Consider the following 114487-nt stretch of genomic DNA (forward strand, 5'->3'; position numbering starts at 1 on the left):
GTAAGCCAGACCCAAGAATGGGTGTAGTCAGGGGACAATCACTGCCATCCAGGCTGCTACATTTCCCTTCCCCATCGCATCCCTCACCACTGCAGTGCCTGAGGGGTGTGATGTGTGCAGGAGGCTGATTTATCTCTGCAACTACACAGTTGGGTAGTTTTCCCCAGCTCCTGCTGTATTTGGATCTTGCCCTGCGAGCAGTGGTGCTGGAAGCTCTCACAAACATGTTATATTGGGCTCCCTTGTATGAAAGTGTTCCAGGAACAGGGTGTTCAAAATTCAATCCCTGTGCATGCGAGTGGCTTTCGCCCAGAAGTCAAGTGAGGTTAATAACTAAACAAGATGCATTATTCACTGCAGCCGTAATCTCATCACTTGGAACAAACAGCTAAAGCTCTTTTCCTCATCCTCACATTAACATTAACCACCTGAAGCTGGAGCTTTTGAGTATATATTTTTTTCTTTTCCTGTGTTCTTCAGTAGACAATTTTCAGGTGTATATGATTTGATTTATATATATATGTATATATATATATATGAATAATGAAACAAAGTTCTTCCTGGGATATCAGCATAATTTAGGGAGAGGTATACCTGTGTGGGACTCTTCAGTTCTATTAGAGGATGTTTCCATAGGAAGGGTGTCTCTTTCTTCCCTAAGATTAATTCAGTAGCATCATGTAGACTTACAAGTCAATACAGATGACAAAGGTGAACTCAGAGTTCAATTTCAGGAATGTGAAATGAAGAAAGGAAAGTTACAGGGTCTGTGACCAAGGACAGTGACCTCTCATTCATCCATTAAAAAGGTACGCAAGGGTGAAAGGTACGAAGATCCACTAGTATGTGGTTCCTGGACTACAAGATGAAAGCAGGCAAAACAGTTGTTCTTTGTACCATTTGTGTCTTGTACAGTAATTATCTTACTCATGTCTCTGATGCCACATGCTTTACAAAAGATGTCCTCTCCTCTTGTTTCCAGGTAATGGTAGTTGAAGATGCCGGCACCCTGGCGAATATGCTGCAATAAAAAATCCAAATCCAAGACTGGAAAAGCTGAAATGGACGATATGGCAGACACAAGTGATAAAATGCAGATGAAAAAAGAAATTACATTACTAAATGGAGTTTCTTTAATTGTCGGGAACATGATTGGCTCTGGGATATTTGTATCTCCCAGAGGGGTTTTAATGTACAGTGCTTCCTACGGACTCTCTCTAATCATCTGGGCTCTTGGCGGAATGTTTTCACTGTTTGGAGCTTTGTGTTATGCTGAATTGGGAACATCCATTGTTAAATCTGGAGCCAGCTATGCCTACATCCTGGAAGCATTTGGTGCCTTTGTGGCCTTCATCAGACTGTGGTCTTCTTTGCTAATTATCGAACCAACAACTCAGGCCGTGATAGCAATCACATTTGCTAACTATATTGTTCAACCAATTTTTCCTCATTGCGAGCCACCGTATGATGCAGTTAGGTTGATTGCAGCTGCTTGTATTTGTAAGTAAAGTTATGATTGCTAGAAAAAAATATATATATAATTGTAGGTGCACAGGGATGTTTTTCAGAATTTTTATGCCTTTATTTTTCATGAAAATAATTATTGCCTCCATAGAACATATTCTGAGGAACTCATATGCTTTTTGTTTTGTATTTTATTTGAGGCTGAGATTATTAGAAGGAAGAGGAGAATTCCAACAAATTGAGGGAAATTGTGGTTGCCGATTAAACATATCTCTGTGAATCATGGGTCTAATTTGCAGCCCATGCATGGTCTATGTCCTCTCTCCCCTATATCTTGCAAATCATTTAAGATGAAATTAAAAAATATTCTGCCTAATATGAGTTTTGTCTCAGGAAAAATTGAGTAGCAACCGCATACTCCTCAGGGATAAGTGTTAACAAGTCTATCCTCCAGTAGATGGACAGTATTCAAATTCTTTTCCATAAAATTTGTCAAGATAGGTCATTCTTCCCTTCCCTTCCCTTCCCTTCCCTTCCCTTCCCTTCCCTTCCCTTCCCTTCCCTTCCCTTCCCTTCCCTTCCCTTCCCTTCCCTTCCCTTCCCTTCCCTTCCCTTCCCTTCCCTTCCCTTCCCTTCCCCACTATGCTATAGTATGATCTTTTTTTTAAATGGCTTAAATTGTATAGCAACAAAAACTTCTAAAGGGATGGGTAATTTAAAGTTAGTATAATGTATACTGACAGTTCTGCAAAGATGTTCTCTCTGTAGCCCCGACTCTCACCAGCATGGTACAGAAGAAGTTCACTTCTGAAGAAGTCTCCATGATATAACTTGAGACCATCGTGGCCACTCCACACTCTAAAAGGCAACTAACCCTTTTCCAAAAAAAACTTTTATCAGCTGAAAGTCTCCACTTGCACAGGAAAGCATTTATTTATTAGACCAAAATTAATTTTCCCAGTGTTCTACATGCCTCTCTTGAAGTCACTTAAGAAAACCAGTCTTCAAATACTGATGTTTCTTCAAGCCTTTTTTTCTTCCCCCTTTTTTTTTTTTTTTTTTTTTTTTTTTTAGTTATTCCTGCTGTAGTCTTCATGTGAATCATCCGCAGCGTACTCTAGTACCTCTGATTTCCATGAGCTCATGCACTAGGTGTGGCTGGCAGCTGCTGCTTTCTCATACAGAAAATTAGCTGACCAGGCCTACAACCAGCATTTTGGGTAGCAGCCCAGACTGCTGGGAAAATTACCGTTTATTATATTGACTGCGATATGCAGTGTCAGATAGCAAGCTTATTACTAGCTTAAACAATTTTGATAAGGCTTGGGAGCAGTAGATTTAGCTGGCACCTCACCAACACAGTGCAGAGAACATTTACATCTGTACATTGTATGATTTATTGTGAATCTTATGGAAAGACACTGCTGCCTTGAATTTAATGACACTGAAGCACATAATACATGTTGTGTTACATACATATGAAGTAAATGTATCCTTTGCTGTGTTTCAAATAGCACTTTATAGCATCATGAAAGATGCATAAATGTTCAGTATTAAAAACTTCAGTCAACACATATTCTATCCTTTTTGAGAAACATTGCTCCAATTCTAGTACTTACTGGTATATATTACTTTATTTTTAAATGAGACGTATGTTGTTAAATCCTTGAAGAGAGATTTTTTTTTAATTACAGAGCATAAAACATATTTCAATGTCTATGCCACATTTACTACAGCAAGATTTTCAGCAGCCCTTTATTTACAGGCATGTTTAACTTATATTCAAACCTGACACGGAGTAGGAACAATTATTATATAACCTCTTGGGGTTTTTAACACCAGAATAAAAAAACATTTTGTTCCTATTGCACAATGTTGATATGTTAAGATGGAATAGTGAGGACAAATCAGGTCCTGATTCCATAAATAGTTAGGTGCATCATTACTTTGACAGCTGGCTGGACACCCAGTCAAATATGTAGAGCTGCTTGTGACAATGAAGACAAAAGTCCTATAAGCATCTGGAGTTGGATGCTAATTTCCTCACTATAAAGAAAGGCTTCTAAGTGGTTTTCATTTTGAGCAGTTATAAACCCTTTTTTCTTTCTTCCACAACTGAAGTACAGATGATAGGCAGGTCAAAGAAATAGAAGTAAAGACCAAGAAGCCTGCTGGAGAAGAAATAGCCCATTCTGGTCTGTGCTTGAAAGCAGCCTGAGCTGCCAGTGCTGCATTTTATTTTATTTATTTTTTTTTTTTTTGCTCTTCTTCAGCAGACGGACTTTATACCTGATACCAAATGCACACCTGTCTCTGTTCTAACTTATGGAGTGGACAGAGATATGAGCTGCCCATGATGCTGAGTGGGTGCTAGAAGAGCAGGTGGGCACACCAGCAGCACTATAGTACACAGTGCTCCTCACAGCGTTTTATCTGCTCTTTGGGTCTAACTTCTGCAGCAAAGCTGGATGTGAAGAATAAGGCAGGAAAAGGAAAGGAAGACAACTTGACACCACCCAATCTCTGCAACTGAACTTCTCAATTATTTCTGTTAGATTATGTCAAAATTGATGCTTGAGAGAACTCTCTAAGTAGTTCTGTAACCTTCGGGCCTGGGGTCAAAGCATGAGTGGCTCAGCTCCTAATCTATGGGCACAGTGACAGCACACTGACACAGCTCAGCTCAGTGTCCTGCAAAGAGCATCCAAACCCCTTGGTGCAAAAGCTGTCCTTACTCTGTATGTAACTAGAGCTTGAATCAGCAAGGAGAGTTTCAGGAGAATTTCAGTCTGATTCAAGGAGAACTTCAGTGCAAAAAATGGATGTAAAGACATCACATCTACATGTGAGCAACTCTGTTAATTTTAAGAAAATTTAAAGGTTTAAAGATTATTTAAAAGGAACAGGGATTATCCTAAAATTCAAAATTTGGTAATTTCTTCCTATCTCTTGTCATGGAGTAAGCATCACAGTTATTTCATTCATCTTCGTAAATCTAGGTGGTCCTGGAATGTTGACATTTGATTCTGTTGTATTTCTTGAAAGAAAAGTGCTCTCTGTAAGGAACATTTGAAATAGTGATGCCAAACATACTGTGCTCCTCTCATGCATATTACATTTCTCTACAGGTTCCTTAACATTTATTAATTGTGTGAATGTGAAGTGGGGAACCCGTGTACAAGATGTTTTCACGTATGCAAAAGTTATGGCTCTTATCTTGGTGATAGCTGTTGGCCTTTACAAAATTGGTAAAGGTAAGAATATTTTTACTTTATGTGAATTCTTAAAAATGAACCATACATGAATTTCAAAATCCACACAGGAAGATCAGACGTTATAAGACTTGTATAAAAAGTATTATTTATTCAGAAAAAGTTGTCTGTCATAGGAAGATTAGAGGAATTTTATGGCTCATTAAGCACCAGTGGTTTAATTATTCTTCTGTCCTTATTGTGGCAAACCAGCACACACCAAGTCCTACACTGCAAGGCTGAATAGCAGATAGCAGCTGAATTAACATCAGTTTGGTGTTAACCAGATTAAAGTTAGCCTCAGTGTCTCTGTCTCATGCTAGTGAAAATTAGTAGACTAGTGTTGCTCCTTCTTCTGGGGCACTGCAGCATGGCAGATATCAGAGGAAGAAGGAACTTGCTCTTTTCTTCAGCTACAGGAACGAGCCCCTAGTCAGTGGTGAGAGGGTGTGCTCATTCCTAGAAACAGGGGACAATGCTGTAATACTGCTCTCCTGTGAATCACTGTGGTATCATAAGGCATCACAGGATGGATGAGCCATCTTTTATGAGCAGTAACTGGGCTGAACTGTATTTACATAACAGCAAAATGATCGTTTATTCCAGTGCTACTTCTGATTTTTGCATATGACAACAGATTTGATTTTATTAGTTTGGGCTCTGGTGCAGTGAAGTCTCTTCCAACTCTGTTGCTTAGTTACTAAGGTTTCTTTTTCATTTTCCTTTCCCATGAAATCCCTAAATAGCCATTGTGTCTTTATTCAGTTAAAACAGAGATGGTTTTCCCTCTTTGGTTTAGGAATTGTCTTTTTCTTCTGCAGAAACTAGCTTGTAAAACCTAACAAGAGAGCTTGTTTTCCTATATTTTCTGGCCTTCTCCTTTCCTTGGCTCCAGTTATTATACTGTAAAGCTACACCAGACTTAGGGAGGGTGTTGTGGTTTTTTGTTTGTTTTTGTTTTATTTCTTTAGCTATAGTGGTGCATGTCAGTTGTCATACATTTGTTCAAGCCTAAAGAAATCTGAATAAATGAATGCAGTCCTGAGGTTGGTTCCTTTATGTTGTTACCTGGGGTCAGGAGGGAAAAAGGCAGAGAGGAAGCCATCCTGCAAGGAGTGCAAAATGCTGAGGGCTTGTAATAGTGGTAAAGGTCTCATCTCTACTTTGTCTGAACAGAACCAAGCATTTAAATACAGCAAGGACTGGCAGGAGAAATGATCTAGACTTCTGGAGGAAGTTGTGACCAGGTCAATGCCCTCTTTTAAACTCAACAGCTGCTTCAGTCTGTGATGCTATGATTCAATGGAAAGAACAATTGTCACATTTTAGCCTTGCCATACTCCTTCTGATGTGCTCAGATATGCCTCTTTTTTTTTAAAAAAAAAAAAAAAAAAAAAAAAAAGTGTGAATGTATCTAATTTTGAGTAGGTTTGACAGTTAGAAAGCTTTTCTTGATCCTATTGGATTTTTCCTTTATTTGTTCCTTCCTGCCATTTTCTTCAGCCATGTTGCTGAAGCACGTTTGGGTAGTGTAGGTTCACCTTCCTTGATTCTTGCATTCTCCAGAGAAAAAGACTTTTATGAATGTGAAAAACTGCTATTTACTGTTCTTCAACAATTGCATTGCTTTTGTGGTATCAGTATATTCCTTAGTTTAACCACATAGTGAAGTTGCTTCATTTTATAGGAAAGACCTTACTTTCTTCCCTAATAGAGGTTTCAGTGTATTTCTGTCTTCCTTAATACCTAAACCCACTTCCATTTATGTTAGATAGTTCGCTTTCCTCTGCAAATTCAGACAGGCCTTTCTTCCTCTTTTCAGCACTGCAGTGAAGATTCATGCAGTTTCATGAACATTTCTTCTATTTTGCAGCTTTATGCAGGTTGTTGTCTCATCTGATTGATCTAAACTAGAGGACAATTGTGAAAGAAAAGATTTTCCTGTGTCTTCTCTTAATTTTAGGGAACTGCTTTGTGGGAGAGAGCACCCTACTGAGAATGGTGTCCCAAGAAGTTCTCGCTCCACTGGTCACAATTCCTCTGGTGACAATAAAGGCATGGTTAGGAGAGGAGGAAATGTGAGACAGATTCGAGAATTGAAATTGGGTTTCCAAACCATTTCTCCCTGGCTGAGAGGGTGTAATGCCACTTCAGCACATCACCCTCCTTGGGGTCGGTGCCAGGCAGGGGAAGCTGTGAGTTCTGGTAGAATTTCATAAGTGACGTCCTAATAACAAGCATGGGGAAACATGTTCTGCTGTCTCCCTGTTGCTGTCTGAATGTCTGTATGCCTCTCCTATCTGTCAAGTAAAAATGCAACTTTGAGGTATAGTAATGAAACCAGGATTGAATGGGTTTTATTTGGGGGCAGGTGAGACGTTTAGTGTAGGGTCTTTCTAGGTCCTAACCTTTGACGAGTAATAGGTAAATTGTATCTGTTCTTTGTACAGGAGAAACAGAAAACCTGAAAGCTCCCTTCGAGGGCTCAGCAACAGACCCAGGAATGATCGCGCTGGCTCTATACTCTGCCCTCTTTTCCTACTCGGGGTGGGACACCCTGAATTATGTCACCGAGGAAATGAAGAATCCTGAGAGGTAAATGCATGTTCTGCTTTCAGAGCACAGGAAAGTGTTCTGCTAAGGCAGGCAACGGTAGGACAAGCTGCTTTCTATTTGTTTCTGATGGAAGTTATTCCAACCATTTTCTCTACAAAAACTCTTATTTCCAAAAAAGTACTAGTAAGTGCAAGAACTCTTATGGATTATAGTAATCTCTCACCAACTGTATCACACGAATAAATCATTTTCCTACACGTACGTATTTTACACCTTACACTTTCGGGCAGAATTTTTAAAGCAGGACGAGAATAAATTTCTGCTGAAAGCAGAGAAAAGTGTGGGTCCACCCAGCCTTCTAAAACCTCCCACTTCTCAGTCAGACAAAGCAATTACTTTATTTTCCAGGGCTGCTTTTGCCACTAATAGAGTAAGAATGTGTCAAGTTTATGACTGTTTTATCATGTGAAATACAGCTTAACTGTTTAAATTTGCTAAAGATGAAATGTTAACCAAGAAATGAAAAAAGTCTACAGTAGCACTGGAAATGCCACCTAGTCCTCTCTGTAGGGATGTCCACCCCACTGATATAGTCCACCTTGTTTTGGGACATACAAAGGTTATGAGTTAGGAAAAAATACTATGATCAATAAAACACCTAAGCATGTATATTAATCTCATTGCTTAAGTGCTCTCTTACACTGCTTTATATAAAAAACAGTTTATAGTTTTCAGCTACAAATGCACATTTTTTCTCTAAAATTTGTGACAGACCCACAACCAGCCAACTAAACTGCTTATAGAATTGTTCTACACATGGCTGCACTTTATTTTGTAACCTCGTGATTAAAAAATGTTGGATTGCACAAAAGTGATGGAGGTATACATTTAGAAATGTTTGAATTTGGGAACAATTTTTTATTGAAAAAATGTGGAATAATTTTGCCATTTTCCTTTTGCAGGAATTTACCACTTTCTATTGCAATTTCCATGCCTATTGTGACTATTATCTACTTGATGACTAATATAGCATACTATGTAGTGCTGGACATGTCAGCTCTCCTCACAAGTGATGCAGTGGCTGTCGTAAGTTAAATAAAATGATAAAAACAAAAGTTACTGTATGTAAGTAAGCTCCATACTTTTCCCCTGTGGAAAAATCTCAGGTAGCATACTTATTAGCAAAACAATTGAAGTATTTCCACGTTGATGATTTTTGCTTTGTTTTAATTTGTATGTGTGTATGTATAGGAGTCCTGGTATATTAGAAGTTGCATATAAGGTTCATCTGCTCTTTTAAAATACTCTTTTATACTTTGTAAATCCTGCACATAACAATATTCACTATAAAAGATGTTTTCACTAAAGCCAAGCAGAGAAAGAGCTTTGGAAAATGTTGGTAATTTAAGAACCAGGATTTGGGTGTGGGTTTTTTTTTTGTTTGTTTGGTTGGTTGGTTGTTGTTTTTTTTGCTGTCATTCTAATGTACATCGTGTGACTTTGAGTGCTGTAGGACTGCAGCAATATTTTCAACACAAAAATATGCAGTGAAATGTTTTTTTAAAAAAAATCTTTTCAATATTTTATACAAAAGTGCAATTATAAATCATGGATTAATGAAACCAGGATTTGTCAGATTACATTGTAATCAATACATCTTCATCCATTAAGTTGCTTTCAGCTTGATTTTTCCAAAATCCTTTTTTAATTTATCTGTCATTTTCATTTTTATATTGATCATTTTATCCAATTTCTAATTTTCCAAGTCATTGCCAGCGTTAGAGAAAAGCAATGGCTGTGACACTATATTTAGGCTGCTGTGTTCTCATAAGAGCTTCCCAGGATTGTCCATATGTTTAATGTAATGGGCCTCACTATGGTTTTCTTTTTCCATTGCAGACGTTTGGCAGTGAAACCCTTAGTTATGCTAAGTGGATAATTCCTATAGCTGTGGCCATGTCCTGCTACAGTGGGTTAAACTCTTCGATAATTGCAGCATCTAGGTATGAAATATAAGATATATTTTAGATGTAGAGCTTAGGGATATGGTTTAGTGGGGACTGCTAGCATTAGGTCAGAGGTTGGACTTGATGATCTTGAGGTCTCTTCCAACCTAGAAATTCTGTGATTCTGTGATTCTGTGTGAATCATTTGCTATTAATCTGAATTATTTACATTATAAAAGTGACATTTTTTGCCATGGTGAATTGTTCATTTATTCTGTAGGGATTGTTATAATCTGGCATGTTATCTTGTGCCAGCAGTTGGTGATCAGCACCAGCTGATAAACTAAAGGCACAGGAGAAAAAAGCAGCATTTACAATAGAGTAAAAAAATAATGTTGTCTTTGTCAAAAAGCAATAACATATTCCTCAGCTAACTGTCTGGGTTTTGTGTGCTTGTGTCTGTGTTTGGTTTTGGTGGTGGTTTTGGTTTTGTCTTCTTTTAGGCTTTTTTATGTTGGAGCCAGAGAAGGACACCTCCCAGACAGTCTGAGCTTGATTCACATAAAGTGTTTCACACCAGTCCCTGCTCTTCTCTTTAATGTAAGTGAAAGCCTGGCCCAGTGCCTGGTGTGGTTTGTTGGGGATGCAGCACTGGGGATGGAGCCCTGGGAACTGCTCCACATCCTCCCTGCTTTCTCTTGAGGTGGGTGGGGAGATCTTCCTCAACTGGTCAGGATTTCTAAAATTCATTGAGGGTAGAGGTAGGAGGTGTTATTTTTTCTGGTGGGTTTTCTTCAGTGGAAAGAGAATTGCCTGTTTCACATTATGTGCACTCTTTGCAAGTAATCAAAATTAACAGCAGAAGCCCTGCTAAAAGATTGGCTAACTTTGTAACACGTAGACAGGAATTAAGTCTTTATGTGAGTCTTCAGAGTGTCCATGGGAGAAGAAAATGATAGAAAGATCTCTCAGACCCTCCTATAGGCTGATTTTCTAGGACTGTAGAAACACTTGGGCTAAAGCATTTCAATTTAAATTCCTATTGTTGGATGCCTATACCCGTATTTACATTTTCCTGCTCTCACAATACAAATAAATGTCAGGACAAAAAAGCAAGGGAGTGTAGCCCACAGAATTAGTGCAAATGATTTTAATAAATAATCCATAAATCTAGTAGATTAAAATGGGGGGGATGGGGAGGATGCTTGTGCATACAAGCAGAGAAAGTGAAATCATTCAAGAGTGTTTTATTGCTTTTTATTTGAACGTGTATTTTATTTGGTATCTCCCCTTACCCTGTGTTACATACAGCATCATACAGGTCCTGTTTGACACCAGATAGTTTATTAATAGTTATTGTCTCGTTATGGATACTCTTCTTGGACAAATTCTATTTGCACTAGTGTGATGAGCTGTGTGTACTCCCTTAGTACACCACCATTCCCCTCTTTCCCAGTGGATTTTTTTTTCTGTGCATCAGAAGAAGACTGTATACTTCTGTTCCTTGTTTTTGTAAAAGCAGGCATTGAATTTCTATTTTAGGTTTCATTTTATCCTTGCCATGCAGAGTATATAGCATACCTGCATACCACAGAATTTACTCTAACGGTTTCAATCTATGAGTGCACTGTGAGTGCCTCCAAAAGAGAAATTAAATTAAAAGCTAGTTTTCAAACTAAAGACAACCAGAAGAGCAAAGTAAGCTGTTGCCTACAGAAGGGTTCTTAGCAATCCTCTCCAGCACCACACAGCTTGGTGTTATCGGGAATCTTTCTGAGGGTGTACTCAATCCCACTGTACATGTGGCCGACAAAGATGCTAGACAGCTAAATGTGTTTGAAACAGGTCCTTTTACAACTTTACTACCTCTTTATTATAGATGACGTATTTATTTTCCCATTAAGAAGTCTTTCTTTTTATTATCTCTAGGGCTTAATGACTTTGCTATATCTCCTCGTGGAAGATGTCTTCCTCCTCATTAACTACTACTGTTTCAACTACTGGCTCTTTGTGGGTCTGTCTATCGCAGGGCTAATATATCTGCGATATACTCAGCCACATAGGCCACGGCCTATTAAAGTAAGTAAATGAGAGGAAATAAGCTGCAACAGCCAGCTAATGCACATGTTTATGTTACCCATACTACCAGAACCATAACATTACCAGTTATGTTATAGGCTATTTATTTCAGCCATAGAAATCCTGTTAGCATACAAGATAAGAAATAAAGGAGCAAAACTTATCTGAGTTTGCACAAGAACATTTGTTCTGCTACTTTGTAAGGTTGAAATGATATTTTCAGTTTATCTTTTTTCTTTTCATGAAAATGTAATCTGACTTTTCAGTATAAATAGACTAAATAAATATTTGGGGTTCTTGGCCCATTCTTGATCCTTTAGGTTTTGTTTACAGGGAAACTCAATATGTGATGGGGGCTCCAGGGAAGTTCACACTCTGCTCAAACTTAAAAATTCAGCAAGAATCCCTCCAAAGCCCATAAACAGCCCAAATTCTGCTCATGCAGAAGTTCAAAAGCTTGAATAATAGGTATTCAGTCCTCCTGCTGCATAGGTCATAGGCAGTGAGATGCTAGCTTAATAACTGCCTGCAGAAGGGCATCTGGCTAACAGTTAGGAAAGGGAGCCAGCACAAAAATAAAACACACATACAGTATGTTTCTAGTTTAATCCAGGAACCCAGGGAAGCAGGGATGGGCACCCAAAGCTTTCTCCAGGCACAAAAAGCTACATGCTGGCTCCTGTTTCACTGCACTCTCCTAGTTTCATGACCTGCATCTCAGCCCTGCAGCAATGCAGCAAAATTATGAAAAATCCAGATGAACATCACATCTTTTCAAGCCTTTCTAAATATTTCTTCCTTGTTACTCTGTCTTCCTAACCTCCCATGCTCTCTTTACCAGCACTTTTTTTTTCTGTTTAAATGCAATATCCTGATTATAAAAAACATGGTTCAAACAAAGGAGTTAAGTATGCTAAACACCTACTCCATTTTTAACTTTTATAAGGAAATATAAATATTTCTACCAGTAAACTCTCCAGATTTCATCTAGTATTCAAATGCCATCTTGAGGCAGGCTTATTACTGCAGCCACTGAAAAACATTCTAGTGAAAATGAATTCCATAAAGAAGTTATTGCAATTTCCCTTATTTGTGATATAATTGCTAAGTACCCCAGCAAAATGGTTGTAAATCAGCCATTAGGTTTTGTAGAATCAAAATGGTGACTGAAAGCCCAGCTGAGTTTCTTCTATTTCAAATTTACAATTAAAAATTTGTGATTGAATTTAGAGGGAAAATTACCCATTACTTTATTATTAATTTTAAAGTACTGCTTTCAAAGATTTGTCTCTTACTAATGTGGAAGGGAACTGTGCTTGTACAGGTCTGAAACCCCCCAAATGGTCAGATACACAGGCTTGTACCAAACAAGAGGCTCTCAGCAGCATGCACTAGCATAATTGTACTTATGTGACTGTAACCATTCAAAAGATATAGACAGCACATAGTAGTCACGTAGTCAGTATTTATATTTTTATTATTGACTTGTCTAATTTTAATCTGTGAAGCCTGACATTATGTTTTCCAGCAGAATATTTACTGTTTCTTTTATTAAATGTTGATTTATTTATTTATTTTTGTTTCCACAGCTGAACCTCTTCTTCCCTATCATATACTGCTTATGTTCCCTTTTCCTGGTCATAGTTCCTCTCTACAGCGACACAATCAATTCCCTTATTGGCATTGGTATTGCCCTCTCAGGCATTCCTGCATATTATTTGGGAGTCTACCTGCCTTTTGAAAAAAGGCCTAGATGTCTGCAGTGGCTTTCTGGTAAGAGATACCATCTTGTCTTAGTCACTGTGCCAGAATCCTGAATTCTTTATCAGAAGAAAGAAGAATTTTTCCTAAATTCTTTTTTTCCCTATGAAGTTTTGCTACGCTGTGCACAGCTTGTCTGAGATCATTTGCTTCTTCACATGGCCCTGAAAACAAAGCTATGCATAATTGCAAAAACCAGTCCAATATGTGGATGTAATATGGTCATTGATGGTGTTGAGCCATTTCAAAATGTTGGCTCAATAACAGTCCTCTAGGATTGTGAAGAATAAACGCATACAGTTTGATATCTTGGAAGGCACAAATACCAGGACGCCATTGTTTCACTTCCTCCTCACGGAGTGGAATATCTGAGTCAGAAGAGTCCATACATTTTCCTAAATTATGAAATAATGATTATTGGCCTGAAGGCTAGATTCTACCCTTCAAGTTCAGTCGGTCTTGAAAAGCAAAACTTTAATATCTATATTCATTTTAAACTCAGATGTCAATCTGACAGTCTGATGGAAATATTGGTCCAAATAAGAGAGACTTAGTGTATAATTATTTTTTATTATTATTATTTTGCATTAATCTATTCATTACATATGTTTAATACAATTCATTATTCTTTTAAGATTTTCCTAATATCTGTGTAGTCTTTCCAATACTTCAAAATTGACATATATGTCTAAGATATTATAACTTTGTCTCAGCTACACATTTTTGTTCTCTGTTACAGTTAAAACAACAAAATGCGTTCAACTGCTCTTTCTCTGTGCACTGTCAGACCTGGACATAGACATGGAACCTACAGAAGCCAAGAGCAAATAGATCTGCACCTTGACATTGAGAGTTGCACCTTGGCACGTCCTATCTGGAGCATTTTTTATAACCTGAAGTCCTCCCTGTATCCTCAGTTAAACTAAAGCACTAACAATTGTCCTATGCATCAGTTTGATGTCTACAAATTTGTTCTTGTTTTATAAACCACTTGTCATCCTCTGTTTTACGATTTATAACAAAAAACATCTGTTAACAGTTACTGAGTAACATTTTGAAACTATAATGCACCTTATGAACAAATATTTATCAGTAGATAAGTGCTAAGTATTAGATAATTGCAAAAGTGAAATGAAAACTATTAAATCCCATCAGAATCCTAACAAATAAATTGACAAATTCAACAAAAATCAAACCAAATATTTGCAAGATTCAAAACCTGAGTTGGGAAGTAGAAACCATAATGCACTTCTAATAATATTATTAAATTCTTAGCCAAAATAAAAAACATATAGTTAATACCAATAGATATTCTTTGAATCATTGTAGAATTAGCATTAGACTATTCTAATGCATAATTCCCAGCATATATATGGTACCAAATGGAAAAAATGAAAATTTTCAGTCATTTAAGTTTTGTGAGAAAATTTCCTTTGGCGATATCCCACATTCGTTACCCTTTTGCAGAATCAGTATTTTCAATGCTAATCTATATTTGGGGAAAACACATTCCCATAGTGTCCACTGCTTGCCTAGAAGTATCAAGTGTGGCCCCATAAACCACATCATTTTTTTTTGCACAGTAAAACTTATTTAAGGAATTCATAAGGTGAAATTAAAAACAACTGATATTTAGAAAATCCTTTGAGCCACGGCCCAACCCTGCAGGCTGATCTATCAGAGTCACAGAATTGTTGATGTTGGCCTCTGGAAGTCTCCTGGTCCATCCCTCTGCTCAAGCAGGGCCACCAAACACAGGTTGCCCAGGACTGGCCTCAGCAGTTCCTGCTGGCACAGCAAACTGCAGCTCTGCTCTTCAGCATACAGAGAGCCTCCTGCACCCACTGCCTGCTCTCCACATCGTTCAGATGCCCATCGCACAGCTGGACAATTGCACCCACCAGCATATGTCATGAAATAAAAGGACAGTGAAGAACTACATTCAATCTCTTGAACATTTTTCAGTTTGGCACACAGAATGTGAAACCAGTCCTAATTAGCTGCCCGAAATGGAAGATGAAATAACTGTCATGAGAAAGAAAAGAAACAATCAACTTTGCCACCTAGGCTAAAAAAAATTGATGGTCCATTTCTAGTCTGCTTTGCTGATATTTAACACCATTTGTTATGCTTGTTGGCAAGTCATACTTCTTCTGTAATTATATTTGAATGTAGAATATATTGTTTATAATTTGAATTTTTATCATTCCTATTCAATTAATCCCAATACTTTTTAAAATCTTATACAAATCCCTGTAGCTTATAGCATTATTGTATTTTATTTATGTCAGCTCTGAGAAAGATGAATAGAATATGGAAGAAGGCAATTGTTGCTTCTGAAACCTCTCTTCATTCCTTCCATATAATGTTAAGGTTGTTTGCCAGATGATAATTCCACGCGTCTCCTGCCCTGTGCTTGCTAACAGGTCTCCTGTGAAACCTTCTATTTGCGTTTCTATGCCATCCATTTTGGCAGTTGTGGTGGGACTTTCTTTTGATTCAGAGTACAAATGATAAAAATGCACTAAACCAAGGTAAACATGAAGCTATCAGAGCTGCATGTTTTGCTTTTTCGAAGCTATGACTTTCATGCACTAAAATCACTTTAGTATCACAGTCACAAAACATTAAGAGGGAAAGGGTGTGATTTAGCTTGCCCAGCTCAGAACACTCCCACTTACACATACACAAGCGCCTCTGTTACAGTATAGCACTATGTTGATCCTGCTGTACAGTTTTACAGAAATACTGCATTCTCACCTCGTTTTTTAAAGGCATCGGGTGAATAATGGAATCAAGGTCTCAGATTTTATCAGAGCACACAGAGAGTACAAACCCTAGAAGTCAGTACCAAGCAAAATCTGACAATCTGTCTCCCCAGAGTTCAAAGCTGTGCTTAGTGCTGAGCTATGTGTCATACCAGGACAGCACTGCACCATCCTCTGAAGTTATTCATAACAGGACCAAAGCTACTAAGTGATTTGAGACAAATGAGGTGATGTCTCAGGTGGTAACAGATAGCAGGTACCAAAGGTAGTCTATGAACTAAGTCTATAAAGTCTATGAACTAAGACCATTTCCATAGAAAATTCTGAGCTGATAAACTTTTTTTTTTTTTTTTTTTTTTTTTTTTTTTTTCTCCTGAATCTGTTTTTGCATGAATCTGTTAACTTTCTGGGCATAACACACAAGCCTCCATTTTCTTTCTTTCGGGACAGGAGACATGTTAAGAATATCAGTAGTCAGATGCAAAGCTATAAATGTGAATAATGTTATTGAAATTATGTATGGACATTGGAATCTCAAAAATGTTCATGTGTTTGTTGATTTTTCACTCTTTACAAATAATATATGTAAGTTATTTTCAAATATCTAAAGCCAAGTCCTAGATGCTGAAGTATTTAAATAAATCAACATTTGATCCTTGGCAAATGCAATAGTTGTGTGGTTTTAAAGCATAAAAATAGTATTACAAGTGAAACTTGCCCTACCTTACCTCTTGTAAGTTGGCTTATTGGGAAAACAATGAAACTCCAGTTCTTTTTTTTCCCCTCACCCCCCAGTCTGTAGCAGGGTTGCTCCATGCTGGATTCTGCACCTGGGACGGGGCAACCTTGGCTGTACATACAGACTGTGGTATGAGAGGCTGGGGAGCAGCCCAGTGGAAAGGGATCTGAGGGTTCTGGTTGACAGCAAGTTGAATTTGAATTAAGTGTGCCCTGGCAGCCAGGACAGCTGACCCTGCCCTGGGGTGCCTCAGGCCCAGCACTGCCAGCCAGTTGAGGGAAGGGATTGTGCTCTGCACTGTGCGGCCTCACCTCAGGTGTTGTGTGCAGTTTCGGTGCCACAGTATCAGAAGGACATAAAACTACCATGGAGTGTCTGAAGAAGGGCCGCAAAGACGGTGAAGGGTCTAGAGGGGAAGACATACGAGGAGCATCTGAGGTCCCTTACTTTGTTCAGTCCAGAGCAGAGGAGACTGAGGGGAGGCCTCATGGTGGCCTGCAGCTCAAAAGCTCTAAAAATAAAAAAGAAAGTTGACTGAGGGAATAAACAAAATAAAGTGAAAAAGTAAACAAGATGCCAAATAATTTATTTGTCTTGTGTTCTGGGAGCCTGACTTAAAACCACAAGAAATTTAGAAGTGCTTGTTCAGGAGCACATACTTAATGTAATGGATGTCACTGAAAAACACAAAAGTTGAGTGGGCTACTAAATATCTGGTTATTAGCTACCTACACAGGTCAGTATTATAGTCAAAGGAAACGCATGGAATTTGTTTTACGTGGCCGTGGTTTTGAAACAAGAGAGGTTAACATTAAAGCGAATGATCATGAATTGATCCTCTCCTGACAGAAAGAATACATAGAAATTAGCTGTTTCATGCTACAATTGGATAAAAACACAGTAGAAATGACTTGGCATTTAAGGGGTGGTCACCGAAAATGTGCTGTGTGTCAACTGAATATACTTGAGCATATAAACAGAACAAAGATTAATTCAGCAATGTAATTAATTAGTGCTCAAAAATGCTCATCTCACAGAGCTAAAAACAGCTGTGAGCCACCCCTGCTGGACATAGGGCAGAGTTTAAATTGGGGGGGGGGGGGGGAAGTTGTTTAAGAACACTACTGACATACAGAAACCAGAATGAAGAAAGGAATATTCACTGGTTTAAGGTTGTAATAAATCCTTCATCTTTTCAGTGGAAGTGCAAAAAGCTGTTTATAAATAGAAGAAAGGCAAATTTTCTGGTAATGACCATAAGTTCAAAGATAAGCTGCTGAATAAAATGCCTTACCTGTTTATATATGCCTTTACTGTAATGCAAGAGAAAAAGTTCAGAATCTGGATGTAATGTTGCAGTATGAACTTGAATCAAGCATCCTTGTTAGGATGATGATACCTGTTTTTTTTCTGCTCTTGCCCATCATAAAAAGGAAAGCTACAAAGAAATTCACACCTCTTTTGTTGTCTTAGGAGCTAGGTTCATTCTGGCTCAACGTGTGTGTGGTCTCTGAAGCATAATGTAAAATTTCCCGTGGTGTTACATTTTCCTCCACAAGAGGGAGATGTCCTTTGCTTGATGCGCTCACGAAAAGGAGACCGAACATGATTTTGAGACATGTTCAGAGCAGCAGAATCAGAGCGGTGTGTATATTCGTGCTCACAGCAACAGTCCTAAGAGGGACAGGCTTAGCTCCAGTGAAGAATGTCAGCCATACATTCTGAGTGATGCTGTATAACAGCCTGCTGCAAATTTAGATGAAGACGAGGTTAAAGTTCAAACATTTCCATCTCCTTATAGGATGCCTTTGTGCTTGAATTAGAAGAAAGATTTTTTTCTAATACTACTTCCAGTATATAATACCATGTATAAATACCTAATTCAAAAGAATGATGAACACCACTTTTGGACTTCCACATTAAATATAATAAAGCTAATAATAGCTAATAAATTAACTCTTTTGTGGAAATGAAAAACATTGATCTGTTTGAACATTGGAGCCATTATCTGACATCAGATTTCCCCTTTTTCATTTTCTTTTTTTTTTTTATTATTTTTTTTTATTTTTCTCAAATAAAACCTGTGAAATCTCCTAGTCTCTCTACTGTTTGGTAGTAAAGGCCTATTTAAAAAGACACTCTTCAGAAAAGACAGTACTTAGTTCAAGTACTGCAGACTTCTGCCAAAGTGATATCAGTACACAGTCAGCTAAGGCTTTTGTTCTACATATATAAATAAATATATATATATGATTTTTCCATATCATAGTTAGATTAAATTTTGCTCTAACTACCTTCTAGAGTAATTCCGTAGCTCTACCCACTTAGTGGAATATCAAGCTATCCTTGCCTTTCACCTGAGCTGCTGACAAGTTTATCACATCCACCTGCTGCCAGTAGTTCTGTCATTACATTAAGGTGCCCTGAATTTGCTCCTGCCAGTAATGGTTACAAGGGTATACACAGAAGGGGCAAGAACTGCAAGCAGTTCCTAGCAAAAGGTAGCAAGTGGAGAAGGGTGTGGGTGGTTCATGTTCCTTTCTTCACTGTGCTTATTTTCCTCTCAGGCAGCTGTATTAGATGTAGTTTTGCTACAAATCTGGATGGTAGAGATGCCTACTGGCATATTGACCTCACTCCATATGTCTCAGCTATTCTTTCCCAGAAATGAGTAAGTAGTAGCAGACTTGACAGTCTTCCCACTTTCCATTCATGCCCTCGTTTGTCAGCTGTGTGGTTTCAGAACCCTGTTAAGTTGCTTGCTAGGCTTGGCTAACCACATCGTAGCACTCGTGTTAGTTATGACAGAGTCATCTTACACCTTTCACTGCACAAACTTTGCCTCTTCCTTCTTCTGTGGGACCCACATTCAGGCATGGACTCACACTGATCTGAGGAAGAAGTTACTGGTGCTGCAGCAATTCCAGCTGACCCAAAATATACATGGAAAATATCCTATAATTTACCTCATGGCTGAAGGTGAGAATGAATAGAGCAACAAGTCAAGAATTTGTTCTTTTTCCAGGTAAGAACCTGGACAACAAGCTTTCAGAGTGCAGAGTCTGACCAGCCTTAGATGTTGCTGTAAACCTCCTTTTTCTGGCAGCTCAGGAGCAGCAGAGAATGAGAAGTGGGGAGATTAAATCTCTCTGGAGTTATAAGAATTAGAATATTAATTCTGTTCAGCAGTCAGCAATTATTTTCCTCCACAATAAGATTCTACACCAAGAAAATCAACTGAGTACCTTGAACAAACAAGGCATAGGTTTATTCCCCCAACAGAGAGAATGCTAGAAACCAGTTAAGACCAAACTGCCCAAGACAGCTTCAGGGAATCATAAAGAGAAACGTGACTGAGATTTATCCCCTCTCCTTTGTTAGACAGACTTTTGCTCCTACAATTTATCAAGGCAACATAAGTAAACATTTTGACTTTGAATGCAGAAAACATTTACTTTTACAAATGGCTTCACAAGTAATCTAGCTACTGCCTGTGGGACTAGTCATGGAATAAATGGCTGCCAAAACAGGTTTAAACTGTAGGAATGTGGGACAAAGAAGAGGATCTAGGAAACAATTTATTTTGGCTTTACTGAAGGCATTTCAGAAGCTGACTACGTGAAGTATCTGGTTTAGTGAGTCATTGTAAGAAATATGCTGCCATACTGTTGGATGCAACCTGCAAAGAAACGCAGCGCGGAGATTGTTAAAACTCATGCCAGCTTTACTGGAACTATTCCAGCCTTGTTCAGACAAACATACTCTCACAGTAACACTATTTTAGCTTAGGGGTGAGCAGTGTTAACTGATTTTTATATATCAATATAGCAAGAATTAGTCTGACCATTTCACAGTGGTTAAAAACTATTACAGTCAATGGAGATTTGTAATTAACTTTTTTTTCTTTTTTTTTTCTTTTTTTTTTTTTTAAATGACCAAAAAAATGCATTTTTCCTAAGCCTTTCTCTTTTTATTATCTTTCTTTCCAATGGTCAGTAATGAAAGGAGTAAAAGCAGAAAATACTACGGAATCAAGAGTCAAGTTAGGATGTAACTAAAAACATGGAACAGTTTAAAGCTAGAAATAAACAGATTTTAATAATCACATTAATTATGAAAGTCAGAGAGGAAAGTCAGAGTGCAGCTGTGATCACCCTGCAGTTCTCAAGTCTGGCTAATGGCCACTTCTGGCCCTATCTTCTCATCACTGCCCTTCACCTCCTTCATTAAAGTCCTTCCAAATCTCACAATAGAAGCACACAGAGAGCCAACAGTAAAGGAGCTGATGTGGAACCAGGGAAAAAATCAGCACTGGTGTGCAAGGACAATACCAACCTTTCTGCAGCAGCCATACTAGCAGAAAACATACAAAGATTTAAGAAAGTTGTTGTTTTTGGTTTTCCTTTTTTCCCTTCATACACCAACAGTTTATTTTTTTCAATTTCTCTTCTTTGTTATTTTTTCCTAATCTTTCTTTTTTACCTTTTCAATACCACAGTTAGACTCATTTGAGAGTTAATATACGTTATACAACTTTAAGGACAGCAATTTATTTTCATTGCCTCCTTCTTCCCCTCCTCCCCCTCACAATTGTTGTAATGACTTGCCCTAATTAAGTTTGAACAAATCCTTCATTATGTTCCTAGATTTTGTGTGGTGTGATCACTTAACCTGCAAATTATAATTGCAGGTTTGGTGCCCATGCAGACTGTTCATTATAATTGGTACCTACTAACTCCCTTTTAGTTTTCATTATAGCCTTACAATCAAGGAAGCTCAGACACTTCCATTTTAAGAATAAACAGGATACACTCTTAAAAGAAGGACCAAGTTTTTCCTTCAAATTTCTTCTTCATATTACTTTCATATGCTGTCTTTACCTTTTACACAGAGAACCTACTCAATGATAGCTGGGTGAGTGTGATAAGTATTAGAACAGGGTCTGAAATCAAACCAGTACCTTTGAGCATATAAGAAATTGATCAAAAATCAAACCAATGGTTTTAGAGCCAAAATGTGTTATTTGAGCTGAAAATTTGACCAAGCATATTTTGAGGAGGCAGCTCCACTTCAGCACTTACAGCAGTAACTGTAGTCCTCTGTGCTATAACATCTGGTGGATGTTATAGGCCTCCTTGCAGTGATTTAACTTCCTTGCAGCTTTCCATATAATGAAGAGAGTGGTTTGAGACCTGAGCTAGTGAATCAGTAGGAAAGCCCCACAAGGCAGGGAAAAATCAAAAACAATTGATCTGACCTTCTCTGAGAAGGGAAGGATAAGGTGGGAGGTGAAAGAAGGCTCTAGAAAAGGCTCTAAAAGATACAAAATAGGCCCCAAAGGTTTGTGGGTTGTATTTAGCAAGGTGCATAAGACCTGGACATGTATGCAAGCTTTTTGCCCCTGCAAAGCACATTTACATGTGCCATTAGAAGCTGCCACTCCTTCTGCATAAATATCCTGCCACTGCATAAAATTTCAAACATGAAAAATAAATCTAATAATTTTCACAGAATTTGCTTAGAGCAAATTGGTGAGCAGTAGAGATTTTTATTATCATTTTCTGCAATTCACTCTGAACTCAGGTAAAAGGGTGGAAATGAAGTTACTGAGTTAGAAAATTGTTTGGAGCTGCGATATTTTTTAATTACCAGAACACCACTGATGCTGGATAAAAATAGAACCACGTTCTCATCCTCTATAAATGGCAGAAGTTCATACAAATTGACACTGCTCTATTGCCACTTAATAGCCTGTATAACCTAGACATGAGGAAGTAATTTACAATATCTTTTACTTTTTATCTTTTGTTGCTTGTAGCATCTCTTTTGCATTTAGCTTTTCATTTCCAATAGCACCTAGAAACCTTCTGAAGGGTTTTAAAAGATTATTGACTTAGTTTCTGTACCTGTAGTCCTTTATTGGCTATGTTAATTAAGCTTTAGTTGGTAGTCATTGTGCTCTGATTTAATTTCAATCTTTTTTTCTTTATCATAAGACCTAGTCTGACAATTTTGCTCCGTATTCTCAGGCCCAAGAGGTGTTGGGAGAAAGAGAGACAGCAACTTGTAGGATCATAATCTTTGTGATTTCCTACACAGTTAAGATGAAGGCAAGGTCAAAATTTAAGCTAGAACCATTAGTCACAGGCAACCCCTCTTAATAAACAGATTTCAAAACAGATTTCAGCTGTGCCATCCTTTACAGTACAGCATGGAAGTTGCCCAGGAACTGCAGAAGGAGATATATTTAGAGACTAGAGTAAAATAACTATTTAAGCAAAATCTGCTTTCAGATCTGCATAAACAACTGTCATGTGTGTATCATTAGCCAAATGGAACTGCATTTATGTGTAACTCCTTCCGGCTTGAAAAATTGAAGCATCACTGATATTTTTTTGTAATAGAAGCCATGCCATGGAGTCATTGAAAACAGGTAAAAAGGACTTCAATCAGACCCAAGGAGTTCATCTCCATGGCAGGATCAAACCTGCTCCTGACAGAGAACCTCATCTCCAAATCATCAAGGAAGAGAGAGTCTGTCCTTCTCCTTAGCTACCAGGCAAAGAAAACTGACGTTTGCAATATTGTTGGATTTCATTCACTAAAAGTACTCTACACTCCTTCCTTGCCCAGTGGTGAGGGGATTAGGAAGGACAGATGCAGCAGATGATTCCAGCAGTGGTGCTGGAATAAGTTTCTTGAACATTTCCACTTCTCTATGTGCTTTTCTGTCTGCACTATATTTACTTCTTACAGGAATTTGTGTGAAATGCAGATTTGCCAGTGGAACTGAGTAGTGAAGGCCTCTGATAGCCCTCACCAACACATCTTTTCCACCAGCAGGCCTTTCTTAGCTCTGAGCAGACTCCATTTGTTTGGGAGCTATTCCTGCACAGTTACTGAGGAAGGCAGCCAAATCTGATGGTAAAATAAATCTTGCTACCAGCACTAGCTTTGTCCTACAACCATTTTATACAGTGCATTCCAAGGCTGGCACAGTTTTCTCAGTGCAGTTGTCACAGGAACATTCTGCAGCTCGTCCAGCAGAGTCCAGCAAAGCGGTGCTCTTTTCTCCTTCCCACATCGCTTTTTCTTTCCAGCTGTTCTCCTCCCTTGCTAGGGAGCTTGCAATGAAATTTATTTACCTGTTTTTCCTTTGTGTCTTGCTCATTCCTTCTTGCTGCTGTCCTGATCATGGCCAGCTATCACACAATTCTCCATCCTGCCATACTTCAGCCTTCCTGCTCCCTATCTTCCATATTACTACCTCCTATGTTAATAAACTCTCTGGGATCTGGAAATCTGTTCAGTGTTTGCACATCGTATTGCACTTGTGGTTACTAGTGACTGATGCAAAACTATTGTGTGTAACACTCACAGCCATCCTAAGCTATTTGCAAGTCCAAAAGTTCGCTGTTTCCTTGTATATTGACAAACATTCAGCTAGAATGTGTCCTTGACTTGCTGTAACCTCGATTTCACACCATGGTACTAACAAATTGACCCAACTGAATAATCTGTTTCCACCAGTGAGTATGATGCTTCAAAAATGTACAGAAACCCTGTTGCATCACAGAATATGTCTAGGTACATTTAAAGCTGTAATCATGCAGCTACGGCCAAGACTTTCACAATAAATAATGTGCAAAAACAATAAAAAATCAGATACTGGAGTGAGAGGTTTGCTGGAAAGTTTATTTCAGTTGTTGCCAGATCCTTGGAACAGAAAACTTTCAGCAGTTCTGTGGAGGAGCACTGGCACCAGCATTGGCAGAGTGCTGCATGTTCCCCTTGCAGCAGAGGGGGTTCACTGCAGTTCAAGCTGGCAGACTGGAGAGAGATGGGCAGGGAAAGTCCAGCCACCAGGGGAGAAGATGACACTGGGCTAGCAAGGTCCCCGGATTGAAACACAAGGCCCTTGATGGAAATCGCTGGCCACCCTCATCCAGGTGAGCGCATTCAGAATGGATCTACACCCCAAACAGAACAATGCTACTTAAATGAATTAAAATAAATAAATAAATAAAAATAAGAAAAGTTAATGAAGCAAGACTTGTGCCAATAAATTGTAAAAAATAGCTAAAAGGCCTGATTCACACTCGTCTAGAATACTGCTTCCTTCAGGAAGAAGTAGGCTGTTAGGTCATGGAGTTCGGTTTACTGGTTGTATTGACACTGGCTTACTCAACTAATTAAAATCCTCATTAGTGATCTTCACTGAAAATCTGCTATTTTCAGGTCAGGTTTCTGCCAGCGTTCATTTGTACAATCCTGGGGTTAAAGCACAGAGGCTCAGCAGCAGAAAATAGCTCTTCCCAGCTACCTCACCGTCTCCTGGTGTGTCCTTGACAAATGACTTACCTCTTTGACTTTCTTTGCCATGCTGTAATGTGCAGACAAGGACTTCCTACCTGTGAGACACACAAAATCTAATTTCCTGGTATCTGAAAAATAAGGTGATGGAGAAAACAGGATTAGTTTTATATATTCAGACATTGACATTAGTCTGAGCAGTCTGTGAGCATAAATAGGGCAACTGGTTAAGTAACCAGAAGAGTTTATGATGCAACAGATTTGAAGCTGTATGTGCACAAGCCATAAAAGCTCTCTGAAAGCCTGTGACTGGCATACCTAGCAGTAACACTGGTGTGTGCAATACAGACTTGCTTGATTAAGAAAGAAGAGTAGAGGACTTTCACATGGAGTTATATAGATCTGTATGTGAATGCTGCTAGAAGTCAAGCTCTGAGTCACCACTTTCCCCTAAAGCACACTGAACAAGTTTTCTTTGGCTTAGTATGTCTCTACAGGTTTTACACCAGCGTTCTTTAGGTAATCAGTTCACAATACTGCATTTCTGCAGTGCATGTCGGGATTTCTACTTTTAACGAGATTTTACCAAGCAATGGATGCTGAATTGGACTGTTAAGATTCACAGTGATTGAAATTGGTGAATCTCCATTAAATAAGCTGAATGTGCTTACTGAAAACAAAACAAAACAAAACAAAAAAAGGTACATACATTAGCATTTAAGATGTCTGTCTCCTCCCCATTATATTATGAACAAAGTTCAAATTGGGTCTAAGAATGTTTGAAAATTTTCTTTCTGTAATGAAAACCTTACTTTGTTATCTTCTCACCAAGGATGTTTTGCAGTTTGTTTGCTCCAAATTCAACCCATACTTGAATATGTGTAGTCTACATCTGGAGACATGAAAAACAATATAATGAAGAAACCTTTACTTTTTTTTACCTTTTTTTTGGAGAGGGGGGTAATTGCTATATGGCTATTTGTATGTCATCTCTTTAAACACTGCTGATTAATATTGCATTTTCTAATTAATTGTTATTACTAATTACCCCTTTTGTTAAAGGAAATACTAGTGTAACTCCCACTGAAATAAATAGCTTTTAGCTTTCGCTTTACTACAGAAGAATTGGACAGAACTCAGATAACAACAAAACTATACATTCCATTACTGTTAAACATGGAACAAAAGCTCTTCTATAAACTACAAATCCAAACACTTTATAGCACTATATGGGTCAACTGGAGGGTTTTTTTGTTTATTTGTTTGTTTAATACATGTATATCTCAGATAGGAAATAATCACTCAAACATATTCAGGAACACGATTTCTAGAGCCCAAAGGAAAATATAAATCAGGAAGAGGGAAAAAAAAAATCTTGTACAAGGTACAAGAACATGGACCTTGTCACTAAGCTAAATAATGCATTAAAAAATATATATATTGGCAAAAGAACAAGATTATGATGTATTTGCCCAGTTAAATATTTGTATTTCTTTATATAATATTTCAACAGTCCTAAGTGGCAAAATTAAACGTAAGAAGCTGTATGGCAGCATTAAATATGCCAATATTCTCTTTTTTTTTCCCTACTATTTTCTACCTGTAAATCTCAGACAACAACCATCAATGCAGCTGCATCAGTTGGAGCTGCAGAAGAGTTTGAACCCCTGACTGATGTACCTGCAGCAGCCATTTTGCTACGTCGGTGCAAGAAAAAGCCTCACCAGCGCAGCAGTGCTCTGGGGTCAGTGGCAATTGCATGTGACAGCTTGCTAGAGAAGATACTCCTGCACAGGTAGCCATACTCTCAGCAGAAACAGCCCTGTGTTGTCCTGGGAAGGGCCATCGCAGAGCTTTTGGGCACAATGCTGGCAGACGGCCGGTGCAGGGCAGATGGACAAAGCACAGTGGTCCTTCCCAGCAGCTCCACGGGGCAGCTGCATGTCCCACGTGCTGAGCCCCATGTCCTCCAGAGAGCGCTGGGTGGGTTCAGAAGCTGTGTCCTGCATGGGACCTGGCTATGCCATATGGGAAATCCCACCTGGTCTGGGATATTTGGCAAGGCTTGCATCTGGCAATGCCTGCAGTGGGAGCCCAAGCCCTGAGCTCTGTTCTTTCAGAGGATAAAGAGGACCCTCAAAAGTCTCTGACACTGTTGGACACTTGGGAGGGACACTACAGCTATAAGCTCAGGGGCTGCTGATTTCCAGAGACTGTTTAGTCTTCCAAAAAGCATTATGAATTAGTGTCATGTTATATGCTGTATTAAATATACAGCATTATCTTTACAGATGGTTTACAAAAATGTATGTCTCAACTTGGAAAGAATGAAAAAACTCTGGATGGAGACAGATGGGAAATATAGAAAATGCTATGTGAAGCTTTGTGATGACATAAGCTGCGATTTCGGAAACAAACGAACAAACAAAAACTACAAAAAAATCTGCTCTGTATTTTGAAATCTGACTATAAAACACATGTCATAAGAGCTTTTATTCTTTTATTAGTGTTCCCTAACTGCTGAGAATACTTGCACACTACAATACCATTGCTAAATTCCTCAGGCTCTTCTATATTTCTCACTTTAGTGCAGGATGGAGAAAAAAAAAAAAAAAAAAAAAAAAAGTTGATTTGGATGTAGCTAACTTCTGGTGAGAAGCAGAGAGTGATCCAGTTTCCAGGTCAGGAAGTACTACAGATTAAGGACTGCTACAACATCCCATGCTTCTTTACTATTATTATTCTCATATTATTTCCCTGTGAATAAGTTATTTCTTCATCTTCCCAAATCCACGATCTGCCCTGTGACTTAGACCCTCTTTACCACTCTAAATTTTTAACCAATCTATCCTCAGAAAAAAGCGCTTCCCGAACTCAACCCCAAGCTGGAAGTTCTTGGGATCAGTAACCAGAGACTGCCAAGATCTTCTGTGGGACACAATGGGTTCGAGTTTCACTGTCATTTGCAAAATAACTGATAGCTCTTTTCTCTTATGTTACGTTATGGAATACTACAGCTTTGTAGAAGTTCTCTTATAAAATACTGTCATCCCCAAACATTGAAGAATTATGCCTCCAGTCAAGCCTCCAAAACCTGGACCTTAATTAGTGGCTTCAAAGGCTAAGATTTACAGTATTTTCCATTAGTTTTATTTTCCTGAGCCAATAGCTCATATTTGGAAGTTTTTTGCTTTTTTTTTTTTTCTTCAAGCATTTTAATTTATCTAATATTCATAATAATATGTCTCTTAAAAATAAAATAAAACACGACTCGATCAAATCTGAAGAAATGCAACAGTGCTTGCAGTATTCATAATTGTAAGGTTAACCATTTAATAGTAACAGAAATGTTGAGCAATTCTGCATTGGTGATCTCATTTTAAAGATAGACAAAATTAGAAAATAAAGTTAGGGGTTTTCAAAGTTACACCAGGAGTTACCACCCAGGGCAGAACTGGAGGGTTCGTGACTTCCGTTTTCCAGCCAGACCATTAAGCTGCAAGGGGAAGAATGAGCTGGGCAAGGAACGCTACACAATAAACGCAGTGCATGGAATTGTTGTGAAATATCCTATACAAAAATGGAGCATAACATGGAATTCAATATGCAAAACAAGGAGTATGTAAGAGCTACAAAGGTGAGCTAGATGATCTCCAGAGATCCCTGCTGACATCAGTGATTCTGTGACTCTATGTGCACACACAGTTCTGTGCATCTTCTATTCACTGCTGGCATGTGGATTGCTCACAAAAACTACCAAAAAAAATTGTTTTAGGGTTTCGTCTGTCATGCATTGACTGCTGTCAAGTCAAATCAATTAAATAATGCTCTCCATAATGTAATAAGCAACCTCAAAGGAGAGCAGGAAGAAGTTTTGAGATCACACAAACCAAACAAAAAGTAACTATAGCATCACTTCAATAAATCTTCCATGGTTTAGTACTAGTATTTTTACAATTACTCAGTTTAATACTGATGTTAAAAGCAACGCAAAGGTAAGCCACCCACCTTTACTATCTGTAAAATGAAACTCTAAAGACTTCCCTCTTTCGGATAATTTGATCCTGTAAGGGCAGGATACATATCTGGAGGATGAAAAATGAGAATTTAAGGAAAAAATTTTGGCTGAAACAGCAAGCAACATCATGGGACAGCTTAAGATAAACCAAAGATAATTGAGTTATAAATCATTATCCAAATCAAAAATGAATTTATTGGAAAAGGCCAAAGTACTAAGTACAATTCTCTGGTTATTTAGACACAGATTGGATTCCTTATGGTGAATAGGATAGTGTGGGCTGTTAACTTAAATGGTTCAGGCATTGTATTTCAACATTGACAGTAGTCACCAAGAATGTCCATAAGTAACAAGTAAAAAACGTCAGATGTAGATGAGGTTAACCAATGTTAACAACAATCATACACTAATCACCATGTTAGGATCATAACTAAACAGAAAGATTTAGGGAATAGGTTAAATGCAACAGTATTAGCAAATCCTCCCCCACAGAGTGATTCAATCCAGTTGCATAAATGTTGTTTTAACTATAGTGCAATCAACATACTCAACGCATGATTACGCAGGCCTTACAAAAGCTAATGTTAGCATCATTTATTCTCTGTTCTCGCTGTTAGGGCCTGTTTTTTAAAAGGTAAGGACATATCCTTTTTGTTAGTATGTATTAATATATATAAGAAAAACAAGACAAACTGTTGGGTACACGCAATGTTGAAAGAGTGTGGTGGGAGCAGAATATCGTCAAACTCTTACGCATCCTTCTCACTTGCAATTCCATATACTGGAAATTACGTGCAGACAATCACTGAAAGATTTATTAGATGGCAATCTGATTTTGAAATTCTGTTCACCTGAACAACCCTTCTAATTACACAGGCCCCAACCTCACTTTCACATTATGAAAGGCAAGCTGCCTGTGGCCAAAACAAACTAAACGTATTTAGTCCCTTCCTGAGTACAAAATGTAACCAACATCTCTCCACTACCAGTACATTAAAAACCCCTTAACTCAGAACAATCACCAGCCCTCAATCCTATACCTGTACTTCTGGGGACATAAACATTTCATCAAATGCATCAAGTGCTCTCAGCTACTCATGTGAAATAAAGCAACTACTGTGCACCAGAAAGAGCTAGCATTTACAAGCTGTAAAGTACAGATGCACACAGTTATCAAGGATGGAATTCTTCGAAGAAAATAGTCTCTGCATTTTGTTTTGGGTGTCTTGGTCCTGCTCCTTAAGGAATACTACAACATTTCTTTCTAAAGAAAAAATGGCTGCTTTCACAAATCTGCTGGATAACAAACACTATGGACTCAGAGACAGGAATTTTGTTAGATTAAAATCTTTCTTCCCTTCCTGATGTATTTATTCCTCAGTCTCCTCTTCCTCTCTGTTTCTTCCTCCCTCTTTCTCTCAAAAACATCAGCTACTTTGTCTTTGAAATGGTCTGAGACACAGCTAATGTACTAGAAAGACAATGATCTCAACCTGTACTTAGCTTTGAAGGCTGATATTTCTGTTTCAGACCAGAGAAAGGACTCACATGCCAAAAAACTTGTTGAATTTTCCCTGTGATACAATCTGATCTAATAAAAGATAATTCTTCCTCCACCAGAAAACTTTGTCTTGATTATGGTTGTAGGCTGTCATAACAACAGCACCACCATCATTATTCTCCATGTGACACAGTCAATCAGTACATATTTTTTGTCTTTCTATAAGTGGTGCATAAATCTAAAATAAACCAAGAACTGTGGGCTTTTTTGCTTTAGATAAATGGCTCAGAGAGAGCAGGAGAGAGCACTCCAAATCGTACTCCAGCCAGCAGAGCCGTAACTCAGACAGAAAATGGTAGGGGCAGTGAGTGGAGCAGCGGTGGGCAAATTGGTGGTTTCAAAAGACATATACAAACAACTGTATTAAAAAATTAAATTAAATTCCAGGATAAGGCAAGAGATATATTCAACCACTGGCACCCAAATGGCAAATAAACTCTTGAATTAAACTGGAATTACTTGTGAAAAATTTTTCAGTTAAACTGAATACCAAATTTAACCAAACAGAGAGGATATACGGTTGAACACATTGTTGTCCAGGTTTCTTTTTACTTCTGCTTTCAAAGGTTGGCATCTGCCAGGAGTATCTTTTTGAGGAGAAAACAGACGAGAAAGAAGACTAGTCTGTAACAAGAGAAGGAGATCATTTGCCAAACAAAGACAGGGGAGAACACAAGCGTACTGTGAAAAAAGGACATGAGCAAAATAAGGCTGCCAAGAGAGGCTGCCTGTTGGGAGTGCTTGAATAAGTACACTGTGGGGGAAGGGAAAAGGAAGGAAATGAAAGGCATGCAAATATTTTGGCTAGAAGTACATGAATTTAAAAAAAAAAGGAAAGGGTCTTAGAAACCCGATGTACATCAAAGTGATCTGGTGAAGGAGATGGAAGGAAATGCCTTGTGGCTTGGTCAGTGAGAGAGGTTTCTGGGGCAGCATTAGAACCTCCATCCAAGATCATACAGAAAATAATATTATTAATAATAGCCTTACTAATTATGGATTAGGAACAGAAATATTTAAAAGTTTATTTTTAACCACTGTTTTCACATAATTTCTGTTATAAAATGTATAAATTTAATTTCACGTTTCAGCAGATCTTATAAACTTCAATTGCTTCTGGACCTCATGACTTTTTCACACATGCAGATTAGTTTCTTTTGTTAAATGCTTGAAAGGTACAACAGACACTATCATGTCAAATTTCTTTCATTGATGTTTGCTAAAATACCTTTAATGAGTAATGGAGAACTGTTCCTCAAGTGTCTATTTCCTTGAATAAACTGCCTATTTAGAGAGGCATGTGGGGCCTATTTTAAGAGGTATGTGGGGGATGATCTTCACACATATTTTCAAACATCCATTTGAATCCATCAGGGTTTTATCCACACATTCATTCTTCACCGTTCTTTAAAGGACAGTCATAACAAGTAGACAACTGAATTCCAGCATAAATGCATAGCTGCTGTCACCCTCTGCACAGGTGTAGCTGTACTCAGCAGTGGAGAGAGAAGCAATTCATGGGCTTGTCAGTGGTGTAAGGGAGGATTTGTCTAAAGGATCAAAAACGCTTGTTTCAGTGCTACACTACAAAAAGGCAGGGAGCTTAAAACAAAAGCTTTTGAGATGTGCATTGCCTACTGTATTTGAAAGACTATTTCATTCTCTGTTTCAGGGTATTTAAGACATCAGCCCTGAGCTCCCCAACACAGTCTGAGTGGTCTTGAAAAGACAGAGAACTGGTCAGTAAGAAAGCTCACAATGTTTTGTGCATTAGTTTTCCTCCACAGAATAGTTCCCCTTAGTTTTCCTGTAGGGGTTTCTTTTCTCTTCTTCAGGTACAGTAACCCTGTCATTAATCATGTTCCTCTTTACATAATACTTTGAACTGTAAGAAGCCCATTTTCATTTCCCATTTCTATTTCAAAGTTGTTTATAGTCTCCACCACACCCATGCTTGCTAAATCTCTAGCATCTCATTTATTGTTTCAGACTTTACGGTTCTCCTGAAAAAAGAACTACATTTAAAACATCTGATCCTGTGTTCTCTCCCAAATGGTTTCAAAGACCTATATACTGTTTCAAGAAAAAAAAAAAGGAGAAAAAAAAAAAAAAAAAGGAAAACAATAATTTTAATGTTAACAAGGCCAGTTATACATCCCTGGGAGGGATAGACTCCTTAACTAGTTTGTTACCTGCCACAGGTCTAGGAGGGAACCAACTGGTGAATAATGGGACAATGTGGAGAGATGAGTTTTGGTGGAGCCAATAGGAGTAGTACATCCAGTACTTCACTCAGAAATGGGGAGTTGGAAATGATTACAGTTCGCTGGCTTTTAGTTGAAAGGGATGTTCTTTTGGTTAGGATAGACTTAGACAGATGCCTCAAATCTTAAACATTTATAATTTAACCACCACACTTTTCTTTCCCCTCTCCAATGTTCACACTGTCTACAAACAACTGGAATGTCTACCTCACCCAAAAAAATGTATACAGAGAGTTCCCCAGAATTTAACTTTGTGGATTTGAAACTTTTAAGTACGGTTGTTTGTATAAAATTATGAACTTTAACCACAGTCTTGCTTCTTGTAGGCTACTGAACCTATACTCTGTTCCCCCTTGGATAACCATCAGGAGAGGGCCTGTTGACCCCACCCTTCTGCACGTACAGACATTCTTTCTGCACCTATTAGTACCTCTCACACATTCTTTCTGCACCTATTAGTAGCTCTCACATATTCTCACAGAGTACTGAGCTAACTGCACCAATGGGTTCATGTAAACTACTCAGCATTTTCTCAAGAGGATCAAGAACTGCTAAAGTCATGAGCATGTTACAAGAAAAGCCTTCTGATTTCTTAAAATAACACTGCTATTTCTTGCTTCGTTGCATATTTCCCTACTGATGCATATTTTGTGAATCACAGATTTCAGTCATTTATAAGTTACCTAAATAAGACTGGTTTTGAATGGTGCACTCTGTGAACATACATATCCAGAGGTCATTTACATGTCACTCTTAAAGCTGCACAATGGCATAAGAAAGCATGTACCAAACCATAGTCACCATGGAGTGTCCTCAGGGGTGCTGAAGCAAGTAAGTGGCTCAAAGTAAAAAGAAGTCATTTGTGTGCTCCTGAAAACTCCATCCTAGATGTCTTCCCTATTAACAGAGAACAACCTGAGTGCTGTACATTTCTGAATCTTCCAAAGAAACTCAAGAAATGTCATCTTGAAACATTTTATGGTTCCTTAAACTTTAGAAAGCTAAAGCTTAAAAAATATCTATATTGCTTTGAAAATGCTTTTTTTTTTTTTTTTTTTTTTTTTTTTTTTTTTTAAGGCAGACTCCTACTTTAAACATCTATGGACTTGGTTTCAGTTTAGAAGGAGTCCTTTGGTAGCCCTTACTGGCATCTCTTGGTAGAATGTGGTGGACAAAGCTACCACAGGCTTCAGCAGGTCCTCTGCTGGACCAAGGAATCCAGCACCAAATCAGACAGGTAGAACAGGTAGAAGACATGACCTTATTTCACCATACTTAAGAAAACAGAAAGTCAGAGCCACTTAAAAAAAAAAAAAAAAAAAAAAAAGAAAGAAAGAAAGAAAGAAAAAGTATTTATTTTTAGCCAATTCATTGGCTAAAAGAGGGCACCAGATGTGACCTCTAGAAAATTTAAAGTGGTTTTTTTTTTTTTTTTTCGAAAAATTCCTGTTGGATTTTCTGCTTGTTTTTCATTCTCTGTTCATGTAATCATCTCAACAAATTATTTTGGTAACAGCTTTCCTTTTAAAGAATGAAGTGTCAGTTGAGTTCATTTGTAATCTGAAACATGAACACTTAGCAACCAAACCTATAAAATAATGCATTAAAATTCCAAAATCTCGTACTCAAAATGACATCCACAATGAACAAATCAAATCAACTCATTACAGTAATGGAAAGCCTACAAATGTAAAATTTCCATTCAAAACTATTTTGGTAAATTTTGTGTTAAAATTTATATAATTCTCAACAAAGATTTCATTATAGATGCTCTTAAAAAAATAAGCTAACAAAATATCGATATTTTTGCTTTTTAGTATCTCAAAATTACATTCTTAATACTGAACATCCACAAGATGAACAGTCATTTAATACTTATAGAAATAAAAATAATTCATAATGTTATAATGTAATAAACTTTTACTGTGTATCATTTATTTTTATGACCATTTATATCTTTAAACTATGATAAATAAACTAATTGGTTCAGGTCAGGTACCATGACAATTTATCTCTCCTTCATTAGCTAAAATCTGTTTATATACAAGCTCTCTTAAATGACATGCATTAAAACAATTAATGTACAAGATAATTTCTCCTTGTCCATTGCAATGCACTTATAATAACACAACTGCGCTGCTCTCTCTTATGTAACCAAGCCACAATAATGAATTCCCTCTGGCTTTTGACAAAAACCAGATTAACATTTTTGCTTTTTTTGCAAGCAGAGGCTGTTCAGACTGTTGTGTCATAACATGGCACCTGATGACAGGAATGCTAAACCCGGTCTGAGACCTGGATGGAAACCTACTGCTGATACAATAAAGAGGCAGCCTGCAATGGAATGTGGCCCCAATCTAAAAATTCATCATTTTTCTGTTTTATAATGAATTAGCAGTAATAATTGCAAAACAACCTTCTGTGTTACACCTTCTGCTACCTTAATTTTAATGAGTCTGCTGGTATCAACATAAATTTTACTGAAATAAGCCCAGTGGACTAAAAGCTGAAAACATTTGTACCCTAACAGCTTTAGCTATTGATATTTGTGCAGCTGCCATCTCATTCCTGCTTCTGGCCATGAGCAGATTGTGCAATGGTGCATCCATCAGTTAAATTATATCGCTTGTTTCAAATACAACTTATGATCAGGCTTTGTTGATGAATGCAGACAATTCATTGGTATCAGGTTCATACCTGGCTGTGGGAAACTTTTTCATTACAGCAGCGTGGTGCTCCTGCAAGTAAGGTCTTCTGGAGGGCATTGAACAGACAGAGCACTTCACTTACATGGTTGCCCTGCTTTCAGACCAGACCAGACATAAAGTCTGGCCACCACAGACTATGAGGAGAGTAAAAATACACCAATTTCCAGCTGCCTGTCTGGATAGATAATTTTATTTTTCTGTAGTGACAGAAGATGCCTTATGCCACACGCGTGCTTTCTTTCCAGGTATTTGGCAAAGCATTAAAATTGAGAATCAGAAAAGTAATATTATAGCAAATTCAACAAGAGCATCTCTTGCAAGCCTGATAAAGAGTAAGACTCAGAGGCTGCTCATACTGAGAATCCTTACAAAAATGAAGCTGCTTAGACCAACAAATCTGATCTGAACATAATTTTTATAACACCCCTCAGTTCTACACATAGAAGTGAAGTTCTGGCAGTATTTCTCACTTGATCTTTCAAGCAAAGGTGATTTTTATCACCTTAAGCATATATTTTGTATTGTATACACTTGCCATCTGATTTAATTAAGCAGATTAAGTTGTATCCTAGTGATAGTTGGTAGTTCTGTTATGAAACTGTAATTTACCACTCCGTGTCTCAGCTGTATTTGCATATCAGATTTTCCACTGCCCTCTGCCTCCAGCTTGATACCTCTTCTCAGTAGATGACGTTTCAAGGAAACATTCAGACACCAAGTGTTTTTTACCAAACGAAGGTCTGGATTCAAGTTTTTTAAAAAAGTGTTTGCTTAACACCAGCTACTACCAACTGCAGATTTGGTGATTTAAGCTGGACTCAGCTGACTTGCATGAAACAACAAATTGACTGACTGGTAAGAAAGGCTTCTCACAGTGGCCTGCTCCCCAGCTGGCCAGCTTAGCAGCTCAGCTGGGGTCAAGGGTTGGCTTTGTTTCTTCAGAAGAAGGAGAGGGAAGGAAGAGGAGGAGTGTTTAGCAGTTCAGCACAAGCCTCCAAAGGGAAAACAAGGATTTGACATACAGAGTGATCAGAGCAAGGCATGGCATGCTACTGTTATTTGTATGTTGTTACAGAGCTTACATCTGAACCTAATTTTAATAACAATGACTACATGTTGAAAACAATGATATGTTGACTGACACTAGGGAGCTGAAGGACTTTCTTGTGTAACAAAACATACACAAAATACAGACAAGAGTGTATGTTCTGGAGCAGGACCTCCATTGCAAGCATGGTGCTTCAGTATGACCTGAGAAACTTGGAAAGGAAATAGAAATTTCTGCTGCTTTAAAATAATCAATTAATTTCTGCAATTAGTAATTTTTTGGCTGAAGAGCCTAATGGAATGTATCAATTAGCAAGTATGGTAATTTGGTTTAAACAGCAAGTATCAGCAAGCATTGTCAATTTGACCAATATGTATTATTTTACTTTTTTTTTCTCTGCTAAACACCACTGTACTTATGAGGTGGGTGAGGACTTGTAGACCAGTCAGTTGAAAAGCCCTCTGATCACGAGACTATGAGTTTTTCCAGTTATTTGAGTCATATTAATCACCACTCAGCTAATTAACAAATTTAAAACCCACTGGCAAATTAAAAAAAAAAAAAAAAAAAAAAGTATCCCTATACAGAGAGAGATTGTTCTGTTTGGCTCCAGTCTTGATAGTAATAAATAAAAGCATCTATTGTGTGAAAGCGGGGAAATGTCTCATCTGTAGAGATAGGGATTCGTTTTGGAATGACACAATCGCAGCTTCTATTTTCTCGGTGTTTTGTGGGGTATGTTTGGTTTTCTGCTTATTGAGAGTGAAATCGAAGGTCAGAGGCTATGATGTCAAAATGCCATCTGATCATCTGATGTGACAAGGCAGCTGAGCTGTTCGGGGCTGAGTCCCAAACACCAGGAATGGGTGGTGTATAAAGGAATATTTTTGGTGCACTTGCTGTTGCAGTCTGCAGCTCAATTTTCAAAAATAAAATGACCAGTGAGGACATCTGTGAAAATATTGCCATATCCCTCTAAACAGGGAAATGTTGTTATTCTAGCACAAACAGATTGCCAAAGAAAAAGTGATTCAGGAGGTGTTGGCTTGATGCCTCATTGCCCCAAGCACTGTGATGGCTTTCATAGATGCTATGAAACGTTTCACTTTGCCTTGGATTAGGACACTGGCAGTACGGGACATGTGATCCCAGCCTCAGCAAACCATTGTTTCTCTTTTCCTCATAGATTCGATGAATTTAGCCTGGGCATCTGCAGTACTATTTATTTTTTTCCTCTCACATGATGGAAAGCTTTTAATCAGAACATTGCAGTGCTTACAATGCAAGCCAGTAACATGAGACCTACTGGTTTTCTCAAATCAAAAATAGAGAAAAAGGCCCCCTGAAAACTCTGAAGATCCTAAACACATGCAGCAGAGAATTCGTATAGCTCAAAGAAAAATAATAAGAGCCACATGCTCCAAAAAGAGATGTTCAGAAATTATTCTACAGGCAATCATACCAACTACTTTCTGGCATAATGCTATCCCAGTATCACATGTTCAGTATCACAAGTAACACATACTTGTTAAAATAACTTCAGAACTGCTAGTCTGCAAATACCAGAAGTGCTATGAGCACAGCTCTCTGGCTTCCAGGGAGTGGGTATCAGGCACTGTGGACATAATAGAAAGCCAGACTCTCAGCTCTTCAGTCTGTAAGCAATCCCAAGAAATTATGAAGTCAATAGATTTTATAAATGGATGCCAGATATATAGATTATATCTCAGCAACTCTTGAGAGGAAGGTTATGGAAATATATTGTTTTTTCTGTATGCAAACCGATGATTTTTCCTCAAAAAGTTCTGTCATAATCTGCCACTATTTGTCACAAGACCATTCTGTCCTTGAGAGCATAACCCATTGCCGACGTTGGTAATGCCACAGTAGAAGAGGCAACATTTTCGCTGGTGGATCTGCAAGGATTGTTTTTTAAACCTTGCAGGAAGAGTCTCATCAGAAATGGAGAGTCCTGTAGGTTTTCCTTGTAGCTGAAATGCCGTGCACAATTACCTTCTGCTAAGATAAAAGAAATAATTTCCTAACTTCACAAAGTTTTCTTATTCTCAACTGAAGTATTTCTAAATTGTATGTTAGATAAATCAGTATTAATAACAGCAAATAAAGGAAAGCACAAACAATAGTAAAAAGAATTTCTGCAGGAAAGAATTTAACAGAAAAAATTTAATAAGTATTTAATAGAAGTGACCTGAACACAGCTTTTCACATGCTCAGAGTCTAGGGGAAGAAGGGTCAGAGAAAGGGACTGGAGAGATGAAAAAAGGTTTAAAAGCAGAAAAGAGGGGGAGACTATACTTGACTTCTAAAATTAAAACAGTATCATAATTACTTCAGGAATTTAAACCAAAGTCTTGAACAGCTGAGAGTGAGTGGAAACTATTTCCTTTTTAATGAAGAACATAGCTTAAGGGCAACAACAAATTAGATCAGATTAAATAAAGCACCTTTGGGGAAATAAATAAACAAATACCTATAATCAATCAACTAAACACAACAAAAAAGCTGCTTTTTATATTAAGAATTATCAAAATAAATAATTTTAATTGTAACTAGGGATTCAAGCTTAGAAGAAAAAAAAAAAAAAAGAAACTAAAGAAAAAAAAAGCTTCACATAGAACCAAGCTTAGGATTACATATTTCACATAGAATCATTATTTATTTATTTTTATTTTTTCCCTTCTCCAAGCCATGATTTATTTTACATCATATTTTAATTTACAAGCATGAGCTGTTCAGGAATCCACAATTGCTACAGGTGTAAATAAACAGCCTCTGTGCTCTTTATATTACAACGTACTACAAGTCCTTTCTCAGGTGGGCAACACCAGCTGCAGACCCTTGGACCTTCCTTACCCTGCCAGGCCAGTTCAAAATGAGCAAGCCTAAATCCTGCCTAAGAGTACCTGGAGTTTCAGAAAATTTCAAACCATCTCATCAGTTTCACCCGAATGCATGAAAGCAAACTTGAAATTTCTATAATGTATAGTATTCCAAGGTGAAGTTACCAATATTGATTAAAACAATGTGCATTTCTGCCATTCCAGAAACAGTGTAGAAGCACCGGGGCTATATATTCATATCCTGCATCCCTGAGTAGTTCTGGTTTATACGTCCTGAAATGCTAAATACTTGCAATTGTTTTCTGTAATAAGCAAAGGCCAGTTGGCCAGCGTGTAGAACAGTTAAGCCTTTATTGTTACTAGACTTAACATTTTCAGCAAGGTTGAATAAAGCTATTATCAGCCTTTTGCCTGTTGTTTCAGTAATGTAACATGGGGCTTTTCAAGCAAATGCAGAGTCCTATATGTATTACTGAGCACTGATCCCCAAACAAAGTTGTACCAGAAAAACTAAGCCCCTTAAGAACAAGCCAAATTACAAACCATGTCTGCTTCTGTGCCAATTACTCACGTTAACTTGTCCCATAACTTGACTTTATTTTCATCATGCATTCATCCAAAAATATTATTTGAAGATGAAAATCAGTATGTCTGGTCACTAGCAAACTACATTTGACTACTGAGATAAATACAGTCTGGGGGATATGACAGCATCTGCTTTTATCTGGTACTGAGCGCTGCTTATTCATTTAGAAAAGTATTATAAATATGTCCTCATATTGTAGTATTCCCCAGGATTACAATCCAAATGAAGGTATAGTGGTACTAGATGGTCTACAAAGGAAGAAGAAAACATGATCCCCTCCTTCAAAGCCTGCATAATTCAGTACTCAAGTGACAAGATGAAGGAAGGAGTGATGAAGAGACTTCTGTAAGCACTGGGACAATATATAACATTCTATGTATTAACAATACATAAGCCTTTTAGAAGCTTTATTATTAAATATCCATTAGACTTGAATTCCCCATTTTTTTTTCCAACAAAATACTTCTTAGTTTTCCTTCAGACATAGCTGTTGAGGTGAAGCAAGCCTTACTGTTGGGTGGATTCATTTTGCCAGTTCTGATTTTTACGTCTAATTTTACCCTCACTGTGTTACTCATGCAGATTTAATGCAAAAATCATATAGTCCATTCAGGACAGGGTTTCTTATTTCTCTTCCACTTTTTTCAAAATTGTTTGCACTTCCATAGCTGAAGACTCTAAAGACAGAAAAACTACATAAATGAAAGCACAGATTTCAGTCATGAGTAGGAGGTGGCCAAATGTTTAATTTTGCTCTACAATCTGCCAACAAAAATCAAGATTTTCAGTGGTGAAACAGCTAATTTTGACAGACTGGTGTCCTTATGTATTACTGACCTGAAAGTTTCTAAGGACCCGCTTTTTTTAAGCTTTCTGTCTGGGACTGTTCACAGCTATTGCAGATGGCCTGATGCCCTGGTCTGACTTCTGTTTCAAAAACATGTGAGCTGAGTGAACACTGTCTACTGAGTTTCCTTTGTCTTACTGATAATGTGGTTTACGTGCATTCACCACTTCCCATGTCTGATATTGAATATGATAACAATATTGGGACAGGCAATTTGGTTTTAACAGGCTGTGTAATGCTGCTTTGAGATCTGAAGGATTTAGTGCAAATAAAAAAAAAAGATTAAAAATGCATCAGACATACTCGTGATTTAAAAAAAAAATAAAAAATTTTTAAAGTAGGACTTCTCTGTGAGAAATTCTGATGGAACTTTATACTGTGTGCATCTAAGGAGGGAACCAGACAATATATGGATCCAAATATTACCTTGTTACAGCTCCTTCTTTCTTGTGACAGCATGAAGGAAGTTGTGGCCCTGAGCAGTTCCCACCAAAAGATCCGTATTTACTCTCAAAATGTGTGCGTGAAGCCATAATACACTATGTCTTTTGTCTAAAGTGAGGTAAAGAGAAACAATTGTATTTGAATGCAGGAAATACAGCACGTTTTATACAAACTCCCATTCTATTTACAGTAACGAGAGAAGAATAATCACACACTCAGACAAATAATCCTTTACCCCACATGTAAGGAAGTCAAACAGAGTGAGAGAGAGAGCCAAAGGGGGGAAAAAAAAAAAAAAGAGAAAGGTAAACTGTACCTCAGTGGATTGTGGAATAATCCATTTATTCTTAGATAGGAAAACATATAGTCAGTACTTATTTATTTATGTGCTTTTAGCTACATGTTTTCTCAAGTTGGTCCTTAAAAATGCCCATCTATCACACTACATACTTTCTTTAGAAAAACAAACAAGCTACAAGTACAGTTATTACTGGCATCTGCTTCAAAAAATGTTGCCAAGTCACCTCTCAGGTCAGATCCCATTCTGTCTTCGAACACATGTAAAACTAAGTGCAAACTGCACACCATTCCTGTGGTGCAAGGCAGGACACAAAACAAAAGCCAGCGTGACAAACAGAATTAAAAAAGTAATGTCCAGGAGTCTTTTGAGAGGCCTGATAATAAACTTCGGACACAACAGAAACTCCTCTTGTCCTTCCTAAAGTTTCTGCAATACTTGTTCTTTGGTTTGATTTTTTTTTTTTACTGGATTTTGTCATTTTTAAAGCTCATACTTACATAAATCACATGAACTCCCTTTTGGTTCTACTACCCATATATTCCACTGTTGCCTGGCCCTACCTTTAGTTTCACTACACAAACCCCAAAATTCTTGCAGTATTTTTTCTGTTACAGATATGAAGCAGTTAAGAGCTGTGACAATTAAAACAGTGTGACTTAATAAGGCACACTCATATACAACCGTAAAGGGTGGTCAAAGTGTTGTTGCTAAGGGGGTGTAGCTGTAATTGTATTGTCAGTGAGTACTGTGCTATTCTTAAATTTTAGAAATCTAACATTTAAAGGGATAAAACCTTTTGTATGGTTCTTTTTTGGGGTTTTCTTTGATGCCAGAATGAAGGAAAGGCAGAAGGTTTGAAATAAATATATGGCAGGTTTTAGAGAGGATGAAAAATGACTTCCGCTAATTTTCAGCAATTGCATTTCCCATTTGGTGACATAGCTGCAAGTCACTGAACAGAGTGAAAAAAAAATGCATTTGTCACTTTTAATTATTATCGGTTAGCTTCGGAAATGAGAGTGTCAGATTAAAAATAGAGACTGACATTATGATCATCTTGCAACGGAATCAAAAACGCACTGCCAGTCTCAGCTACACTAAAAGTGAGATTTACTGCCATGTAAGTGGTTATGAGGATTAGTGAAATGCTACATCAGCAGCCATTGTAATTCTCACCAAAATATTTTGATCATACAGTCTTTTTTTTCACACTGAATATGGTTTACAGAACAAGTCGAAAGGCCTAATCAGAACCAAGGCTCCAGGATGGTAGGAGCTGCCCAAACACGCTGGCACGCATTGCTGTTGTAAGAATGCAGTCCGAAATAAAATGCTACAAATAGCTGTGGCAGATAACAGGAAAAACAGAAAAGAAAACCAACCATGACTCTGAGACCCTGTAAGTAATTACATTGCCCTGTTCAGTGACTGTAAATCTTATGCTTTCCTTTTCAACTAACTACCTTTAAGAGCTATTTCTGAATGTAAGATCTTTCAGTATTTGTCACCATTGTTTTGATGTTTCTCTCCCACTCTCCTTCTCTTCCCATTTGGGCAACACAAGAAAAGTGTGATTCAAAGAAATGTGTGAAACAGCAAATGCATTAGGATGCTGATGACAGCTGCATTTGGAATAGATTAAAGGAGGAAGAAATACAGAAGTCACAGCAAAAAAAAAAAAAAATAGTTTGGAGGACTTTATGCTGCAGCCTATTGTAACTGAAGAATTTCAGCTGGATTTTTGTCCTCATTTAAAAACCATTTGTAACTCCCTTTGTAATATCATCCAGATCCCTCTCAGTTTGATACATGCCAACCTTGACCAGTTTGCTTCTCTCACAATCTTTTCCTCACCTTTGTAAAGCATCAGCGCTACCCCAGGGATTTGCCACTGTTCCTGAGAGGTGCAACCTGACTTCCATAACAGGCAGGCTCAGGAGCAACTGGGCAAAATCTGTTTCATAAAAGAATGGAAAAACATTAAGTTCATTATGAATTCAACTGCAATTGTGATGTCTTTACAAGCATGTTATTCTTTTTCCAGCTCCCACCATGACAAGCCTCAGTCCTCTACACAATGTGCAGAGCTGACTCTGAGAAGGTGGCATGAAGCATGCACAGGACACTGTCAGGAGCAAGCAGTACATTGTTGCCTTTATTGAAAATGCTCTTTACATCCTGGTGTCATGTCTAAGAGAAATTAAAGCAACACAATAGAGCTAGCCTGAAGTATTTAAGAAATTATGAGGAAGACCACAATTTATATGCAGCTGAAATTCATTTATATGTAAGGAGTTACATTTGAAAGAGTTTTTGTGCATCAGATATATGATTGAATCGTATATGTTTTCAGATTTTTTTCAGGAAAGAGGATACAAAATAATTTGTCTCCAGGAGATGGACTTTGATAAAATAACAAACACAGAGAAAGACCTAGTAGAACTGGTAGTAGAGAATTTCTACTCTTTAAAATATATATATATATATATATATATACATGTATATATATTGATTTATAAATGAAAACCCATGTCCTAACATTATTTTTTTATATATAAGAAAAGGTCTCAGGTAATAGGAAGCCTTTCCAATAAACAATTACAGAATTGTTTCCCTCAAAATGAATATGCATCTGGATAGATGATAGACTAGACAGGGATAGATGATAGCAAGTAGCACTATTAGTTGTTAATGTTAATATTATCATTAAGCTTTGATGGGATTACGGAATAAGACTTTTGAAAAAAAAAAAAAAAAGAGAGAGAGAGAGAGAGAGATGAGAACTATTAAACTATTAGTTGTGTGAGGAATGTATCTTTACTGGAATGCTGTCACAGAGCGGAAGCATGCTTGCACTTCATGCAGGCCAGGTGCTTAGCAGCATCCATCCCGGAACCTACAGAGACCGGCAGGGCCCCACAGCACGCGTGGACATCAAACCAGAATTACACCAGTGGGCTCTGTGAGGGTATTTTCCAATGCTAAGGGTCAAGTCTGTTAAATGTTCTGTGTTTGTGTTTTTTTCATGGAGAATCTAGTTTTTACAGAATGGACATTCAGTATCACATTGCTCTTAGAGCAAAGTAGAACATACTGTGCACTACCACGGAGGTGAAGAGTAAATATCAAATATATATTCTCCATAATACCTATCTGAAGAACACGATTGCAAATGTATCAGTGGGATGATTACCACAAGAGAACTGCTTCATCTTGCTTCTGTGACCTAGAAGCGCCACAATTTTGGCATAGTTGCAAGCATATTTTAGAGATTGTTTGATAGCAAACTGATTAAAAGCAAGTCACTAGTCCAAGTTTTAAGTAACAGGAGTCCACAGTTACTTTCACTCTATTGTTTCTGAACCTGCTCATGCACTGCAGCATTTTGTATTTCAGATCAGCCACGGAATGTGTTTGAATAATTCATGTTTCTGTGCAGAATGTTTTGTCATTGCTATTTTTCCTTTTGTATTTATACAAAAATAACCTAAAATTGGAAGGGCAAATGTTCATCTGTGATCATAAACATTGAAATGACTCTTTTTTGTACTTACAAACAGAAAGCATACAGCAAGCATCTCATGCTTGTTACCAAAGATGATTAAAGTTACAGCTACATCTAGAAAAGACTCAGCTCTCTGACTGCTTGGACAGAAACAGTGTACTTGTATTAGTAGAATAATCCATATATTTAATATTTTCTATGAATGCTTTAGCCAGGTAGGCTTAATTTTATGTTAGAATTAATAAAAACATAGATTAAACATATCTAGGCACAACAACTCATATAATAAACACAGAGGACAAACAAAGGTGATAGTTATAAGAACAAAGGTAGACTTGCATGAACTGGTAATATATTACCAGATGCCACAGTATTCAACAAACTGACCATGTCTTTTGTAGTCTAAAAATATAGCAATCTAAAATAACTTTCACATACTTTTGAAGTGTATTTTTCATAAGTGTTTGTTAGTTTTATATATGCAGATAGTGCTGAAGGATCCTTCACAGGTCACACTAGAGAACTGTAGAAGTACAAAAGGAAACAGAATTTCTAGACTAATTATATTTCCAAAATACCATTGGCATATTTTATCTACAGTCTATTTATTATTATAATCAGAGAGGAGGCAGCAATTTTTCCCAGAAACAGAAAATTCTCTAAATATTCATATTCATTAAGGATTATAGCTAATTAAATGTATGCATCCATTAAAGATGCAGCAAGACACGATTTTTACTTCCCAGGATCCTTATTCATACTTGTATTACCTTATCATGGATAATGTGGTACACTAACACCAGAGCAGCTCACAAGCCCGTAGTGCAATACAACCTGTCTGAAAGGCTCACTTGTTCTACTGCTGAACCAGTTGCCTTAGGGCCTTAGGGATTAAATTGATCAAGTTTATGGAACAGGTCTAGAACATGCCATAACATCTGTCTTCACAAGAATATGCCCCCCACACCGAAAAAATATTCTTGCAAACAAATCTACAGCAGTTTTGAATACATGCCTTTTGCCTTACTCGGGGTTATGTCACAAAGTTTGATACAGACCTTACAGGATACTTAATTCCACACATTGGCTTGAACCATCAATTTCTACAGTTCCCACAGTCTGTAAGTTCTGGTCTGACCACTTCTCACTAATCTTTTAAGCACTGGATGATACCTGCTCCTTTCCACAATTCTTTTCTGGCATCTAGCCCCTTCCCAGTCCCACTCACTGGTAATTAAATCCCTGATAGCTATTCTCCCTCCCAACAATATTATCTTTCAAACACATGTGAGGTGTACTTCTTGTGGCAAAACAATTAACTAAACCTTTGAATACTGAAAGACAATAAGGAATACCCATGCTTCTGCAACAATTGGTGCAAAGTCTGACTGGGTGATTTGGCAGTCTGGAGCAGACTGGTTCCTCTCCACCCTTCTGGGTACAACTGCAGCCAGCTGCCCCCATGAATTTTGGCCATGAGAACAAGGCAATAGCTGCCACTTGTTTCTGCACAGGAGACTGACAAAGCTGTAACATCTGTATTTGAAACATCTGGAGTTATCTTCACATGCTTGCTCTGCATTTTTATTCATCCTTCTCTCTGGATACTTTTTTTTTTTTCTTTCTTTCTAATTTAATAGTTTTTTTTTTTACAAGTATACAAGCAGATTTTCATGCCAGTGTTCCTGTCTTAGGAAACTGGTGTCCCCAAACTCCCTAACAATCAACCAACTTGGAGAAGGTTCTGCAAGAATTCTTCCAGTTTATCCAAAGTCAAGCAGCAAAAACCCTAATTACCTCACTACCATCTAATGCCTACCTAAGTAGCAAATTGTCTTGCAAAATATGATCTTGATCGACTTTTTTTCCAATAATACACAGCATAAAACATTATATGCTTGCAAGGAGGGTTGGATCTACGAGCTCTCATCCTAAATGCCTGGAAGACTGACATCACCAGCAGACTCCGGGTGGTTAATCTCTTCCAAGTGCAGCATTTTCCAGAGATCATTTATGCCTGTATCTGTCTGTCATGTCATATCTTCCAGGCTTTCTCCATCTGTCAAAGCAGTCTGCGTTCAGTAATATTTTCTTCTGTGTGCTAATGATGTTATCACAGCTATGTAGTCTACCACTGACTGAGAGTTTTGACCTTGCACCATCAGAACTTTTCTCATTTCCTGACAACCCAGAACACTATGTTGACCCCCTTCGAGATATTCAGGCAAATTTCTCTCTGAAGAGAAAAAAGGCAGTTAGATACTCCCGTCAATTCATCTGTACTATTAAAAGAAATCTTTGGCATAGAACTTGCTGCATCTTTATTCTCCAAGCGAGTATTACTTTATTAGCACTTTGAAACTTCTGAAGAAAACCATTTAAAAGACCTATTCAACAGGAGACTAAAAGATCCCAGAAACCTGTCACACCCACTCCTTTAAGCTTGTTCCAGTGTCTTTTCTTTGTCCCTCTTGGCAAGAATCTCAATTTTTTTGGCAGGATCTGTTGCATCTGAACAGAACTTCTTGATTGAGATTCCTCTCTCTTCATTTTTTTTCCCCTTGGAAAGGCAGAGGCTTGTTTTACTGCTAGTTTTCCTAGTTGCCATCTTGCTTAACAAGAGAGCAAATAACCTCAAGCCTCCCTAATCTCTCTTTGTCCTTCTTCAGTACTTTAGGCGGAGTGCCACAGGCTTGCAGCAAACTTTGCTCATCTTGTAGTTTCACTACACTGTAGCTTACCGGGCCTTGCAGTTCATACATTTTTCAGTCATTTAATGTTACAAGGAACAAATTTGTTATCGATGAGACAACTGGACTGGGTGAATTCCAGCACTGAGATACTGCATTATTTATCAGGACAGAGAGTTGATCATACTCCTGTAGTGACATCTGAAGCTTTCCAGCTCTATTTGCTACCCAGGTTGAACTTTAATCTCATATTGCAGTGGGTGGAAGCACAGGAATCTTACCAACATATTGCAGGCATTTTCCTTGTTTCCCATGCCATGTTACAATGTGCTGGTTGCACGTTGCCTTCTGTGCATTTGTTGCCTTCTTCAATTACTCACTGATCATTCTGCATCTGCTGAAGAGGATGAAGACCTTTTGTTCCATGTCATATATCATGGCATGAGACACCAGTCCCCTGCTCTGATGCTTCCATCTTATGTGCCCACAGGATTTTTAGGAATTCTGCAGTGTCAAGCTGGTACTAAACATACTTAATTATCAATCAAGTTGATCAAGAGGAAGATGATGGTAAAAATGTTGTTAAAAATAACTTTGTGATTAACAAAAAAGTGGTGTTCCACATATTTTCCAGTATCACTTAATATTTGGGAAAAGATCTTTTAAATTTAATTGAGTTTAAAAATTATGCACAAATGTGCAATTTTATTACCTATTGTAGTATAATGGGTGTTAGTGAAATACAGGAACTTTAAACTGGCTAATTGGTTACTATGATTTAAAATGTAAAGAACTGGAATATACCTAGCACCCAATACCTTACTGAATTTACTAACAGAAGTGACCAGAACAGTAAATGCAAATAAACCCCTTTAAAATGTGCTTACTGATTCTATATGGGTGGAAATGTTTGCTATGGCTTGGTATGTTTTATTACCCTCTTTTTTGTTGTTTCCTTAGCATTAAATCCCTTTTTACTATGACAAAGTTGCATCTGAAAAAAACACACTTTATCCTGATGCAATCATGGATTTGAAATAAATCCCCATAAAACAAACATAAGCAAACAAACTAGCTAAGACATTTGAGAAAGCCAGACTAACATGTAGAATTTCAAGGGAACATAACATTTTATTTCTAGAGAAGCATCTAATCAATTATAACTCCAGCAGTCTATGCAGAATACTATTTCCAGAGAAGTTCCATGAGTGTTTGTTGGGTTCTTAAAATACATTTTTTCCAAACTACCTCATTTGTATTAAAAACTGAAGGTCCATCATAACATTTTCAATTTTAAATGTAAAAGGATGCTGGGGCAAGACCTCTCCTGTGTGTAGGAGTGGACAGAGGTGTGGTTGTTTTTCTCCTTCACTCAAGATTATGTCCACAAAGAGAAGAGCACAAACTAGTAATAGTACTAATTCTACCAATAGCACTAATAATAGGTGAGGTTCTGTGTTATATTCTAGGGAACCAGACCTGCTGATGGGCAGAAATCAAAGAAGCTGTGACCAAAGGCTGTGCAGTACTTAAAGCTGAACATGTCCTTAATGTGGTGATTTTGAAGTCAATGTTACCTGACCCTGCTAGTGACATCTGAAAAACTTTCTCTTGGCCATAGCTAGTTTCCTGGATGCGTGAGGTTTCTTTTGCATATTTCTTGTTGCAAGAGAGGACACAGTTTTCATAAAATCTTATGAATATTCAAGTAGAGAGAGTTATCTAATTAACACACACACACAAATAGTAATTTCCTGATGACAATATTTTTTATGGAAGTCCCGATTTAAAAAAAGCAGCTTCAGGTTCATATTTCTGGTCTAAAGACACATGACAGCCTCTGCTGGGTAAATGTGAAGAACAATGTGTTTAACTGGATGTGTTTCATGCTTTGTAAGTAGTGATTTTATGTCAAGATTCTCTATTTCCTCAGTGGGACAACCCAGATACTGTGTTCTTTTGCCTCAAGTTTTTATAGTGCGTATATCTACCAAATCCAAAGCCATCCTTTCTAGTGGAAACTGGAACGATGCCACTAAACAGTAATGATTTGCTCACTATAGGCATGGCACTCTGTTGAACAAACAACCTGGAGATGAACTGGCCTGTCAGCTACCAACAGCCACTTCAGGCATGCTAACTCTACAGGCTTTTAAGGTCTTGGTATTATGGATTTATGAGACAGATTCACATAAAATAACATTTCAAATTGTCAAGTTTAACCCTGCAAAAGGTTGTGATTTTTTGTAAATAAACAGAGATGTTATAAGCATTCTTCCTTAATGCTTCTTAATATTTTACGAAAAACAGTGGAAGGCATGGGAGTCTCGAACAGCAGGCTGACTGCAATGAGCAGAGGTGGAGAGACCTGGGCCAGAGTAAGATACCACTCAGGAGAACTTACCATGTGTTTAAATACCAGATGAGAGGGAATGAAGAGCCAGGCTCTTCACAACCAAGCAGGTTGCCCAGAAAGGCTGTGGAGCCTCCGTCCTTGGAGATATATTCAAAACCTGCCTGGACGTGGTACTGGGGTTTAGGAGGGCTTGGACTGGGGAGGTCCCACCAACTGCAGCAACTCTGACTAGTCAAACACGAAGCAAGCATATGGAGCTGCAAAATATTTATGATGATAAAATAAATTTTGAAATAGATAACATAAAGTATATGAAGTACTTGTACATGGGTTGGTATTAGTGGCTGGGAAAGTTTGTAATCCGGTCAGCTCTGTTAATTCCCCCATGTGCGTTTCACACGTGAAACCCGATTGTGCCACAAACAGAAACGCAGGACGGGATGAGAGGCTGGGTGATGGCTGTTGGCATTGCGGCGTTGGGTAATTCAGGAGCACCACAGCCCTTCCTCGCTGTATGTCCCTCACCTGCCACCGATTCAAAATCTGTGTGAAGAGCACCAACACCTCACTTATTTATTTATTTATTATTTTTTAAAGTTTCCGAGCAGAAGCACGGCAGCAGCTCTCCCTACGCACGTGGCTGTCAGCTCGCACAGGCCTGCGGGCCCAGACGCCGGGGCACGGGGCGCTCCTTCCCACCCCTCACGCGTCCCTCAGCCCGGGGCCCCGCGGCCGCCATTTCACGGCCCGAGGGCGGGCGGGCGCCCGGGGGGCTCCGGGCCGAGGACCGCCCGCAAGTGTGCCCGTGCCACCGGGCCGTGCCCCAGCCACCTTGGGCGGCCTGCGGGGAGGGCGGGCAAGGCGGCGGCGGAGGAGGGGCCGCGGGCGGCGAGATGGGCTGGGGCAGGCAGCGGCCCGCACCCGCGCCTTGCTCCGGTACCGAGGGAACCGCTGCGGGCTCAGGGGGCCTGCCCGCGGTCTCTACCCGCCGCTGAGGCGCTGAGCGCCGCCTCCTCATCCTCCTCCTCCTCCTTCGGGGAGGCGCGGCGGGGCCGGCAGGAGGAAGCTGCGCCCTCCTTCCCTCCCTCCCTCCATCCATCCCTTCCCCTTCGTCCCTCCCGGTGCTGGCGGCGGCTCCTCCCTCGGCGTGCGAGCCGCAGCCGCCGGCGAGCGGGGCGGAGGGGCGGCGCGGCGCCGAGCGGGGCCCGCTGTGGTGGTGGTGGAGGTGGTGGCGGCGGCAGCAGGAGGAGGAGGAGGAAGAAGAGGAGGAGGAGGAGGAGCGGGAGCCGCGGACCGGCGCCTCCCCGCAGCCCCGCCGCTGGGCCCCGCCGGCGCCCCCCATGCCCGTGTGGTGCTGCCGCTGCTCCCTGGCCGGTCCCGTCAGGTGAGGGGCGACGGGGGGCGGGCGAGGGGCTGGGGGCGAGGGGCTGGGGGCTGCCCGCTCCCCGCGCGGCTTCTGGGGCTCGGCCGGGGCCGGGGCTCGGCTCTTGCTTCGCTCCGGTGCTGGCGGTGCGCAGCGCTCTCCTCAGTCGTTTGATTAAAATAAAATAAAATAATAGCCCCGGAGGTGTTAGATTCGCCCTGCGGAGCGTGAGCTTGGGACCGAACCGTGGTTATCTTTATTTTTATTTTATTCCGTGACGGGTTTTCCGTGAGCCGCCCGCCGCAGGATGCTCGGTTTGTGCGTTTGTTGCTCCAAGTCCGCGGGGGGCTGGGGTCCGGCACGAGTGCCCCCTGTAAAGGGCTCCTCCGGCGCTGTGCCTTGCAGTGAAGTGTGGCAGCTGAAAGGCTAATTCGTTTTTCTTCCAAAGGGAGAAGAGTGTTTACATGTATACTATGCATTTTCTACTACTTATTTTTCCTCCGCATCAATTAAAGGTAATTAACTAAAAAGGAAAAATGAGGACGAGGTGCGGAACCCCGGTAGCGCAGTTATTGCAGTTAAGCGGTGAGGCTCGACCAGAAGCTGAAGCGAGCTCCGGCGTTGGCACTGAGTCACCCCCGTGCCCTCTGGCATCTCTGCAGGACCAGAGGCAGTGATACCTTCACCAAATCCCCACCGCTGCAAAGCTGTCTATTAGTTTTTATAAGATGAAAACTTCTAGTACTTGCTGGCTTGCGCTGTTCAAGGCTCAGGGACCACAAACTCACGTCCTAACTCTGGATCTGACCGGGTTTGGGTTATGATGTCCTTACAAAGGAAGGACACGCGCCTGACAGCAGTGCTTCATCTGCTGCTTCATAGGCACAATAGCTGAGGAACCGCGTGTTGTATGCAGGCATTTCTGTGCGAGGTTAGCTTCGCTAAACCTGTCGGGTAGTTTGCAGCCAGCTTTCAAAGCTGCAGTGTTTTTATTGTTAGAGATTCTATAAAGCTGCACATGCATCCTGTAAGAGAGGTTTTGAAGTGTTTCTTTTGTGTTTCTAGCTTCCATTTAGCAGGGGAGGTATATTAAAATGGCACTAAAACATGCCTACTCTCTGTAAGCCTCTCTTTTGCAAGGCATAGAATAGCGTTACCTCAGATAACTTTGAGCAAAGGCTGGAAGATAATACAGGCTGCCTGTACCTATGTGTAAAAAAAAAAAAAAAAAAAAAAAAAAAAGGAGATGAAAAAAGCAGTATGATAACTAAATGTCTTCTCTTTGGTTTCTTCTCACTTTAATCTAACTTGGACTTTGTGTTTTATGCATTTCTGTTATCATGAGAAGCTAATGTGTGATGGTAATTCAGTCAAATCACTAATTTGCAAACTCTTTCCTGTAGTGCAGGAAATACAGATATAGAGTACTTGCCTTCAGAAATAAATACAACTTCAGAATAGCTTCCCCACTTGATAGGAACTGTAACCATCACAGAGCTGTATTCACTGTGTGCTGGTGCTGCTATTCCTTTACAGCTCTCTCTAGCTTTAGTTCCATTTCCATTGAGGAAAGTCTTTTTGAAATACATAAGGGAACTTTCAGTGCTGTGGGAGTTGAGGCAGTACGTCACTTATGTGGCTGTGGGAGTTGGATTGATATCTTCTGCTTTTTGGTCCCATGTAGAAAATAATTCCTGAAATTCCAAAATGGCTTTAATAAATGTAGATTCTTAGGAAATAAGTAAGAGTGCTTGTACTCAAGTTAATTCCTTTACATTTCTTATTAAAACTGTTTAGGCTTGTAGATTTTTTTTTTTATTTTTTTTTTAATCAAGGAGTCAAGTCTGTATTTTGAAGATTTAGTAAAATAATTGCCAATAACAGATTATTTTTAATTTGTCTTTGCTTTTATAGTTAAGCAGATGAAGTGTGTGCTTCTTCAATGACCTGGAAAGAATTGAGAGAGAGCTACTAAATAAGCAGTAGATGATCAAAAACAAGTCTTCATAGTATAGAAACATGTTTAGAGTGAAGAACTATGAGAGGAACCCAAGTGCGTGTTGCATAGAGCTGACAAATCTTAAGAAAATGACGAGTGGTGAAAACAGTCTGTCCTACAATAGCTGACCTGAATGGGGCATAGTAATTCCTTTTGTTAACTTCATGGTTAGATGATTCCTTTTGTTGAAGGATTTTCTTAGAGTGCTTAAAACACCATAGGCTGCATCTAGGGTTTGTAGGAATTTCAATTCTCTCCATTTTTGAATCTCTACCAACTCCGAGTAGCCTCACTTCTACCTTTCCAAACATTTGTTGAAGTGAAGTCTTCCATGCTGCTCAGCAGGTAGGAAGGTGTGTGAATGCCTGCTGTTGTATCTCAGCTGCTCCTTCAGTCTTTGGCTGGCTTTACTGTTGTTAATTGGCTGGGCAGTGTATGCCTCCCCTTTTGATAAGGATAATGAGAAATGAGGTTTTCTGCGTGGTGGATCAAAATAATGCTTGTTGGTTATACTCTGGCTTTGTGCAAACCGAATTGGGAATCTGTGTCTCAGTGGAGCCATCTGTCCCTTTTGTTATCTTGCTGTAGACCTTCTAGGAGAAAATAGACTTTTATTTTAAATCTGCTGTTAGAAAAGCTGTGCTGAAGAGTAAAAATTTTGTGGATTGGATGAAGCATATCTGTTTTAGTCTTTGTTTTCATTAATTCTGTAGCTCTTCAAATAAAGTGTCAAAAGCAACTTTATTTTTGAAGAAATTGTTCCGACTACAACTGTTTCATTTTTAGTTTTCTTCCATCTGTCCTTGTTAATTAGAAATTACAGCAGCCCTGAAACTGAAGGACAGCTTTTGAATTCCTTCGTCCAGTATTTTGGTGACAGCCTTGGGAGGAAGATTAAAAGAATGCCTTTAATAGAAGAAACTGTTCTGCCTGGGGACTCTCTCCTTACTCTGCCTGTAGTAATAATAGGTAAGTTGTTTTGTTAACTCTTGAAATTGTGTCACTGCCGTTGCTTTTATAAATCTGCTACATGAAGTCATTTATCATAAAATAAATAATGCTTAATGTACTTACACCGAAGAAGCTCATTAGAGAAATAAAGTTGTTATGATTAACGGTGACATCAAATTATATTAAAAGTCTTGCTACCGGAGTGTATTTTAATTCAGATGGTGACTTGGCAAAATGAGCTGTGTTATTTGGCTGCAGATACATGAGTCTTAACAGAAGAACTGTTTTGATCCTAGCATTGATAATGTAGGGCTTGATTAACACGATACCACGTCTACGTTGGGTTGCATGGTGACTGTTGATGTTGCAATGATCCACAAACTTGTGGAGTCACACAAACAGTCAAAAGCGTAATGTGAAATGTGTGCTGTGTATTGGTTAAATGCTAACTTTGCTCGTTAGCTGCATTTTGCTGTTGCGTCCATCGCTGACATCTGAATGTTGTCCCATCTTTTCCAAAGCGAATCTGTGTCAGCTCAACCAGTTGAGAGCAATGCACGTTGTCTTGATTAAATAGTTAAAGGCTTGTACCTGTAAAATCTTGCTGAATGACAGCACAGCAGAGTGGAGCAGGCTCCCTAGGTACACAGCATAATTGAGACTGCCAGGGTGACTTGTATTGGGCCAAGGTTTTTCAGCAACAGCTGTTCACCAGCTCCTTACTGCCATGACTCAATGAAAGGATAAAGAAAAGATCTGAAGTAAAAGAGGTTTTCAGTAATCTAGTTCAAAGCTGTTGGTACTGAAGCAAACCAACAGCTTGAATTGTACCTGCAAACAAGCAGAGATTCCAGAGAATAATGTTTCGACACAATGTGTTCACAGTAAATCTCTTCAGCTTTGAAAGGCTGGTGTTTGTACAGTGCCTGTTCTCAGAGCTCTCCATGACAGCTCAAAATAGTGCTCATGTAACGCATTTACGTGGATGTGACAGACGTGAATCACTAGCTGAGTTCTGCATCATAATTGAAGAGCAACAGTTTCCTGGCATTTCATCAACCTTAGTATAGGTTTGCCATATGGCTAATGACTCAGTTTTCACTGTTTAGTTTTGCAAATACAAGTTATGCAAATACCTGTGCTCAATACTTATTTTGCCTAGAACGCTTTCCTATGTGCTGGTACCAAACACAGCTGCTTTGACTATTTCTGCTTGAGGTGTGTGTGTGTGTGTGTGTGTGTGTAAAAAACACAAATACGTTACCCAAATGGTGTTTCACAGATGCATTTGAGAAGTTTCTCAGGTTGATCTCTGTGGGCAGCCTGCTATCCAAAGTTTGGCTGTCTGAAGAAGCCTTAGAAGGGATCTAAACGGGTCTTAATATTGTAGTAGAACCACACAAAGAGTTGTGTATGTGTCCCTCATACATACATATATGCACACGAGTGCAGTCTACTGGTTTAATCTTCTCTGTGCTATTCCTATGTAGCTGGAGTTAAACGTTCCTTATTTGAGCTTCCTAGTGCTATTTCCTTGTGCTATTTCAGTAATTAGATGGAAAAACGATGGCATGTGTAATAAATTAACCTCATCATGGAACAAGGCTTCTATTGCCCTCTGTAACTTTACCATCCCGTTTCTCCCCTGTATGATGACCAGTTTAAGATACAATTCTTAAACTTGTGCTCTGTAGTATATTGTAGTTCTGTAAAGAGTACTAAGCTACTCTGATAATTGTAAGTAGCTTCTGGCTTGTACTTCTTTTGCTCAGGAAATTGGGAAGAAACTGGTAAATTGTATTTGAATGACTTGAAATTCTAGAAATTGATGCTAGAGTGCTAAATCTAGAAGATATTCTGTGCTAAACTTTGTCATCTGCACTGGTTTTGATCATTACTGTGTAAACACGATATAGTCTTAATTTTTCACCTGAATAACAAGTCTGTGCAATTGTGTTTGAAGTTGATTGTTTGCTTTTGATTTAGGTGTATAACAATAAATAACAGCTTGAAGATCCCTGTGATGGAAAACCACAGCTTTCCTTCTTTGCCTCATGGCTCTTACAGTGAACAGGCATTTTTGCATCCATGTACTGGTGCATAAAATAGATTGGTGTAAGAGTTGTTAAGGCACCCTGCAGCCTTCCATAGCAGTGCAGGTTCTAGGTTCATGGAAAAACATCTTCACTGAAGGCTGACTAGAAGAATCAGCCTTTGACTTCACCTGTTAGTAAGCCTTCTTCTCATGGACAATAGCTGTAATAGTACTTAAACAGTGTTGTAATCAAGTATGGGATGTCCTGCTACTTGGGACCAGGGTGATGACTGTATCATGGTGGAAAAGGGAGAAAGATCTGATGTACGAAGACTGGGAATGAACAGGTGAAACAAGGTTTGAGCAAACTGTTGGGGAATTTGAGGACTGAAAAATCAGAAAAGCGAGGAGACAGGCATTGAAGTGGGACTGGGAACAGAAGATGGAAACAAGGTGCCCAGAGATAATGGGGAACAGGAGGCAAAGGGTGAACTCTAGAGATCAAGAGTTGGAATGACAGGAAATAAAAGCTAGCATCCTAACAATGAGTGCTATATAAAAGCGTGAATAAATGGCTAACTTTAGCCTAGAATTTGAATAGCGTGTAGTAAATACCATGCATGCCACTCTAGATGGAAAACAAATGCAAAATACTGAATAGCGCCTCATTAGGAGAACACTGGGCTTTTCATTCAGTTAATGAGGAAGAGGAGCGATAGAAATACCAGTACAGAGTCGCTTGTGCTATTCTGCAGAACTTAAGTATTCTTTTATGACATAAGCTTTCCCTAGATTTTAATATTTGACCTTGCAACATGAACGTTATTTCTATATTCACACGTTAAAATGTGATCCCCTGCTTTGTCTAATACTAGTCAAACAAATAGAAATATTTACCATACAGTAACATTTCGGTTCCATCCATTTCACAGCTTTAATAACCATTTGCAAGTAGGTTAACCTATTAAAATTACAATAATTCACATAAATGAATTGTAAAAAGCTATAAAATGAAGGGGATATAGAAAGCTTAAATTTATATTGTTGCTGTTAAACATACTACTGAATGTGGTTTTAAACGTTTCTTGTACTTTACTACATCTACTATGTTTTTACCTTATGCTGTATATATAATTTATTATGCTGATTTGTACCATCTTCAGCTTTCTGCTTTTTTTTTTTTTCCTTTTATTTTATGGGTAGACCTAAAGAGTGCATACTCCAGGTTGTCATTGTTTTGTGTCTTACAGTATGTAGTGTAAGTGGGAGCATAAAGTTGTAAGGTGGTAGCAATACTCAGATTGAATACTGTGATTGACATGTAGACCAGATCTCTTCCATCAGATCACTTTCACACAAGAACAGTGAATCTGACATACTGAATTACTAAATCACTTTATGTGCATTTTTTTCATAGCGTAAAACGGTTATACATACATTTCTTACCTGAAAAAGATTGTGCTTGGCTTATTTGGAGGAAATTCCTGTGTCAGGCTTTATTTTCCTGTGAGGATTATAAGGTGCTTTGAATCAAATGGTATTGCATTATACTACTTTCATCGAATAAGCAGCAACAAGATTTCAGTACTTAGTAAAACTGTCAATAACCTAGAGTTTCTAAAACAGTTACTTCTTTCTTTAATAGGAAATGGACCTTCAGGAATTTGTCTTTCGTACCTGCTGTCTGGGTACAGGCCATATTTGTCTCCTGAAGCTGTACATCCAAACCCCATTCTACATACAAAACTAGAAGAAGCTCGACATCTTTCCATTGTTGATCAGGTAAGCTTTTTTTGCCATCTTGTCCAGATCTTTCCATTCTACAAGCTAGATTATGAAACAGTAGTCTTTCTTTAATGATCCTATTTAAAATGCTTTTGCAGTTTACACAAGTAGTGCTGTGGATGAAAAAGGCCTAAACACTCTCACCCCACAAAGAATTAGATAACATTAAAGCTGTGTGGCCTCAAACAACTAGCTTCACTCATTGGCCTCTGCTTTTCTTACCTGTAAAATAAAGAGCAGTATATACCTTCTTCAGTGACTCGTAACAAATTACACATAGGACACTTCAGTTTAAAAACAGTACATTTTAAGAAGTGGGTATCCAAAAAAAAAAAAAAAGTAGATTGCAGAAAAAAATTATACATAACCAGCCCAGCTAGATTATCATGTTTCTAAAGCATTAATGAGTTACTTTGTTCTTCTGTTGATTTAAATGACATTAATTCATAATCACTTGATCCAAGGCTGGTGTGTGTTTGTGGTGTTTTTTTGGTCCTTTAGGGATTTTTCCTTGTTTGTGGTGGCTTTTGGTTTTACAATCTGCCCTTTGTTGTGTTTTTATTACTTGCCAAAAGTGTCTAAAGCATCACTTACTTGGTCAGTGAATAGCTGACTCAGGAATTCCTGCTTTCATGTCCTGGAACATTTGGGCACTATTGTTGAAGTACATTAGCAACATGTATTCTTTGGTCTTTAAATTAAAATATTCCCAAATAATACAGTTCTCATTAAGACTTCTTTTTTTTTTTTTTTTTTTTTTTTTGTACCATTAGGGACACTTTTCTTTTCTGAACAGTATGCATCCTTAACTGTTTGCGTTCACAACTTTACAACTGCTGCTGTTTGGTATCTGCTATACTTGCATACATCTGATTTTCCCATTCCATCTGAACAGTTAAATCTTCTCCTTTATTTTTCTCCCCATTTGTTTTCTGTATTATCATTTTCTACTCATCTCATCACACTGCTGATTGATTACTCACTGTGCAGTCAGCGAGTGTATTGCCCATGTGACTATAAATTTTTTGAAATATAAACACGTCATGGGGAAGTTAAGGTTGGTTGACTTTGGTTTGGGGCTTTTTGGTTTTAGTACTCTGCCATTTGCATGCAATGCAGTTTCAAGGTTTGTTTTTTGGCTGGAAAGTAGGTTGACTTAGCTTTTGGCTATAGGTGTTTCATATACTTCATCCTCCCTCACTCTCCTGTATGTTCTCGCAGTTTTGGAAGCCAAACTTGTCTTTGTCAGCAAAAAGACATTTTTCTCTTCAGATTTTTATTCTCTTTTTCAAACATTTGCCACTGCACCACAGTGTTTTGAAATAGGAAAATGTGGCTGGCTAATAGATGCTGAAATATGAAAACATTTTAGAATGTTCTAGAAATAGTTCTCAAGATGAACTGCTTTGTAAAAACAAGTCTAATTCTAATTAATTTTTAAAATCAGTATTTCCAGTACTGCCATTATTTCAAAATAAAATAAACTTGCTGTTAGAACTACACGAGCAGTCAGAGGACCCTTTTCTGCTTGATCTTTAAAACGATGTTTTTAGGTTCCTTTTTTGCTTTGTCAAAATGAGACTCCTAGAAATACTAGCAATTCTCTGTTAAAAGCAGTCTGTTACCTATAAATAAAAATGCTATTAAGTTACTCTGTTCTCTGAACGTTTGTCCCGATTTTTCAAATAATGACCTGCCTTGGTATTACTGCACTAGCACATAATTCTCAAATGGCAGAAATCTATAATATAAAAAGTTAGAGAAGAACTGAATCATGGTCGTTATTTCTAAAAACTTCTGATTTAATTTCTACACTACATATTTCTACTTAAAATGCAACTTGAACTAATTGTGGTGTTCGTACATCAAATTCAATTTCTGTACATCAGAACAGCATGATAAACAGTGAAAGTTGTAACTCTCGTACTTCAGGATCTAGAGTACCTGTCTGAAGGCCTCGAAGGACGCTCTTCAAACCCAGTTGCTGTGCTTTTTGATACACTCCTGCATCCTGATGCTGACTTTGGGTATGACTACCCACCAGTTTTGCACTGGAAGCTAGAGCAACATAATTATATTCCTCATATAGTGCTTGGTAAAGGACCACCTGGTGGGGCTTGGCATGTGAGTAAATATTTTATATTACTGGATGGTAACTTGATAATTTTATGGTCTAGGAATTGTCTTGCTAAGGTTGTTTTAGATGGTAATGGCAATTTCATTTACCAAAGGTCAAGTATGTTAGAGATGAAACATTACCCTTAATTTTGGGAATCATCACCATGACTGCTGTCTTACGTTTTTTATTAGTTTAAATTTAATTATACTAAGGAGTATTCTCTGGCTTTTTTCGTATTGTTTTCAGCTGCTGTTATACAAAATCTTAAATCTTAATGTATTCATCCTGTTGCTTTTATGCTTTTCTCTTGTTTTGTGTTTTTATAAATAACAATAACTTCTATAAATAAGTTTTATAAATAACTTTATAAATAATTTTCCCTTTCACTTGTTCTACTTTTACATAAAAGTATCCGTTTGAAATTTATCTGGTCATGCCTCTTGTTTTTCTTCCTTAGTCCATGGAAGGCTCTATGCTAACCATCAGTTTTGGAGACTGGATGGAACTTCCCGGGCTCACCTTTAAGGAGTGGGCAGCTAGCAAGCGCAGGTAGAGATGCTGCATAATGCATTTGGGAAACATACAGTTGCTGTAAGATAGACAACACTATTTTAAGAACTGGAAAACATTCAAGCTTCATTGTTTACAGGAATGCTTCTTTTTTAGTGTATTTAATTGCCTGATGGCACTAGAAACGATACTGCTGTGTGCACTCTGAAAGAAAATTGACAGTGGTTGAACAGAATAATGGCTTTGAGTGCATCAAAAGCATACATACTAGCAATGTTGTGTTTTAACAACATTTCTCAAGTAAGTGCTGTTACTGTAAATAGTTTTAGGCATTTAAAATCTACAGAAGTATCACAAGTTCCTCTTTCACTGTGGATGTCACTTAAGTTGCTGTGCACGGTAGCTTTCTTGTAATTCAGGAAGTCAGTATTTTTCAGCTTTTGCTTTACAGACAAAGCTGCAGAATCTAAAATGTTGCTATCAGTTGCATTGTTGAGAATAATTCATTACTTCTCAATATTATTTTCTTGTAAATTCCTTGGAAAAAATATTTTAAAGAAAAAATTCTGTCTTGTATGATTCCATGGCCTTTGCTTCAAGGATATAATTAGTTCACAAATGCCTGTATCAATAGATGAACTGTGCATAGGCTCTTTATAAAATTTCAATTTTCCTGACGTAATTCTAATTAAAGGAAGCTGTTGTTTTGAATTGGGCATGTGTGTTTGAGCAGACTGTTACTCGTTTCAGGACAACACAGTGGAGAGAAACTGTACCTTTGTTCTTTAATCGCTTTCTTAGATAATGACAGTAGTCTTGCCTCCGTATGAACTGAAATCCCATAAGCTGCTTATTATCTGAAGCTAATTTGTTGATATTATAATTTTCAACAATACTAAAAAAAGAAATGCTGACCAGTTTTACTACAATTAAACAAGCATATTAAAAAACATAGATAATTAAAACTTGTAGTCGTGTGAAATGGTTTCCTTAAAACAGGTGTGACACTTGCAGCCAACCTCTCTAATAAATATCTCATCAGGTTTTCAGAGTAGTGTATGTACTTCTAAATGTTCAGGTTACTGTTTTGTTAATCTGTTAGGGTAAGTAACCCTATCTCTTGTAAATGTGCTTCAGAGTGTAATTCTGTGGCTACCCAATGTTCACTACTTCTGGCTTCTTAGAGCTTGCTTCTAAAGAAGCAGCAGAATTCATGCAACTGTTCAAAACAATTATACCTTCAGCTTAAATTTGTTGTAAATACAGCAATAAACATGAAAAGCATAGATGTAATACCAGGATTCCAATGCAAGAATGTTTTTTTTTGGGGGGCATTTGACTATCGTAATCCTATTCACGTGTGTATTAAGGTTCTGTGTGAGGCTTGCTTTTTTCATTTCTGTGGGAATTAATTCTGTGATATGGAACTACTTATTTTGATCCTTAACTGAATTAACTGAACTTACCTGTACTAAAAGGATAGGTCTTTTGAGTTGAGTAGTCTTCAATATACTTCAAAGTTAGCATGTACTTCAAGTAACTAAGTAATTTGTATGTTGTTGTTGAGTACTGTTTAGCCAGTATTATATTGTTGGTGGTCATGATGTTAAACTGGCTTTGTAAAATGCTTCCACATAGATCTACTGTGATACAGGGTATTCATGTTTAATTTGCTCATCACCTTAGCACTTTACAATGAAAAGAGTTGATTATTTAAAAAAAAAAAAAGCTTGTCTTGTATATCAGGAATCAAGACAGCGAATAAAACTAAGTTCAAATATATTGAACTCTGTAGTTAAACGGAACAGATTCAATCCTTTTACATCTGACTGTCAGGTATTACATCATATATGATGTTGAAACTACTGCTAAGGTGTTAATATTAACTGGAACCATTCGATTCTGTTTCAGAAATATAAAGAGTGACCGTGTAATGCCAGAAGAAATTGCTTGCTATTATAAACACTATGTTAAAGTCATGGGCCTCCAGAAGAATTTCAGAGACAATGTTTATATAACATCAGTATCCAGGCTTTATCGAGAAGAGGATGATGAAAATAGAAGTCAACTTAGTGAAGATATTTCAACGCAGCATTTGGAAATGGAAGATGGACAGAAATCACTGATCAAGCGAAACTGGGAAGTTAGAGGTTATCAGCGAGCAACGGATGGTTCTCATGTGCCCTTCTGCCTCTTTGCTGAGAATGTGGCTCTTGCCACTGGAAGCTTTGATTCTCCTGGCCGACTACAAGTTGAAGGAGAAGACTTCCCTTTTGTGCTTCATTCCATGTCTGACTTTGGGGCTGCTATCAGCAAAGGAAAGCTGCGTGGGAAAGCAGACCCTGTATTAATTGTGGGTGCCGGACTTACAGCAGCTGATGCAGTACTGTGTGCCTACAACAACAACATCCCAGTAATTCATGTGTTTCGTAGAAGAGTTACTGATACAAGCCTGATTTTCAAACAGTTACCTAAAAAGCTTTACCCTGAATACCATAAGGTCTATCATATGATGTGTACTCAGTCACACACTGTGGACTCTAATCTGCATTCTGCTTACACTAGTTTCCCTGAACACAATGTACTTTCCTTCAAGCCTGAAATGAAATGTGTTCTTCAGAGTGCCTCTGGACTGAAGAAAATTCTGAAGTTTTCTGTAGCCTTAGTTCTGATAGGTTCTCACCCAAATCTTTTCTTTCTAAAGGACCAAGGACATAGCATAGGTCATCACTCAAATCAGCCCATCACATGCAAGGGGAATCCTATAGAGATTGATCCATATACTTATGAATGCACTAAAGAAGCAAACCTCTTTGCTTTAGGTCCTCTGGTTGGAGACAACTTTGTACGGTTTTTAAAAGGAGGTGCACTGGGCATTGCACGATGCTTGGCAATAAGACAAAAGAAGAAACATGAATTGATTGAAAGTGGGGATGGAGGAGGTGATGGGGTACCTTAAATAAGGCTATAGAAACTTTCACATACGAAATTAGTCGTAGTCTAACAAAGTACTGACAGCAAAAGTTGTTAGCAGTCATATTTCTGTATACAAGTAACCTGTACTTGTACTGTTTGGTAAAGGATGCTAATACCACTATACTTCCTTTTCAAAATACAAAAATGTGATCTGCTGTTACAACTGATCTCTACTCCACTGGAATTACTTCCAGAGAAACAGAAAATGAGACTAACTTCTATTGACCTGCCTGTCATCTCTTGCTCAGCTTGAAAGAGCAGACTTCCTCTGGGAAAAGCAATGCATGCCAGAGTGGGTTTATCTTGTAGTGTCAAACCTGACAAAATATTCTTATCCTGAAATTAAGATAATTTTTAAAAGCAGAAGACTCCTAGTACAAAGTGATTCTTGGTCCCAAAGCAAATTTGGAGCCTTCTTTTTGAAGTGAGGGTTTTATTTATTTGCCATAGTAACACAGGAAGAATGAGCACTTAGTAAAATGGTTTTACTATACAAAGGATTTCTCTAAGCAGAGAAGTATTGGTCAACAGTTCCAAATTATTCAACTTGGAAATTGGAATAAAAGAACAGGCATTCCAGTTTAATCTTCAGTGCATGATTTGACGATTCATTCATGTTTTTTCACACTATGCCTAGATTTTGGTGAGTGCAGAAAGACTGACATGAGATGTTCCCCTTCAGTGATGTGTGTGTTCTGAGAATACTCATCAACATAAACAATAAAGTACTGATGTAAGTGCTCTTATTACAGTGTCAATATAATGAATAGTGTACTACTGAAAAAGAAATCTAAGTACATGAGAAAGCTTTTCAATTTTTTGCCTTTTAGCTCAGGAAGACTGAATGGGATCACTTGAGTGATGAAAGGTGGGTGGTAGTTATTAGTGTCTCCCATTTGGCCAAGTACTGGTTGTTTTTTCCTCCTAGATCAGCACGTAACACAAACTATTTTGCTTTGCAGTTTTTTTTTTTTTTTTTTTTTGAAATGTCATGGAAAAGGATTATACTCGCAGCCAGCTTAAAGAAAAGAAACATAGTTCATATAAAATACTAGTTTGCTATAAAATACAAAGATTTAACATGTACCTACCTCTGAAGTTTTGCATTTCTGCTCCATAATGTAAGGCCTGGATTTTTGTTTACCTAAACATGCTCTAGGGTTTTTGGCTGTAGTAAGATAAGCAACAGCCAGTTAGAGGATTACCATCCAGAACTCTCAGTAGATTAATTGCTTGGTTTTGATTCATTACCACACACTTTAATTCAGGTCCATTGTGATCGAACAGATGGTACTACATCTAGTTTTTCATTTGGTTTTCATTTTCATTCTGTGTTGAAGAATATCACGTTAGTTTAAGATACTGTATGTGCATGATTAAAATCTCCATGTTAGAACTTGAGCAGATTTTTAAAGGAAGTAAGTCCTAGGCTTAGACTTTGTGAAACTATTAGTGCTTGCTGGTATCCCAGCTTATTTTCCCCAAGTTGTAGGTATCTATATGCAACAAATGCCTGCATTCTGTGCCAACTGAGCTATTGGGTTCTGTGACTACTGCTGGCTTTTATGCGTCTGAGTAAGGTAATCAGACTTGCACAGACTTTAGTTGACAAGGCTAAGTATGCAAAGATTAAAATGACTTTTTCAGTGGAGGGCAAAAGTCGTTATGAAATGATGCTACTACTGATAAATCTTAGTTTAGAGCCAACTGAATTGCGTAAATGCAAACATAAGGAAGGCAGACTTTATTTTCTGCATTGCCTACAAGGTTGAATTTAACCACACATTTTCAGTAGTTAAGATTTTCTTATACTGATTTGAGCTGGCTTTAATTATGCTAAATCTTAGGCTTATTTATAAATGAATTGAAATTCTATAATTAGCCTTCTTTAGCAGAAACTGTATGTATATATAAATCTATCTTAAAACTGTGATACCTAATCATTTCAACTGAGAATTGGTGTTGCAAGTGATAAATACTTGATTACAGAACTTTATGGCAGTTAATATATCGTGAATACATCTGCACTGTGATTAAATTCCTTCGGTTTTTGTATAAATATAAATTTCTAAATACAACATACTGCAGCATGTTAGAGCATATCCCTTTGTCACCTGAAACAAAATGCCAACAAAACAAGGGAAGCAAAGAAGGGAGAGGTCCAAACAGCCAAATCCCTAGCTTCAGCTGCTGCAGCTGTTTATGGGCTGTGCTCATGGCAGAAACAAACAATGTGAGCGATTTCTGTCCAGCCCATTGTACAGGTAACTTTCACAGCAATGTTATAATACCTTGAGCTTTAATTGCTTTCCTCTTTTTGTCAGTCTTCTCAGTACCTCTGAGATTAAATAATAAGACATGTTAGCTGGGCAGAGCAATTTTCTCAGTGGTCGTGTTTGTTAGTCTGCCAGTATAAAACCACTTTTGACTGAAGCTGTACTAAAAATCATCCTGTTTCTTCTAGAAATTGCTAGTTTTAAAGTTGCAGCTGGACTTTCTGACATTTGGGTTTCTGACTATCTGGGAGATGTTTCCATTGCTCTCCACTTAGGTATGGCTATAAGAATAAGATGTAAAAATTAATTTAACTTGGTTAGGATAGCTTTACCTTAAGATAGTTTTACCTAAAGCATTATGATAATTACTCTATTTATTATGAATTAGATGTTGGCACTGGATAGCTCTTTTGGGGAAACGTGTTCTCTCAGATTTCAAAAAGAATGTGTGTATATATATATATATATATATGAATTTCCTTTATGCTATAATAGTTCCCAACAGGGAAACTGTGTGCTTCCTTCAGCTCTTCTTTCAGTGGGAAAGATAAGCTTTCAAATACTGTGTGAATAAGAAGGATGCTTATTACTTCAGCGTTATTACTGATACACAGGAAAAATGTAACTTTTAACTAAAGGAATTTTATTTGGATTTACAGAATTTATAAAGGTACGTTAACCATGCTGTGTATTTTGTAAAAGGCTAGTGGGAAAATATCTTTTGTAGTTGACTTTGGTTCTTAATGCTGAATGCATCTCCTAACTAAATTATTAAGATTATTTTAATTAGTATCCAGCTGTGTTGGACTGGGGGCTAAGGCCTGTCATAGTCGATTTCCCTAACAATCCATCTAGGATGTAGTTGTTTAACAATGGGCAGCTCCTCATGGAGGCACCTAACCATGGTAAGAAATTGCACAGCTTTTGGCATCTAGTAGCTGATTGACTTGTGCTTAAAGCATTTTCCGCAAAAGCGTGGCTTCATTTTGCCCTGCTGAATCAGTGCAGGAGTCCTTTCTGCAAGCAGCCCACGGAGTGGTGACAGTAACGTCAGCCTGTTCTGGCTCTGAAGTAAATGCATGGCCTGGAGCTCGCAACCTTGGCTTGCCAAGAAAGAGCATAGGAACCAGGTGTATAGGCTCCAGAAACAGAACCTATACATTGAGTAAGGGGTCCCACAGCCACGGGTCCTCAGCACTGCAGTTATTGTCAGGGTACGCCGTGCTTCCCTTCTGGCCTGTCGTGTAGGCGCCTCTTTAATGATTAATCTCAGTGTGATGGTTACCTAACGAAAAACATCAATTCTGTAGAAGGAGATGGCTGTAGGTTTTTCATGCAGCTTGAGAATAGGGAAAAAAGGGTAAGAGCCAGGAAACTGGAGTATTTAATTTCTTCCAGCTTTGAACAAGGCCCAGACTTTGAGGAAGGCCTGGCTTGCACAGCCCATGGAAGGGGAGGAAGGGAATTTACCTCATTAAAACCTGTTTTTAGGCAAGCTGCTCTTGAAAGAGAAGAAAAAGGGTGTAAGATCTGTTAACTCCTGAGTCCTCTCTAATAACAAGTAATGACCAGTGAAGAAGCAGCAGGAAAGCAGTACAGAACCTGATCAATATTAACTGAAAAACTATAGGTGCCAAAGCAAGCCCCTGTAGTACTCATAGGCTCTTGGTCTCCTCCCATCCTCTTCTATCTAGATATGCAAGCTGTGACATCCAGCTGGAGTTGTGCTGGATTTGTTAGTCTAATCTGTTGCCATATGTTTTTAATGGGCTCCTAAGGGAGGTTGTGCTGAAGTGCAACATGTGGGAAGCCCTAAGCCTTGATCCGAAAGGTGATGTGCAAAGAGATGAGTCTTGGTTGCTCTGATACAATGCCGTATTTTCCATTTGTGAGAAACAAAGCTGGTATTTTCATGCAATAGTGGAGTCTTGGCTTTAAAGCTGCTAGATCACAGCTGCTTCTAAACTGCATGAGGTAGCACACGTGTACCTTAAGGGCAGCTGATCACATATGGATAATAAAACCCAGTAATGATTTCATTTTGAAAAAGTTATGGAACAAAAAATGCTGGAAGATTTATACTGTTAGGTTTTATTTTAGGTCATATTTTAGAACATTCTGGCTATGATGGTTTTTATCAGTGTTTTTTGTTGTTTGGTTTTTTTTCTGGGTGAGAGCAAGATGGGAGCACAGTAGTTCAACTGATAAAGTGTCTTTTGGATATCCACTTCTCCCTTTTCTTGCCTGACCCAAAAGAAAATACATGCTTTGTTTGAAATGACCATAATACGTTCTATTTAGTAGAAACAATTTTTTATTTTTATTTTTTTTTGACAGAAGACAAGGCCTTGGTGACAATTGGGGTGACAAATTCGAAGTTCGGTGCTGCGTTATGAATTCCTGTTTTTCTGAAAGACAACACTGTCTTTTGGGAAATATGGTGCACTTCTGGGCTGGTCGAGTTCAGCTAATTCTCAAAGTTTGAGTTGCACTAGGAAGTGTGGGACCACAGATCTGGTGTAAGGAACAAGGATTGGGAGGGGCTACAATATAATATAGTAATTACAGTGAGTCTAAGTACTCTTCTAAAGATGGCTTTGTGTTTGCAGGCACTATGGAACATTTCAGCTCAAGCAGGCTTATTACCCTGAATTTGACTTCACGTTACACCCATCTACATATTGGGTGACTTTCCAAGAAAGATTATTTTGTGCTCATCGGGCATATTAAGCCCAACTGTTACAACCTGGTGACCATAGTACAGAGGAGAAAAAAAAAAAGACTTCATATTCTTAGCTCTCCTATCATTTTGAATCAACTTGTTCTGGAGATCCATTATGGATCCATATCATCAGTATCATAATTTTATCAAATTTGCATTTTTTTCCTCTCTCTCCCCATTATGGGATCAGTAGCAATGTGCATGCATCAGCCTGCATTGTCTACAGTGGATGCTCCAAACTGAAATTCAGCTTTGTTCCTGGACACCCTCTGCAGACCTCTATGCCAGCATGAAGACAATGAAAACGTAACAAGCCTAGTTCACAAAATACTATAGAATCCCAGCATTTTATTATATATATATATATATTTTTTTTTTTTAATGGACATATAAAGAAGTTGCCCACAATCTAAAGCTAGGGACAAGGAGATGATAGATTTGGTGGTAGACTTCCGGGGATTGCTCTGAGTGGAAGGAAGTGATTCACTTTTAATTCTAGGATCAGCTTCTATGTGAACACTAAAATTCAAGAACTGATCCTGTTACCTTATATCTGCTTGGCAAAATTTGGGAAGTCAGTACTCCAGCCTGGCCCATTGCTGCTGGTTCTGGTATTCTGGTTGTTGAATTGCAGTTCTAAATGAGCTAACATTTTATGTTCTCCCACCCTATTTTTTTGCTCACACATGATGTATCTGGAGCTTGAGGTACTAAGTAAACATTTCCATGTGTCGTGCCTTGCTATTTCTGCTTTTGCTGTAGTATGTTTGGGTCATCCCCTTTTTCAGATGTTCAGCGTAAACAACTTGTAGAGAATATCTGCTGTCAGCTTAAATATATTCTCCTTTTGAACTGTGAGCAAAACCTCAGCCTTGATTAGATGATAGAACCTACCAGAGGCATGCATGTGAAGCTTGTTTTATCTTCATGTGTGAAAACTGATGACAGATGAAAGTCTAAAGGAATAATACGGGAAGAGTTTCAGCTGAAAGAAGGCAATTACCGGTCCAGAGAAGTGGGGAACTCTTGGGGGGAGGGAACTGTGGAGAGGCAAAGGCATTCAGAGTGCTGTTGTGTTCAGAAAGGGGGAAGAGAAATTTTTGTATGGATCTGGTGCTGTAGTGGATGCTTGAGAGAGATTTCAGTGGTCAAAGCTGGGGCAGAAGGATGCGAGCAGAGTGCTGAAGCAAGTGGCAGGGCAAGTTGCTGGTTGGGGAGACTGGGCAATGGTTGGCAAAAATCAGATGTACCTCACTAGAATGTGGTGGTCATGAAAGACTTGTACAAAGAGGAGTGAGGAATACAGTGGTAGGGCAGCTGATGCAGGTTTCGCCACGTTTGGATTAGGTTTGAAGACAGCAGCACAACCAGGGTGCAGTCAGAAGTAGCCAAACACTGGAGTGGCCAAATGTGGTTGTGGGTAGATTCAGGAACTTGAATGGAGCAAGAGAAGGGGAAGTTGTATGGGAGGGAAAGTGATGGGGAAGAGACAGTTTAATCATCAAGGACAAAATGCTTTCTTTACAGAGTGGATTGATGCTAGGACATCTGGGTGGGGGCAGATGTTATAACTGATGTACCAGGTGAAGTTGGTGTAGAGGCTTCTACATGTGGAACATGGTGAAGGACTGGAGGTCAGCAGACAGGACACTGAAGCTGATGACAAATGCTTTTTTAGATTATAGGAATTAGTGCAATGACACAGGAGAGGCCAGCCCTGCCACCCACCCTGCTGCACCAGCCCTGAGAAAAGACTCTAGTAAGTGTACAATGAAAGCTGGGAGGATTCTCACGGGTGTGAGAGGTCAAAAATAGAGCATAATCTTCAGCAGTGAGAAGGAAAATACGTTGGTAGTCCTGTAAAAGAAAAAAAAAATACCCTAGCTTCCCCAGCTGATGGGGGGAAAGACAGGAAGTCAGCTGAAACTGATGCAAGCTAAAGCTGAGGATGGTGTTTCTGTACAGAAACAGCATCTGTCCTCTCTTCCAGTGGTGCATGAAGTAATCCAACCTGCTTGAAACTGTGTTCAGCTAAGCTGATGGATGCAAGACTGTACTTTAAAAGCCTTGCTAATAAAAAGTATATTTAGTTTGTATATTGTGTGCATCTCCTTCCTGTCAGCAGCATGAACAAAAATAATACATGGTACTAAAAAAAAAAAAAAGCAGTCCCCACACAGCCTCAATGTTTGTTACACAGAAATACAAGAAACAAGATCTGCAGATAAAGCTTTTGCTTAGATTTATTTTTAGATAAAGAACAGCCTTTTGTCAAAAAGATGTGGGTGTACTTGCACGCTGTGGTTTGAAGTAGATTAGAGAAACCTTAGATGTCTGAGTTACTGAACTTTTGTTTTAATCTTCTAAAGAAAGTCAACACCGTACAACTTCCTTAAGCCACGTGGTGAGCTGAATGTTGAAACCACAGGGCACACAAATACAAAGCAGGCAGCAGCAACTCTGAACTGCAGACTACTCAGTAAATGTGTAGTGTTCAAAAGTTACTCTGTACATAGATGTCATGCAGGGAAATAAAGGAAATGTGTACAAGGGAAGGACCTCTCCAAGGAGAGACCAGCAGCTGCTACGGAGCAGTAGCTTCTAATGTCAAGGGAAGAAATGAGGAATAGTCCAATGACTGCCTTCCCAGTACAAAAACAGTTTCACAGCTGTCTGTGAAAGACTGAAAGAAACTGGATGTTGGAAATGTTGGCACAAAAGGAGACATTTCAAGATTTATGAAGACCCAGGTGCTCATGAAGTCATAGAATGGCTGGGGTTGGAAGGAACCTCAAAGACCACCTAGTTCCACCCTCCCTGCAATGGGCAGGGATGCCACCCCCTAGTTCACCAGATGATGTCTGAGTCTGGTGGTCTTCTGTCACTAAAAAACTGAAAATGAATATAAAAACTGCTGATTCATCTCTCTGGGGAATTGGATTTGAAGAGTATAATGTATGAGTGGTCACAGGTGTGCCCCTGGGGTGGCTTGAACTCTAGCAGAATACAGTGCAAGTTGCAAAGGTCTTAGTTTTTACAGGGTCACGTACATCATGTTTTAAGCATTTCTCAGATGAAATGTTCTGCTTTTTTTTTTTTTTAAAAAAAAAGTAAATAATCATTCTGAAGGATCTCCGTTGATATTCTGCTGAGCTCTTTGCTTGAGTTGAGTAACAACTATCAAAAATGTTATCCTCAGCAGTCTACAATGGCTGTCTGTCGGAGCAGTGGGTTTTCACAGGAAAACACAGAGGTTCTGATGGTACAAAAACTCACCCTGAAAGTGCAGCAAACAGCAGTAAGTACATCTCCAGTCCTCCAGGAACTACCTCAACAGCTGAAGAACAGTCTTTATAAAGGTGGTGGGTGGACAGGAATTGACCCTGTGGTGATAAACATCACGATACCAAAACACCCTCATTGCTGAATCCAGAATTTGTGTACCTTTGTGATTTGTGTACCATTTTGGACATCCCTGACTAAGCAGCAAGACTGTCAAGAAAAGCCTGATGAAAGACATTCTGAGGACAAAGTATTTTTTGTCTGGTACCATGTAAGTGGGTTGACTTCACGATAATTGCTGTTGACATGCAGAGATTTCAAGATTCTGTTCCTCAAATTGACACGACATAGTGGCTTCAAATAGCCCAGCTCACCTGGTCAAGACAGGATAATTAACATCATTTCCCATAGCAACGTCATTCAATTGGCTTCTCTGCCACTCCTTGATCTGGATTTTACAAGTTTTTATTCTTTTATTTGCAGAGTAAACGTCTCCCCCTGCCAGAGAGCCAGTTTAAAGAGGGGGAGAAGGGCTCGTCCAATCCTAAAGATCAGGGACAAGTCTCTACAAACAGTAGAGTCTTGAAAAAAATGTCTTGATTAGTCAAGAAAATAAAACAATTAAGGACTTATGACCAAGTTCATGGCAATGGTGGCCATGGCCAATGGATGTAAACAAACAGCACCTTGCATTTATCAGTTAGTCCTGGGTGGACATCCAATTCCCTGAACCACTAAGTGTTTCTCTTTGTGTTTTTCTCTGTGGACTCCTGGCCCACCAAATCCAGCCTGTCCCCCTCTCAATTGAGACTCAATGCAAATAAACACAAGTTACAGTGTTATGAGATGACATTATATCCAAACTTACACTTCAGGAGCACAGAAGGCTGTTTTTCATGTAATACTAAAGGAAAAGTACACGAAGTCTCATAAGTTGATGACTGTCATCATGTAGCTTTTAGACTTTCATAACACAAATTGTTCCTCAATAGCCATTTTCAAACACAGCTCTGTCCTTATTTGCAAAGGAAAGGAAACAAGCAGAAACTATACTTGCCTCTCTCCTTTCTCTAAAGGAAATACACTGCTTATTGCTATTGCAAAATTTTTCTGTGTTTATAAGACCGTTTCTAGTCTAGCTGTAGGCTGTTCAAACAAATATTGATGACTGACAATGGGACAAAACCCACTGAGTTTTAAAAACAAATATTTGTTCCAGTATCTGCCATCACATAGAATTGGTGGTTAGCTAGAAATAAATTTGTTACCAACTTCAAAAACGGGAAGAAGTTGGAGCTTATTAACATTAAATATTTACTGTCTATTCAGGCACAAATTCAAAGCTCAGTGTAGCTTATTAATGTCTTGTTTACGAAGTCTTCAAAAACTTCATAAAGTCCTCAAGAAAAAAGTCACTACATACAAAAATCTATTTAATTAACAATGCCTGTCTAAAAAGAAAAAAGCCTGGTGCTCGCTTCCTTTTTTTTTTTCTCCCCGTAATAGTACTGACAAGAAACAGCCTGAAATGAAATCCTAAATAGATATGATATTTTACTGAGCACTGCTCTAAAGCAATCTTCAAGACCTTAACACGTGTTATCCATAAGCACCAAGCAATGAAAGAAACTTCTCTTTTTCTTTAATAGAAGCAAGATATACAAACTAGTCTTACTGTAACAAGGAACTTGAATCGTCATACGCAACTATATATTACACGCTGTCATCAGCAAACATTTACAGAATAGGACAGTAAATTTTGCTAGAGAATCACTGTAACTTCAAGTGACAATTTATCTTCTCCTTTTCACATTAGGATCGTATCTGCAACAGAAAAGAAAATTCATTACAAATTACTATGGCTCCACGATATTTAAACTTAAGCATGCTATGCAACTGATTTTATTATATATTTATAACAAGGGATTGGACAGCATTCATCAGTCCTTTCCCAGACTGCACCTCTGAGAACTACAGTTGATAAAATTTGACTGGATGATGCAGAAGTCAGTACCTGTGCATAAACCGAAGAACCTTTACCAAAATAAGCCTTCACCGCCTTCCTAGCTACTTTAAACCTACTTCATGCATAAGAAAGCTTCTCCAAGCCTGTAATGTCTCCATGTAAGGTCCACTCGTCACCCTGCCTCCTCCACCCAAAAAAATAGGGAGGCACGGGGGCAAAGGGTACTGTATGTATACAACATTTGGCCACAACTCATTCACAGAAAACCCTTCTGTTGCCTCCTACTCCCACAAAGTAATTACTTGCTTTATCTTCCCTTTTGTACAGATTTGGATTGGTTTCTAGTTATTAATAACTATTTTTTAATCCAGAAAGTAGATATCAACATTACAGCAATATGCTTACAGTTTGCCTCTGCTTCATACTGTCATCCCTTGGCTTTCTCTCTCTCCATTTGTGCTTCACCTTCCCTAAATCCTATGTCATTTCTTTGAAATTCTGATGTGCTTTGTATTCATGCATGAATAACTTATGGACACAGCTGAATGATCAGGCAGTTTTACTTCCACTAATTCTGATCTCATTCATCGCTTTTTTTTTTTTGCTTAGGCAGGAAAATGTCCCAACTTGCGAGCCAAATTACATCACCACATAACTACAAAGGTATTAGAAGTTGCTGTCATGAAGCTCAGACTACTGGCAAAAATGAAGTGGGTGATTTTTGAAAGCAATGCTTCATTATTTATTAACTGTTTGTTGACAAGCACAAGCTGATAAAGCAGTAAGGTTCTCTGAGTGGCTTGTACACACATTGATACACAGTATGATGTCTCTTTGATTTGGACTAAAACATGCTTCTTTACCATATGCATTTTTCTACTGTAATACACAATTTTTAGTGTTTGTCAAATTCATGGCAGGTCAGAAGTCACAGAGTAGTTGCTGGTTTCTTTACATAAAAACAAAGAAAATAATGAAACCTTTGCTAACCAAAATGCAGTCCTTATGCTAGGTCTCACAGCATTTCTTTGATTTTATTGCTATAGCATTGTTACAAATCTGAGAAAGTAAAAAAACCATACAGTGCCTGTGGCCTGAAACATAAAGAGGGCTACAAGGATTCCACTACTGCAAGCGAATGTACAAAGAAACAAAATAACTTGCTGGGAATAGGGAATGAAGGGCTGTTACCAAGCATTATCCATTTATTTGCAGTCTTAACAGAGAGTATGATAGCTCCTTCCATTCCTCCTCCATCTCTGTATGTACTGAATTAGCAGTACTTGAAGGTACAGCTTTTCTTTCCAACTCATCTTTACCTTGGAGCATGACTGCTTCTAATTTCATCTTCAAACGCAATTTTCATGGGAAATTGCAGCTGCTAACATTAGCATCACATCAAGTAGTTTTAGTCAGGATTAAGGACAGAATTAGAAGTAGGTTATGATCTGCTGAACGTTAAACTATGTGTTTTAATATTTTTGACTATGGAAACTTCTGTACGTACGAATACCCTAAATAAATCGGAGCTGAGGTCAGAATTTTTCTACGCACGAATGCATGTGAATTATTTAAGTTTCCGCTGCTGTGTTTTGAAAGTCTGGAATTAATCAAGATATTTTGGACCACTTAATCTTCTAGCAGAGCAATCAAGCTGCAACATAACTTTTTATAAATATCTTCATAATTGTTATGCATTTAAAAGCTGCATTGCAGACTTAAATCTGGATAAAGCGGCAAACTTGGCCTAGAAATTCTCTTTTTTTATTGGAAAGTAGTTAAAAAACATTGAAACAGGATTACGGTTGGAAGTAACTGGACAAGAAATCAACTGAATAAGATGGTTTTCCCTGCTCTTTCAAAAGAGAGATTACAGAAAGTAGTAAGACAACTGAAATAAGGGTTAATAAAACTACTGAAACACTTTAGAGGCAAATGTAATGAAATATGACAAAAATCATAGAAAACATGGCCTTTAGTTTTTAAATTGCATGAGTTGTTACCTCAAAGATCAAAAAAGAAAGTCCTGCCAATCACTTTGTTTCACAGAACTAGCATTCTGTTGCTTTAGCTTCCTCAACACCAGGACGTGCAAGTGCCATGGCCAGTATGAAAGAGGTTGCAAACTCCAGAGACTTTTTTTTTTTTTTTTTTTTTTTTTTTTTTTTAGGAATTCAGATGACTGACTTAAGTGTAATATCAAACCACTCCCTCGTGCTAGCAAACCCTAATGGCACAGAGCCTGACCCTGGAAATCTCTTCCAGCCTTTGTGAACAAACTGGCTTACGCATGAGACAGGAAAGAGCAACATTTCTGTTTGAGAATGTTCTTATTAAAAAACTTATAGCAGGTCTGAGCGAAACTGGAAGCTTAAGGCATAAAAAAAATCCTTATGAAAGTCACGTTGGGTACATTCCAGATATGGGAATACATGAAATCTTGATAATAATAGTCTAAGTAGTTGTCTTTTGCAAAATTGGTATTTGTCCAAAAAAGATGTGATGCAAAATAAACAAACACCTTTTGGAAATATGAACATAAAACCCTTACCTAAAGAGATCATCAGCAAGTGATTCTTCTCTTGCACGTCGATTCTGTTCCTGACAAAATAAGATTTTTTCAACATTTGATGTTAGGGATGATGGTAATGAACAATATGGAAGAACAATATACTCCTTCACTAATAATTTTTTCCCTGAAAAAATAAGTTTTCTCCAAGTACACAGAATCAATGTATGTTCCTGATGGATAATGTATCTCATTAGTCAAACCTGTCTACTGCTACTAACGGATTAGTATTCTCCTATATTATTATTATTTTCCTAATTATTATTCTCCTATGAAGAAAGGCTGAGAGAGCTGGGGCTGCTCAGCCTAAAGAAGAGAAGACTCTAGGATGGCCTTATTGCAGCATTTCAGTAATTAAAGGGGGCTTATTAAGAAGATGGAGAGCAACTTTTTGCACAGTCTGCTAATGACAGGACAAGGGGGAATGGTTTTAAACTAAAAGAGGGAGGGATTTAGATTAGAGGTTAGGAGGACATTCTTCACTCAGAGGGTGCTGAGCCATTCTGTGATCAGTTTGTGCAAGTTTTAAGTTTTTGTCAGAAGGTTTGTTTGTGTGTAAGTACTATAGAAATAGTGAAAAATTAGTATGATTGTTGGTATATAAAAGAGATTTTAACTGGCATTATCTACACTCAGAGACAAAAAAAGAGTTAATTAAAAAGTGTTGATGAAACCACATCAGGCTGTGGAAACAAAATACAGCTCATCAGCAAATATTTTTAATGAAAATATTGGAAAAGTGCAATGAAACTGCTACAATGAAATATAAAACTGTTACATAAGAAGGGGAAGGTTTTCATAATAGAAGAAGGCATAGAACTTCTCAGTATCTCTCCTAGTATACTACAAGAGAATTTTACTCAAGTATTTTCTGTTCTGTCCAAGAGAACAGAATACCAATTGCACTGTATAACAATTTGAAAATGGGTTATATAAAAGTTCTTCCCACCTGTGTCACATTTGTAAAAGTCACAAGTTTTCATAATGCTTATTTTGATTATTAAAAATAAAAGATCACTCTCTGTAAGGTTACTGATTTTGCTTTAAATCATTATTACTGATTATTTGATTTTGAAATGTAAACTGAATTCAAATAATCAGGAAAAAAACAAAGAGAGCCTTACCACTGACCTCTGGCTTTCAGTAACTTTTCTAATGCATGTGTTCCTATAAGCATGTGCAATAGCTAATTGGAAGAGGTTTTATTTCAAAACTAAAATTCTGAATTATTTCAGAAATGACCACAGGTTGTTATGATCACTTAAAGAAATCAAGTTTTGGTATTGGTCTTCTTGGAAAAAAAAGTCCTTACCTCCAATTCTTCTCTTAACCAGTCTTCTAGCTCTGAACTCTTTCTAGCATGGTGAGCAACCAAATCTGATCCTCCAATAATGTATGGAAGTTGTCCTGCCCCTGGATAAGTGACCTATTAGACAATACATTCTTACAGTTAAAATACAAGACAAGCACAATGCAAGAAAAAGGTCTTTTTAAAAGAATTCATATATCAGGGATGAAAGTCAGTCTTGCTTTGAATAACAATTATCAGATGATATTTAAATGAGACTGAAGTGAAAAAAGTATTTATAGAAAGCTATTAAGTCCCTCCTTTTACCAAAGAAACAAAAAAAAGGTGAGGAGTTTTATAAGCTAAATAAATGCAACAGTACATTAAATGAAGTTTGAAAATGTTACAAACTGTTTTTTACTGATAGATTCTATTTTACTTCAAAATACATGAACATCTATTACAGAAAGGTGGAAAAGAACATTTTAAATTTGGGGTAGGATTCTACCTAAAATGACTGCACACTCCCAGAAAGCTGGAAGTTGCATTATCTGACTAATGTTCTCTATATTATACTGAAATGCACTTCTAGTGATCTTATACCATACATATGTTTTTGTTTGTTTGTTTTTTAATGTGAGTTGAAGTCGTACATTTACACTGAACACTATGGATTTTCTTAAATTATCCTCAGGACCCAAGCAAGCTATAATCTCACTTTTTTAAGATAATAATTTTAGTTTCATTTTGAAATCCAAATTTTATTACATAAAATTCAAGATCCAGAATCAGCATATGCTCTTTATAGATCTTTGGAGAGGTTGAAATACGAGTTTTTGGAAGCATAATGTGAAGTTACACTTTTACTGAGATTAAAATAGGCATCACTAATGACATATTCCAACCAGCAGCTTGGAATAAGAGACTACAAGTATCTAAAGAATCTGGTATGAGGTAAGCCTTTCTCAGCCTGCTGTACTTTGGTCAGTTAGAAAAATATTTGCAAACAACACAGTAAAATATATGAATTGTCTCTTTCTCTAGTTACTATTAATGTAGAAATATATCATGAAATATAATAAAAAAATACTAAGGAAATACTTTGAAATATTTTAAACAGTGCCATCTTGTGACCATTTGAAATACATACCTTTTTGAACTTTTTGAAATTTTTCTGTCCCCTGCAGCTGGTATTGCCAATAAGCTGACTGTTCTGTCTTGGATGGCTGACAACCAAGGATCTAAACTCAATCAACAGAAGCCTGCTAGGAAGATTGCTGGAGTCGTCTTCAATTTTGTTGTGGTCCTTCTGAGGGAAGAAAAAGGATGGAGCACTTCAAGTAACAGGCGTATAAACAGGCATAGAGTACACCTAATGGTGTAAACTTCAGAGAAAGAAATTGTAGTGAGCGCAGCTGAGGGCCAGACTAACTATCTTCAGGGACAGCTCCTGCCCTGACAAAGTACCACTATTTTACACTGAAGTGCAAACTAGAAGTGTCTTAATCTGAGCTGACCCTGCACTCTGGTACACCTGCATAGCGCTCCCTCTTGGTTTGTATTGTTTACACACTGTTTGTTCGTGCAAAGAACATTTATCCTGTTCCTTTTGAACTGGCTACACTCTCCTTCCCCTATTCAGAAGCATTCCATTTCAGTTTCATTTAGCCTTGTCTCCTTCTCTCTGCCTCACTGCCATTCCCAGCTATTCTCTCCTCCTTCCTTAATCCATCATCCCTTAGCCATCTCACCTGTAACAAAGAGTTAGTATGATATTTACTATTAATTGGTGTATGTTACATCTATTTTCCCCATAGTCCGTGTTTTCCATTCTAGGTGTAATCTTCTTACAGCAGCTGAAGAGATCGCATTCTTATCCGGTCTTTAAGTACTTACCTAACAAAAACATCAGCACCGGTATTAGCCACACTGCAGAGTTAATACAATTACATTAGGTTTCTGCAGTCTCAGTCACCTTAAGTGTCCATACAAGATAGCTTTACACAAACACGTAGTTAAACTACAGTTCTGTCTTTATACAATCAAGAAGCTGGACTGCACTACTGAAATTTACACGTGATTATTTTAAGGAGATCTATTTTTACACCTTCTTTACCGCAAAATATGATTTGCAAATATTACATCCTTAAAAGCAAAATTCTGGTGCACTTTCTTAATGATTCTCAAGGTGTTCAAACTTACAATTGGTTTCTTACCAAGACTGGAGGAGATTCTTGCTTGATCTCACTTGTCTTTTCTAGAGTTAGAACTGATCCAACTTCATCTTCTCTCTGTTGATTAAAGATTGAAATTCAATGAAAATTATGATGGCAACTACATAAGATCACTTTCTGCTCTTTCCTGAGGAATAAGCATTTTTCAGATCAATACAAATACAGAGACAGAAAATAAACTTACTGCACTATACATAAAATTTAAAATACTGTCTTGCAAACTCCAGTTACTCAATTATGCATTTTACTCTTAAAGCATTTAAACACTACATATACTGTATACGAATTAGCTGGACAGTAAGCTTTAATAGAAGTATTTTTAAATAGAAGAAAAACGAGTTTTTTCTCTTTTATTCCCTTTTGTGTTGTTGATTTTTTTTTACTAGTTACTTTGCTAGGGTTCTCAATATTGTTGTCCTCTACAAATCTGTATTTTTTTTTCCAATAAAGTGGCTACTGTTGACTCAAAATCCATTGTTTTCTTAAAAAATTGTCTTAGTCTCACAAACAGAGAAATAATCAAGAAAACTCATTACAAGCTACTCTATGACTCTATGCAGCTACTCTATGACTCTATGCATCTGCTCCTTTCCTCTTTAGTTTCTATCTAGTCTAACTGGTTTCTGCTCTTTACGGTGGAATAAGCATGTTCAAAATCAATATAAATATTTAGACAGGAAAGAAAATGATCTGCAACATATGTTTAAAATTAACATGTTTTTTAGATTAAAGTTACAGTTTGCAGGGTACATTGATTTACAAACTGGTAAATGAATATGAAATCAGAATGTTTAAGCTATGATAAAGCTATATAAATCTAAAGCCAAAAATTTTGAAGCTTCAGGAATTGAAGTTTGGCATCTGGTTACAGCGTATTAGTATATGCAAAATTTTGCTTCCTAGCTCTTGGCTTGTTTTCAAGTGGTATGTTTTCAAGACTTCTGAACAACTCTCTAAAGTGGATGCTTCACTAGATAGCAATGTTAGCTAATAAAGTTACAGTGTCTGCCCAACAAAGTCAAACTTACAGAGATTGCATATAAAAGAATATATTAAAAAAAATCCTCTCAGAAATAGTATTTTACTAAGAAAAAATTCCTTCACCAACAAGACCTACCACCACACACATGTATGTTTGACCAAGAACTATCACTTTAACCCTGTGTTAGCTCTAATCAAATAAACCAATGTACTGAAATAAAGGCTATGATTACTTAAAAATTAAAGTTCTTTACTGATCTTGGAGGTTTCTGAATATTAAAAACAAACAAACAAACAAACAAACAAACAAACACATTTTAAAAAATAAAAAGCCCTCTTCTTTCACAATAGGTACAAGTGTTTCACATCCTGATGACTTTCTTCCATTTGGACAAGAAACTTTTTATTTTAGTTTAATATTAGGAATTTAATTTTTCACCAAAGTCCTTTTTTAATTCTAAGTGAAATTCAGCCCATCCATACCTGACCAGACATTCTGTCTATGCAGTTTAGTGGTACTATTTATTTATCTTTGAATGGACATTAGTGATTTGAATTGCCTCATACACGAACTTTGAAGATCTTCCACATGACATACCTAGATTCTGACTTGAAAGATCTTGAACACTACTCTGGGTATTCAATGGAAGAGGTCACCCTAAGGTTTCTTTAGGAAATTCATTACATAAATGTAATTGAATATTATTTTAGCATATATTTATATGAGCATTTCAATGACACAACAACGTACAATATTAGAAGTTATTCTTGGACCATGGTGAAATTCTGCTGTCCTACTTGCACCATTTCAAAGATAAAGAGAGGAAAAATGTCAGAATAGAGGCAGTTTTCAATTCACAAAGAAACAATGCTGTGAAAGAACACAAACAAACAAACAAACAAAAAAACATTTAAACGGGTTTAACACTTCAATGTATGAGCAACTTTCTTCATCCTTAAAGAAGCTACTGCATCCCTCGAATACATTTGTAAACTTCGAGACCAGACACCTAAGAAGAACATAACTTACCAACATTTCATTGTCCTCTTTTTGCTTTGCATTTACTTCTTCAATTCTGCTTCCTTTGGCTTCCAGACATCTTTTTTTTCGTATATTGCCTTGAGATTCCTGGTCTTGATTTGCCGTTTGCTTTTTCCAGTCTAGGTCTCTGCTTTCAAACACAATTTCTAGTGTCTCTGTATTTTCAGGTAGATCATCTAACTCCTTTCTTTTCTTTGGTGCAGGATTTTCACTACAAGTAATTTTAGTGTCAGTTTTATCACTTCCTAGTTCGTTACTTTCCTTTGTAAGCTGGATGTTATTTTCCTTTTGATGCTGTTCCTCGCTGTTCCACACCGATGAAGCTGTGGATTCAATGCACTTGGAAACAGGCGATGACCTTTCCTCCAGTTTTGCTAGTTTGGGTACAGATGTTTCTCCTCCTTCTTCGTCTCTTTCTCTTAACCATAAAGTAATTACAAAATGAAGAAATTACAAAAACGTCTTTGAATATGATTAGCTGCATCAGCAATACAACAGCTTCCTGGGGTTTCAACGACAGCATTGTGAAATTTGGATGTAAATACCCTTGAGAAATGGCTTTCCCTTTTCAGAAGCTGCTATAAAAATTACCTTTTTATTAGCTTCTTTTTGAATAACGTGTACATCGATGGAGCTAAAATAATTTTCCAGAAACAGCATTATCTTAAAAATAAGGCACATATTGTCAAGAACATTTCAACGTACCTTTTCCTGGCTACTTGGAAGTAATTTGTAATCGAGTTAGACTGCTGACGTGGAGTGGACTCTCTAGGTTTACTGACTTCCGAAATTTTAGATGGAGAGGAAGGATAACTTTTTTGACTAAATGTAGATGTTCTATTCACTCTAGATATCAATGTTCCTGCATTCACATTGCCACTTGTGCTAGGGTTCTCCTTCACAGGGGGTACATCCTGGAAAGCTACTTTTTCTCTTCTGTTCATCTTGGAAGTCTTCTCTATCTCCATACTATAGCAGAGAGAAAAAAATATTAGGTGAACACACAAGAAGTTACCAAGGAGACACACTGTTGTAGAATATCACTTTTAAAAAGCTGACCTGTACTTCAACGTACTTATAAGCAATGTAGGTGTGCTAACAACTGAAACTGTAAAATCTGCCACAATAAATATGTTATCATAACCATGAAATAGCTTTAAAACTTGAATACAGTTAAGATAGTCAATCAGATATGCAATAACTACATTTGTATCTAAAAAGAGTCACAGGTCCTGTGACATACTGCTATCTACCACTAAGCAGAAATTAGATTACTGCAGACAACCGATAGCAATTTGTTAAGTGCAGTTTCAAATCCTGTATTTCTTTGTCCATTGCAATGATGCAGTTCCTCTGCCACAAGAGTACTTTATTTGTAACTAGTAGCTTAGAAACTATTTCCATGCATACTTTACCGTGGCTGCTCTTCTATTTCTGTATCAGCTACATATAATGTACTGGTATCTGCAGCAGTTGGCATTATGGTTTCATCCACAGCCAAACTCTGAGAAATGGCTGGCCCTATTCCTGATACAGTAGTACTTCTAGTTAGAGCTGCAAGATCAACATAAGAGAAGAATTAAAAGGTTAGTAACCAGTCTGCTTCTCTATGCATGTATTATCACACTACCACCACTAGTAATTGATTGGGTGAGATTTTTGTAAAATGGTATTAATGCAATTAATAGTAATTTAAAATACTATTATTTAATACTATTATATAATACTATTATATAATAGTATTTTAAAAATAGTATTTTAGTATTTTATAATAGTATTACTATTAATAATAGTAATTTAAAAACAAAACAAAACATAACCACCAAACAAAAAACAACCTGAAAGAACCAGGCTCTAAATGACCAAATTCTGGGATTGTTTTAGTTAAACATCCTGCTGAATTAAGTTATGGAATTTTGCTTAAATAAAAATGAAGCACCATGGGAAGTTACTTATTAATATGGTCATAATGTAATTTATAGATCGTGTAATACATATGCAAAACTGTCAGAGCACAAAATCCACAATCCATTTACATTTAGTGTTTTATCATGACCTGTTAACTTGGGGTCATTATACTACAGATTACCCCTAATAATACAAAACCATCATTATAAAAAAAATCTTAGAATAAATACCTTCTACGGCCAAATTCTCACAATCCCTATAGTGAGGGGACTGCCTTACATATTGTTTGCTGCTCTGTCTAGTCACTTTATTGTCACTTTATTTATTAAAGCACAGCATTAATGCTCTACAGAACAGAAAGAACATACACAAATCTCTATTCTCTTACCGATCGTCTTCTCTAAGTCAAAGGCTACTAAGGCTATTTTAACATTTAAGTCTCATAGAATCTATGACAGCATTATCCTTTCAGACAACCCATTCTTTATACATTCATTTATTCATTTTTTTTTCTTTCCACTGTAACCTACAGAGGAACAACCAACCTACAGAGACACCCACGTCTCCTTGAGCTACCGCATCTGACATGATCTTACATGATTACTGCAACTTATACGTGCAAGGTAACAGTATCTTGCTATTTATTTTTGAGGCAAGATTGGAGGAAAAAGTCTTGCTTACAATCCCTTTGATTTGCAACACATACATAGAAGTTTCTGATAATCTCCAAACACCAGGACAGATTCCCTCTTGACAAATAAATTGCAAACATAACTATCTTAAAAGACTGATGTACTATCTTTCAATGTAAATTAATAAGGCAATTTAGTTTTTATCTAATTGACTTATTCTGACAGGAAAACAAGAGTCAGCATTTCTAATTTATTCAGCTGTCTACAGGGTTAATATCTTTAAATTTAACCTGAGAGTCTATTTTTATTGCTGTTATATTAGCAAATATAAGTTACGTTTCAAGACAAATCATGGAATGTCCAACACCAAACTATTACTTTAGCATGTGTGGCAATGCTGTCTCATTGGTTACTTTATGATTAAGTTTGATTTTGAAGTGGGAGTGTGTGGGGAGAGTTTCCCTAAGGCAAATTCTTTTGTGTGCAAAGCAAGCCTTTACTTGATTAAGTTGGTTCTTATTCTCTCCAGTTTTTAAAGTTCATCTATTATCTATGAAAAGACCAGGATAGTCTTTTCATACAAGATAGAATAGGTTGGAATTCAGAACTACTATTTAGATATTGATTTAGCAGCCACTAAAACCATGAACTTCAAGACTGTTTATAAACACGTTTCCTTTAAACTGATTCCATTTTTTACACTAACTTTAGATCTGTTACTCTTTTATTTACATTTATATGTCAGTTTTCAATGCAGTTTACTGGAAACCATTTAAAAAATTACCTTTTCAAACCTGCATACAATTTTCAGTGTCATTCTATTTAAAAACAAACAAAAAAAACAGCCTCTTTATTGCTGTTAAATTATTACTACCCTTCTTCCAATTACCTTTGTTACCAGGCTGGTTTTTAGGGTTGCAGAATGTTTCTGTAGACCTGAAGATAACCGCCAATCCGATTTCTGCTTCGGGAATAGCCCTGAGATCATTACTGTTAACACAAAAATAAAACCAACACAAATAGATTGAAGAAAAAACAAAACAAAAAAAAGAGAGTAAGAAAATCTTTCAATACAGTTTCAAAGATGAAGAGGTAAATGAGCAGAGATATGTCAAGGTACAAAAAAATTCAGTCCACATTACTATTTTCCACGATATGGCAAGTCAACATAACTATCCATTATCATAGACATGTCCAGTACATACACACTTCCATGTTTCCTGCTTCTGTAGCCCCTGTCTAGTTCCAGTAACGTGGCTAAGTAATCATCTCCCCACCTGATCTCTGGGAATTTAACTGACTGTGGTGTACCTCTAGTGTATATGAATGGAAAAGTGACTTCAAAGACTTAAGTCGCTCCTTTTACAGGAGATATCAGCACACACACCTCTGCTGTACTGCAGCCATGAAAGGAACAGGAATGCCGTTGTTTTCTTTGTTTAGCAATGGAATTCATGGGGACTAGGCTTAACTAGTAGGTTAAGGGTTGGGATTGTGTTTTTTTACAATGCTATAATGACCAGTGTCATACAGAACACAAGCTGCTTTTCACAAACATTATATGCAAGTAGTTAGACAGCAATGAGACATATGATCTCAAAGTGCTATTTCATGTTTTCCTTGAAATAAGTATGATTTAAAAAAAAAAAAAAGATTATCTATCCCGTTTTTAAAATATTAACTCATTTTAAATAGAATAAAGAGCTCTTACTTTCTGTAACTTCAAATCAATTCAGTAACAATGAGTTAAAGAAAGAACCCCTCCAAAAACCTCAAATTCTCAGAGCTGCCAAGTCCTTTACTTCCTATTTCAAGAAATTTTACTTACTGTGCTGTTTACTTAAAACAATTAAGAAAATATCCTCATCCTAAACATCCTACTGCTTCAGTATGTATGCAAATATCATGACTAAATCAGTGCAGAAATCCTGGAATTACCCTACCACTGTACAAGACAACAATGTTTCACCTTTGCAAGACATTCAGAATGGAATCAGTCCAGTTTCTCATGGACTCGGATCCTAGGATCTGGGAGTTTGTCAAGCCCACATCAACAACACAAACTTCAGGAGAAACCAGTGAAGAAATTTCTTTTCTTCCCTCCGCCATCAATTTTGCTTCGCCTCCTCCAAGAATGACAGCTGGACCCAGTTTCTTGTACTAAGAAAAAAATGAAAATAAAAATATCTTAAAATAAGTTGGTTAGCATACTTCTAAATACAAGCACAATACTTATCATTCATAGATTAATGCAGAAGTGATGGGTTCTGTTTCTACCCCTGTATTTCATCTTGCTTAGGCCGCTGTCTTGTAAAATGATAAACCTGTTGAAATCTTTCTCTCCTGATGAACCGAGAATGAGTCTGAATTCAGAGAGGACAGAATATGTGCTTAGCTGCCCCTGTAACACCTTTGCAGGGTAAAGCTCAATTACCTGCTTTGCAGTTAGAAATACAAAAGTTTTTCCAAAGAATATTCTTTTCCTTTCTTGATGCTCTGATAAATCCAGGTTTTCAGTACCAATGGAAGGCTCATCAACTGGAGGATAAAAGCTGCAAGAACAGAAGATTAAAGTTACAAAATTTAGAGTTACGTATCAGTACTGATTGATAGTCCTTCCCACTGTAAGGAAAAGCTCTGAGTTAAAACACTGCACTGCTTTGTTTCTGTTTAAACTATTTATATAAATATTTCTTCAAGAGATAAGAGGAAAAAGAACCTTTCACTTCCCAGTATCTAAGCTTAGACCATGACTTTCTACCACAGTAACTAAAAGAACAACACTTCTAGTTGTTTTTAGTCAGCCTTCCTATTTTAAACATCCACTCTCCAGACCTCTACACTCTCCACTAACTACCCTGACAAACAAGACTGCTATCTCATTACCTTAACAGGGGACTTCACACAAAAACAGACATCTTGCTTGCTCTATCCTTCACGTTGGGACAGCCACCCCAGTTCCCTTGTATTGGATCAAGAAATTGCACTCTGCTACACTAGATGACAGCCTACTAATCTGACAGAAAGTTAAGTACGCTTTCCTTGGCGGTGGCTCTGAGAACTGAACTGATTCACTCTGCAGCTTCTCACTCTTTTTTGTCTGAAAATAACCAGAAGTCCTGTTGGGGAACAGATTAGGTAGAAGTAAAACCCTAATCTTAAATTCTAATTTTTGTGTCCTGTGATCTCAGCTTCAGTTAACAGCAGCATGGACACATCAGAAGAAGCCTCTAAAACAACCATTTTACTGGTAAGTTCACAACAGTTCACAACTCTTGGAGCCACACATTCACTCCTGCAGCAGACCTGACAGGTGAAGGCATGTGCTGGAAAGGAGGTGAGAAAAAAGATGCTGAAATGCCAAAAACTGGTTTAACAACCCAAGAAATTACATATATATATGTATTCATACATACAGATGTAGTTTGTTTGTTTGTTTTTTTTTTCCTTACTTATGCAGAGATTAGCAGGTTCTAAGCACGAAACGAACTCCACAAAATGCTGGTATATTAAAGTTCCTGTAAAAATTTATGCATTTATTACATAAGTAATTTCACCATCTGTAAACATAAAAACACTCTTCTTGGATACTGACAATATTCACATAGGTAAAGCTGAACACAAGAATAAGCCCATGTTCAAATATGTAATTCAATGAGGATAGGCTAGAGTGTACTAAAATAATTACAGTCAATTCTAAATCATTTTTGTTCTATCGTGTTCTTCCCAATCACTTCCTAAAGCTTGATGGACACAACTGACTAACATGAAATTCAGGTTCCAAAAAAGCATTTGACAAACGTCAGTGACTGTTCAAGTTTTGTTTACAGAAATATTGTTCAATTACTTCATTTGAAGGTGAAATAGATAAGATAAATTCCACTGATTTGAAGAAACAGGGCACCTCAGATTTTAATTACCAGGCCAGAGGGCTTCAGATACTGAGTCTCATAAAGATAGTTATTAACCTGTCATAAATACTGGCAAGAGTCATCTTTAAAAATCAAAGAATGAGTAAAAAGGGAGAAAGAGCAGTTCCATTACTTCATATTATTTCATATAGGGCTGTACTTATGCCGTCATTCGTGAACTCTTCAGGCATTTTTTTCCTTCCACCGCTTATCAGAGATTACTAGAAGACTCGGGTAATAGTGTTATAATAATAAAACAATAAAAGGCCTCAAATAAGAAGCCACACTGATAATGTGAACTGCAGGTTTGCAATTCTGTGAAGTCTTGATATAAACCAAAAAGTTTTAATGCTTTTGAACTTTACAACTTTCTCAACACTAGGATTTTGGGTGGGATCAATTCTACAGTCATAATCAACGTTCAGTTGTCACTCTGCATCACCACACTAATATGCCTTTCATATTTTAGATCCAAACTATTACTGCCCCAAGTTGTTCGGTGTCATGTGGATGTACCAGCTCTAGCTACGCTGCACAATGTGGATATTCCCTATGAAAGTTCAAAGCATTTTTAGAAAACTGAATACAAACAGCTGCTTTGTAAATTTTGAGTATTTTGAGTATCTTCCCACAAGCTACACCTATTTTAAATAGGTGATCCGTAAAAGATCACCTATTTAAAATATTGTAATTATTTAAAATATTTAAAATATTTTAAAATATTTAAAATTTAAAATATTGTAATTTTTTTTCTATTTAAAATATTGTAATTATTTTAAATATAGATCTCACCAGCTGCCTCATTTAGCTTGACACAGAACTCTCTCTTTGAAAGCTAAATAAGGGATACTTTGCTAGCGTCGATGACATTTAGTGAGCTCAACTCCTCCAGGGGTCTTAACAGTTAATAAAAACATTAAAAAAAGGGAAACGTATTCATTAGATTCTATTTTACAGAGCATTTAACAGCTCAATTTTACTGTCATTTCTCTATTAAAAAACTGGACAAAATGCACCCTGGTGCCAAGAGCCCCAACCACTATTTGGTACTCTAACAGACAGTAACAGCAGCCTTACAGCATGGCGACATTACATCAAGCAAATTTCAGACTGCACATCCAATTGATTCCTTTCTATGGCTTGTACTACCTGTACTGTTTAGATCTGCCAAAAAATCTCGTTCAATATTCCTGACAGGATTCTCAACAATTTCTGTTTAGTTTTCTCCCATGCTTGTAGAACAATGTAGAAGTATAAATAGATGGAAAAGTTGCAATTCATGAAGTTTCCCCCTTTCTTTTGTAGCTGAAGACCACTTTATGTCACTCTAAGATGACCTACTTGATCTATTCCATAAACCTTTGCAAATGTAAAATGGTATCTTGAAACTCGAGAGTTTGCTCCAGGTGGGCACCTGCATTGTTCTAACATTGGAACGGGCTACCCAGGGAGGCGGTAGAGTCCCCATCCCTAAAGCTATTTAAGGGACAAATGAACATGGCACTGAGGGACACAGTTTAGTGATACAACTTGGCAGGTCAGGTTGGTGGTTGGATTTGACGATCTTGAATGTCTTTTCCAACCTAAATGTTTCTATGAATAAACTCAAAAACTAACCATGTACTGGGAAAATACATTTTCATAATGAAGTGTGGTTGATGTTGTTTATACAAATCTAATTTTCTTCATTTTAATATATCAACTCCCAAAAGAGTTTTGACATTGCATCAAACATATCATCATAAAGATTGCTATACCAACCTCTGAAAACAAGTTCCTATCTAGAGCTAGTAACATCTCTAAATGTATTATCAATTTCAAGAGCTCATTTTATAGCTCTAGGGATGAGAGCAAGAAAATTGCCTGAAGATTAAAATGTGTTTCATGTTAGGCATTCTTCCACAAATAAACTTAATGTAAGTCACGTATTCTGTCAAGTCTGAACACAGATGTGCAGTTATGTGATAATCTAGCTTCCATAAACTTAATTCTGTGACATTTCAAACATGATACTTACCTTTCAGGAGTTGGCAACTGTTGCCTGGACTGAACAGCTTTGATTAATTCTCCAAAAAACTCTGGTTTTATAATTGGTCGTCCACAAATTAAGGCACATATAGTCTGAAAAGAAAGGAAAACATGTATTTAACATATGGAAAAAATGCAGCTAGAATATGGTCCAACTGACTTGAGCTTTGTAGTATTTTAGATGTGGAAGACATCACACAAATACAACTGTACTTGATTTTACTATGGAAAAAAAGGATAGTTTTACCTCTAACAGCACAGTTTTTAATTGTTATCCTGACCAAAGTTAGGAAAATGTGTAAGGTAGCTGATGAAAATCAATGAGAGTCTTCAAAAGAAGAACTAAAGCTCCAGGACACAAAGCAATGACACTGTGTTTTTGCCACTAAAAAGGCTTGTGCAAGCCTCGAAAAATAATGCTTAAAAATCATAGACTGGCTAAATAAGCATTAATATTCAGTTTGTACAATTATATTGAATATAGTCACGTGGAAGTTAAAAAGGCTACAAATTCTTCCCAAATAAAGTGTGCTTCTACTAAACTATCTGAAAGTTAACACAAAAACTGAAAATGAAGACACCGACAAGGAAGATGAAAGCTAATAAAAATTCCTTCCTTCATTTAAAAATGCAAAACGCCAGCAGAAATGAAAGAACAGCATACATAAAAATTTTACACTAGGCAAATACTTAGAATGGTAATTAAAAGAGTAAAATCTAAGCAAATACTGACTAGCCAGATTTGTTTTACACAACTAGAACTATGTTACCTTTAGTGCTTCTATTAACTTGGATATGAAGTTCCATAGTTTATAAGTAAATGGTTGTGCAGGTTCTCACCAAAAGAAAGTGATTTTTTGTTTTTTAACCATCCTAGTATTTCTCAGCAGCCTCAACTAGGCTGATGCTAGTTTAGGTTAGCTCTGATCCAAATTACAGTGTGGATGCATGAAAGGCACAACTAGAACAGGAGAGGGAGCTGGAGGATAGTGGGAGGAGACTCAACACTAACATTTACTCAGGGATTTTGGAACTGAACCATAGAGAAACTTAACAGGGTAGTATATGAGAGAACTAGCAAAAACAATAACAACAACAACACAAAACAAAAACACAAAACAAACAACCATGCATACAAAAGAAACAACCTACCAAACAAAAAAGCCATCTTTTTTAACAATGGATTGGCTTTTCCACAAACATTATGGCAACACTATGAGGGAAAAAACAAACAAACAAAAGAACATTTTTCAAATACAACTTTTTCCCCCTTTCCATTTTTATTTCATTTTAAAATGGCATTTTGGCTTTTAAACTGAGAATAAAAGCTTCTCTACCAAAGCTTTCACCAAGGTTACCACAACTTCTCTATCCATCCTTTTCCCACTCACTCCTTTATCTGAACAACTTTTTCAACTTTTTTCATTTTCTCTCCCTCCAACATGTATCCTTCAAAATTTGGAAAAGGAAAAGTTTACAGAGAAGAGAAAGAAGACTTTACAGAGAAAAAAAATGTCTAGATAAAGCCAAACAAAGCTTCACCATGATCTTGACCACATCTAGAATTTAATTCACATTCATAGAAAAATTGCAAAGCCGTTCCATCAATATGCAAAAGCTCAACATACCTTAACAGTAACTTTTACTGATGCCATTACAAGGTGAGTACACTCTTTCGTCCATTCATTCACTACAAGACCTCCCAGGAGCTGGATGGCTTGATTTAACTCCGTTTTCTGAGCAGCGTCTAAACACGAGGAGCAGACAACCAAAGACTCATACTCCACTCTGCAAAGAGCAAATCAAAGAGAATTGCTTTGGTAACTTTGGTAAAGCACTCTGACAAACAGAGCTGTCTTAACAATCATGTTTGGCTCACAGAGAACATTCAAAAACTAAAAAATAAGTGACCCTGTTAGTCCTTATATAGATCAAAGACTGCTTTAAAATTTCCAGAAAAAAACAAAACAAAACAAAACAAAACAAAAAAAAAAAACAAACAAACATATATACTAGCTTTCACTCAGAAAAATTAACAACATTTTGATTTCATGTTTGAAATGTTTCTAAGGACTTTTTGGTCTCAAGAAGGTGCACAGACATCAATTAAAACCTTCTTCAAGAACACTTCAAGGTTTAAAATTGGGAAATACGTCAAGAAATTCAGTATGGGCTTTCAAATGCAAAAAGTATGCTCAACAGAACAGTCCATGAACAGACTGGTATTTAAAAGACACAAGCTTTGAAGAATGCAAGCTCAGGTAACTTTTTTCTAAGATTGCCCTTACACCTGACCACATGCCTAGTTATATTTGTAGATCATCCACATATACACCTAGTTAAATCTGTGGATTGCCCACATAGCATATGCACACAGCATACCAAATCCCATGACTTGACTTGGTTTAGTCTACAAAGGAGAAAGAAATTTACATAACCTTTCTACTACAAAATTCACAATGCATCTGGTCCTATGACATAAACATAACTGACAAGTGTTGCAAGAACTATCTAAAATATCCAGAATAATTTATTGTAACAAGTGGTGGAGGCTGTTTTTATTGGCTATTTGTCTGTTTTTAATGCCAAGTAATATCAGTAGCAGTGACAAAATTAAGAGTTAAGGAACAAAGCCAACGTCTGGTTACTTTAATGTTGGTTTTAGTGGTCATTCGAATTGGTTCTATCCACTTGTCACTTCACCTAAAGGAGCACTTTGTATGCTCACACAGGTAACACTGGCTACAACATTAAATTTGAAAAAAAAATTAGCAAGTTGTGTTCCCTAAAGAGAAGCATACATGTATATCACAGCAACGAGCATTCAACGGCTAGTGCTTCACAAAGCTCTCTCAGTTCTATCCTCATTACGTTACCAACAGCTAACAAGGGCTTATCTGAACTGTGTCCCTCCTTTAAACTTTCCTGCCTCCTTTAGAACCATTTAGCTTTTAGAATTTTCTCAACTAAAATTTTGTTCTTTATTTAAGAAAGCCTGAAAGTACTTGCTATACATGACACATCTTCTAAATGCCAATGCTAAACTATATATAGTTTTAATTCCTTAATTTATAATAATGAATCATTATTATAAAAATACGTATTCAATAAGGGTTTCAGAGCAGGTTGTGGAACACAAATATTATTCATCTCTTTTGCTTTCTAAAACCTTTTTAAACATTTAACATCATTTACATTTTTTTATTGTACTATTGCTTGCCAAGTTCTATGATGTGCTAAAATACTCTTTTTAAAAGCTGCATTTTTTTTTTTTTACTTAGTATTTTATAATCAGTCTAAGTACTTCTTCTTACCTAAACTTGCTGTTAAAGACTCCAAAATTGACCCTGTCACCAGACTGCAAAAGCCTTGAAGATCCATTCATGTTTGATCCATTAACAAACGTACCATACTTGGAGGTATCTCTTATAGTTAATGTAGGGACTGGGACAGACTGGCTCTGAAAACAAACATAAATAAGTCTTGACAGTTTATCAGAAACAGGTTATATAACAGAAATTCCATCTGATTGTCTTCAAATTTCTGTCCACAGAAATTGCAACATGTAAATGATAGTAAAATGCTGCCTGCTAATTCTCCTTGGAACATTTTTATTCTCCACAGTCTCCTAATTAATGATGTGGAGTAAAACATGAACTCCAGAACCAAGCCTGCAATAATAAAACTGCAGCATTTTTCAGACCCATGACTTCTTTCTCTAAAGCTTGTCTATGCAATGAAATTTAATCACATCATTTTCCTACTGGGATTATTTTAATAAAAGTTCCCATCTTTTCACTCTAGGGTAAAAGGGAATGCCCAGATAGGAGCCTGCAACAGAAGTATTATGCCACCAAATTTCTCAACAGACAAGTACCCCAGAAAAAAATATAAATAAATAAATAAAAAATCAAGACTAAGGAAAGAAGGTGATCAATGGTTCTGCTCCAGCTGTATTGTCATGGTAAACTGAGCTGTCAACACAGTGTATTTTTAATACAGTAAAATGCTGGCAACTCACCTGGGTCGTTTCAGGATGACTCACTGTCAGAACTGCATGACTTCGACTGATGGATTGATCATCCTGAATTAAAATTGGACAGTTTCTGCGTCCAACAACATAATCTGTACCAACTAACAGCCGATACGGCTCCCCTGAAAATAAAAAAAGAGACAAAAAAAAAAGCTTACAAAAAACTCCAAGGCACCCAAAATACTTAAGAATAATTCAGAAATTTCTAACCCTTAAACTTGTCATACATCATTTAATAGGCTGATGAGAATCACACATGTAGTTTATGGACAACATCTGTTTCTTCCTCTCCCCTTTGCTACATCCATTATAAAAGGATACATTTCATGAAACACAAAGCAGTTACAGAAGTGGCGGCACACTTTATCAAGGACAGTATGTTTTTACTAATATGTTATTTCTTTTCACTTGCTTTACTGCCTCATAAAAGAAGTACACAGTACACAGTACACAAATCTTGCAGGCACATAACTTATTTACTAAATTATTATCAGAATAAAATGCCTCCCTAACAAATGCTGGAAGATCTGCAAGGTAAACCAAATTGATACTTAGCATGTTCTGCCTCTGACTTATGCTTCAGTCATTCTTGGTATTTGTGAGCTAGATCACACAGCTGCCTAACAGTGCATGGCTTGACTGCATCCAAAAGGTGTAGGTCACCTACTAACCTGTGGTGTACAAGCAGTTTTTATTCATGAAAATGAATGAATTAGAAACTAAACGCTACTTATCAACTGTGGACGAATAACTTTCAAAATACCAACAGTGTAGAACCGATCACCCTGATTACAAAGCCAATAGTAGCATTTTGACTCTTGCTCCAGAGTTTTCTAGGCAGTAAGAGATCAAACCCTGTTCAATGGGATTACATGCCGCTGCCCCCGAGAAGTAAAGCAAACATCCCGAAGGCACTCCTAAAGAATGAGGAAATAACGAGCAGATGCAGTGGTGACACGAGTGCTCTTTATGAAAAAAAGGAAAAGCATTTAAGTCAATAAAAACACTTTTATATGCTACCTCTCAGAGTTAATCAATACATCAAAGCTGCAAATAAGCTGAGGAAGAGAGGCAGAGTGACAAGACAGTTTCAAAACCCCGCATTCAAGAAGTAACACGAGCCTTGCTCCTTGAAACACAGCAGCCAGGCATTGTTCCCGCAGGCAGAGCCCCTCAGCTCGGCTCCCCGGGTGCCACAGGGCCGCCTTGCTTCAGGGGCAGGAGCACACCGGGGGCCACCCGGCGGGCACAAAGCAGCTGCCCAACCCCACCAAAGCGCCCGGCCCTACCCCAAGGAACCGCAGCGGGCCTGCAGGGCTGACGCGCAGAAGGAAACCCCGCTGGGCACCGCAGTGGAGGCCGAAGGAGCGGCTCCCGGGGCTCTGAAGGGAACGCCCGGCTCGAGGCCCGCCCGGGACCCCTCGGGCTGCGGGGAGGAAAGGGGGGGGGGGGGCTGCAGCCGCCGTGCCCTCACCTGCTCCCGCGGCGGGCACCAGCTTCCACATCGCGGCGGGGGGCTGCTCCTCGGTGAGGGGCTGCGGTTCACCGGGCCGGGAAGGAACCAGGACCGGGACCGGGACCGCCGGCCGCCCGCCCGGCCGCGCCGCGGGCGGGGAGAGCGCCCCGCGATGGCGGCGGCAGCGGGCAGGCAGCGCAGCCCGGCCCGGCGCGCAGGCGTGGCGCTGGGGGGAGGCTCCGCAGCCCGGCCCCGCCGTGGAGGGTTCACGGATCCCGGTTCCTGCCCCTCAGGAAGCCGAGGCTGGGACCGGCTGCCCCTGTTGGGCTGGAGAGGGGCGGCCGGGCCCGGGGCAGAGTGGAGGTGGGCGGCCGGGTGCGGGCGGTGAGGCCCGGGAGGAGCCCTGGGCGCCGTGAGGGCCGCTGCTGGCCTCCCTCCTGCCCTGCTGAAACGCGTTGGTGTGCCTAGCAGCGGGTTGTGTTTGGGAAGGGAAATGGTGAAATAAAGAAATACAGCTCTCTCTTAACTGAAACCCCAGCAACCTATACAGTAAAAAAAAAAAAAAAAAAAAAAAAAAAAAAGCTTACTAGTAACGAAAAAAAAAAAAAAGCTTACTAGTAACGAAAGGATTCTGACATCCTGGACCCATGGGAATTTTAAGACCATTCAGCACATCAGCACTGCACTGCAGATGATTTGCAATGTCCTTAAACTTTTTATTATTACAATAATTATTATTTTTTTTCCACAGGGAACAGACAACAGGTATGGAGAAGCAGTGTGAGCTGTAGTTCAAAATACGTGTTTCTCATCGTGCTGTGGAGCTCAAAAGGAGCAGGGTGCCAAATCCCCAGTGCCCACGGTTACATTGGCCAGTACTTGAAGATAAAATTTCTTCCTACTGGGTCATCAGCTTGCTCCTCTGGTTATGAGTATTGATAATAATTATTTGTCATTCATCTTTGCAAAACAGCAAAAGCCATTGGGTGGGTGCACATAGATAGCAAGTTTTAGCATCAGGAAGCTGATGGAGTTGAAATGGGAGAACTTGGGACAACATTTTTCTAATAGGAAGAGATTAAAACATAAATATGAGATGTTATTTTTGTGGAATCTTAATGTGTTTAATCTCCACGTGTAATTAAGCATTCTTTGTCCTTAAATGTTCACTTAGATACCTTCTTAGATTTTCTCTCCTACATTTCTTCTGAAATAAATGACCACAGTCTTCTAATCTATTTTTATGCAAGTTTTCTTCATCTTCGTTGCTCATTTTTTCAGTCACTCATAATTTTACAATTTCAGTTTCACTAGAGTGACCAGAAATTTATAGTGTATCCTAAATAGTACTATATCTCAGCTCTATATAACTACTTAAATGTTCTCTGTATAGTTCATTATCATTATTCTGTGTCTTATTTATCCTATTGGCTTGACTTCTGTGATCACAATCATATGTGACAAATTGTCATCATAAGAAACTGAATGAATCCTGTAAACCATATTATAATGTTTATACTTTCCATTTCCCTGCTTTTATCCAATTTCATTTTATTTTCTGCTATTGTGTCTTCCTATTTATTCATATTTACCTTCTAGATTTCTTGAGTTCCTTGCTGTCTCTCTGATCATGATTGATCTAAGTAACCTCTAATATTTTTTGTTTCTCTACTTGTTCCTTTTTTCAGATCATAAATAAATGATTCATCAGGGTTCCAAACTTAGTTTCCTCAGTAACTATAAGTGCAGAAAGAGGCATTTCAGATACTATATAGGCTACAGGCTTAATCAAATATAATTCATAAAATAGTGCCATAGTTTACCAAGCCCTGCGAAACAGTATCTAAATAAAATATTGAGGTGATCTACCACTAATTATTTACCCTTTACAGAAATGTAGATCTGAACCATGCCCATGTCTGGGCATGCCAATTTTCTCCATGATGATAGTTATCTCTGGCTTATGACTTTTTCTTAATAGCTTTTGGTTTCAAAAGTTTCTTACAGTATTTTTAAACTTTATCTTGAGGTGCTAAGTATGTATTTAAGGTAGTTGGAGTGGCAGAAAGAGCATAGGCACGCAAGTTTACAATGAGGACTCAAGTTTTTGCTGAGGACTACATTCTCACAGTTGGCCAAAACCTTGAAAGCCTAAATTATGGTTGCTATACATCTATCCATTACCTCTTAGACATTTAGATAAAATATTACTGAGACAGTTATCTTTGCATAGAGCTAGTGCTAGTTAGACACTTTCAGATCATACTTTTCTAGGTATTACTGATTTTAATGATTTTTTTTCTTCTCACAGATTAATATACTTTACATGTGTCTAGGTTTACAGTCTCAGAATTTTTCAGGTTACTTCACAAGATTAAAAAAATAAAATAAAAAAAAAAAAAAAACAGATATTTTGGCCTTGTAGTCCTCCTGATTTGCTTTAAACCAGAGACTGGATGCTTGAATATTTCAGATAATCTATTCTTAAACTCTTCCTAAGCTTATAAAGACGTATCTCCCAAACCAAAGTAAGAGTTATAAAATGGAATAATAACTTATTAGACCAATTTAATTTTCTCATAAAATTCACTTAGATTTTAGATCATGAGTTATGCAGGTGCTAATGTTTTTTTTTTTTTTTTTTTTTTTTTTTTTTTTTTTAATGCCTGCTTTCTGTTTTACTCAAGCTGTACAAAAGGGTTGGTATCAGTCACTCATCACCTTTCCAATTGGCCAGTCTATGTGCTCTACACAAATAAATCAAATGTTATCTCAGAATAATCCCGTGTAGATTATCTGGGTTTAATGTTCATAAACTGCTCAGGCCTTTTCTGGATTCCATTGTCAGTGGTGAATTTGAAATGAGAAGGAGAGGGATTTCAATCATCCCCTTGCACCTTGTTTCAGGTCTTGTGTGGGATGGATGGAGCATCAGTGCTGCTACTGTTGTGTCAGGGAGGGCTTTGTTGTGAATGTGCTTATCCCGATCCCACCCCAAAACAAACTGTGTGGTATCAGCCCCATTTGAGAATCCCAACTAGCAGACTGCTTCCCCACAGCTCTTTTGATGTTTCTTAAGTAAAGAATGCCTGTTCCCCAAAAGCACCTGGCAAGAACTGGCAAGAGTGCCTGAGAGGAGCTGTGCTGATGGTAGAGGGCACATAGACTTCTTTCAGTGGAGCCCATGAGACAGTCTTTCTTGACTTAAAATAAAACTTTTTATTATTTTAGTGTCCTTAAGCGTGCACTGAGTAATTATTTGAGAAACAAAACCCAGTGAAACACAGAGACTGAAAAGCGCCGCTGCAGCTCGGGCTCCTGAGGCGAAGGCAGCAGCCAAGCAAGGAGCCGGCGCCCAGTGGGGTCGACCACCTGAGGCTGCTGGGGCTCCGATTTTGCTTCCCAGCTACAGCCTCGCCTCTTCCCCGACACCACCGGCCCCGACAGGAGCAGCACCATCCCCGCAGAGCCCTGCCCGGGAGCCGCGGTGAGGCCGCCCCGCCGGGGGCCGCGGAGCAGGCGCACCGCCCAGCGCCCGCCCCCGAGGCTCGACAAAATGGCGGCGGCGGCGCTGCTGTGGCGGAGCGGTGCCCGCGGCGGCACCTCGGTCTCCTTGTCCGGTGGCAGGCGGGTAAGGCGCTCCCCGTCCCGGGGAGCCCGGTGCGGGCAGGCCCATAGGGGTGCTCCGCCAGCCCTCTCACCCGCTCTGCCAGGGCTCCTCTTGCGGTGTCAGAGCCACCCGCAGCCGTGGGGAGCCGTCTTGCAGTGTCGGAGCGGTGTCGAGGGGCTGCTGGTGGCTGGGGGAAGACCCCAAAGGGTCGGGACGCCCCCGTTTCTCCTCAGTGCTCCGCGGAGCCCCTTTGTGCCCCATTTTCCTTCAGGCGGACGGCAGGGGCTGGAAGTGTCGGTAGCGCCCTTTGGTCCCGTTGGCAGAGTTGCAGCATGTAATTTGTCTGAAGTGTGGATGTTGCTGTCCAAGTAGTGAGACGGCTGCTTCTGTGTGGGTGTTGTTAAGGTTCGCTGAGGGCCTTTTCCAGCGAGCTGTGCCCAGGCAGAGCGCTTCCTACCACTGACTGCCTCCGGGAGGACCTTCTGTAGTAGTTTCATGACTTACTTCCAACCCCCGGGTGAGGGGGTTTGTTTGTTCTCTTCACTTCTTTATTTTTACCCTTTTTCCTGGCGTATTTATGCTTCTCTTTACACCCGAGATTTAATTTAACACCTAGACTTTAAATGCTGGCAAGATTAGACTGAATGACTCCTGCCAAGGAAGCCCCTTGTGAAACTGCTCCTGAGGAGACTGCTGAATCATACCAACCTCCCCGGCTAGTTGATGCTGTTAATTTATTAATCTTGGTCTTAAAACCCATACTGCGACCTGCTTCCTCATCCTCCATCAGCAGGAGGAGAGCTGCTTGCACAGTTTCTGTAGTGATGTGAGTAAAGGAGTGGGCTGTGGAAAACATGTAGTACCTGTGGAGGGGTAATCTTATCCTGGGGGCAGGGGGCCTCCCCATGACATCTTGGTTTGTGGTGTCTGCCGTGAACTGAAGGTTTTCAGAGCCCCTATATATCCCAACAGAGATGAGCTGAACAGGGAGCTCTGAAGTCCTCAGAGAGAATCCTCACCCACCCTTTTCCTGGAGCCTTGGGAGTATTGTGGTATTCAGTGAAAATGTGCAAATCTGTTTTTGGTTGGGATAATTATAAAACATATTGGGATAATAATAAAACATAAATAAATCACTGTATTACAGGTATTTGGTGGCAGATCTGATCAGTAGAACTTTATTTCAGAAAAATGCAGTATCCTTTGTTTTTTCTATATAAGCTCTTTGTATTGCTTAGAACAGTTTCTGGATTTTTGCATGTGTGTGTGAGAAACCATTGCACATTAGCTGAGGAGTCCAAGTTCTAGAAATAATCACTAAAATATGCATTTAATGTAAGTGCTGTGGGACTTGCTGCATTACTTTACTTTCACGATAAATCCAGCTTTAGTTTGACCTTTACTTTCTTGATTTTATTTTACAGAGTGCTCCCAACTCTTTTTTCAGTCGTAGTTTTTGTTTAATCATTTGCTTGGGACATGAGCTCCATTAAATTCCATGGTTCTTCTGTTTTCACCCATGTTACTCATACACAAATGTATTATCACATAAAAGGACTTGCATGCACACTTTCTCAGGCCAACTTTAAGATCTGTGAAACTCGCATCCCTGTATATTATTAGCTATGGCATGTACAGATTATTCAACTATCACTAAAAATATCACTAAAAATCAGTTATTTTCAGAGTTAGCAGTTTGAATTAGTAATTATAACAATAACTTGTAATATTTGTACTATTTTAAAATAAACTTTCTTCTTCGTGGCAACAGGAAACATGTTGAACAATTTTATGCTTTTGTTCACAACACCATATAAAAGTAAACATGCAATTTTCCTAAAATTACATATTTTTAATATATATACATATATTTTTGTAGTGAAATAGACACTTCAAGGACTTAGGTATAAGTTAGTATTGGTGAAAATAAACAGAGCATGAGGTCTTGCATTCTTCTATTTTTTTTTTTTTTTCACTCAAAAGATGGTCTAGTCTTGTCTTTCTTAGAAATATTTCTAGCTCCAGATTGAGGTAACTTCTGTATTCTAAATAATTCGGGACATTCGGCATTTTTATTGTAATGCTGCTATGCTGAAGTATTTAATTCAGTATTTATTTTAGGGCTGGATTCCATCTGATGCTGGAATGACCTAATGTTTCACAGATTGCAAGATGGCATTAGTTTGTTTAGCAGCTCCAGAAATTACTGGGACAGGTCTCATGCAGTTTGATTCTACCTAATTCAAGACGGTTAAGGGTAATGTTTCATTGTGGTAAAGGATCAAAGCCATGGCACTGCTAGTGAAGCTTTTGAATCTGTAAATGTATAGATAAGTAATTTCAAAATCACATGCATTTATTAGGGCTAAACTCCTAATACTTAAAGTACATTTTATATCTGAATCTGAACCTCAAATCCTGCTGTAAATGTGTAATTTGTTTGTAAAGGATTTCCACATACCTTAGTAAAAGTGACAGTCATAAAAATAACTAATATACAGAATAATAAAAATCATGATTAAAATATTTTTTTCAATAGTTCCTTAGTTGGAATGGAATGTCTAAAAATAGCTTGGATACTTTTCTGGTTTACTATTTGTATTTCACTAAAACACCTCCCTGCAAATGCAATTTAATCATTCTTACATTCAGTTTGTAATGATAGGAAGGTAGTTATGGTTGTTATCTTCATTGTCAGAAAAAAATCTAATCTTGAGTAACAGTCCTGTAAATGGAAATAAGAAAAAAAAAAAAAAAAACTTCTTTTTTTTTCTTCCAGTTTTTCAGCCGTGGGCCAAATGTGTTACTTCAAGACAGCAGTGCACCACAGGCTGCATTCTTTTCACCTCTTCAAAAAGTGATGTTGCCACCGAATACCTTTCAAGGGAAAGTAGCCTTTGTAACTGGTGGAGGTACTGGGATTGGCAAAGGCATGACGACAGCCTTGTCTAGTTTGGGTGCCAAGTGTGTTATAGCAAGCCGGTAAATATTAATGAACAAGTTGTAGAGCTTTCATGTAGTATTGAATGTTGAGTAGATTTGTTTTGTTTTCTTTTCTTCATAAAGTAAACAGAATAAATTTTTCCAGTTTATTTCAGTACCCTTTTAATTATAATGTCATAAATACCCCAAATCTGATGTTTAGTTGGAGCTGCAGCATAACCAGCAGTAGAAAGAAATAAGCTAAACTCAGAAAAATTCTACATGAAACGTGGCAGCAAAATAAACCAGAATATGACATAAATTCCACTAAAGCATGAAAGAGAATACAAAATAGAATGATATTAGTGGACATCTTGTATTATTGTGGGTGTTCTTTAGATAGATTTTGATTGCAATGAAGAATTACAATCATTCATCTTAATTCTTAGCAAAGATAGACCTTCTACAGTTCCCTAAATATTAGAATAAGAAAAACAATCTCACTTTTAATCAAAATAAGTGCGATATTCTTCTAAGTAGTGATTCAGATATTAGTTTTAAGTTTGAATGCATAAGTACCTTCTAAAATACTAATAGAGTAATAGCTAAAGTTAAGTTTATTATGATTGAGTACTCAGAATAGAAGCATTTTGCTAGTTTACTACACTTGATTAGTTTAATGTTAGTCTCCTACTTTAGATGCTTCTGAGTTACTTTAAATAGTAATAACCAGAAATTACTTAGATCTGGCTTTCAGAAAGTTAGTAACTGAATATAATTTTTATTTTGGAGTTATTTTCATGAAAATCAATACGTGTGTGCATTCATTAATCTTTTCAGAGCAAATACAAGCTAAAATTTAAAATATTATTTAATGATATTTTTATTTAATAATCTGAACTGTAATTGCATTTAATTGAAATTCAATGTCATTACTTATTTTAGGAAGCTTGATGTTTTGAAAGGAACAGCAGAGGAAATTTCTTCTAAAACAGGGAATAAGGTAAATTTTACAGAATAGTGAATGTTATACGTTAAATGGGTTGTAGGGATTTTATGCATTTATATGCTTTTTTTTCCATTATTATGCAGGTCTATGCTATCCAGTGTGATGTGAGAGATCCAGTTTCTGTTAAAAATGCTGTTGCTGAACTAATTCAAGTGGCAGGTCATCCTGATGTAAGTATTTTAGTGAAAGGAAAGATCTGCAGTCTTCATTATTGAAAATGTATGAAGGATATGCATATGTGTGAAGGATTTTAATGTGATAAGAAGTTAATGGAATCTAAAGAGACTAGACAAGAAGTGGCAGAACTTCAAGATAAAGCTAACATTGACAGTTAAACTGGCTATACCTTTCGCATAGTTGTTAAAATACTCTAGTTGTACTTGGTTTAAGGACTAACAGTTTACTTGTAAGCAGTGGAATAGTTTCAATAGGATTGTTTTAATTAAGTGAACAGAATGCTGCTCATAAATCCTCCTGAAAAGATGATTTACCTGTACAGATAACTAGTAACACCTATTGGTTATTAACAGTGTCTCACAAATTAAAAGCAGAAATAGTCCTAAACAAGTCCTTGCTTGACTTATTAAAATACACAAAGAAGGTTCCAACTTGAAAGTTACCTGCTGCTGAAATGAAGAAAAAATCTTCAGTCAAGGTAAACATCTTTTAATAGTTGATACAAAACACAGAGCATTAATGTTAGCCCATTGCTCTGAGAAGGGTTGTTGTCTACTGGAATCTAAGCAATGCTAGGTCATAAATCCCGATTTGGTTGTGGTTGGACCAAGTCAGATTGTGCTAGCTGTTTAGAAAGTGTGACGAGGATGTTAACATCAACATAAAGGATATTCAGTGAGATTTAAAATGGTTTTCTGTAGATTTAAAACTGTCATCTGTTTACTATAGACATTTTGCTTTCAGCAATAGCTTCATGTAAAAATGAAGGAGAACCTGATGAATTTAAAATGTGTGAATAAGAAGTGGAGAACGTATTTCTCCTTGCTGTATGCTATATCAGTGATATAAATCAGCTCACTGTCCTGATATGTAGACATATTGTTCTGGATGTAGTTTTGACTGCTAGTTACTGCAGTTTCTGGCCAAACAATATTATTATCTCTAGGTTTTAAGTGTGTGTACAGAGGGAGGAGACTTCTTGCTCTTTTTTACATTTTTATTATATTAATAATTTTATGAATAAATATCGCCCATGTTGTTTTTTTTCCAAGCATTTCCTGTCTAAACATTCATATTTCACTTTTTTGCTTTTAAGAGAGACTCCATACTGAATTGAATGTCTAGTTCTTTAGTTTTCTTCTCTTTAGTGACAGGACAGGTATGTCTATGAATACTGGGAGCATGGGTATCTGGGACAAACGTTTCTGTTAGGACACAGTGGAGACAGTAGAGAAGGTATATCCACTACGTTTTCAGCTCTTCACTACTGGACTAGTAATATAGAGCAGTTTGGATACACAGCTATTTTTTAGTAAATTCTTTTTTTTTCTGTTTCAGGTTGTGATAAACAATGCAGCAGGAAACTTTATTTCCCCTTCTGAACGACTCTCTGCTAATGCATGGAAAACTATAACTGATATCGTGCTTAATGGTACTGCTTTTGTAACTCTGGAAATTGGAAAGGAGCTCATAAAAGCCCAAAAAGGTACCTTAAATTTAAGATAAATGATAAATAAGCCTTGTAACATAATGTTACTTGCTTTCCTTGTGTTACAATGTATGCTTATGTATCATAGCCACAATTTTAACACTATGTCTTTTCTAGAAAGTTCTTATTGATTAAAGCTGTACTTTAAAATCATGGAGTAGGACTGGTTAGAAATTATTTTATTGTAGATTGCAGAGTTTGTACTAATTGTAAAACACTTGTAAAAATGGAAAAAAAATAAGGCTTTGTTTAAAGCATGTTACTTCTTTCTTGGGTCTATATATATATCTTGGTTTCATTAAGCAACTGAATATGTGATGCTTATTTAAATGAACATCAAGTCAGAGTAACAATTCATGTTTTCCTTCTTGACTTGTTAATATATAAATAATTAAAATTCACAGGTGTAGGATTTGACTAATAGCTCTATCTATATTGATGAAATTAGAACAAAATACCCATTAGTAACTACTAGGCTAGGGCAGCTTCTAAAAAGGCACTGTAAGAGCTTGGGCCTTCACTCTAGTCAGTGATTTCATGTATATATGTTGATAATCAGTGGACGCCTGAAGGTTTAGATTAAGCTTTAGGGCCTAATCAACACCCATTTCTACTTATGTGAAAGAACTCTAACATTCATGGAAAAGGGGAAACTAAAATAAAAAGGACTTCCAAGATTGTATCTTCTTAAAATCTTCTTACAGCCCAGAGCCATACAGTTCCCTGACACTTGAGCTACAAACTTCTGTGCTGCCGAGGGTGCTTTTTACCTTACGTTCAGCATTTGATCTTTGTGTGTATTGTTTTTTTTTTTTTTAATGTTTTTGCAACTTCTAGGAGCAGCATTCCTGGCTATTACAACAATTTATGCAGAGAGTGGTTCAGGATTTGTGTTACCGAGTGCCTCTGCCAAAGCCGGTGTAGAAGCAATGAGCAAGTGAGTAATAGAGCAAAATGTTTGTTCTGCTTTTCATTTCTTCGCAATAGGATAAATATAAAGACTGAGCTAAGCTAGTTGATATAGTTAATATAGTCCTCCCATGCCATTATATGATCAGAGAACCTTCCAGCCTCCAGTATCCTAGCAAGAAATAGCGCGCTGACGATTTCTTACAGAAAAAAATGTTAACTGCTTGTTACTGTGATAATTTTTATCAGGGCAAAAAAGTGAAAGCTGAGAGCACACGTGTAGAAACAAATGTATTTTATCAGGGACTTCCCTGCTTTCATCCGTGCTCTCTTCAGTAAACTTTAAAAGTTTTTATTCCTTTGGAGTGGAATAAAATCAGCCAAAACCCGCTTGCTGTGGTTAGAAGGGGGAGAATAACAACGGAGTCAGCGTTTCTTTGGATGAAGTATTTTTATTTACAAAGACTGTGGAACAGACTGGATTTCCAAGTGCATCAGATGCTGGAAGATAAATTATGCTTTTAAAAAGTCATAAGTCACTTGCTGCTGTATGATTGGCATTCACACTGGGGTGCGTGTTTTTCTTGGCATGTTTCCTCTTCCATCCCCTTTAGCCACTCTCCACTAGCTGTTCAGTTTTTTCTTTCTTGGGTTAGTTGGTTATTACATAGACTTGGTTTTGGTGCATTGGGAAAGGTGTTCCCAGCTGCATACTTTTGCTCTCTGCCTTGCATTGCTGTGGCACTTAACCAGAACATTAACCAGAACATTAAGTTTGCTACTTCACTGGAAAGCAAAACTATAAAAAGGGTGACTTTTTTTTTTCCTGTGGGTTTTTGAGCTGAATAAACCTCTCAGAGAACCAGAAGAGTGTTGCATTTTAACTTTCTTGCATTGACTGCAGAGTTGTTATGGGGAAGTGGAGCTACATCTTTTGGCGACAACAAATTCTAAAATTTCAAATCCAGAGTTTCAATAATGAGATTCTTTTGCATTTTTTTTTTTCTGCTGGCTCTCATAGGCAAACCATCACTTAAAACCAGTTGTCTGAGGGAAAGTTCAAGGTCTGTAGTACCTTCACCTTTCCTTTGCCCTTTGTTTGGGTGGAGTCTACTTTTGCTAGTTTCATAAATATTTTTTTTTTCCTAACACCATCTTAAATCAAGGTCTGCAATTAAAATTCAGAGCAATGTGTTGTATCCAAGTTAATTGGCAAACAAAAATAATTCTGTCATTGTTAGCTATGTGACAGTCCTTGGTAGAAAATACTTCCTCCTCTGCGTTTCAGCAGAAGGAATATAATAGTTTGGCAGCTGTTTAGTAAGTGGAATTCCATATCAAGAAACTTATGAAGACATAAGTGATAGTTTTAATTTCTGTTCTGTAGAGCCAAACGGAATTTAAACATATATTTTTCCAAGATGTTATGACACAGATTCTTCATTCAGAAGATGAACTATCTGAAGTACTACTTATGTAGAGACAATGCATAAAACAAATATTACTGGTCCCATTTTAAAATTTAAGGTCTGTTTCATGGTATTCCAAAACATGTGAGAGATACATTGAAAATGCTGGAGATATTTATATTTACTGAATGGTCATAACTACCAGAGAAAGACCGTCTAACAGCTGTTTGTCAAGGAATTGAGGTGCCAAAATCACCTGTACTTGGAGGGAGAGAGAGAATCCCTCCTTACTGTTATTTTATCTATGATGCATATGTTAAATCAGTATTCCTCTGTTTGTGAATGTGATTTTTTTTTTTTTTTAATTATAAATAATTTTGTTAAGAACAACAAAAGCAGGAAAAATCCTTAAGTGGAAATACCTGTTTCAGGACTCAAATTTTAGTATTTACACATTTGATTCAGTTCTGAATATATATATATATATGTATTTATATGTGTGTGTGTATATATATACACGCACAAAATATGCACTGAGTAGCATTATTAAAGTAATGTTTAAAATGTTGATGCATTTTGTTAATGAATTTTTAGGTCTCTTGCGGCCGAGTGGGGTAAATATGGCATGAGATTCAATGTGATTCAACCAGGTCCAATAAAAACAAAGGTACATAGCATGAAGTGAAACACAGCCTTGAATGTGCTTTGCAGTAGAGACTTACCTTTAAGATAGTCTAACCCCTTCTATAAATGTTAAGTTAGGGTATAATTTCCTTGGAAGTCCCAAGACTGCTGGAATATTGAACACATTACTTATTAATAATACATTTGTAACGTGGAATTTCTTGAATGTAAGAAACTTGCTCTTGCCCCTTCCACTATGCTAATATAAAAAAACTTTTCTTAGTGTTTTGAAGGAGGGACATACCAACATATTGTAATGTTCTTTTTTAGATGGGATTTGAAGAATGTACATGCATAATTTGTCAAGTGAAGTGAGTTCTTGGCAGAGTACAACTGTCTTTTGCTGTCTGAACTCCTAATTCTTACACAAAGCATCTCAATTCTGAAATTTCAGAGTCTCTTTTAGGTGTATGAGAACAGAATCTCACTAGTTTTGTTGAAAAGCACAAAACTAGAAAGAGAAAAATAAGTCAGCAAGAAAATGTGAAGCTTTGGTAAGAGTGAAAAGGAGGATTGAAGGGTTTGAAGGAAGTAATCCAGACCAGCTGGAACAGGAAGAAAAAAGGAAGCAGTGCTGCAAGAGAAGAGAGAAGAATCCCTTTCACATAGAGTCCAAATATTACAGTTATGAGTTCTAACAGCTAATAATGGTATTATGGCTATATATAAAATGTTCCACAATTGGTTTTGCTGTTGTTTTGGGGGGCGGGGCAGAAAGTTTATTTTCTTTCTTTTTTGTTTTGCCAGTCTTAGATGCTACACTGTACAACTTAGTTTTACCCTTTTGACTGTAAAGTTAAATAAGTAACAGTATCAGCAGAGTTGTAAGTATGTTAAAACAACATGACAGCTCAGACTGAAAACTCTCCTGGTTTTGTACCAAGTGGATTTTTAGTCAAGAGTATTAAACAAACCACCATGTGATGATACTTATTATTTGTTTCCAGCCTTTGGTAGTCTATGGCCCAGAGAGTTTGATACAGCTAGTATCTTTTCAGATTGTAGGCATCTTGATGGATTTTTTCCTTCCATTAGTTTGTCGTGTTCCCTTTTGAATCTATATAAACTATTAGCATATGCTATATCATGTGGCAAGATCACTTTAATTTTTAGATTTCAAAATTTTTGGCAAGATAAATACTTTATACGTCAGTATGCTACCTCCTGTTTTTTTTTTTTTTTAATTATTTTTAATTTAAATTAATAGCATATCTCCCACTTGAGATACTGTTTTTTCTTAGTAAAGTATTATGTTTGTCCAACTTCAAATCTCTGAAAACAAAACCGCAGATTTCTATTACTTAAACCAGCATATTGCAAAATCAAAGCTTTCCCCCTTAAGGGCTACACCTGTGTCTTCAGAAAACGCTTCTGGACGTCAATGTAGGAAAAGGAAGAAGCGTACAAGTGGAATGCTATTAAGCTTATAAACTGGCATTTAAAAACATGCCTATAGAAAATGTAAATGGCATGAGTAGAGCCATGATTACAGAAATTACAGTGTGCTTTAACTCTCATAACTTCAGTAACTTAAGATAAATGTTACTAATGCATTTCTGACTTTTGCCTGAGGAATTTGTTTCCTTTTGGAGGAGCCAGGAAGAACAAAAAACTCTATTTCCTATTGAATTCTAAGCTATTCAAATATTAAAACTTAGAGTGAATTAGTTTAGTTCTAGTCATTGAAACAATTTGACTGAACCTTTTTTTCATGCTCTGTGCCATGTAAAATTTATTTCTGTTGCTTTTGCTGCTGCTCATTTCCCCTCCTTCCTCTCCCGTGTCTATGCAGCAATTTTGAGTCTTGTTTATTTCCTCAAGTCTATATCAAGGGTGTTTGTGAAAACAACCCCCCCCTTTTTTTGTGGATAGATGGTGGGTGACCATACCAAACGAATGTTTAATTCCAGCTTACCACCCTCAGTAGATGCATATTAGTAAAACAGTGATAAATTATGTTTTGTTTCCTATATTCTTTTTTTTTTGATTTGTAGACGTTTTGCTCACAATTGTTAAGTTCCTTATTAAATTTTCCATGGAGTCAGATTTCTGTCTAGTTTTAATTTCTCATGTAGCTAAAACATTTCTTTTCATATGTTTCTCTTAAATCTCAGGGTGCTTTTAGCCGCCTTGACCCAACAGGTGCATTTGAGAAGAAAATGATTGAGAGGATTCCCTGTGGCCGTCTGGGAACTGTAGAAGAAATAGCAAATCTTGCTGCCTATTTCTGCAGTGACTATGCAAGCTGGGTTAATGGAGCAGTAAGTTACAGTCGATCTTGTTCATAAAATCAACATGCTGATGGTCTGAGTTCTGCTGATGGTTTTTAAAATGGTTACAGTATAGTATTTCAGAAATTAAATGAAGCTATTACTTTGAAACTCTACAATCATTATTAACCTTTTAATTGTATTGTATGATGGTTAGTACCTTTAAAGAAGAACATTTTAAAAAAAAAAACATTGAATTACATTATTTTGAGTATGGATTTTAGTTTTCGGTCTGAATCAATAAAAGTGACTTTCACAGTTCAGAACAAGGAAATACTACAGGAAAACCACTTATTAAATATACTGTTTATGCTTACTCTAGGTTATTAGAATGGATGGTGGAGAATATGTTTCTATGGCAGGAGAATTCAATGAGTTGAAAAAGGTACTAAATTTCTTCCCTGCTATTTTATGTTCATATACTTGGATGTGTAATTATATGGAATTCCAATAAAATGCTCTTTTCTCTTTTAGGTTACCAAAGAGCAGTGGGATATGATGGAAGCAATGATTAGGAAAACAAAAGGCTCTTAATATACCTAACTGTGTGGTGGTGAATTCTGGAAATGAACCACTACTTATCCATGAATATTTAGAAATAACCAAATGAGAAATAGCCTTAAAAATCTTTTGTATGCTGATTTCAATAAAATATTTAGAAATTGTCATGTTTTGAATATAGAGTGTTTTTTTATCTGATTTTTTTTTCAATCAGTTATCAGTCGTGAACCAACAGTTCATTAAAATGTTATTGTTCTATAGTTAATGTCTTACGTAGCCATGCCATGATCTACGTTTTTAAAGAATATTTCTGAGGATTCTTTGGTTTCTCATGTCTATGGAAGTATTTCTTAATATTGTAGCCCCAGTAGGATTTGAAAACCATTGTACTCAAGTATAATTGTTAATCTGAAGAAAAACAAATCAAGTCCTACTGCTTGCACTTCAGTCATAAGCCCTGAAACTGCACATAACAAAATGTCAAGTCATTAGAAGTACTACATACGCTGAGATGGAATGTAGCTGGTATGGTTACTTAAAAATATTTTTAAAATGTATAACAATCTTGGTCTTTTTGACATTTTCGGTCTGTTAATTATTTTATGCCAAACTTTAAAAATGACATTCAAGGGGTAGTAATGCCTTCCTAAGTAGCTCTGTGCAAATAAAGTAAACGTTCTTGAAAATGAAATATTAATAGCAAATGATTTTTAGTTTGCGTGAGATGAGGGAAGTCCCTAGATTTCATTTGAATTCAGAGTGGTACTGGAGAATCTGTAAGATGGCATTACTTCTGAACCCAGTCAGTTCATCCATCACAAATAACATGGGTCAAATTTGTTATAAGCTGTTGATTATAAAAAAACGTTACACTTCCTATATTTCCATATTAGGGGATTGCCTGATATTAGCACTGCATGCCCTATCTCACCCCTTTTAAACAATTGGTAGAATTCTTTAAATAAATTAAGTGGTGCTTAATTTATTATTATTTATTAACTTCCAGGCCATCCACATGTACAAGGATAGATAGACGCAGAGCTGTACAAAACATATACAGTGATTTAAAAATCAGGAATATAGAAGTAACTCAAAGACACCTTCCTTCAAGTGCTGATAGCTATTTTGTTGCTTTACCCCTATTTTAGGCCATGTTAACTAACAATCTGCCAGCCTCTGGCTTTGGGATCTTTTGAATGCCTTAATGCAAAGATGAAACAAGCTAACATGTTTTACTGAAAGGGTGAACCGTGCAGGCTTGGTGGAATGATAATACAGTTTCCATGTACCAGGTTTCTCCTGAGCAATGGTTCTGTGGGGGACTGAATATTGTCTGTGCCACAGATAATAATAATAAAAAATAAATAAATAAAAAAAAAAAAAAGGAAATGTGTTGATGATAGCAGCTTTGAAAGTGTATCTTAAACATACAGTTTTGTTTTCAAAGCATCTTCGGTTTTGCCAGGTCTACTGCTGAGATAAATTTCTTACATGATATTCATGTCTATCCTCTAAAAGTAATTTATAAATTAGGGAAGTTATATGACATGCTGTTCTACAGATATGCTGTTCCACGCTTGTCATCCCTTGCAGATGCTTAAAATTTCTCTTCATATGGGACACAATGTGTATAAGGCTTTGACACCTTAAAATTTGAAAAAAATTTTTGAAACTTTCTAAGGTACCTTTGTGAGCTGCGGTATGATCAAGTGTTTCTTTACGATACTAGAGTATCCTCTGGAGATGGGCTGTTGATAAATGTAAATTCCCACTGGTTTCTTGCATCCACAGCTATGAAGAAGTCTTAATATAGGAGGGTCTGTTACACGGTTAAAATACTGGAGTGAGATTCAAGATAACTGTGTTCAGTCTCCAACACTGCAATACATTTGCATGACCTTACGTTATTTCTGTTGTATCTGAACAGCACAGTGGGTACCCTTTCCAGCTTTCCCTTAGGACCCAGTCATCTGAAGCAGGGAGACTAGCATGTTACTTTTAGCTTACAAAACATAGGTCTTGGATGAAACATGGGGGGGAAAGATCAAGAAAGTAAGTCCTATGGGGTGTCCAACCCATAAACATGCTCTGCAGTTTTATGTTGTGCATTCCTCTCTGTCTGACATAAAAAGTGTAGCTATCACAGCTGGTTTATTCAAAACAGAAAAAATGGCAGGAGATGGTATTCATGTTCTACACACTGCATTATGTTGATTTATTTCCCTTGGGAGTATTGCATTTCTGACCCTACTTCAGACTACCAATGAACCAGGTGGTAAAAGGGGATATGAAAAAAAGTTTTGTGCAGCTTAATAATTTCATGAAGTTGGAAGTGCAAGAAGGTCAGTGAAATAGTCAGAAAAAGTGATGGTGTACATTGGAGATCACAAAAGGAGTCAGTGGGGTTGCATCGTCTGTTTTCAACAGAAGTACATTTTGACTGCTACATTAAACTTTGAAATTCCACCTTTTATTTCAGTTGTTGGTTTACTTGGAATCTCTGTTACATTTACTTACAGTAATTCTGTACTCTAAAAGTGGTGTTGTGTTACAGCAGAGGTTTATAAACAAGTAATGAAAATCATTTTAGGTTGCTAATGAAAAGAGATAAATTGTACTACGTTGAGGTAATGATACAAGAACTGCTGTCAATCTCTAGTTTGGAATTCCCTCCTCTTGAATAATTCAATTACTGTTGAGAATGTTTCTATTATTTTATGACTTTGAGAATCTGCTTTACAAGCAGAAGTGTATGCTATTTGAGGGAGTTATGGGTTCCTATGTGTCCAAATGGGCTTCCAAGTTCATTGGCACATGAGCTGCTTATATCTACTTTAAGTCCAGTTACCTTCAATGTTTTTATAAATGATCTGGACACGGGACTCAAACGCATACTAAGTGAGTTTGCAGATGATAATAAATTAGGAGGAGCTGTTGACTCCCTTGAGGGTGGAGAGGCCTTTCAGAGAGATCTTGAGAAATTAGAGGACTGGACAATCACCAGCCATGGGGAAATTTAACAAGATCTAGTGTCAGATTCTGTATCTGGGATGGGACAACCATGGCTGTACGTGCAGACTGGGGGATGAGAGGCTGAGGAGCAGCCCTGTGGAAAGGGATCTGGGAGTTCTGTTTGACAGCGAGTTAAGTTTGAATTAAGAGCGTGCCCTGGCAGCCAGAAGGGCCAGTGGTACTCTGGGGTGCCTCAGGCTCAGCACCGCCAGCTGGTCAAGGGAAGGGATTGTCCTGCTCTGCTCTGAGCTGTGAGGCCTGACCTCAGGCACTGCGTGCAGTTTGGGGTGCCACAATATCAGAAGGATATAAAACTGTTAGAGAGTGTTCAAAGGAGGGCTACAGAGATGGTGAAGGGACTAG

General features: G+C 37.7%; 4 protein-coding genes across 5 annotated transcripts; 3 read left to right on the plus strand and 1 right to left on the minus strand.

The window, feature by feature from the left end:
• Positions 1-998: 998 nt before the first annotated feature.
• On the plus strand, positions 999-14176 carry LOC311207176 (Y+L amino acid transporter 2-like; the record flags this gene model as incomplete). The annotated part of the gene is made up of 9 exons (XM_084283092.1): positions 999-1500; positions 4593-4718; positions 7166-7310; positions 8234-8357; positions 9171-9274; positions 9721-9817; positions 11147-11296; positions 12886-13069; positions 13797-14176. 9 exons carry the CDS (start codon positions 999-1001, stop codon positions 13886-13888), a joined length of 1524 nt encoding a protein of 507 aa, XP_084139218.1. The 3' UTR covers positions 13889-14176.
• Positions 14177-51393: 37217 nt separating this feature from the next.
• Positions 51394-63787, plus strand: OSGIN2 (oxidative stress induced growth inhibitor family member 2; the record flags this gene model as incomplete). Of its 2 annotated transcripts, none has more annotated exons than XM_084281205.1 (6): positions 51394-51450; positions 54243-54397; positions 58060-58196; positions 60132-60323; positions 60776-60867; positions 62740-63787. In XM_084281205.1, 6 exons carry the CDS (start codon positions 51407-51409, stop codon positions 63785-63787), a joined length of 1668 nt encoding a protein of 555 aa, XP_084137331.1. The 2 variants fall into 2 exon arrangements, with proteins under 2 accessions (XP_084137331.1, XP_084137330.1); XM_084281204.1 differs by having other exon boundaries at positions 51407-51440; positions 54215-54397.
• Positions 63788-73709: 9922 nt separating this feature from the next.
• Positions 73710-96287, minus strand: NBN (nibrin). Its single transcript, XM_084281511.1, has 16 exons — positions 96151-96287; positions 94665-94798; positions 93958-94103; positions 92272-92431; positions 90633-90736; positions 87139-87256; positions 86674-86864; positions 85594-85694; positions 83580-83718; positions 82870-83133; positions 82153-82582; positions 80124-80198; positions 79058-79216; positions 77932-78045; positions 76602-76651; positions 73710-73908 (listed from the first exon to the last, which is right to left on the minus strand). Exons 1-16 carry the CDS (start codon positions 96179-96181, stop codon positions 73878-73880), a joined length of 2247 nt encoding a protein of 748 aa, XP_084137637.1. The 5' UTR covers positions 96182-96287; the 3' UTR covers positions 73710-73877.
• Positions 96288-99662: 3375 nt separating this feature from the next.
• Positions 99663-111277, plus strand: DECR1 (2,4-dienoyl-CoA reductase 1). Its single transcript, XM_084306659.1, has 10 exons — positions 99663-99763; positions 102522-102724; positions 103610-103667; positions 103757-103843; positions 105189-105336; positions 106177-106276; positions 108252-108324; positions 110456-110602; positions 110934-110996; positions 111086-111277. Exons 1-10 carry the CDS (start codon positions 99689-99691, stop codon positions 111143-111145), a joined length of 1014 nt encoding a protein of 337 aa, XP_084162785.1. The 5' UTR covers positions 99663-99688; the 3' UTR covers positions 111146-111277.
• The last annotated feature ends 3210 nt before the right edge of the window (positions 111278-114487 follow it).

This window comes from Netta rufina (genome assembly GCF_964035555.1).
Source record: "Netta rufina genome assembly, chromosome: 2".
NCBI classification, from domain to species: Eukaryota; Metazoa; Chordata; class Aves; order Anseriformes; family Anatidae; genus Netta; species Netta rufina.

Coding starts and splice junctions, on each gene's coding strand:
- NBN (XM_084281511.1), bottom strand. CDS start 96,181: ATGTGGAAGCTGGTGCCCGCCGCGGGAGCAG. Junction 94,799..96,150: donor GGTGCCCGCCGCGGGAGCAG/GTGAGGGCACGG, acceptor TTTTATTTTCAG/GGGAGCCGTATCGGCTGTTA. Junction 90,737..92,271: donor CAGTAAAAGTTACTGTTAAG/GTATGTTGAGCT, acceptor CTTTCTTTTCAG/ACTATATGTGCCTTAATTTG.
- DECR1 (XM_084306659.1), top strand. CDS start 99,689: ATGGCGGCGGCGGCGCTGCTGTGGCGGAGCGGTGCCCGCGGCGGCACC. Junction 102,725..103,609: donor AAGTGTGTTATAGCAAGCCG/GTAAATATTAAT, acceptor TACTTATTTTAG/GAAGCTTGATGTTTTGAAAG. Junction 110,997..111,085: donor AATTCAATGAGTTGAAAAAG/GTACTAAATTTC, acceptor TTTCTCTTTTAG/GTTACCAAAGAGCAGTGGGA.